The 144,179-nt window shown below is 36.5% G+C and overlaps 2 protein-coding genes across 7 annotated transcripts; both read left to right on the top strand.

The window, feature by feature from the left end:
* The first annotated feature begins 11,912 nt into the window (after nt 1–11,912).
* Nucleotides 11,913–46,172, top strand: LOC128555186 (UNC93-like protein MFSD11). Its single transcript, XM_053536786.1, has 12 exons — nt 11,913–12,026; nt 12,686–12,765; nt 14,077–14,173; nt 19,301–19,483; nt 20,660–20,697; nt 22,220–22,285; nt 32,356–32,481; nt 34,863–35,031; nt 37,408–37,543; nt 38,864–39,031; nt 40,305–40,319; nt 41,027–46,172. The coding sequence occupies exons 1-10, from the start codon at nt 12,001–12,003 to the stop codon at nt 39,020–39,022; spliced, it is 1,080 nt and encodes a 359-aa protein (XP_053392761.1). The 5' UTR covers nt 11,913–12,000; the 3' UTR covers nt 39,023–39,031; nt 40,305–40,319; nt 41,027–46,172.
* Nucleotides 46,173–80,399: 34,227 nt separating this feature from the next.
* On the top strand, nt 80,400–139,987 carry LOC128555184 (trans-Golgi network integral membrane protein 2-like). 6 transcript variants are annotated; one of them, XM_053536785.1, is made up of 9 exons: nt 80,401–80,880; nt 92,213–92,611; nt 93,631–94,203; nt 94,372–94,839; nt 106,608–106,664; nt 121,962–122,015; nt 124,622–124,675; nt 128,009–128,130; nt 134,443–139,987. In XM_053536785.1, the coding sequence occupies exons 1-9, from the start codon at nt 80,442–80,444 to the stop codon at nt 134,578–134,580; spliced, it is 2,304 nt and encodes a 767-aa protein (XP_053392760.1). In that variant the 5' UTR covers nt 80,401–80,441; the 3' UTR covers nt 134,581–139,987. The 6 variants fall into 6 exon arrangements, with proteins under 6 accessions (XP_053392755.1, XP_053392757.1, XP_053392756.1 ...); XM_053536784.1 differs by having other exon boundaries at nt 94,330–94,839; XM_053536780.1 differs by having other exon boundaries at nt 80,400–80,880; nt 93,631–94,839.
* Nucleotides 139,988–144,179: the final 4,192 nt, after the last annotated feature.

Below are 144,179 nucleotides of genomic sequence, written 5' to 3'. Positions count from 1 at the left end.
AACCCAATTTAGAGAGGGGATCTGAGACTATGGAAACTGCATATCACAGAAACTGCTAAAAGACAATATTAATCAAAGTACTGATAGTACAGTACGTACTGATGGAAGGTGATTTATGTTAGTACGTGTATGAAAAGAATCCATTCCAAAAATGGCACAAGCGCTAACATGGCTTTGATAGTTAGAAACACAATACATATAGTATTTGATTTGGCTAACCATACCATCAATATGATCAGGCAGATCTAATACAGAAAATATGTATCGAAAACAATCTTTTTATGAACCGCTTAATTGGCCTTCACCAAATTGTTCTATAGCACTCTTTGCTGGAAATCTTCCAAGTTTGCTCAAATTGTTGTGCATTTTGGGGCGTTCACAGCAAAAAGGAAATAGAATTTTTTATAATGTAATTTTCAATACGCTTCTTAATAGATGTTTGTCGAACTTGGTCAGAATCAAAATCAAAAGGTCAAGGTCGACTTAAGGTGGGCGACTTATGCCCATTTTGGGCCTCTTGTATAACCTTTATTCAAAAAGTCTGATAAATTCAATGCAGAAGTAGGCAGATGTTTTATTCTTTGAATACATTTTAGCTTTTTGCTGAAATATCGAAATTTCTTCTTATTTCCCTATTATAGACATAGTCAATTCAATAAACGTTTTCACACTATACTAAAATGACGTTAAATACGTGATAGATTGCGATTTTCATTATCATCTTATTTCACTTATTTGTATTTTATCAGTAAAAATATATACACTGATCATTGCCCAAGATTTTCCGTGTAACTTTTGAACATTGCATGTCTTGTCAATTATAACCAAGCAATTCCCACAGTTGAGCTTTTTCTATAATTGTCAGCATGGCTTAAGCGAAAAAAGACTTTGAAAAAAAAAAAAAAAAAGATCACAACCCGTCATCACCAATGATTCAGAGTCAGATGTTGTCCTTGTCTCCTCTGGTGTGTCCAAGGGTTCTCTACTCAAATATGCTCGTGCGAACGCATTGTTCGAGAGAGCTAATGTGCTTTCCTACGGAGTTCGAATTCTGGGTACATGTACTTGGGCAGTGTTATTATTTTTACGAATGTATCAGTTCACACAACTGTAAATGGATAATAACAAAACTCTAGGGGTAAGATATAATTGCTCTACACAAAGCATCTTTAGTTAAAAAGTACCTTTACCTTTAAACAGAGATACATAAATCAAAACCAACCCGCGGACTATTAAACGACTTTGAAAAGCTAGAGCACCAGGAAAAACACGATGGCGAAGTATAACAGGGGCGATCATCAAACCAGTCCTTCTCTTGTAGCAGTGTGTCTCAGAACAATTCGAGTATAGTATCCTCCGATGTGTCAGAGAATTTAACAAAGTTTGTAAATATCGTCTCCATGAAAATCAGACAGCGATAGAAGTCTTTAAAATTTAATAACAAATTCATAATGACAGTAATGAAAATTGGTAAAAAAATATTTATGCCAATTTCAGAATGCTAAAGAAGGTTTTTTATGATTGTCATATTGCGAACATTATCTCAGACTCTGGCAAATCTAATGACTTTAGAATATAAACCCCATAAGATGTTGCATCCATCAGTGTATGAAAGCTGATAATATGAAAATTAAAATCACCCCTCCTGCCATAATTTTTATGTACGTATATCACCGTTATAAATGGAGAGAAGTAATGGAATCCATATTGTCAGGCTTATTTAACTGACGCTCATTTGGACATACATTTGCTATCTTTGGGGCGAAATACGGATTGTCAATGTTTAATATATCGTCCAGATAGTATGCTACAATAAAGACATTGATGGCGATAAGCTTAATATAAAATCTCTTTGATACCAATATAAAAACAAGGCTAAAACTCCAATAGAAAAGCAACGTTCCAAGAACATATCATTGTATCAATATCCCCACTGACATGTACAGAGTGCGCTTATTGGTGTCTGGGAATACAGCATGATAGTAACAGGTAAAAGGTTATCTTTACCCTTTTAGCCATGATTGTCATCGGTGTACACTGGTTCACTAGATCTGGTCGGCGGATGTCTATTTGTTGCAACAGCATAGCGAATAAGGCTAAACAAAATAAACATTGAATGGGTCAGATGTACAAAATTACAAGATACAAGAAAAGTTACAAGAATATTCATTTATTTTAAATTAGCTTAATTAGCTATTGTCCGACAAACGGAAGTTATAAAGCTCAACATAAATAAAGCAGCTGTAAGAAATCACATGTTAAAGCACATTTAAAACTATTTAAAACATACCAGGCGCCATGAAAATAAGAAGAAATCATTATATATATATATATATATATATATATATATATATATATATATATATATATATATATATATATATATATAATCACATTTAGGCAAGATATAACTCCTGACACTAAGGAAATAAGACGACATAAACTTTAAAAGGATACAACAGGATATTAAGCTAAATAAAAACTTAGTAAAACCACACAAGAAAACCCCAAAGATTATGCTAGAATAAAAATAAAAGCATTTATTGATGCTATGAATTGTAAGCATTATTGAGAATGTACACTATGTAATAACCGCAAACATACGGTTGCAATAAACTATCATTAAACTTAAAAAACATACAGTGTAGAGCGAAAATTAAAAGGTTCATATGAGATCAGTGAGATTCACTGGGTACATGTCGGTATGCGCCGTCGAGCGCAAACCACTTGCGGCACGGACAGAATTAAAGGTGTTCCGAAAGATGATGATCATGTGACTCATTCAAGATGGCGGGCGACAGTATATTTGATATCAGATTGTATAATGTTATTATGCTCGGCTTGTCCTTCATGCTTATCTTCACAGCATTCCAGACGGCATCTATGGCTGAGGTTATTTTTTTTTTAAATTTTGGCAGTCTAGTTAGAAGTACAGTCAGATATCAGTTTTATTTCCACAAAAACTTGATCTTCCAATTGTGACAAAAACAGGTCTAGGAAAGTGGTAAATTTACAGATAATCTATAAATTTACAGATTTTTCTATCTATAAATTTACAGAACTGCTAAATTCATACTTGGACTCAAAATCACAGCTTGAAATTAATTGATTTACTTATGGTACACATTAGGAAAGGTCATGCAATTGTCACTTTCAGACATTTCTGTTGACCAGGAAGGTCTGATACGGGGAGTAGAAACTCCGTATAAATCAATACATTTATCTGTACTATGCCGTCGTCCATACCTGTAAATATCGACCAGTCGTTAGCAATCTATATTTTGTTTTCGCCACTATCGATTAGCGCGTAATTAGCATATTACCTCATGTTAATCATGGAGCTATAACACTTATTGTTCAAAGGGTTTACCAGTCACATGTTAAGTGGCGATAATTAGATGATCAGAGATTGATCTAAAGGGATTCTGAAGCAAAAACAGCATGCGACTGCATGTGGTGATATGCTTAATTATTATGAATTAACTCGAGCTCACTTCCCTGAAGAAATATTTTACCACGTAACTTCAAACCTTTATCAAAGGACCGATTTTTGTTGGATTTGAATAAAAAAAAAGGAAAATAACAGAAAGCTGACACTTTGCTTAATCTTGTAGAGCCATAATTATAATTATTGTTTATAATGTCAGATTTCTACATACAGAAACAAACATTCTTCTTGAACGTAGGGAATGTTTCAAACGAAATTGTTGTTTAAACTCCAAAAATTAGTTTAATAAATTTAATCTTAAAACTGATGTGTGAAAAATACAATGTATTTAAATTAAAATAACAATATTTTTTTTAAAAAAGGCCGACAACGAAGTTACATTTAGTATTCCGAACTTTTAGAGAAAACTGCAGAAAATCATCTAGGTTTAACACGCATTTAAATGGTGAAGAACAGAGCAATATCATAAACAAATATTTTCAGGCAACAGTTTACAGTTTTGACTTGCTATTTTCATTAAAATATGTCCTAATTTTTTTATTCTACATACTCTGAATCAACAAGGCAAATATCATGTAAAAAACGACATCTTTCTCTCTGGGTAAGACAAGTCTAGATTTAGCCATTTTCACAGGGCGAAAAGTAACATTAATGTAGATATTTTCCATTTAAAAACAGATGCAGGCAATAATTTCATGGCAGAACTTTTGTTTTCAACAAAAAATTCAACAAATGCTTTCCCAGATTTTCACTGAAAGGACGAGTTAAACTGTAAGGCGTAAGTGTTTGAGTAATAGCAGAATAACCTACGGCATACGCTTCGATTGGACGACAGCATCAGATAAGATAAATGCCTGTTTCCAGTCCCCGTATCAGTTGTTCCAGTGTTGACTGATTTTTTTGAAAATGCCAAAAAAATCAAAGTCAATAAAAATGGCTGAAACTCATAAATGATGTTAATTTATGCATACTGTAAATAAACCGATTAATTTCAAGGTATGGTTTTGGAAATAAATGTAATTTCATCAGTTTTCATAATGCAAAATTTACAGATAATCTGTAAATATACCACTTTCCTAGACCTGAATAACTTGAATAAGCCTTCTTGGGATGGCTACTGTCTTGTTTCTGATATTTTATAATATTTGCTGTCCAAAAATGATAAAAGCTGTCCTAAACTTCCTTTTAATTGCACTTCAAATTGTTGGACTTTTGCATTTTATCTACCTTATTAAAATAATAAATAGTAGGGGAGTAATGTGGTCCAAGAAATTTGATGCGTTCCTAGCAATATTTAGTTATTAACTGGACTATATGAAGTATGGAGAGCTGTCTTACCCGATCAGGCGTCCTTCCGCGTCCGCTCTTTGGTTAAAGTTTTGATGCACATTCACTTTTTCTCTGTAATTACTTGATGGATTTGTTTCAAACTTAAAATAGTTATTCCTCATCTTCACCCACATCATATGGCTTAAGGGCCATAACTCTCACAAATATTTCATGAATAACTTATCCCCCTTTTTACATAGAATTTCAGGTTATAGTTTTGATGCACTTTCACTCTATCTCAGTTAGTACTGAATGGATTTGATTCAAACTTAAAATAGTTGTTCCACCTTATCACCCACATCATATGACACAAGCTCCATAACCAATATTTCATGAATTATGCCCCCCTTTTACTTAGAATTTCAGGTCAAAGTTTTCATGCACTTTCACTCTTATCTGTTATTACTAAATGGATTTAATTCAAACTTAAAATAGTTATTCAACATCATCACTCCCATCATATGACACAAGGGCCATAACTCTTGCACCAATATTTCATGAATTATCCTCGGAGTCCCTTTTTACTTAGAATTTCAGGTTAAAGTTTTGATGCACTTTCACTCTATCTCAGTTATTACTAAATGGATTTGATTCAAACTTTAAATAGTTCTTCCACCTTATCAACCACATCATATGAATCAAGGTCCATAACTCTGGTACCAATATTTCATGAATTATACCCCGCTTTTACTTAGAATTTCAGGTTAAAATTTTGAGGCACTTTCTCTCTATCTCAGTTATTACTAAATTGATTTGATTCAAACTTAGAATAGTTATTCAACATCATCATGCACATCATATGGCACAAGGGCCATAACTCTTGCACCAATATTTCATGAATTATCCCCCCTTTTTACTTAGAAATTCAGGTTTAAGTTTTGATGCACTTTCACTCTATCTCAGTTATTACTAAATGGATTTGATTCAAACTTTTAATAGTTCTTCCACCTTATCAACCACATCATATGACTCAAGGTCCATAACTCTGGTACCAATATTTCATGAATTATACCCCGCTTTTACTTAGAATTTCAAGTTAAAATTTTGAGGCACTTTCACTCTATCTCTATCACAGTTATTACTTAATTGATTTGATTCAGACTTAAAATAGTTGTTCCACCTTATCACCCACATCATATGACACAAGGCCCATAACTCTGATACCAATATTTCATGAATTATGCCCCCTTTTACTTAATTTTGATGCATTTTCATTATATCTCAGTTATTACTAAATGGATTTGATTCAAACTTGAAGTTGTTATTCCATATCATCACCCACATCACATGACACAAGGTGCAAAAATCACTCTTGCACCAATATTTCATGAATTATCCCCAATTTTGGTTAGAATTATACTTATTTAATGTTCTTTATCTCTCTTATTACTTAATACTCTTGACACATACTCAAGCTATTGTCCAATATCTTCATTTTTATTGGAGCCATTAAACACTCCAGTGACAGCTCCAGCTTCCTCAGATGTGCCCGGTTTCACTATCTAGTATCGTTGAAATAGTCAAGCGCACTGTCTCCTGTGACAGCTCTTGTTTTTATGCTCCCCGAAGGGCGAGCATATAGTTGCCACTTTGTCAGTCCGTCTGTCCATCATACTTTTGTCCAGACTATAACTTGAAAAGTATTAACGGCATTTGATTGAATCTTCTTATAATCATAGAGGCCATTGAGACAAAATGCAGTGTCAAAGAATCATAACTCTACCCTACCTAGTTTTTGAATTATCTCCATTTATTATACAGAATAAGGCTTGTCCTGAGCTTTACTTGAAAAGTATTAATGGCATTTCATTGAAACTTCACAAAATGATAGAGGCCATTGAGGGGAAGTGCAGTGTCAAAGAACCATAACTCTACCTTTCCTAGTTTTTGAATTATCTCCTTTTATTATACAAAATAAGGCTTGTCCTGAGAATTACTTGAAAAGTATTATACAGTTAATTTCAGTATATTGTTAGTAACTTACAGTCTTTTAACATAGAGGGAGACATTGTCTTACTTGTTAGCTTAAGATGAAATTTTGGGAATACCCTGTATGCAACTCTTGTTGTCTGGTTAACTCACCATACATTTTCACAAAGTTTTGTTATGTCTCCCCCTATATAGACATGTTGTTTTTGCCCTTGTCTTCTGTCTGTCCATCAGAAACTTCACAGGAGTGATCAGTACCAAGCCTGGTTGTGCATATCACCAGCATGTTCCGCTTCGCTGCACTAAATGGCCACCAGTCACTTTTTCTGGATTCATAAATGTATACTGTATTTCCTGTATGCATGTAGTGGATATCTTAAAAAATCTTCTTGTCAGAAAACACTTGTCAAGTTTCAAAATAATTTTTCATATTATTTTTTCCTTGTTATGTGTGCCCCTTTTAACAAAATGTTCAAGAAAATCCAAAAAAAAATGAAAGCAATAAAGGGCCCCTGGAGGGATCAAAACTGTAAAATTCATTAATGTTTACATAAACATCTGTAAAATGGGGGCTGTCAGATACGATTGACCGGGTTTTTACACAATAGACCATGGGGTTTTTTTGTGATACCGCTTGGGCACTTGCCCCATGGTATGACATGAGCCTGAGGTAGTTTTTAGTGAAATTCATCGACAAAAACTAGAACTGTCAATTATGCCTATAATGGTCCACTTTCTTGTCATTTCTTTTTTTAGCTCACCTGAGCAATGCTCATGTGAGTTTTTCTGATCGCTCGATGTCTGGCTTCTTCCCCCACGTCTGCTCTGTCTGACGTCCGTCAACATTTAGGCTTGTGATGCGTAGGGCTGTTTTTCAACTGATTTCATAATTTTTGGGCAGAATGATTACCTTGAGAAATCTGGCCGAGTTTTGAAAATGGGTCATTGGGGTCAAAAACTAGGCATAGGTCAAACAAGGGGAAAAACCTTTGTAGGGGAAAGGGGGGGATTTTTAATTGTTCTTCATGAAATTTTGCAAATGATAAACCCCTTGGGAAATCTAGTCAAGTTGAAAAATGGGTCACCGGGGTAAAAAACTTGGACTAGGTAAAATCAAGGAAAAATTGGATGCATAAAAAGCTTTTTTTTTATTTTACTTCAGAAATTTTTTTTCAAAGAGCCTTGAGAAACTGGGCCGATTTTAAAAAGTTTTTTTGGGTTAAAAAAGTATACTAGGTCAAAACAAAGAAAAACCCTTTTGTGGCATAGAGGGGTATTTTTAACGGGTTACATGAAATTTTTTAGAATGAAATCTTGATGAAATTAGGCTTTTGAAAATGGGCATCGGGGATTAAAAACTGGTCACTAGGGCAAAACAAATGAAAAAACCCTTTTGTATGCAATAGGGGCTGCATTTTACCTGGTTTCAGAAATTTAAACAGAATGTTTGTTATATGAAATCTAGAGGAGTTTGAAAATGGGGTCAATGGGAAAAAAACTAGGTACCTGGGGCAAAATTAAAAAAAGCCTTGTGTATGCAATAGGGGCTGCATTTACACTGGGTCTCATAAAATTTAGTTCAGAATGATTGCCTTGACGAAATCTAGGTCAAGTTAGAATATGGGTCATCTGTGGTCAAAAACTAGGTCACTAGGTCAAATCAAAGAAAAACCTTTGTATATGCAATAGAGACTGTATTTTTCAATTGATCTTCATGAAATTTGGTCAGAATGCTAGCCTTGATCAAATAAAGGTCAAGTTTGAGTATGGGTCATCTGGGGTCAAAAACTAGGTCGCTAGGATATATCAAAGAAAAATGTTTTGTATGCGATAGAGGCTGTATTTTTTAATCAAGGTTTATGAAATTTAGTCTGATAGTCAGAATGATTGCCTTGATCAAATCTAGGTCAAATTCAAATGTAGGTCATCTTAGCTCAAAAACTAGGTCACTAGGTCAAATTGAAGAAAATGCTTGTTTACACTTAAGAGACCACATTTTTGATCCAATCTTAATGAAAATTGGTCAGAATATTTGTTTCCATGAAATCACTATGTCAAACATGTTTACACTGTTATGGTGTGTTTATCAGGTGAGCGACCTAGGGCCATCTTGGCCCTCTTGTTTTTGGAATTCACAAAACAATCTATTTGTAGGTGTATAATGTCTTACCATATAATTAAAATTACTGCTAATTGATAACTCAGATGTCTTTCAAGATACATGTAGATCAACTAAAACTCTCATTTTCTACAGTTATTCAGATGTTTTCTTCAGTGTTCCCACAAAGTTCTTGTTCTTTTTAATGTTTTGCAGAGATTTAGATGTTCTTATGATGCCATTGTTATGTGAGACTACATATATTTGCCTTTGCCAAAATATTATTTATTTCAGATATTTATTTCAGACTTGAATGACTAGTTGTGTTAAATATTTAGAGGGAAGTCACTTAAATGTTTTCTTAGTGTGGGGGTGATTTTCTATTGCTTTTATTTAAAGTTGTGAACAATTTTACATTTTAAACTTTTTTAAAGTATTACTTGACCTAAACATTTATTGATACTAAGTCTGTGAGATTTGCCTGTCTGGGGTATGATGAAGATTGAGTATTTGATTAAAGCAGTTTAAAGAGATAAATAATGCGGTTATCAATTTTTTTAGCTTTATCATTTTTAATGTGTGCCCCTTTAAAAAAAGTGGTCTTTATTTAGCACAATACTTTTCAAGGTTTTTGTTTTTATTATCAATAGTTCCTGTTTAAAATAAATTTAAAAATAAACCATTTACATTTTATGAAAAATTTTGTCTGTATATTTTAAAGTTTTTTAGATTTCCCAAAATTTTCCCTGTTTATTTTTAAACTATTTTTGCATCTAATTCTAACTAAAAGATTTTTTTTGACCATCCAGCTTACGTCAAATTTTGCCCGCTGAATTGGATAATTCATCATGCCCTTTGTTGCCCCCTCATCAGGTCCAGACAAAATACTTTTTAAATGTATATGGTTCGTGCCCTGATAAACTGATAAACTGATTTTAATTTGAAAAAAAACCTTGCAAAGCAATGTTAAAATAAAGTGATCCCTTGACATATCTTTTTTTTGTATCTTTTTTACTCCGTGAAATTTTCGATCTTTATGTATTTAAAACTAAATTTTTTAAATGGAAAAGGAAAATTTTGTAGGTTTTTCCCTGTAAATGGATGAATGTTTTTGTTATGGGACTTGTTGTTACTATAGTGGAAAAAGAAGGGCCCGCCGTAATATCTTGTTATTCCCGCTGACAGTGAATGGTACGCTGGCTTTAATTTTTATAAACAAATCCATGAAATATTTTTTTTACAATACCCCAAAAAACAAATTTTTATTAGCAGATTCTTGATGAAACATGTTTATTGTAGCAGATATCTCGATGAAACATGTTTATTGTAGCAGATATCTATGAAACATGTTTATTGTAGCAGATACCCCTATGAAACAGTTATTATAGCGATGAATTCCTTTTGCTATTTTAAAAAGTGTGTTGGACAGTCCAAAATGAGGAGTACATTTAACCCCTGGAAACCCAAAAATTTCTGGTGAGGTTATAAAGGTAACTGAAAAAAAATTTACTTGTCAAAAACAGAGATTGCTACAATATTTTGTAACCCAATAAATTTCTGTTAAATTCTTTCAGTTAAGATAACAAAAGAATGTAGAAGGTTCACATTATAGTTTGTCAGTTGTATGTATATTCTAGCTCTAGCTCAACTACTCAAGAAAATGGAGAGCTACTGCAATCACCCGTTAGCCAGTGTTCACTTCCTGATTTGGTGAAGTGTTTGTATTTAAGCTGGTATCTCAGTAATCAATTGTGGGAATAGTTTGAAACTTCATACTTACATTTACTGTGATAGTCTGACATGCATTGTACAGGTTCCATAACTGTAATTCATGTTTTTGTGCACACTGAAAGTTTTAAGGGGACCTGAAGTTGAGAAATGAAACAACACAGCTACAGTCACTGTACTGATAATCAAAGGGAATTGCGCAAACTAAAAAATAAAAATATGATCCCTGGAATAGTTTCAAGTTTTATGTTTAAATAAAGACGCTAGATCAACAAAAAAAAATATGGATAAAAATCTTTAGATATTTCAAAACTTTATTGTGTGAAATACATTTGTAACATGTATTATTAAAACAACAATAAAAATTGTTATCATTTTTAGCTTGACTATTTGAAGAATAGAGGAGCTATCCTACTCGCCCCGGTGTCGGCGTGAGCGTGATCGTGAGTGTTAGCGTGAGCATCACACAAATGTTAAAGTTTGCGTACCACCCCAAATATTTTCAAAGTCCATTGAGATATTGCTTTCATATTTTGCATACTTGTTTACCATCATGACCCCAGTCTGTAAAAAGGAGGAGGCAACTCTATCAAGCATTTTGACTGAAATATGGCCCCTTTTCGACTTAGAATATGCTTATTGTAATGTTGAAGTTTTACTCATTGCTTATATTATACTATCAAGCACTGAGAATAGTCGAGCGCGCTGTCCACTGACAGCTCTTGTTTTCTTGACCTTAAAGGAGTTTCCTGGTTTTTGCCTGAAATACAGTTTATGGTTTTAACTGTCCACATTAAAAATAAAGAACATACTTATGTCATGGGGCTTGATTTTTAATATTAATTTTGACATTTTTTAAATACTTTTTGAAATCTTATTAGATACTAATACTTAATGCACATGTACAGTGTAACATCTACATAGCCAGATATCTACTTAACCAGGTTATATGTCACAAAGTAATCAATTTTCCTGGGGCACCAAATTTTGAAGTTTTTATTATTGAAATTAAAATCTACTGTAATGAACGGTAAGGCAAAATTAAACATGCATAAAACATGTACAGTAGTTACTTATATATATTATGTCTTCATCTATATTTTTTATCACCTCTTTATGTTAAAAAGTGCATTTATTTGCCATTTTTAAGCTACAGAAAATAGCATTCCCATTTTCTTTTATCAGAAATGCAATTACTGGTACCTGAAAACTTTGAAAGAATATTAAAATAAAGAATTTCCACAAAGAATTAACAAAACAAGTATGTGCAACTAATAAATACAGTTAAAATCTCTGCATTTTATAATTTTTGTATAGAATGTTTGTGTGTACAAGACATTCAAGATAACTGTTGAGTAGAAAATAGCAGAACATTGTTTATTTCAGTTTGAGCATCATCTATATAGTATTCTCCGTGTCAAACTGGCTGGCTCCTTCAATCATCGTGGTGACGGGACCAAAGATTTCTATGTTTATTGGTTCTTTGTTATATTTGTAAGTATATTCATCAATAAGGACCACATTACTTAGATTTATTTTTCCTTCTACCTCCAGAGAAGGCCTTCACAGTGGTTTAACCCTTACCATGCTAAATTTCTATAATGGACTGGTCCATCTTCCAATTTGGGCAGTACCATTTATCATTTGAAGGGGTGTTTACTAAAAATTTACTGACTGAATAGCGAACAGTGCAGACCATGATCAGACTGCACGGATGTGCAGGCTGATCTTGGTCTGCACTGGTCGCAAAGGCAGAATCACTTGCCGCCAGCAAGCTAAGGGTTAATTTAAATACTGTGCCTTCTACCACTACACGAGCCCCTCACTGTGGTGTTACTTACGTAAACTGTTGACTAGTCAGTAGCGCTAACAGTGGGATGGTGATGTATATAAGGAGTAATGTAACAAATCTAATAATATACACTTATTTATTGACTAGCTTGGAAGTTTTGATCAGCAAGCAATTTAGTAAGTGTATCTAAGGAATCATGCAATATTATGCATATCAATCATAAGGCGGAACTGGTAAATTATTTAATCACAATTATTATGACAAAGTCGTTGAGCAGTAGCATTATTTGTGGCTAAGAATTGCAATATATCTATCCCAGTGGTCACTTGTAGCTATATGTGAAGTTTTGATTTCATTTCAGCTTATTTATCCTGTCATTCTTGAAGCCAATGACATGGGCTCTGTATACAGTATCAGGACTTGTTGGGTTTGGTGCTGCAAGTAAGTAACATGTATTTCTTACATCTATATCATACACATTTTCAAAAAAAAAAAATACTGAAGTAACTAGAGTCAGAGTGTTAATACAAAAAACCTGAAACAACTACAGTCAGATATTGAACACAGAAAACCTGTCTTGGTAAATGGTTAATCACATTGTCTAGATATGTAGTATGTTTGTATCCACTCAGAACTGCTTCCTGCAAATGCTGTAAAATTCAACCAAGATATCTCTGTTGATAGCATATAAATTTTAGTTTATATTATTATGTTATATGCTAGTAATTGTTTGTGATATCTGGAAGATAGTTTCTAACAAATTAAGTCTGCACAATGACAATGAAATTATTGTCTTTTAATGAATTAGAAACATCCAATCTATATATCTTAAGCTTGGACTTAAAACTATTGTCCAATATTGTCATACACATTTGAGTCATTAAATACTCCAGTGATAGCTCCAGCTTCCTCACTGTCCAGCACCGAAATAGCTGAATGCGCTGTCTTTTGTGACAACTCTTGTTTAGCGTCCCTTCAATGAAGAGGGGTATATTACTTTGCTCATTGTCTGCATGTCATTTGGTAGACCATTTGGTTTCTGATCATTAGTTAGAGAATACTTGGTCTCACAATGTTCAGACTTCGAAGGATGATTGTCTGTGGTCAGTAGATGACCCATGTTGTCATAGGGGCCAGTAGGTCACAGGTCAAGGTCACAATGACCTCAAGACTGAAAATGATTTCCACTCCGTAAATTAAGAATGCTTTGGCCTACAGTCATCAAACTTGATACGGATGACTGTATATGGTTAGTAGATAAACCCTATTATTTTGGGGAGTTAGAAAGTCAAAATTCAAGGGTACAATGACCTCAATACTGAAAATGATTTCCACACTGTAATTAAAGATTGCATCCTACAGTTGTCAAACTTGATATAGATGTCTGGATGTGGTCAGTAGATAAATCCTGTTGTTTTTGGGGTCAGATGGTCAAAGGTCAAGGTCACAGTGACCTCTAGATTGAAAACAGATTTTGCTAAATAATCAGAAAACACTTTGGCTGTCAGTCTTCTTAGGATTGTTCACAGTTGCCTGTAGTCACGAAATGAACCCTGATGATTATTAGGTCATTTGATCAAAGGTTAAGGTCATAACATACATAAATTATCCACTTGCCTCTGGCAGGCCTTCATGGGGGGCATTTGTGTTGTGCAAACCGCTCTTGTTTATTTACAATCTTTGTTGAAGTTAATTAACAATTATCATTGAAGTTAATAAACAATCTTTATTGAAGTTTTGAATTCTTTTCAGTATTGTGGACAGGTCAGGGTAATTTTCTAACAATTAACTCCGACTCCGAAACAATTTCCAGAAACAGTGGCATATTCTGGGCTCTGCTTCAGTGTAGGTAAGTAATAGAAAATAGCATTTATGCTGTACAATCTTTGTGAAATACGACCAATTAATATTTGTTTAAAGATTATCATTTGATTGTGGCTAGAAATATGCAGAGATAATGGTGATTTTGGTAGTTTCTTTACTTCCTTTTTAGAGTTGAATTTAACAGGGTCTTGATGATATAATAGATCAGTCTTGAAATCCAGGTCGGTTTAGACTGAAGTTCTACCAACAACCCAAATGGGGATTACATACTGCACCTAGCACAGTCACGAAAATGCCAATCATTTGTTAAGGGTGTAACAATATATCGAAATTCACTGTATCATGATACATTAGTCTGGCGATACGCGTATCATATCATAGGCCAGGTTTCAAGATACAGAAACGATACAGTGAAAAGTAGAAACATTGAATGAAAACTTTCATAAAATCATTGTTGAAGAGAGTAACTAAACAAATGTATGATTTATAACAGTTTCTTTAACTTTAAAGCAAAATTTCAAGTACTTTCCAAGTGTAGGAACATTGATTTTTTTTAGCTCACCTGTCACAAAGTGACAAGGTGAGCTTTTGTGATCGCGCAGTGTCCGTCATCCGTGCGTCCGTGCGTGCGTGCGTAATCTTTCCCTTGTGACATCTCTAGAGGTCACATTTTTCATGGGATCTTTATGAAAATGGGTCAGAATGTTCATCTTGGTAAATTCTAGGTCAAGTTCGAACTGGGTCACGTGCCGTCAAAAGCTAGGTCAGTATGTCTAAAAATAGAAAAACCTTGTGACCTCTCTAGAGGCCATAATTTTCAATGGATCTTCATGAAAATTGGTCAGAATGTTCACCTTGATGATATCTAGGTCAAGTTCGAAACTGGGTCACGTGGCCTCAAAAACTAGGTCAGTAGGTCTAAAAATAGAAAAACCTTGTGACCTCTCTAGAGACCATATATTTCACAAAATATTCATGAAAATTGGTCAGAATGTTCATCTTGATAATATCTAGGTCAGGTTCGAAACTGGGTCATGTGCTGTCAAAAACTAGGTCAGGAGGTCTAAAAATAGAAAAACCTTGTGACCTCTCTAGAGGCCATATATTTTACAAGATCTTCATGAAAATTAGTCAGAATGTTCACCTTGATGATATCTAGGTCAAGTTCGAAACTGGGTCATGTGCGGTCAAAAACTAGGTCAGTAGGTCTAAAAATAGAAAAACCTTGTGACCTTTCTAGAGGCCATATATTTCACAAGATCTTCATGAAAATTGGTCAGAACGTTCATCTTGATGATATCTAGGTCAAGTTGGAAACTGGGTCACGTGCGGTGAAAAACTAGGTCAGTAGGTCTAAAAATAGAAAAACTTTGTGACCTCTCTAGAGGCCATATATTTCATGAAATCTTCATGAAAATTGGTCAGAATCTTCATCTTGATGATATCTAAGTCAAGTTCAAAAGTGGGTCACGTGCCTTCAAAAACTAGGTCAGTAGGTCAAATAATAGAAAAACATTGTGACCTCTCTAGAGGCCATATTTTCCATGGGATCTGTATGAAACTTGGTCTGAATGTTCATCTTGATGATATCTAGGTCAAGTTCGAAAGTGGGTCACGTGCCGTCAAAAACTAGGTCAGTAGGTCAAATAATAGAAAAACCTTGTGACCTCTCTTAAGACCTTATTTTTCAATGCATCTTCATGAAAGTTGGTCTGAATGTTCATCTTGATGATATATAGGTCAAGATCGAAACAGGGTCATGTGCGGTCAAAAAGTAGGTCAGTAGATCTAAAAATAGAAAAACCTTGTGACCTCTCTAGAGGCCATACTTGTGAATGGATCTCCATAAAAATTGGTCAGAATGTTTATCTTAATGATATCTTGGTCAAGTTCGTAAGTGGGTCACGTGCCGTCAAAAAGTAGGTTAGTAGGTCAAATAATGAAAAAACGTTGTGACCTCTCTAAAGGCCATATTTTTCATGGGATCTGTATGAAAGTTGGTCTGAATATTTATCTTGATGATATCTAGGTCAGGTTTGAAACTGGGTCAACTGCGATCAAAAACTAGGTCAGTAGGTCTTGAAATAGAAAAACCTTGTGACCTCTCTAGAGGCCATACCCTTGAATGGATCTTCATGAAAATTGGTCAGAGTGTTCACCTTGATGATATCTAGGTCAAGTTTGAAACTGGGTCACATGACTTAAAAATCTAGGTCAATAGGTCAAATAATAGAAAAACCTTGTGACCTCTCTAGAGACCATATTTTTCAATGGATCTTTATGAAAATTAGTCAGAATTTTTATCTTGATAATATCTAGGTCAAGTTCAAAACTGGGTCACATGAGCTCAAAAACTAGGTCACTATGTCAAATAATAGAAAAAACAACGTCATACTCAAAACTGGATCATGTGGGAAGAGGTGAGCAATTCAGGACCATCATGGTCCTCTTGTTTCATTTTGTCATATGAATGCTTATTATGGTACTCGATGTGTATCGCAATACGTATCATATCGTTGCATCTGTATCCCTATATGTGTTGTATCGTGAGACTAGCGTATTGTTACACCCCTATCATATGTACAGGTTTAAACATTAAAATGATATGCAATAAAAGTATGAATGCTTATCAATTTTTTAGGGCACCTGAGCACTTAGTGCTTGGGTTTGCTTGGATTATTGTGATCACTCAACGTCCGTTGTCTGTCCATTAACATATTTTTTCAGATAACATCTCCTCTGAGACTGTCAGAATTGCACCAAACTTGGTCAGAAGCATCCTGTTATGGTCCACTGTCAAGTTTATTCAAATGTTTCAGCTTTGCCCCTTTAAGATCACCAAAAAAAAAAAACTTTATTAAGTGACTTCATCTCATGAATGCTTAATTGATCATCATAAAATTGTAACTTTTTATTCAGTGTTTTATTTAAAAATTTGAAAAAGGGCTCTTTGTTGTGAAGCATGCATATTTTTATGCCCCCCTTCGAAGAAGGAGGGGTATATTGTTTTGCAGATGTTGGTCGGTCGGTCGGTCTGTATGTAGACCAATCCGTTTCCGGATGATAACTCAAGAACGCTTGGGCCTAGGATCATGAAAGTTAATAGGAAGGTTGGTCATCACCAGCAGATGACCCCTATTGGTTTTGAGATCTGTGTGTCAAAGGTCAAGGTCACAGTGACCCTGATCAGTTTCCGGATGATAACTCAAGAACGCTTGGGCCTCGGATCAGGAAAACTGATAAGGAGATTGTTCATGACCAGCAGATGACCCCTATTGATTTTGAGATCATTAAGTCAAAGTTCAAGGTCACATTGGTTAGGAACAGTTAAACGGTTTCTGGACGATAACTTTAGAACACTTAGGCCAAGGGCCATGAAAGATGATAGAAAGATGATAGAGAGGTTCATCATGACCTGCAGATGACCCCTATTGATTTTGAGATCAGTAAGTCAAAGGTCAAGGTTACAGTGACCGGGAACATTTAAAACGTTTCCAGACAATTACTTGAGAACGTTTTGGCCTAGGATTATGAAACTTGATAGGGAGACTGGTCATGACCAGTAGATGACCTTTAGATTTTGTGGTCAGTAGGCCAATGGTGAAGGTCACATTGACCCGGAACATTTAAAACCTTTCCGGAAGATACCTTGAGAACGCTTGGGCTTGGGATAATAAAACCTAATAGGGAGGTTGATCATGACCAGCAGATGATCCCTGTTGATTTTTAGCTCGACTATTCGAAGAATAAATAGAGCTATCCTACTCACCACGGTGTTAGCGTCGGCATCACACCTTGGTTAAGTTTTTCGTACCAGTCCACATTTTGACAAAGTCTTTTGAGATAAAGCTTTGACACTTGTTTACCATCATCATGGCCAGTTATAGGCAAGAGCACATAACTCCATCAAGGATTTTGGCTGAATTATGGCCCCTTTCAACTTAGAAATCTTGGTTAAGTTTTTCATACCAGTTCATATTTTGACAAAGTCTTTAAGATAAAGCTTTGAAACTTTCAACACTTGTTTACCATCACCATAGCCAGTTATAGGCAAGAGTATATAACTCCATCAGGGATTTTGGCTGAATTATGGCCCCTTTCGACTTAGAAATCTTGGTTAAGTTTTTCGTACCAGTTCATATTTAGACAAAGTCTTTTAAGATAAAGCTTTGAAACTTTCAACACTTGTTTACCATCACCATTGCCAGTTATAGGCAAGAGTACGTAACTCCATCAGGGATTTTGGCTGAATTATGGCCCCTTTCGACTTAGAAATCTTGGTTAAGTTTTTCGTACCAGTTCATATTTAGACAGTCTTTTGAGATAAAGCTTTAAAACTTTCAACACTTGTTTACCATCACCATGTCCAGTTATAGGCAAGAGCACATAACTCCATCAAGGATTTTGACTGAAATATGGCCTTTTTTGACTTAGAAATCTGGGTTAATATTTCATACCAGTTCATATTTTGACAAAGTCTTTTGAGATAAAGCTTTGAAACTTTCAACACCTATTTACCATCACCATGTCCAGTTATAGGAGTACATAACTCCATCAAAGATTTTGGCTGAATTATGGCCCCTTTTGACTTAGAAATCTTGGTTAAGTTTTTCGTACCAGTTCATATTTTTTGTAAAGTGTTTGACATATGGCTTTTAAACTTTTATCACTTGTTTAGTATAATAGTCTCTATCTGTAGGAAAGAGAACATAACTCTGTCATCTATTTTGGCTGAATTATGGCCCTTTTTGGACTTTGAAATTGGTTCTGTTTTCAATGAAACTTTTCATACAAGTCCATGTTTTGTCAAAACTATTTGACATAAGGCTTTTAAACTTTGAACACTTGTTTATCATTATGATTTCCATTAGTAGGCAAGAGTACATAACTATTTTGGCTGAATTATGGCCTTTTTTGGACTTTGAAATTGGCTCATATATTGCCATTTAGTGCAAGACTTATCGAAATCAAAGTAATACAGGAACATTTTTGAGCAAAACAGATCAGACTATGTTTAACCATCACCTCTACCTTCTTTTGATGAGCTCATCAAATGTTTGCTCTCAAGTATCTTTCCAACACACACCAAACTAATATCTACTTTAACCTTTCTTGTTTGCAAGAACAATGCATGTATATGTACATATTTCAGCTTGTTATTCGGCAATGCATACAGCCACTTTGTGCTCCAAGGTTCTGAGGATATATCGGAGGAAGAACGTAACAAATTATTTATTGGATTGAGTGGGGCTGCTCTTCTTGGATCCATCTTCTTACTCTTTCTGAGGAAGAAACGAATGACAGACTCAGATAATCTAGTTAATCTTAACTCAAGGTATACATTCTCATATCTAGTTAATCTTAACTCGAGGTATACATTCTCATATCTAGTTAATCTTAACTCAAGGTACACATTCTCATATCAAGTTAATCTTAACTCAAGGTATACATTCTCATATCTAGTTAATCCATTCTCATGTCTAGTTAATCTTAACACGAGGTATACATTCTCATATCTAGTTAATCTTAACTCGAGGTATACATTCTCATATCTAGTTAATCTTAACTCAAGGTACAAATTCTCATATCAAGTTAATCTTAACTCAAGGTATACATTCTCATATCTAGTTAATCCATTCTCATGTCTAGTTAATCTTAACTCGAGGTATACATTCTCATATCTAGTTAATCTTAACTCGAGGTATCCATTCTCATATCTAGTTAATCTTAACTCAATATATACATTCTCATATCTAGTTAATTTTAACTCAAGGTTTACATTCTCATATCTAGTTAATCTTAACTCAAGGTATACATTCTCATATCCTTTGTTTATCCATTTCATTTATTCACTGATGCAAGTCTATGTTTTAAATATAATTAAACACAATTGTCTCAGTATTAATTTTGTAGTGTTAGTTAAGATAATCATTATACCAGACATTGCCAGTGGGAAAGTTTTGATGCAACATTTAAATATGTGAATGTGAGTGAATACAATTGAAAAAAGCAAATGTCCTTGAGAGAGGAAACAAATTTGAATGATAGAAAAACAGGAAACAACATGAATGGGAGAGAGAAAAAGGTGTGAATGAGAGAGAAAATCAATGTAAATGAGATAGAAAACAATGTGAATGACAGAGAAAAGCAATGTAAGACAGGACAATGATATGAATGAAATGGAAAAAGTAATATGATAACAACAGAAAACAAATGTGAATGAAAGAAAAAAACAATATGAATTAGAGAAAAAGTTTGAATTTGAGAGAGAACAATATGATTTAAACAGAAAACGTATGTGAATGAGAAAGAAAACAATATGAATGGGAGAGTAATCAAATGCATTGCTGTTTGAGTAATGTCCATTTTGGTTTGAGATATTTAGCTATAGGTAAAGTTGTATGTGTGTTCTACCATTTATTTCATTCCAAGATAAAAACTTCTTTAAGTAAACCTGTGTTTAATTTATTAAATGATGCAGGCTTTTTTAACAAATTTATTTATATTTTAGTGGCCAGGCACAGGTGGATACTCCATTAACAGCATTAAGTAAGTTAATTTTTAGCTCACCTGAGCAATGCTCAAATGAGTTATTGTGATTGCTCAATGTCCAGCATCCGTGGTCGAAAATGGATCATCTGGGGTCAAAAACTAGGTCACTAGGTCAAATCAAAGAAAAACTTTGTGTATGCAGTAAGGACTGCATTTTACACTGGATATTCATGAAATTTGATCAGAATGTTTGTCTGGATAAAATCTATGTCAAGTTTAAATATGGGTTGTCTGGGGTCAAAAACTAGGTCACCCGGTCAAATCAAAGAAAAACCTTGTGTGTGCAATAGGGGCTGCATTTTACACTGGATATTCATGAAATTTGATCAGAATGTTTGTCATGATAAAATCTAGGTTGAGTTCAAATAGGGGTCATCCGGGGTCAAAAACTAGGTTACCCAGTAAAATCAAAGAAAGACTTTGTGAATGCAATAGGGGCTACATTTTAGGCAGGATATTCATGAAATTTGATGAAAATGTTTGCTTTGATGAAATCTAGGTAAAGTTCAAATATGGGTCATGTTGGGTCAAAAACTATGTCACCTGGTCAAATCAAAGAATAATCATGTGTATGCAACAGGGGCTGCATTTTTCTCTAGATCTTCACGAAATTTGATCAGAATGTTTGTTTTGATGAAATCTAGGTCGAGTTCAAATAGGGGTCATCTGTGGTCAAGGACTTAGTCACCCAGTAAAATCAAAGAAAAACTTTGTGAATGCAATAGGGGCTACATTTTAGGCAGGATGTTCATGAAATTTGATGAAAATGTTTGCTTTGATGAAATTTAGGTCAAGATTAAATATGGGTCATGTTAGGTCACCTGGTCAAATCAAAGAATTTTCATGAAATTTGATCAGAATGTTTGTCTTGATGAAAGCTAGGTCGAGTTCAGATATGGGTCCTGTTGGGTCAAAAACTAGGTCACCTGCTTAAATCAAAGAAACACCTTGCCTATGCGAAAGGGGTCGCATTTTAAGTAGGATATTCATTACCATAAATTTGTTCAAACTGTTCTAAGGTGAGTGACCTAAGATCATTTGGACCACTTGTTGATGTTAGAAATTTATTGATTTCTGAAATAGAACAATCATTATTATTATGATAAAACATAAATCACTCCATGTGGCAAGGGGATGAGCTACATCATAGACCTAATTGCCAGCCCACTTAGCTTAAAAGGGGATCTACAGACCACAGGGTCATTATTTGACCTGCAGGCAAGGTGTATGTTCTTACTGATGATATGATAAAAAGATTGTGTTTGAAATTAATCATCCTCCACCTCTTATTCATGTAGGGAAGTTGGCATTTATACTTAGGCAGAACAAATTTGTACTGGTACAGAATCCAGGAACACTGCTTAGGTTAATTACCTGCTGTTACATAATTGAAATACTATTGAATAACAGAGATAAGCTCAAAAATGAACTAGCAAACATTTCCCTCGTTTATGTTTTTACCTGAGATGAATAGCTATATACATGTAGATAATTTTTTATTATGTATTTTGTGTTGTAGAGAGGTCTTTTCATCTAATGAAGACAAAGGAGATGTTGTTGTTGAGCATAGCTATAGCCTACACAGGTTAGTTGATCCATACTTAGTTTGCAGTCATCCAAAAATATGTAACATGATCCAGCTTCTGAACACAGATAATGATAAAACGTTCATTGTATCCATCAAAACTCAAGTTTTTTTAGCTCACCTGTCACAAAGTGACAAGGTGAGCTTTTGTGATCACGCAGCGTCCGTCGTCAGTCAGTCCGTGCGTGCGTGCCTGCGTGCGTAAACTTTTGCTTGTGACCACTCTAGAGGTCACATTTTTCATGGGATCTTTATGAATATTGGTCAGAATGTTCATCTTGATGATATCTAGGTCAAGTTCGAAACTGGGTCATGTGCGATTGAAAACTAGGTCAGTAGGTCTAAAAATAGAAAATCCTTGTGACCTCCATAGAGGCCATATTTTTCAATGGATCTTCATAAAAATAGGTCAGAATGTTCATCTTGATGATATCTAGGTCAAGTTCGAAACTGGGTCACATGCCATCAAAAACTAGGTCAGTAAATTAAATAATAGAAAATCCTTGTGACCTCTTTGGTGGTCATATTTTTCATGGGATCTGCATGAAAATTGGTCAGAATGTTCATCTTGATGATATCTAGGTCAAGTTCGAAACTGGGTCACATCCGGTCCAAAACTAGGTCAGTAGGTCAAATAATAGAAAAACCTTGTGACCTCTCTAGAGGCCATATTTTTCATGGGATCTGCATGAAAATTGGTCAGAATGTTCATCTTGATGATATCTAGGTCAAGTTCGAAACTGGGTCAACTGCGTTCGAAAACTAGGTCAGTAGGTCTAAAAATAGAAAATTCTTGTGACCTCCCTAGAGGCAATATTTTTCATGGGATCTTCATAAAAATTGGTCAGAATGTTCATCTTGATGATATCTAGGTCAAATTGGAAACTGGGTTACGTGCTGTCAAAAACTAGGTCAGTAGGTCAAATGATAGAAAATCCTTGTGACGTCTCTGGAGGTCATATTTTTCATGGGATCTGCATGAAAATTGGTCAGAATGTTCATCTTGATAATATTTAGGTCAAGTTTGAAACTTGGTCACGTCCGGTCCAAAACTAGGTCAGTAGGTCAAATAATAGAAAAACCTTGTGACCTCTCTGGAGGTCATATTTTTCATGGGATCTGCATGAAAATTGGTCAGAATGATCATCTTGATGATATCTAGGTCAAGTTTGAAAGTTGGTCACGTCCAGTCCAAAACTAGGTCAGTAGGTCAAATAATAGAAAAACCTTGTGACCTTTGTAGAGGCCGTATTTTTCATTGGATCTGCATGAAAATTAATCAAAATGTTCATCTTGATGATATCTAGGTCAAGTTTGAAACCGGGTCAACTGCGGTCAAAAACTAGGTCAGTGGGTCAAATGATAGAAAATCCTTGTGACCTCTCTAGAGGTAATATTTTTCATGGGATCTGCATGAAAATTGGTGAGAATGTTCATCTTGATGATATTTAGGTCGAGTTCGAAACTGGGTCACGTCCGATCCAAAACTAGGTCAGTAGGTCAGATAATAGAAAAACCTTGTGACTGCTGTAGAGGCCATATTTTTCATGGGATCTGTATGAAAATTGGTCAGAATGTTCGTCTTGGTGATTTCTAGGTTATGTTCAAAATTGGGTCAACTGCGGTCCAAAACTAGGTCAGTAGGTCTTAAAATAGAAAATTCTTGTGACCTCCCTAGAGGCCATATTTGTCATGGGATCTTCATGAAAATTGGTCAGAATGTTCACCTTGATGATATCTAAGTCAAGTTTGAAACTGGGTCACGTGCGGTCCAAAACTAGGTCATTAGGTCAAATAATAGAAAAACCTTGTGACCTCTGGAGGTCACATTTTTTCATGGGATCTGTATGAAAATTGGTCAGAATGTTCATCTTTATGATATGTAGGTCAGGTTTGAAACTGGGTCACGTGCGGTCAAAAACTAGGTCAGTAGATCAAATAATAGAAAAAACCTTGTGACCACTCTAGAGGCCATAGTTTTCATGGGATCTGTATGAAAGTTGGTCTGAATGTTCATCTTGATGTTATCTAGGTCACGTTTGAAAATGGGTCAACTGCGGTCAAAAACTAGGTCACTAGGTCTCAACATAGAAAGACCTTTTGACCTCTCTAGAGGCCATATTTTTCAATGGATCTTCATGAAAATTGGTGAGAATGTTCACCTTTATGATATCTAGGTCAAGTTCAAAACTGGGTCACATGCAGTCAAAACTAGGTCAGTATGTCTAAAAATAGGAAAACCTCGTGACCTCTCTGGAGGCCATATTTTTCATGAGATCTTTATGAAAATTGGTGAGAATGTTCACCTTGATGATATCTAGGTCAAATACAAAACTGGGTCACGTGCCATCAAAAACTAGGTTATTATGTCAAGTAATAAAAAAAACCTTGTGACCTCTCTAGAGGCCATATTTTTCAATGGATCTTCATGAAAATTGGTCAGAATTTTTATCATGATGATATCTAGGTCAAGTTCAGAAGTAGGTCACATGAGCTCAAAAACTAGGTCACTGTGTCAAAGAATAGAAAAAACGACGTCATACTCAGTTCATGTGGGGGCAGGTGAGCGATTCAGGACCATCATGGTCCTCTTGTTTATTATCAAATCTATATTTATAGTCCTTTCCATTGGTCTGATGTAGTCTCATGATCAATGATAAAAAGTGATATTGACTCAAAAGCGGATTCAAAAACATGTATTGACCTCCAGCTGTGACGTCATTACGGTTTGATGTCAAAACAATGCGATGTTGTATACAATATACGAAACATGACCAAAGGCTGCAGATACTTGTATGTAATTGTTTTACCTATAAGTAGGCTGGATTTAATAATAAAACAATTGTTGCCTTTTAGGTTTGGTCGATATTTGGTCGATAAATCTACATATTGACCTCACCAAAAGGCAAAAAATTGTATACTGGTACTGATGATAAACCCGGACAGATGATAAAGTCGAACACCTTGGAAATATTTGATTGCAATCGGTTATTTATAAAATTGAACACAACATCTAACATTTTCCACTTACAACACCAACTGGTGTAAACAAAAACAAAATTGGTAAATATTCTGTATAAATAAATGACTTAAATAAATTTGTATAAGAAATATTTATCCAAAATTACTGGGGAAGAGAGCATTTTTTTGCGCATGCTCACTGTCGAAACATGAAGGCCTGACATTTGTTAACTTTTCATTACTTGATCAGGAATGACTGTTGCAGCTTTTTGGGGAAAGTTTCAATATAATAATACCAAGAAAATTTTGTAAATGACAAAGGATTCGAATTTATCATCAGTCAACGTTCATAAAGTCCCCTTTTTAGATACCCCTTTCAGGCCCTCACTTCGTGTGAGTTTGCTTACTAAATATAAATTTGAATTATGTAAAGTTTTCAGCAAAGGTTAAGCTTTATTTTGATACCGACCATTGATTTCAATTTGCAGAAATAAAAAAGTTACAGGTAAAAAACCTCATTTTCTGTTCGGGTTTATCATCAGTACAAGTAATGTTGCACAGGGTGGCCAACCTACTAGACATTTCAGTATTGTACACACAGAGAAATCACTTGATCCAAGTAATGTTTTTGATTATATTTTCCTTTTAACTTGACTGATTTTGATAAGAAAGCATCTAAGACAGACAATGATTTGACGCTTTTTATCTTACTAAAATCTGTCAAGTAATAAAAAAGATATAAGTAAAATTGTTATCTAAATCAAGTTATTTTCCCATGATAACGAAAAGTCATATGGGTTTGTCAGCCTATTATATCCAGCACAGGTATTATGATCTAGCTTTATTTTGTACCTATCAAAATACAGGTTATATAATCAGTTTTATATTGTACACATTCAAACAGATAATTAACATTCTGATATGCCTGTCTCTGTTAAAACACACTTACGCTAGAATGACGTCAAAGTTTTTCTTGCGACCAAGAAAGAGCACTACTATATTATATCTACTGTTTTAGATTAAGGGCATATTAGAATTGAAATAATTTATAGCAAAAGAGTGTTTTAACACTATTTATACACTTGGGCAGTAATATGTCGTACAAATAATTTCACTCGGGCTGCGCTCTCATGATATTATTATGCCCAACGTATAACCGCCCATTGTGCATAAATTATGAAACAGTGTTAAAACACTCTTTTGCTATAGATTATTTCTTATTTAACATAATCATGCACATAAACATGGCACCTATTGCAGTAAGTCTCTAAGAGTGCATATTACTTCGTTTCTTGTTGTTTTTTAGCTCACCTGTCACAAAGTGACAAAGTGAGCTTTTGTGATCACGCGGCGTCCGGCGTCCGTCGTCCGTGCGTCCGTCCGTGCGTGCGTCCGTGCGTGCGTCCGTAAACTTTTGATTGTGACCACTCTAGAGGTCACATTTTTTGTGGGATCTTTATGAAAGTTGGTCAGAATGTTCATCTTGATGATATCTAGGTCAAGTTCGAAACTGGGTCAAGTGCCATCAAAAACTAGGTCAGTAGGTCTAAAAATAGAAAAACCTTGTGACCTCTCTAGAGGCCATATATTTCACAAGATCTTCATGGAAATTAGTCAGAATGTTCAACTTGATAATATCTAGGTCAAGTTTGAAACTGGGTCACCTGCCACAAAAACTAGGTCAGTAGGTCTAAAAATAGAAAAACCTTGTGACCTCTCTAGAGGCCATATATTTCACAAGATCTTCATGAAAATTATTCAGAACGTTCAACTTGATGATATCTAGGTCAAGTTTGAAACTGGGTCACGTGCCCTCAAAAACTAGGTCAGTAGGTCAAATAACAGAAAAACCTTGTGACCTCTCTAAAGGCCATATTTTTCACGGGATCTGTATAAAAGTTGGTCTGAATGTTCATCTTGATGATATCTAGGTCAAGTTCGAAACTGGGTCAAGTGGGGTCAAAAACTAGGTCAGTAGGTCCAAAAATAGAAAAACCTTGTGACCTCTCTAGAGGCCATATACTTCATGAGATCTTCATGAAAATTGGTCTGAATGTTCACCTTGATGATATCTAGGTCAGGTTCGAAAGTGGGTCACGTGCCATCAAAAACTAGGTCAGTAGGTCAAATAATAGTAAAACCTTGTGACCTCTCTAGAGGCCATATTTTTCATGGGATCTGTATGAAAGTTGGTCTGAATGTTCATCTTGATGATATCTAGATCAAGTTCGAAAGTGGGTCATGTGCATCAAAAACTAGGTCCAGTACGTCAAATAATAGAAAACCTTGTGACCCTCTAAAGGCCATATTTTTCATGGGATCTGTATGAAAGTTGGTCTGAATGTTCATCTTGATGATATCTAGGTCAAGTTCGAAACAGGGTCATGTGCGGTCAAAAACTAGGTCAGTAGGTCTAAAAATAGAAAAACCTTGTGACCTGTCTAGAGGCCATACTTGTGAATGGATCTCCATAAAATTGGTCAGAATGTTCATCTTGATGATATCTAGGTCAAGTTCGAAACTGGTCACGTGCCTCAAAAAGTAGGTCAGTAGGTCAAATAATGAAAAACCGTGTGACCTCTCTAGAGGCCATATTTTTCATGGGATCTGTATGAAAATTGGTCGAATGTTTCAACTTGTGATATATAGGTCAAGTTTGAAAACTGGGTCAACTGCGGATTCAAAAACTAGGTCAGTAGGTCTTGAAATAGAAAAACCTTGTGACCTCTCTAGAGGCCATACCCTTGAATGGATCTTCATGAAAATTGGTCAGAATGTTCACCTTGATGATATCTAGGTCAGTTTGAAACAGGGTCATGTGCCTAAAAAACTAGGTCAGTAGGTCAAAAATAGAAAAACCTTGTGACCTTCTAGAGGCCATACTTTCATGGATCTGTAAAAGTTGGTCTGAATGTTCATCTTGATGATGTCTAGGTCAAGTTTGAAACTGGGTCAACTGTGGTCAAAAACTAGGTCAGTAGGTCTAAAATTATTAAAATCGTTTGACCTCTCTAGAGGCCATATTTTTAAATGGATCTTCATGAAAATTGATCTGAATGTTCACCTTGATGATATCTAGGTCAGTTTCAAAACTGGGTCACGTGCGGTCAAAAACTAGGCCAGTAGGTATAAAAATAGAAAAACCTTGTGACCTCTCTAGAGGCTATATTTTTCATGAGATCTTCATGAAAATTAGTGAGAATGTTCACCCTGATGATATCTAGGTCACGTCCAAAACTGGGTCATATGAGCTCAAAAACTAGGTCACTATGTCAAATAATAGAAAAAACGACGTCATACTCAAAACTGGGTCATGTGGGAAGAGGTGAGCGATTCAGGACCATCATGGTCCTCTTGTTTAGCTCACCTGTCACAAAGTGACAAGGTGAGCTTTTGTGATCGCGCGGTGTCCGTCGTCCGTCCGTGCGTGCGTCCGTAAACTTTTGCTTGTGACCACTCTAGAGGTCACATTTTTATTGGGATCTTTATGAAAGTTGGTCAGAATGTTCATCTTGATGATATCTAGGTCAAGTTCAAAACTGGGTTACGTGCCGTCAAAAACTAGGTCAGTAGGTCTAAAAATAGAAAAACCTTGTGACCTCTCTAGAGGCCATATATTTCACAAGATCTTCATGAAAATTGGTCAGAATGTTCACCTTGATGATATCTAGGTCAAGTTTGAAACTAGGTCACGTGCGGTCAAAAACTAGGTCAGTAGATCTAAAAATAGATAACCTTGTGACCTCTCTAGAGGCCATATATTTCACAAGATCTTCATGAAAATTGGTCAGAACGTTCACCTTGATGTTATCTAGGTCAAGTTCAAAACTGGGTCGCGTGCCTTCAAAAACTAGGTCAGTAGGTCATATAATAGAAAAACCTTGTGACCTTTCTAAAGGCCATATTTTTCATGGGATATGTATGAAAGTTGGTCTAAATGTTCATCTTGATGATATCTAGGTCAAGTTCGAAACAGGGTCATGTGCGGTCAAAAACTAGGTCAGTAGGTCTAAAAATAGAAAAACCTTGTGACCTGTCTAGAGGCCATACTTGTGAATGGATCTCCATAAAAATTGGTCAGAATGTTCATCTTGATGATATCTAGGTCAAGTTCGAAAGTGGGTCACGTGCCCTCAAAAAGTAGGTCAGTAGGTCAAATAATGAAAAAACGCTGTGACCTCTCTAGAGGCCATATTTTTCATGGGATCTGTATGAAAATTGGTCTGAATGTTTAACTTGCTGATATATAGGTCAAGTTTGAAACTGGGTCAACTGCGATCAAAAACTAGGTCAGTAGGTCTTGAAATAGAAAAACCTTGTGACCTCTCTAGAGGCCATACCCTTGAATGGATCTTCATGAAAATTGGTCAGAATGTTCACCTTGATGATATCTAGGTCCAGTTTGAAACTGGGTCATGTGCCATAAAAAACTAGGTCTGTAGGTCAAATAATAAAAAAACCTTGTGACCTCTCTAGAGGCCATACTTTTCATGGGATCTGTATGAAAGTTGGTCTGAATGTTCATCTTGATGATGTCTAGGTCAAGTTTGAAACTGGGTCAACTGTGGTCAAAAACTAGGTCAGTAGGTCTAAAATTATTAAAATCTTTTGACCTCTCTAGAGGCCATATTTTTAAATGGATCTTCATGAAAATTGATCTGAATGTTCACCTTGATGATATCTAGGTCAGTTTCAAAACTGGGTCACGTGCGGTCAAAAACTAGGCCAGTAGGTATAAAAATAGAAAAACCTTGTGACCTCTCTAGAGGCCATATTTTTCATGAGATCTTCATGAAAATTAGCGAGAATGTTCACCTTGATGATATCTAGGTCAAGTTCAAAACTGGGTCACATGAGCTCAAAAACTAGGTCACTATGTCAAATAATAGAAAAAACGACGTCATACTCAAAACTGGGTCATGTGGGAAGAGGTGAGCGATTCAGGACCATCATGGTCCTCTTGTTTAGCTCACCTGTTACAAAGTGACAAGGTGAGCTTTTGTGATCGCGCGGTGTCCGTCGTCCGTGCGTGCGTGTGTCCGTAAACTTTTGCTTGTGACCACTCTAGAGGTCACATTTTTATTGGGATCTTTATGAAAGTTGGTCAGAATGTTCATCTTGATGATATCTAGGTCAAGTTCAAAACTGGGTTACGTGCCGTCAAAAACTAGGTCAGTAGGTCTAAAAATAGAAAAACCTTGTGACCTCTCTAGAGGCCATATATTTCACAAGATCTTCATGAAAATTGGTCAGAATGTTCACCTTGATGATATCTAGGTCAAGTTTGAAACTAGGTCACGTGCGGTCAAAAACTAGGTCAGTAGATCTAAAAATAGAAAAACCTTGTGACCTCTCTAGAGGCCATATATTTCACAAGATCTTCATGAAAATTGGTCAGAACGTTCACCTTGATGTTATCTAGGTCAAGTTCAAAACTGGGTCGCGTGCCTTCAAAAACTAGGTCAGTAGGTCATATAAAAGAATAACCTTGTGACCTTTCTAAAGGCCATATTTTTCATGGGATCTGTATGAAAGTTGGTCTGAATGTTCATTTTGATGATGTCTAGGTCAAGTTCGAAACTGGGTCAAGTGCGGTCAAAAACTAGGTCAGTAGGTCTAAAAATAGAAAAACCTTGTGACCTCTCTAGAGGCCATATATTTCACAAGATCTTCATGAAAATTGGTCAGAACGTTCACCTTGATGATATCTAGGTCAAGTTCGAAAGTGGGTCGCGTGCTTTCAAAAACTAAGTCAGTAGGTCATATAATAGAAAAACCTTGTGACCTCTCTAAAGGCCATATTTTTCATGGGATCTGTATAAAAGTTGGTCTGAATGTTCATCTTGATGATATCTAGGTCAAGTTCGAAAGTGGGTCATGTGCCATCAAAAACTAGGTAGGTAGGTCAAATAATAGAAAAACCTTGTGACGTCTCTAGAGGCCATATTTTTCATGAGATCTGTATGAAGATTGGTCTGAATGTTCATCTTGATGATATCTAGGTCAAGTTCGAAACAGGGTCATGTGCGGTTAAAAACTAGGTCAGTAGGTCTAAAAATAGAAAAACCTTGTGACCTCTCTAGAGGCCATACTTTTGAATGGATCTCCATACAAATTGGTCAGAATGTTCACCTTGATGATATCTAGGTCAAGTTTGAAACTGGGTCACGTGCCTTAAAAAACTAGGTCAGTAGGTCAAATAATAAAAAACCTTGTGACCTCTCTAGAGGCCATACATTTCATGGGATCTGTATGAAAGTTGGTCTGAATGTTCATCTTGATGATATCTAGGTCAAGTTTGAAACTGGGTCAACTGCGATCAAAAACTAGGTCAGTAGGTCTAAAATTAATAAAATCTTTTGACCTCTCTAGAGGCCATTATTTTCAGTGGATCTTCATTAAAACTGATCTGAATGTTCACCTTGATGATATCTAGGCAGTTTCGAAACTGGGTCAAGTGCGGTCAAAAAGTAGGCCAGTAGGTATAAAAATAGAAAAACGTTGTGACCTCTCTAGAGGCCATATTTTTCATGAGATCTTCATGAAAATTAGTGAGAATGTTCACCTTGATGATATCTAGGTAAAGTTCAAAACAGGGTCACATACCTTTGAAAACTAGGTCAATAGGTCAAATAATAGAAAAACCTTGTGACCTCTCTAGAGACCATATTTTTCAATGGATCTTCATGAAAATTGGTCAGAATTTTTATCTTGATAATATCTAGGTCAAGTTCAAAACAGGGTCACATGAGCTCAAAAACTAGGTCACTATGTCAAATAATAGAAAAAACGACGTCATACTCAAAACTGGGTCATGTGGGAAGAGGTGAGCGATTCAGGACCATCATGGTCCTCTTGTTTAAAAAGACAAAAATGAAAATATGTTCCGGAGCCCTGGAAAAAATGTATTTTGATGACATGAAGTCTTGGATTGTCATTTTACTGGTGAAGTTGACAAAGTGACTAGCAGCCATTAATACAGCAATGTCAGAATTGAAAATTGCCACATTGAAATTGAGGAGCAGGATATTGTTTCCACTTTAAATTACTCTTTGGTTGTAGTAAAACCGTATTCAGTTTTTTTATCTATAAATATTTTACACTTGCAGGTTTAGAGTTGACGTTTTTCAGTGGTGTGTACAGTACATGTCTATCCAACACAAAATACTTTGGTGATGAATCCAAAGGCCTCATTGGAATATCTGGAATGTTTATTGGAGCAGGAGAAATCATAGGTCTGTTTGTTTGTTTTATTCCCCCAGCATTAAATAGAAGAGGGGCATGTAGTTTTTCAAACTTTTAGCATTTAGAAGGAAAATATTTTGCAGTAAAATTTTAATTGCTTGAAGTCACATGGAGATGGACAGACTACTCGAGTTTTCCAGAGTTTCAAGTTATTCAAACATAGACATTACAAGAAAAACAGCGGAGGAACATGTTAACTACTCAAGTCATTATTAGAAACTAAAGATTAAGTTAATTTTATTTATGCTGTTGAAGAGTATTTATTTATGTCTCGGTGTTAGTAATGGGAACATGACTCTGGTTCTGTTAATGTCTCCAGCAAAAGCTGCTGTTAGAATGTCAAGTAAACTCACTTTGATTGTTCAGTCTTGAGTGAAATTATTATTCATTTTATTTATAAGTATATTGTGGTTAGATGATTTTTAGGCTATGAAATGATTTGATGGGGTTAAGCAAAAAGTTATGATTTACATGTATCCACAATATTTTTACTGTTCTTTTTTTAGCTCACTTGAGCATGAAGTTCTCATGGAATGCTTTTTAGATAGCTGGATATCAGTCATCTATCCGGCTATCATTCATAATTTCTTTAAAACACTTGCCCTGCTATATTTCTAAAATGGACTCTGAAAAAGTGGGGCGTATTATGTGAACACCCCTGGCAGGCGGCAGTCAGCATCCAAAGCATGTCCCCTCTCTAAGGCGAACAGTTTTCATCCGATCTTCGTCAAACTTGCTGACAATGTTTGTGGGCATAATATCTTGGCCAAGTTTGATAACCAGCCAAATCGCCCCAGGCGCTCTTGGATTATGGTGCTTGAATTACTTGAAAAACTGCGAATTTAGTGTTGTCCGCTCTCCAAGTCCAACAGTTTTCTACTTGAAAAACTGGGAATTTAGCCTTGTCCGCTTTCTAAGTCGAACAGTTTTCATTTGATCTTCATCCAACTTGCTGACAATGTTTGCGGGCATAATATCTTGGCCAGATTCAATAACCAGCCAAATCGCCTAAGGCACTCTAGAATTATGGCCCTTGAATTACTTGAAAAACTGAGAATTTAGCCTTTTCCGCTCTCTTAAGTCGAACAGTTTTCATCCGATCTTCACGAAACTCGCTGACAATGTTTATGGGCATAATATCTAGGCCAAGTACGATAACCAGACAAATCGCCCTAGGCACTCTTGGATTATGGCCCTTGTATTACTCGAAAACTGCGAATTTAGCTATTTAGACATGCGTATTTTGTGACAATCTGGTACTCTTGTTGTACCTTTAGTTTATAGTGTTTCTTGATACTGTCTCATAGTATCAAGTCATTTCCCCAACGTTACTCCCCAACCCCAAGTTTGACCTTTTCATCCTCAAAAACGTAAAAATAGTTTATTTCGTATCTTGTTTTACATAGACTTATATAGGAAAACTTTGAAAATGTTCTTGTCCAAAACCTCAAGCCCCTGAGCTTAGATATTTGGCATGTAGCTTTATAAAGTGTAGTTTTTCTTTAACAAGTTTGTCAAAATTAGCCTTACCCAGGGGTCACTTGTTTATATAAGAAGAACCTTTAAATCTTCTTGAATGCCTTAAACCTCAAGCTCTAGCACTTGGATATTTGGCATGTAGCATTGTGTAGTGGTTTTCTACCAAGTTTATTCAAATCATGAACTGCTTGTTTTGTAATATTGTTTCAGTTCAGTTATGTTTGTATACAGTCAACATTGTACTTGCGACCACCTCTATTAAGCAATTTTTGTATTAAACAACTGGTCAGAATCCCTCCTGAACGTTTTCAGTACATAAATTCATTCCATTAAACAGCTTTATTATTAAATGACTAGCTACCACATTAATGTAGTCCCGACATGTAAAATATTCGACAAAAGTATCTGTTAAGCAACCAAGTACCAAATTCCCGCTGGGCATTTCTTCACCTGTGTAGTTAGTGAGTAGCTTTTGCACCTGACTGAATGCAATTAACCTTTATAACAGTCGAAATGGTGAACAATTATGGTTGTTGATCAAAATTTTAGTAACATTTCTACTCAGAAACAAAAACTAAACTAAAATTGAAGATTATCTTAAGAAAAAAATGATGATGATAATAATGATGATGATGCTGATGATGATTGATAATTATGATGATGATAATGGTGTTTATTTGATTGTATAGAACAGAGATAATACACAATGTACATGTATACATTTTGAAATATATATACATGTATGTTCATAATAAATACAGTTACATTAACAGTTAGAAATAACTTTTCTCTTCACCTGAAAGAAATTCATTAAGAGACCATTCCATTAAGTGACCACTTTTTAGCAGTCCCTTGAGCGGTCTCTTAATACAATGTCAACTGTATATTATAGGTGGTACATTGTTTGGACTGATGGCAAAGAGAACAAATCGTCATGGCCGAGACATTATTGTGATGTTTGGTTATGTAATACATATGGCATGTTTCTACCTCATCTTCATCAATCTGCCAAGTAAATCACCCATAGATCCTACTGATGAGTCAACATACATGACAACAAAGTAAGTAAATCACCCATAGATCCTACTGATGAGTCAACATACATAACAACAAGGTAAGTAAATCACCCATAGATCCTACTGATGAGTCAATGTACATGACAACAAAATAAGTAAATCACCCATAGATCCTACTGATGAGTCAATGTACATGACAAAGTAAGTAAATCACCCATAGATCCTACTGATGAGTCAACATACATGACAACAAAGTAAGTAAATCACCCATAGATCCTACTGATGAGTCAACATACATGACAACAAAATAAGTAAATAACCCATAGATCCTGCTGATGAGTCAATGTACATGACAACAAAATAAGTAAATGACCCATAGATCCTACTGATGAGTCAATGTACATGACAAAGTAAGTAAATCACCCATAGATCCTACTGATGAGTCATCCGCTTCGGGTGCGGGAGGTCGTGGGTTCGATTCCCGGCCGCGTCATACCAAAGACGTAAAAAAATGGTACTAGCAGCTTCCTGGCTTGGCGCTCGGCATTAAGGGGATAGTGCTAGGCCTGGTCAGCCCGGTGTCAGTATAATGTGACTGGGTGGGGTATCATGTCACATGTCTACGGCTTGATATTCCAGTGAGGCAGCACTATAAAGTTGGGCATTGTGCTCACTGCTACAAGTAGACACCGTCGTTTATATGACTGAAAAATTGTTGAAAAAGACGTTAAACCCGAACACACACAAACACACATACTGATGAGTCAATGTACATGACAACAAAGTAAGTAAATCACCCTTAGATCCTACTGATGAGTCAACATACATGACAACAAATAAGTAAATCACCCATAGATCGTACTGATGAGTCAATGTATATGACAACAAAGTAAGTAAATCACCCATAGATCCTACTGATGAGTCAGTGTACATGACAAAGTAAGTAAATCACCCATAGATCCTACCGATGAGTCAATGTACATGACAACAAAGTAAACAAAGTAAGTAAATCACCCATAGATCGTACTGATGAGTCAATGTATATGACAACAAAGTAAGTAAATCACCCATAGATCCTACTGATGAGTCAGTGTACATGACAACAAAATAAGTAAATCACCCATAGATCCTACTGATGAGTCAATGCACATGACAACAAAATAAGTAAATCACCCATAGATCCTACTGATGAGTCAATGTACATGACAACAAAATAAGTAAATCACCCATAGATCCTACTGATGAGTCAACATACATGACAACAAAGTAAGTAAATCACCCATAGATCCTACCGATGAGTCAATGTACATGACAAAGTAAGTAAATCACCCATAGATCCTACTGATGAGGCAATATACATGACAAGAAAGTAAGTAAATCACCCATAGATCCTACTGATGAGTCAATGTACATGACAAAGTAAGTAAATCACCAATAGATCCTACTGATGAGTCAATGTACATGACAAAGTAAGTAAATCACCCATAGAACCTACTGATGAGTCAACATACATGACAACAAAGTAAGTAAATCACCCATAGATCCTACTGATGAGGCAATATACATGACAAGAAAGTAAGTAAATTACCCATAGATCCTACTGATGAGTCAATGTACATGACAAAGTAAGTAAATCACCAATAGATTCTACTGATGAGTCAATGTACATGACAAAGTAAGTAAATCACCCATAGATCCTACCGATGAGTCAACATACATGACAACAAAGTAAGTAAATCACCCATAGAACCTACTGATGAGTCAACATACATGACAACAAAGTAAGTAAATCACCCATAGAACCTACTGATGAGTCAACATACATGACAACAAAGTAAGTAAATCACCCATAGATCCTACTGATGAGTCAATGTACATGACAACACAGTAAGTAAATCACCCATAGATCCTACTGATGAATCAACGTACATGACAACAAAGTAAGTAAATCACCCATAGATCCTACCGATGAGTCAATGTACATGTAAAAGTAAGTAAATCACCCATAGATCCTACTGATGAGGCAACATACATGACAACAAAATAAGTAAATCACCCATAGATCCTACCGATGAGTCAATGTACATGACAACAAAGTAAGTAAATCACCCATAGATCCTTCCGATGAGTCAATGTACATGACAACAAAATAAGTAAATCACCCGTAGATCCTACTGATGAGTCAATGTACATGACAACAAAGTGAGTACATTGCCAATAGAGGCAGCATACATGACAACAAAGTAAATTGTCCATGGAGGCATCAAACAAAGTAAGTATATTTTCAGCAGATATATAGCTATACTGTGTACATTTTCAGCAGATATGTTCCTGTACTTAATGTATATGTTCAACAGATATGTAGCTGTACAGTGTGTATATTTTAAGCAATGTATAGCTTCTCTATGTTTATTTTTTCAGCAAGTATGTAGCTATCTTGTGCAGCTTTCTACTGGGTCTAGGTGACAGCAGCTTCAACACACAGATCTATTCACTACTAGGATTCATGTTCCCTGAGGATAGCTCACCTGCATTTGCTATATTCAAGTTTATTCAGGTAATAAATCTGTAAGAAGTGGAAAAAAGTAATTATAAACTCTTTGAAATCTAGAACAGTATAACCTGTGATAAAGTCCTCCTGTGAACAAATGCCACCTGACTGTAAAAAGCACTAGTTTCATTTGAAAATAAAGCATTTTTAGTTTATTTTAACATGGAAATAAAGACCCCCTGCGCAAAAATAACACCTGCAGTTCAATACCACAATAAGTATCACACAGTATTATGATATTTTTTGAGTGCGTAAGGGTTGAGTTATTGTGGTCATTGATTGTCTGGCATCCATCGTACTTCATCCAACAACATTTTCCTTTAAACAACATCTTCTCCTAAACCACCAGGTTTCAAGTATGATGAAACTTCACAGGGATGTTCCTTGGATGGTCTTCTTTAAAATTTATTCAAAGAATTGAATTCCGTAGAGAACTCATTTCCATGGCAACTGAAAGGAAAAACTTTAAAAACCTTCTTGTCCAAAACCACAGGTCCTAGTGCTTCGATATTTTGGTATGTAGCATCATCTTATGGTCTTCTACCAATCCGCATAGGGTCAGATATACCCCGCCCTGGGGGTCGCATGTTTATATAGACAGGGAAAACCTTTGAAAATCTTCTTGTCCAAAAGCAGAGGGCCTAGGGCTTCCATTTTTGGTGTGTAGCATCATCTAGTGGTCCTCTACCAAGATTATTCAAATTAGCCCCCTGGGGTTAAAAATGGCCCGCCTGGATGGTGTGGGGAGAGTGGGCACATGAGCTTTGATATTTAGTATGTGGCATGCTCTAGTATTTCTCTACCAAGATTGTTCACATCATGACTCTGGGGTCAATATATGCCACACCCATATTGAAGTATTGAAATCTGTATCAAAAGTTATACATGTGGTCAAAATTTCTATGCTGTACTTTCAGCAGGTCATGATTAAGACTATTCAAGAAGACTGTTGAAATCTCTATAAAAATTATACATGAGATCCAAATTTCTATGCTGTAACTTCAAAACAAGAAGGTAGGTCAGTAGGTCACAATTAAGACTATTCGATATGAGTATTTAAATCTGTATCAGACTTGGTCAGCTGCATCCTGGCATGGATCTTTATCAAGTTTTAGGGACCTCCAGAGCTGAAAATAAAAGACCTTTAACAACTTCTTTTCATGAACTGCTTGATGGATCTTCATCAAACTTGGTCTGTAGCATCATTATAAGGTCTTCTTTCAAATTTGTTCAAATTGGTAAATTGTTTTAAATTAAGTGAGCGACTTAGGGCCACTATAGCCCTCTAGCCCTCTTGTAATCCTAATTTTTACTTTTTCTTTACAGTCAATAGCTGCTGCAGTAGCGTTTTTCTACAGTGATTATTTGATTCTCAAATGGCAGCTTCTTATAATGGTTATTGTTGGTTCCATTGGTTCCCTGTCATTCTCCGTTATAGAATGGGAAAGTACAAACCTCAAACGTGAGGGGTACCAGAGCATTTGACAATTAGACGTAAGTATAAATAGGGTTTACCTTCAGAGTTTTTTTTGTTGTTGCGGAGCATATTTTCTTCCAAAGTAAGATGTTTCTGGCATAGAATTATGCAGATTTCACTTTGGTACTCTCTTCATGTTGTTCACAAACAATTAATAATTAACCTTTAGCATGCTAGATAAATTGTCGTCTGCTGGAAATGTCGTCTGCTAAAATTGTAAAGTTCATTCAATTTGCTCCAAAATTGGAAGAAATATTGTCAGAGTAGCAAACAGCTTGGAACCTGATCAGATGCCGATTTAATCAGCGTCTGATCTGGTTCCAAGCTGTTTGCAAAGGCTGTTAAATTCGCCTGCAGCAGGCTAAGGGTTAAAAAATGTTGTGTTTTTTTTTTTTCTTTAGAATGTTTACGGAAGTTGGCCTATCCTGATAGTAGCCAGACAAAGTGCTTTCATTAATTTTGCAACATACCGTATAGCGGGTTATTTCTGCGGTCAAAATATTCTGCGTTTTGGTCCCAAAAATTGTGAAAGAAATTTCTGCGTGTTTAATTTCTGCGTTTTCACATAAAAAGGAGTGAAATTTCTGCGTTTTCGATACCAAGGAGGAGATAGTTCCCGCATGATCGGACGTCGTGAGAATGATAGCGTATGAAAACAATAAACTAAATTACTGGTAACTGCTGTTAAGTAGCTTTGCTTTTAATGAATACATTGTAGGATATAATAACATGTGAATTGAACAAATGTAAGTCCAACAGCAAGTGTACACACTACAACTGCAAACTACGGTATATCGGTATAACGGTTGCACAAGTATAAAGGTTACTAAGGTATAGTTCGGAAGATATTCATAAGGGATTATTAAGAACAACTGAAGTAAAATTCACTCAGTTTAATACATTCACAAAAAAAATCAATCAAACAAACAAACAAACGTTTTCTAAGGGATTAACAGTTAGGATTCGATTGACCATCACAACTAATTATACCATTATCGGTAATTGTTAGATGACGACGGTAATTTCAAATAATTAGACCATGCCATTGTGAACTTCGGATTAACTCGGGTAACATATCGTGAAACAACGTTGATGAAAAATGCAGATTTTTTTTGCGTTTTAAATTTTTGTTGGATAAATATTCTGCTGGAAATATTTTTGCGATTCTACAGAGAGACCGCAGAAACGCAGAAATATTCCCCCCGTAGAAATAACCCGCTATACGGTAGTGGTCTCATTAGCAGTAATTGATATTGATTAGATTTCACATTAAATAATTCTTCATTTCAGCCACCTGATAATTTAGTAAATATGTTTATTTATTACATGCATTCATGTTTATTTATTCCATGCATTCATTCTACAGTTATTCTCCCTACATGCCATGCACAGTTACCTTGATGTCATGTTTTTCACATAAAAGAGATCTTTTCACCCCTACCTTCTTAAGATCCCTTCTATGTACCAAACTTATTTATCTTCAGATTTGTAAACCAAAAGGTACTGCTGTTAAACCATTTATCTGCTAAGTAAAAAGTATTAGATCAATAAGTTTTATAGGAATTTAATGGTACTACTTTATGCTAAAAAAACCTCATTCCAAAAAAAATAATATTTTTTTTATTTGTTCAGGTTCTTTTTATCTTGTGAAATAATGTTTTTATTTATATTAAGAGGAATTTTATTTACATAGGCAATTAAAAGAAACAACATACACTAGTATAACCAGTACACAATTTTGACCTTATTTGTCAAATATTTAGTAAGTTTTGACCTTTGGTCTCCATTGTTTCAAAAATGATAAATGAAAAATAAGTTTCTACTGGCCCCAATTTTTTCCAAAATCCAAATGAGAATCTAATAATTTGTTGTCTCTGTCCTAAAATGTAACTACATTGTTTTTTGTTTTTTTTAAAGTTTACAGTTCATAATGATTTTGTTCAATAAATACCTTAACAGTCAGTTTGATTGTGTTTTGCATGATAATGATATTTTTAAATTTTCTTTTTCAGAGGACTGTTGCAGAAAATAACTCTGTGGACGGTTCTGATGATGAACATACAGAGTTGTTATCTGCGGCAGATCCGCGACCAGGTGAAGAATAAATATTCCAGTCATTTACTGGATTGTCAGGTGCCTGTGATAATGCTGTTGTAACAATATTTACCAGACTGTTATACATTCCTCTGGACTACAATTCCCGTGCAATATTCTATGCAGCCTTGCCGACGGGTAGATGTGAAAATAGTTGACAGTGTTTGTTCTGTTATGTTGAAGTGTTAAATGTTCTAAATAATTATTAATATTGTAATACAGTAAATATCATGTATGTATCATACAATATACTGACTTGACTAAAAAGAGAAATAGATTGACTTAACTGTATGCATGGTTAATGTCACAAGATTGTAAGAATTCTTTCACTGGGAGAAGCTGCAGATAGAAATATCCATCTCAATGGTAACTCTATAGGCAGTAACGAGGTTCTGTCTAGTTACTGAAAAAAAAACAAACAGTTACCCTGAGAGGTGCCCAGGTATTTCCTTTCACATCTACAGCCAGTGATAGATTTGTTTTCTTGCATACCATATTCTTCAAAGAATTGAAATAATTTAAGAAAAAATAAAATATTTTAGTAGCATTTGAAGCTAATGTAAGTTTTTCTAGCACTGTTTAAAACACAGGAAAATCCTGCCTTGCAGCAAGAAAATAACTTACTAAATTTCGTAATTCAAGTACAGCTTTCTGATGAAATCACAGTACAATTAACAAATTTCTTAAACTCCCTCAATCTTTAGGCAATATCATTTCATATTACTAACAATGCATTCATAAAATTTCTCACGCATACAAAAAAAACAGTTGTGAATAACATTAAAATTTCAAATGAATTAAGCAGTGCTATGATATCATTATATTCATGTTATGATAATTTTGCAATATTGAGGGGATATTTGAAGTTTTGTTGATTGTAACATACATACTAAATGCATTGAACTATGTTTATAGGAATGATCAATCCTGCCTTTTGAAGAACAGAAATACTGAACAAATTCATATATCTGCAAATAAAGTAGAGTGAGTGAAGAAGTTTGAATTGAACTGAACTGAACTTGATCATAAATATTTTTCATGTCACTTTTAGTTCATGGTATTCTTTTGCCATATTCACACTGTTGAAAGTTTGTCCCGTGTAGCTGAAATGAAATTATTTTTATAGGTACTGCTTGTCCATATCCATGACTGTGCTAAATGTTTGAGTCAAACAGTTTGCTAAAGTAAAACCATTGTATATAATATTCAGTCTACTGGTCCTGTACTCATCAATGCTCTCTTTCTTTTTAAAGACAACAGCTTGTAACCCCAAACTTTGATTGAAAAAATATTTTTTATGAGCACAAAATGAGATGCAGTCTGATCTTGGTCTGCACTAATTGCTATTCAGTCAGGAAATTTTCAGTGAACACCCATTCGAAAAGTAAATGGTATTGTCCAAATTGAATGATGAACAAGTCCATTATAGAAATTTAGCAGGGTAAAGGTTAAAATTTCGACAGTATAAATGAAATACAAAAGAAGGTATGGTAACTTGAAATTTTAGAGATGAAGTCTAAACCTGAGATATAAATATTGATGAATACAGTCCCAGTAGTCTGACTTATCATAAACTTTCCTTCCAGTGATTGAAAAATGGTTGTATTAGAAGTGTGAATGGAATAATTTACTGGTAACTGGGAGTGGGAATGGAATGTATTGATGGTGAATGGTTTTGTTGATGATTGGAACATATTACAATTTCATAGAGAAGACACTGAAAGCACAGTGCTATTATCATCTCATCTGAACCAGAGGGTCAGGGTGAGCTATTGTGACTGACCAGTGTCCGTCATCTGGTGTTAGGTTTCACACTTTTAAATGCCTTCTTCTCATGAACTGCCTTATAGATCATCACCAAACTTGGTTTGTATGATCCTAGTAAGGTCCTTCCTAGTTTTATTCAAATGCTTCTGCTTGACTGATATAAAGCTGCTGCAGCTAAAAAAAAAAAAAAAACTCCTCGTGAACCACTGAATTTATCATCACCAAAGTTGCGACTGTAGTATCCCTGTAAGGTCCTCTATCAGACTTGTTCAGATGGTTCCACTTGATTTATTTCAAGGGCAATCAGAGCTAAAAATAGAAAAATCTCATCTTTAAATGACTATTAACGAACTGCTTGCTGGATCATCACCTAACTTGGTCCACTCTCAGATTTATTCAAATGGCTATGCTTGACAGATTTTAGAGTTACCATAGCTAAAAATGGAAACACCTTTAAACAACTTCTTTTCATGAACTGCTTGATGGAGTGTCACAAAACTTGGTCTACAGCATCCTCATATTAAGATCTTCTCCTTTATTTGTTCAAATTGTTACATTGTCAGTTTGGTTTAAGGGGTTCAGCTCAATTTATTCATAGAGCCATCAGAAGGAAAAGTAGAAAAACAATGAAATAAGATTTTCTTGAACTGCTCAATGTATCATCAGCAAACTTGGTCTGTAGCATCTTTATAAAGTTCTCACTCAAATACGTTCAAATGGTTTCACTTGACTAATTTTAGGGACTGCAAAATCTTAAAATAGAAAAAACATTTTATATTAAACAAAGTTGTTACCATTCATGATTCAGTTGACATACATACATTCAAGATCAAATTGTCAGTTTCAGGTGAGCAACTTAGGGACATTTTGGTCCTCTTGTAATTCATATTGTTTATTATCTTATTTTCATGATACATTTATATACTTGTATGTAAGACTTGGCAGGGTTTTAGTACAAGAAAGTTATGTTTTAAGTAATACTGCAAGTGTTGTGTGTGTTTTTTCAAATGATGCATATTATGTAAATAAGGCCTATTTTTAGACATATTTTTCACTTCTGCATATGCTAGTTCAATAATATTTCATTGCATTTGTTATTAAGGTATGTTAAAACTAGCATACACAAATAGACCAAGCCTAGAATTTATAGCAACGTCAGTAAATTCCCTGGTTAACAGTTAACAAAAAAATATTTTATTCATCAATACAAGGGGTGTTCAGAAAGTTTTGGGACAAGTGCCGTAACATTCTTACTTTTGTCCCCACCTCCACTCTCCATAAGTAGTGGCATATAGATTTGGTCTTGTTCGTTCATGTGTGCATCCGTCCGATGTTCATGACATGCCTAGCTCAAAAAGTATTTGATATAAATTAATAAAACCTTGCATGAATCTTTATCATTATATGAACTTGCACACCTCCTATTTTCCATCTGGCTTCACCCACTCTTTTCAGAGTTATTGCCCCTGAAATAGTAAAAAATGCACATTTTCATATTGTGACATGCCTAGCTTAAAAAGTTTTTGCTACAGATTCATGAAACCTTGCATGAGTCTTAATCACGATATGAACTTGCGCACCTTCTAATTTTCATCTGGCTCTGCTCCCTATTTTAAGAGTTATGGCCCCTGAAATACTCAAAAATGCACATTTTCACCTTGTGACACTCCTAGCTCAAAAAGTATTTAATATAAATTGATAAAACCTTGCACGAGTCTTTATCATGATATGAACATGCGCACCTCCTATTTTTCATCTGAGTCCGCCCACTATTTCCACAGGTATGGCCCCTGAAATAGTCAAAATTGCACATTTTCATCTTGTGACGTGCCTAACTCAAAAAGTGTTTCATATAAATTGATTAAACCTTGCAATGAGTCTTTATCATGATATGAACTTGTGCACCACTTATTTTTTGATTCCCTTGCCCCCTATTTTCAGAGTTATTGCCCCTGAAATAGTCAAAAATGCACATTTTCACCTTGTGACACACCTAGCTCAAAAAGTATATGATATAAATGAATGAATACTTGCATGAGTCTTGATCATGATATAAACTTGTGCACCTCTTATTTTTTTTGGCTGGCTTCATCCCCTTTTTTAAAGTTATGGCCCCTGAAATAGTAAAAATGCACATTTTCACCTAATTGTGTGCGTAGCTCATAAAGTATTTGATGTAAATTCATGAAACCTTGATTGAATCTTTATCAGGATGTGACCCTGCACACTTGGCATTCTTCTTGGGAATCTTGGTGCTTATTACAGAGTTATGGCCCTTGAAATAGCCAAAATAATGGATTTTTTGTTTGTGATGCTCATAGCTCAAAAAGTATATGGCCTAGAATAATGAATCCTTTTCATAAAATGTTTTTTGGGGCTATACCCCTTTAAGACTGCAAACATTTGAATTGTTTCCCGTTATTTGTGACAAATGTACCAGCGGGGGCACACCCTGTGTCCTCCAGACACATTCTAGTTAGTCTTATTTCCTTGTCATCATTTTTATATGAAATAGGAAAGTTCTTCTGAGATAGCGGATAAATTGCTGTTGAGTCCTGGCAAGATGGCAGTACACCTGTAGATATTGTCATTTGTTTTGCAATGGATTATGGAAAATACTCAGTAACACAACTGTTTAACCAAGAAAGTAGATATTTTATCAAAATGAAGTGACATGTACTTCTTTTTACATTTAATTATCAATTTCATATAAATTGTGTCCAGCTGTTAACTTAATTGCATGCTTATTAAAGGGGGAACAGGCAATATTTCAAAATATTTGTATTGCAACACAACTTGGTAAAACAATAAAACTGGCAATATAACGAAATATGGCTTGAAGGATGTACATTGGCATAACATTGCTAGAAATCATTTTATCAAAAGTGCATTTATTCTTATTTAATTTGGAGTTTTTATCAAATATTGAAATGATCATTATTAACAGCCAGTTTCTCAGCTGTAAAGGTTAAAGAGATCTAACAAATAGATTGGACATTAGAAAAACTTTGCCATTCTCTTAAAAGTGTTCTCATAAGTTTAACACTGTTGATACAAAATACCTTGAGAATTCTAAAGTTGTTGTCATGGTGATGGATCATGTTGTGTCTTTTTTATGCCATTATGTTTGTTATGTAAACTTTTTAGAATGTACATTTATTTGAGAAACAAATTTATTATATATTGTATCAAAGTTATTTGAATGAAGACAGAGAATGCATTGTATGACATTAGGTTGTTTTATTTTTATATACTTGTATATATATATATATATATAAAATAAAATAATTGACACATCACAGACTTATTTATGGCATAGTTCTCAGATTTGCTGCTACTTTTTATAAACTACTGCCTTTGTATTATTTAACCTTAAATGGGCACTGATCTGAGTGAGAGGGAAGACAGTTGTCCGTTAGAAACCACAGAGAGAATGTCATTTGGGAGAACTTCCCAATCCATCCACCCAAAATATTTGTTGTTAGGGTTGTCATTCTTTCCCTTATCACTTTTCTTATGTTACTATATAACGTTCAGTGAGCCAGATAGCTGCAGCATAAGACATTTTAATTACTGTCTCTGTTTCTTTTATACATAAAGATGCCAGCATGTGTGGTGCTTCCATAAGAGATGTAATTGTGATGACAGGTTATATTTGAAACGAAATACTTAGGAAGTGTTGGAAGAGTAGAAAATATAAAAATGATTTATGACATTATAGCACAGTATCATCAAAGATAACACAGACTGTGTTTAACAATCCTGGTATTTCCAGAGGTACGCAAGTTTTTGAAAATGACATGTCAAGATGCAAATCTTGCTCCAGGTAAGGATCTTTCATGTACATATTGTATTGTATAGTTTCATAAGGCCTTTATGACAAAAGAAAATAAAACCACCCATTTTGTTGTATGTAAACATTTGGTGATAATTTGGAACAAACATTTACCCCAAAGGCTTTCTCTTTGTGTTGAGAGTTTGTTTTATGGGTTCTATTTTTGCTGTCTCTGTGGTAGTTTTCCTCACTTCCTAATGTTACCTATTACAAATATATCCCAATAAATATCACATCTCATAAAAACATAAAAAAATTGAATCACTGGAATAGCAGAACAGCACACTGTGCATAAGAAGAAAGATCTACATGCATAACAAGCAAATTAAAGTGTCTTAACAAAGCAAACCTCCAATGGCGTACGAACATTGGATTGTGGTTACAGTTGGGTCGTATGTCAGCAGCCTTAATCCAACATCTAAGCAACACCATTTATTATGCAATTTTAACCACTACTACTAGCCAAAGTCACTGCCATAAATCCCATACTGTATCAGGCTGGAAGGTCTACATGGTAATTTTTCTTGTTTACGTAAAACAGAAAAATATTTATACCAGTAACTTGGCTATGTTTAATATCGTACTTTTCCAAAAAATTACAAAAATTTTGCGCTCTACATTAAGTATCATACATATTATACAACAACGCCCCAGACCGGATAGTATCATCCCACCCATTGTATAACAATTCCACAGACTGGGAAATGTAAGCTACATAGTATCATACACCTACTGCAGACAATGTCCAACAGTTGGATATATACATTAAATATCATTATTATACACCCATAGCATGACAATGGCCCAGACTGTGCTATTATCTTCATACTAGTATTATCACCCATTCTAGGCCATTGACCCAGAGCAGGATATGTAAGCTACAGATTGTAATGAACCCATAAGAATGGTAAGCTACTTAAAATCATATGACAATGACATGTAGTTGAATATGTATGGTACATAGTATCGTATACATATTCTTCAACAGTAGAGGATATGTATGCTACACAGTGTTGTACACCTATTGTATTACAATGTTCTGGAGTGGAATATGTGCGATAAAGCCCGAAACGCGTGAAAATGTTTCAAATGTAAATCAGCTAAATTAGACACTATGTACAGAGTTTGATTATGCATATTGAAATCAGGAAGGCAGAAATACAATATTCAGTGAATAATCTTTAATTTAAACTAAAATAAAATAGATATAGAATAAAAAGGTTATTTAACATCTATTTTATTTTAGTTTAAATTAAAGATTATTCACTGAATATTGTATTTCTGCCTTCTTGATTTCAAGACACATAATCAAAATCTGTACATAGAGCGCCTACTTCACCTGATTTACATTCGGAACATTTTCGTGCGTTTTGGGCTTTATCGTATGTTTAACATGGGACATTTTAACCGGTCACATTCACCTGTCAGGAAGTGACAAGGTGAGCTTTTGTGATCACGCAGCGTCCATCGTCCGTGCGTCCGTCCGTGCGTAAACTTTTCCTTGTGACATCTCTAGAGGTCACAGTTTTCATGGGATCTTTATGAAAATGGGTCAGAATGTTCATCTTGGTAAATTCTAGGTCAAGTTCGAAACTGGGTCATGTGTGGCCAAAAAGTAGGTCAGTAGGTCTAAAAATAGAAAAACCTTGTGACCTCTCTAGAGGCCATATCTTTCACAAGATCTTCATGAAAATTGGTCAGAATGTTCAACTTGATGATATCTAGGTCAAGTTCGAAACTGGGTCACGTGCCTTCAAAAACTAGGTCAGTAGGTCAAAAAATAGAAAAACCTTGTGACCTCTCTAGAGGCAATATATTTCAAAAGATCTTCATGAAAATTGGTCAGAACGTTCACCTTGATGATATCTAGGTCAAGTTCGAAACTGGGTCACGTGCCATCAAAAACTAGGTCAGTAGGTCAAATAATAGAAAAACCTTGTGACCTCTCTAGAGGCCATATTTTTCATGGGATCTGTATGAAAGTTGGTCTGAATGTTCATCTTGATGATATCTAGGTCAAGTTCAAAATTGGGTCATGTGCCATCAAAAACTAGGTCAGTAGGTCTAAAAATAGAAAAACCTTGTGACCTCTCTAGAGGCCATATATTTCATGAGATCTTCATGAAAATTGGTCAAAATGTTCACCTTGATGATATCTAGATCAAGTTCGAAAGTGGGTCACGTGCCGTCAAAAACTAGGTCAGTAGGTCAAATAATAGAAAAACCTTGTGACCTCTCTAGAGGCCATATTTTTCATGGGATCTGTATGAAAGTTGGTCTGAATGTTCATCTTGATGATATCTAGGTCAAGTTCGAAAGTGGGTCACGTCCCTTCAAAAACTAGGTCAGTAGGTCAAATAACAGAAAAACCTTGTGACCTCTATAAAGGCCATATTTTTCATGGGATCTGTATGAAAATTGGTCTGAATGTTCATCTTGATGATATCTAGCTAAAGTTTGAAACAGGGTCATGTGCGGTTAAAACTAGGTAAGTAGGTCTAAAAATAGAAAAACCTTGTGACGTCTCTAGAGGCCATACCTGTGAATGGATCTCCATAAAAATTGGCCAGAATGTTCATCTTGATGATATCTAGGTCAAATTCGAAAGTGGGTCACGTACCGTGAAAAAGTAGGTCAGTAGGTCAAATAATGAAAAAACGTTGTGACCTCTCTAGAGGCCATATTTTTCATGGGATCTGTATGAAAGTTGGTCTGAATGTTTATCTTGATGATATATAGGTCAAGTTTGAAACTGGGTCAACTGCGATCAAAAACTAGGTCAGTAGGTCTTGAAATAGAAAAACCTTGTGACCTCTCTAGAGGCCATACCCTTGAATTGATCTTCATGAAAATTGGTCAGAATGTTCATCTTGATGATATCTAGGTCAAGTTTGAAACTGGGTCACGTGCCTTAAAAACTAGGTCAGTAGGTCAAATAATAAAAAAAACCTTGTCTGAATGTTCATCTTGATGATATCTAGATCAAGTTTGAAACTGGGTCAACTGCGGTCAAAAACTAGGTCAGTAGGTCTAAAATTATTAAAATCTTTTGACCTCTCTAGAGGCCATATTTTTCAATGGATCTTCATGAAAATTGATCTGAATGTTCACCTTGATGATATCTAGGTCAGTTTCGAAACTGGGTCATGTGCGGTCAAAAACTAGGCCAGTAGGTATAAAAATAGAAAAACCTTGTGACCTCTCTAGAGGCCATATTTTTCAAGAGATCTTCATCAAAATTAGTGAGAATGTTCACCTTGATGATATCTAAGCAAAGTTCAAAACAGGGTCACGTACCTTCAAAAACTAGGTCAATAGGTCAAATAATAGAAAAACCTTGCGACCTCTCTAGAGACTATATTTTTCAATGGATCTTCATGAAAATTGGTCAGAATTTTTATCTTGATAATATCTAGGTCAAGTTCAAAACTGAGTCACATGAGCTCAAAAACTAGGTCACTATGTCAAATAATAGAAAAAACGACGTCATACTCAAAACTGGGTCATGTGGGAAGAGGTGAGCGATTCAGGACCATCATGGTCCTCTTGTTTATTATTGGGCGTAGGGAAAAACCGAGACCACTTTTCTGTGGTACGACATGGATGGTACCTCCAATTTTTAGGTGCATTTTGACATATCTGTACCTTGTAAGAATTGTTTTTTCTTTTTGGTTAAATTTCTTCCCTTTGTTGTTCCTGTCCTTTGGACTTAAATATATTTTTTGAGGACCTTCGTGTCCTCAAGTGCAATGATAACAGGTGAGCGATATAGGGCCATCATGGCCCTCTTGTTTTTTGTAGGCACGTGCATCCAATAAGGTTATATATTGTACAGTCACGTGTTGCAAATGAACGTTTGTGATTGGATAGATCAAATAGATATAGAATATATCTCCGTATTGCACAGAACAATGTTAAATAATCTAATATTGCAGCAGAGGATATGTATGCTACACAGTGTTATACACTCATTGTATTACAATGCCCTGGAGTGGGATATGTGCGCTACATAATATCATACACCTATTGCATGACACTGTCCCAGAGCAGGATATGTACGCTACATAGCATCATGCACACATTGGATGTCACTGTCCCAGAGCAGGATATGTAAGCTACATAGCATCATGCACCCATTGTATGACGCTGTCCCAGAGCAGGATATGTAAGCTACATAGCATCATGCACCCATTGTATGTCGCTGTCCCAGAGCAGGATATGTAAGCTACATAGCATCATGCACACATTGTATGACACTGTCCCAGAGCAGGATATGTAAGCTACATAGCATCATGCACACATTGTATGTCGCTGTCCCAGAGCAGGATATGTAAGCTACATAGCATCATGCACACATTGTATGTCGCTGTCCCAGAGCAGGATATGTAAGCTACATAGCATCATGCACCCATTGTATGACGCTGTCCCAGAGCAGGATATGTAAGCTACATAGCATCATGCACCCATTGTATGACACTGTCCCAGAGCAGGATATGTAAGCTACATAACATCATGCACACATTGTATGACACTGTCCCAGAGCAGGATATGTAAGCTACATAGCATCATGCACCCATGGTATGACACTGTCCCAGAGCAGGATATGTAAGCTACATAGCATCATGCACCCATGGTATGACACTGTCCCAGAGCAGGATATGTAAGCTACATAGCATCATGCACCCATGGTATGACACTGTCCCAGAGCAGGATATGTAAGCTACATAACATCATGCACCCATTGTATGACACTGTCCCAGAGAAGGATATGTAAGCTACATAGTATCATGCACCCACTGCATGACACTGTCCCAGAGTGGGATATGTACGCTACATAGCATCATGCACACATTGTATGTCACTGTCCCAGAGCGGGATATGTAAGCTACATAACATCATGCACCCATTGTATGACACTGTCCCAGAGCGGGATATGTAAGCTACATAGCATCATGCACCCATTGCATGACAAAGTCCCAGAGCGGGATATGTAAGCTACATAGCATCATGCACCCATTGCATGACAAAGTCCCAGAGCGGGATATGTAAGCTACATAGCATCATACACCCATGGTATGACACTGTCCCAGTGCGGGATATGTAAGCTACATAGCATCATACACCCATTGCATGACAAAGTCCCAGAGCGGGATATGTATGCTACATAGCATCATGCACCCATAGTATGACACTGTCCCAGAGCGGGATATGTAAGCTACATAGCATCATGCACCCATTGCATGACAAAGTCCCAGAGCGGGATATGTATGCTACATAGCATCATGCACCCATAGTATGACACTGTCCCAGAGCGGGATATGTAAGCTACATAGCATCATGCACTCATTGTATGACACTGTGCAAGAGCGGGATATGTATGCTACATAGTATCATACACCCATTGCATGACAAAGTCCCAGAGCGGGATATGTAAGCTACATAGCATCATGCACTCATTGTATGACACTGTGCAAGAGCGGGATATGTATGCTACATAGTATCATACACCCATTGCATGACAAAGTCCCAGAGCGGGATATGTAAGCTACATAGCATCATGCACCCATGGTATGACACTGTCCCAGTGCGGGATATGTAAGCTACATAGCATCATACACCCATTGCATGACAAAGTCCCAGAGCGGGATATGTATGCTACATAGCATCATGCACCCATAGTATGACACTGTCCCAGAGCGGGATATGTAAGCTGCATAGCATCATGCACTCATTGTATGACACTGTGCAAGAGCGGGATATGTATGCTACTTTGGATCATACACCCATTGTATGACTCTGTCCAAGAGCGGGTTATGTATGCTACATAGTATCATACACCCATTGCATGACACTGTCCAAGAGCAGGGTATGTATGCTACATAGTATCACACACCCATTGTATGACTCTGTGCAAGAGCGGGATATGTACGCTACATAGTATCATGCACCCATTGTATGACACTGTCCAAGAGCGGGATATGTACGCTACATAGTATCATGCACCCATTGTATGACACTGTCCAAGAGCCGGATATGTACGCTACATAGTATCATGCACCCATTGCATGACAAAGTCCCAGAGCAGGATATGTATGCTACATAGGATCATACACCCATTGTATCACACTGTCCAAGAGCAGGATATGTATGCTACATAGTATCACACACCCATTGTATGACTTTGTCCAAGAGCAGGATATGTACGCTACATAGTATCACACACCCATTTTATGACACTGGCCAAAAGCGGGATATGTACGCTACATAGTATCATGCACCCATTGCATGACAAAGTCCCAGAGCAGGATATGTATGCTACATAGGATCATACACCCATTATATGACACTGTCCAAGAGCAGGATATGTATGCTACATAGTATCACACACCCATTGTATGACTTTGTGCAAGAGTGGGATATGTACGCTACATAGTATTACACACCCATTTCATGACACTGTCCAAAAGCGGGATATGTACGCTACATAGTATCATGCACCCATTGCATGACAAAGTCCCAGAGCGGAATATGTATGCTACATAGGATCAGACACCCATTGTATGACACTGTCCAAGAGCGGGATATGTAAGCTACATAGCATCCTGCATCAATTGTAAGACACTGGCCCAGAGGGGATATGTAAGCTACATAGTATTATGAAACCATTCCATGGCACTGTCCAAGAGCGGGATATGTATGCTACATAGGATCATACACCCATTGTATGACACTGTCCAAGAGCGGGATATGTAAGCTACATAGTATTATGAAACCATTCCATGGCACTGTCCAAGAGCGGGATATGTATGCTACATAGGATCATACACCCATTGTATGACACTGTCCAAGAGCGGGATATGTATGCTACATAGCATCATAAACCCATTGTATGACTCTGTCTAAGAGCGGGATATGTATGCTACATAGTATCATACTCCCATTGTATGACACTGTCCAAGAGCGGGATATTTACGCTACATAGTATCATACACCCATTGCATGACACTGTCCAAGAGCAGGATATGTATGCTACATAATATCACGCACCCATTGTATGACTCTGTGCAAGAGCCGGATATGTACGCTACATAGTATCATGCACCCATTGTATGACACTGTCCAAGAGCGGGATATGTACGCTACATAGTATCATGCACCCATTGTATGTCACTGTCCAAGAGCCAGATATGTACGCTACATAGTATCATGCACCCATTGCATGACAAAGTCCCAGAGCAGGATATGTATGCTACATAGGATCATACACCCATTGTATCACACTGTCCAAGAGCAGGATATGTATGCTACATAGTATCACACACCCATTTTATGACTTTGTCCAAGAGCAGGATATGTACGCTACATAGTATCACACACCCATTTTATGACACTGTCCAAAAGCGGGATATGTACGCTACATAGTATCATGCACCCATTGCATGACAAAGTCCCAGAGCAGGATATGTATGCTACATAGGATCATACACCCATTGTATGGCACTGTCCAAGAGCAGGATATGTATGCTACATAATATCACGCACCCATTGTATGACTCTGTGCAAGAGCCGGATATGTACGCTACATAGTATCATGCACCCATTGTATGACACTGTCCAAAAGCGGGATATGTACGCTACATAGTATCATGCACCCATTGCATGACAAAGTCCCAGAGCGGGATATGTATGCTACATAGGATCAGACATGCATTGTATGACACTGTCCAAGAGCGGGATATGTAAGCTACATAGCATCCTGCACCCATTGTAAGACACTGGCCCAGAGGGTATATGTACGCTATAAAGTATTATGAAACCATTCCATGACACGGTCCAAGAGCGGGATATGTATGCTACATAGGATCATACACCCATTGTATGACACTGTCCAAGAGCTGGATATGTATGCTACATAGTATATACACCATTGCATGACACTGACACAGAACGGGATATGTACTGCTACATAGTATCACCCATTGCATGACACTTTCCCACAGCGGGATATGTATAGCTACATAGTACATGCACCCATTGCATGACACTGTCCAAGCGCGGGATATGTAATCTACATAGCATCATGCACCCATTGCATGACACTGTCCAAGAGCAGGATATGTAAGCTACATATTATCATACATCCATTGCATGACAAGTCCCAGAGCGGGATATGTATGCTAATAGTATGATACACCCATGCATGACACTATCCCAGAGTGGGATATGTACGCTACATAGTATCATGCACCCTTGTATGTCACTGTCCCAGAGCAGGATATGTAAGCTACATAGCATCATGCACCCATTGTATGACACTGTCCAAGAGCAGATATGTGCGCTACGTAGTATCATACACCCATTGCATGACAAAGTCCAAGAGCGGGATATGTACGCTACATAGTATCATACACCCATTGTATGACACTGTCCAAGAGCATGATATGTACGCTACATATTATCATGCACCCATTGCATGAAACTGTCCAAGAGCTTGATATGTACGCTACATAGTATCACGCTTTGTATGACACTGTCCAAAAGCAGGATATGTAAGCTACATAACATCATGCACCCATTGTATGACACAGTGCAAGAGCGGGATATGTATGCTACATAGTATCATACACCCATTGCATGACACCGTCCAAGAGCGGATATGTAAGCTACAAACATCATGCACCAATTGTATGACACAGTGCAAGAGCGGGATATGTATGCTACATAGTATCATACACCCATTGCATGACACCGTCCAAGAGCGGCATATGTAAGCTACATAACATCATGCACCCATTGCATGACACCGTCCAAGAGCGGGATATGTAAGCTACATAGCATCATGCACCCATTGTAAGACACTGGCCCAGAGGGTATATGTACGCTATAAAGTATTATGAAACCATTTCATGACACGGTCCAAGAGCGGGATATGTATGCTACATAGGATCATACACCCATTGTATGACACTGTCCAAGAGCTGGATATGTATGCTACATAGTATCATACACCCATTGCATGACACTGACACAGAACGGGATATGTACGCTACATAGTATCCACCCATTGCATGACACTTTCCCACAGCGGGATATGTAAGCTACATAGTACCATGCACCCATTGCATGACACTGTCCAAGCGCGGGATATGTAATCTACATAGCATCATGCACCCATTGCATGACACTGTCCAAGAGCAGGATATGTAAGCTACATATTATCATACATCCATTGCATGACAAAGTCCCAGAGCGGGATATGTATGCTAAATAGTATGATACACCCATTGCATGACACTATCCCAGAGTGGGATATGTACGCTACATAGTATCATGCACCCTTTGTATGTCACTGTCCCAGAGCAGGATATGTAAGCTACATAGCATCATGCACCCATTGTATGACACTGTCCAAGAGCAGGATATGTGCGCTACGTAGTATCATACACCCATTGCATGACAAAGTCCAAGAGCGGGATATGTACGCTACATAGTATCATACACCCATTGTATGACACTGTCCAAGAGCATGATATGTACGCTACATATTATCATGCACCCATTGCATGAAACTGTCCAAGAGCTTGATATGTACGCTACATAGTATCACGCTTTGTATGACACTGTCCAAAAGCAGGATATGTAAGCTACATAACATCATGCACCCATTGTATGACACAGTGCAAGAGCGGGATATGTATGCTACATAGTATCATACACCCATTGCATGACACCGTCCAAGAGCGGCATATGTAAGCTACATAACATCATGCACCCATTGTATGACACAGTGCAAGAGCGGGATATGTATGCTACATAGTATCATACACCCATTGCATGACACCGTCCAAGAGCGGCATATGTAAGCTACATAACATCATGCACCCATTGCATGACACCGTCCAAGAGCGGGATATGTAAGCTACATAGCATCATGCACCCATTGCATGACAAAGTTCCAGAGCGGGATATGTAAGCTACATAGCATCATGCACCTATTGTATGACACTGTCCCAGAGCGGGATATGTAAGCTACATAGTATCATACACCCATTGCATGACAAAGTTCCAGAGCGGGATATGTAAGCTATATAGCATCATGCACCCATTGTATGACACTGTCCCAGAGCGGGATATGTAAGCTACATAGGATCATGCACTCATTGTATGACACTGTGCAAGAGCGGGATATGTATGCTACATTGGATCATACACCCATTGTATGACTCTTTCCAAGAGCGAAACATGTATTCTACAAAGTATCATACACCCATTTTATGACACTGTCCAAGAGCAGGATATGTATGCTACATAGTATCACACACCCATTGTATGACTCTGTCCAAGAGCGGGATATGTACGCTACATAGTATCATGCACCCATTGTATGACACTGTCCAAGAGCGGGATATGTACGCTACATAGTATCATGCACCCATTGCATGACAAAGTCCCAGAGGAGGATATGTATGCTACATAGGATCATACACCCATTGTATGACACTGTCCAAGAGCGGGATATGTAAGCTATATAGCATCCTGCACCCATTGTAAGACACTGTCCCAGAGGGGATATGTAAGCTACATAGCATTATGCAACCATTGCATGACACTGTCCAAGAGCAGGATATGTATGCTACATAGGATCATACACCCATTGTATGACACTGTCCAAGAGCGGGATATGTATGCTACATAGCATCATAAACCCATTGTATGACTCTGTCTAAGAGCGGGATATGTATGCTAGATAGTATCATACACCCATTGTATGACACTGTCATAGAGCGGGATATGTACGCTACATAGTATCCACCCATTGCATGACACTGTCCCAGAGCTGGATATGTACGCTGCATAGTATCATGCACCCATTGCATGACACTGTCCAAGAGCGGGATATGTAAGCTATATAGCATCATGCACCAATTGTATGACACTGTCGAAGAGCAGGATATGTGCGCTACATAGTATCATATACCCATTGCATGATAAAGTCCCAGAGCGGGATATGTACGCTACATAGTATCATACACCCATTGCATGACACTGTCCCAGAGGGTGATATGTACGCTACATAGTATCATACACCCATTGTATGTCACTATCCCAGAGCAGGATATTTACGCTACATAGCATCATTCACCCATTGTATGACACTGTCCAAGAGCAGGATATGTGCGCTACATAGTATCATACACCCATTGGATGACAAAGTCCAAGAGCGGGATATGTACGCTACATAGCATCATACACCCATTGTATGACACTGTCCAAGAGCAGGATATGTACGCTACATATTATCATACACCCACTGCATGACAAAGTCCAAGAGTGGGATATGTACGCTACATAGTATCATACACCCATTGGATGACAAAGTCCAAGAGCGGGATATGTACGCTACATAGCATCATACACCCATTGTAAGACACTGTCCAACAGCAGGATATGTACGCTACATATTATCATACACCCACTGCATGACAAAGTCCAAGAGGGATATGTCGCTACTAGTATCATACACCATTGTATGACACTGTCCAAGAGCAGGATATGTACGCTACATATTATCATACACCCACTGCATGACAAAGTCCAAGAGCGGGATATGTACGCTACATAGTATCATCATACACCCATTGCATGACACTGTCCAAGAGCTGGATATGTACGCTACATAGTATCACGCTTCTCTTGATGTTATTCGGCACTTTTCTATGGATTATAGGTGAAAATACCTTAGGTTGTTATAGGTTGGTCACCCATTGCATGACACTGTCCATGAGCAGGATATGTACGCTGCATAGTATCATAACCCCATTGCATGACACTGTTCATGTTAGCTACATAGCACCATGCCCCGTAGTGTAACATTACCCGAGAGTTGGATATACACTCTAGACATTTATAATCAGTCGCCTGTAATATTCATTATATTTCTTTAAGAATACACTGAAAATAAAACAACAATGCATATTATCAATTTATTCAATATCTTAATAACAATATGGCCAGTTTCATTTCATTAGAACATTTGAGATTTGGTAACAACAACAGTTTGAATAACAACCTAGGCACATTTCAAAGTCACACTTTCAATCAATATCTCTTATGTCCACTGTTCGCATTGATAACTGCCTGAAAACGGCTACGCATCGAAATGATATATCTCTGAATGACGCCTTGTGTGATATTCTGCCACTAGTTAATGGCGTCGTTTTCAAGATCATGTAGATTCAAATGTTGTGGCAAACGTCGAATTCTTCTTTTGAGCAACTCCTAAATGGTATTATTTTGACAACCAAGATTTAGCTTTGGTAGCATGTTACTCATTCTAATATTAGCAAAGCTGCCTAAATGTTGGATTTGATTCATGAGATGTTCCATTATCTTTATTCCTTTGTTTCGCTGAACAGTTAAACTTGGACAGCGTGTGAGAAAGTGTTCTATTGTTTCCTCTTCTGTATTACAGATTTGACAGGTACCATTTACCTCATTTTGGTTGAATTTTGCCAAGTTTGTTTGAAGCATATATGTTCCTGTTATAAGCCTTGCTTTTATCTCCCCTTGTCTAATTTCATGGTCATTGGTTCGAGCTGCTTTTCATACATTGCTTGGTTCTCTAGTTGGTTGGTCCTGTATATGCATGTATCACACCCCTTACTGAAGAAAAAGGCCTGCTGCGTACTCTTGCTGTGTAAATACAGCGTATATGATGCGTACATGATGTGTACTGAAATCAAGGGCTTTAGATAGTACGCAGGATATACACCGCACATACACCGATAGTACGTTTGTAGTACATTTTTGACATGCAAATGAGCTCTGCTGCGTACTACTTGCTGCGTACATGCTGTGGACTACACAGTACACAGGATGTACGCTGGAGGAATTTAGTATGCGGGTAATAGTACGCAGCATGTACGCGGCACATACATTTTTCACACGCAAATGAGCCTGCGGTGTACTACCCCTGCGGCGTACATGCTGTGTACTCCTGTGGCGTACATGCTGTGTACTCCTGCGGCGTACATGCTGTGTACTCCTGGCCCAAGTCCTGCGGCGTACATGCTGTGTACTCCTGCTGCATACATGCTGTGTACTCTTGTGGCAAAACTGCTGTGATAATGTAAATTCCTTACCCCACCAACTTTTGTATGCAAATGCTGATCATTTGGACAGAAAAAAACAGAAAAAAGATAAGTGACATGCATCAATAAGTATTTACCCTTACCAAAATAATGTAGATTGATGTTATCAAATAAATTAGTATGCTTTTCTTCATCCACTTTTCAATGAAATAAATCAATTTTTGCAATCTGACTGAAGTACATCTCCTATTACGCTACGCATAGGATCTGACAACGAGCTATTGATGGCCTCGTTCTGACAACCCTTCCGCTAGCCAATCGAAAGTTAACTTACAATATTCTGCAAGCTTTAAAAAGCCTTGGTATTTGATATTAAAAATTTTTATGTAGAAATATGTAAGATAGCCGGTTAGCTCAGTCGGTAGCGCATTTGCTCTGTAAGCGAGAGGTCTCGGGTTCGAGCCCTGGATTAACTACAAATTTTTCTTACTCTTTGACATTCGAACAAGTTGTCTGATTGGTTCAAACAAAAATAGATTTGCGAAAATAAAAATAGCAATCTTGGAAATCCAAAATATACAGAAGACGAATGTGAATAGGTCGTTCTCAGATCTTCGTTTAGAAGATCAAGTACTTTAGTCAGATTGTCAATTTTTGTAGCATGTAATTTGGTAAACATTTGAAAATGGCGTAACTGCATCAAGGGGAAACAACTTTAATGCAACTAAATATAAGTGTTATGATTTATTATAGACGATGTGTGCGTAGTATGTATTTATTTTGATTAAAATCCATCTGAGAACAATCTAGGACTGGAATTATATAAGCATTTATACACTTTTATGTCCGTAAAAAGTAGCGCGCCAAAAAATTTTGGATTGATTTTTTCCAATGGGGCGAGCGCAATTAGCCAAAAACGTTCGGAAAAATATGAGCGGCAAATCCGATGAACAACTTTTTAATCTGGTGAGGCCTTAATGAGTTAACATAATGAGCATTAAAGCCTTTATAAAACATGATAGAATGGTGTTTTGCTTAAGAGTATTCAAATAACAGTGAGAGCTATTAATTCTTCTCATTCGGGTGCTGTTGAGGCATTATCTTGGTAATTATTTCATGTATTACAAAATGTAATGCAACGAAGTTCAAATAAGGCTTTTCAATTATCCAAGTTAGAAAGCTCCAGGATTAATTCAAAATGAAAAAGAATATATTTTTACACTGCATGCAAGGTGCAGCTCAGAAATCACTAAGATGTAAGCTTCACAAGTAAATGGCAAATTTTCATTGTTCAGAATACCGGTAATCTGAACTATTCTATGCTATTAAGATAAAAGTTACTCGGAAATCAAGTTCTTGCTTCCAAAAAAAAAAAAAAAATGTACAAATCCTTCCTGCATGAAGTGTACTTCAGACTTTTACCTAAAAAAATTCAAAGTATAAACACCAAAAGAAAATGAACAAGTCCCTCCCGCGTATATAAAGTTTACTTCAGACTTTAAGTTATAAAAAAAAACTGAGTATAAATGCCAAAAGAAATTGTACAAGTCTTTCCCCGCGTATATGAAGTGTACTGCACAAATTTCAAAGTATCTGCGGTGTACATGCAGTGTACTATTTTCTTGTACAAGTCCCTCCTGCGTACATGCAGTGTACTCCTTAAATTTTCAGAGTCTGTGCTGCGTACTTGAATTGTACTAGTGACCTCCTGCGTACATGCTGTGTACTCTTCGAAATAGTACGCGGCGTGTACGCGGCATGCGGTGTATGTAAAATGTACTCCTCTGGCGTACTACTGTGTTCGCGGCATATACACAGCAAATACGCAGCATGTACGCCACAGAGGCTTGCTTCTGTAAGGGACTCTATAACGTGATAGCGCGACACCACCAGATAACGTGACACCAGATCGGACAACGCGACACTCTAAGGAGATTGTTGTTGTTTTGAAGTAAGTATTTTCAATTTTTCTCTATAAACAATGTGAATCAATGAAAACCAGATTCCTACCATATTTCGGGGATAGAAAGAGGCATCTAAAGGAATGCATTCTGAAATAAAAAGAACACTAAATAAGCATACAGATGGCTAATCCACGGCCAGATTTTCATTGTTTTGGATATTGAACCGAGGATTTTTTCTCGTTTCTGAAGCAACAAGCTTGGCATTACCCTCAATAAAAAGTCCAACATTCTCTCTCTTTGTCTTCCAAATATCTCGTCGAAATCTCGATTACTTTCGAAAATACGAGGTGTTAAAGCCGGTTGGGTAGACCAAAAATGTTCTGTCTGACATAACGATTCCCAGGGAAGGTTCTTACTGTCACCAATTTTTGAAGGTAAGATGTTCTGTCTGACACCAATATTTGATCATACTTTTTAGCTCCACTATTCGGAGAATAGGGGGCGCTATACTACTCACCCCGGCGTCGGCATGACCCTTCTTGGTTAAAGTTTTTCGGCAACCTTTGTTTTTCTGTCATATCTTTGTTACTATTGCTTATATCTTACTGTAACTGCACATAACCATTGTCCAGTATACAAACAATATATGTGTAGGGGCTGAGTCCATTATACCCAAGGTCAAGGTCACCAAGCTGTTATACTTGGGTTATTTTTAAGGTTAAAGTTTTTCGGCAACCTTTGTTTTTCTGTCATAACTTTGTAACTTTTGCTTATATCTTACTGTAAGTTCTCATAAACATTGTCCAGTATACAAACATAGTATATGCAGGGGCAGGGCCCATTATACAAAATGTCAAGGTCACAAAGGAGTTATACTTGGAATTATTTGCTAAATGTTTTCGAAAGCTTTATTAATAGACATATCTTTGGTACTTTAAAAGATAATGACTTGAAATTAAAAATATTTGTTTGTAATCATCATCTGCATGTGTGGTTACATACCCTATAACTCTAATTGTATTTTTGACAGAATTATGCCCCTTTTGTACTTAAACTTTTTTTGCAATCTACGCTTTCTGGATATTACTTAATGCAATATAAGATAAAGACGTGAAACTTAAAATGTATCTTTATCACCATCATCTGCATGTGTGGTAACAATCCCCATAACTCTGATTTGTATTTTTGGCCAAATTATGCCCCTTTTATACTTTTTTTTTAACAAACTTTGTTTTCTGGACATAACTTTGGTACTATATAATATAATGACTTGAAACTCAAAATATATCTTTACGATCATCATCTGCATTTGTTGTAACAATCCTAATAACTCTAGTTTGTGTATCTGATGGAATTATGCCCCTTGGTGTGTTTTCCTTTTAAAGTAGAGGCCCAGTAAACACCTGACGTCGTACCGACGTTGGTTAGACGTTGGATTTTGATCGCGACGTCGGCGACCTGAATCCAACGTCTAACCAACGTCATATCCACGACGTCTAATAGACGTCAGACTTAGACGTCTAGAAGACGTTGGAATTAGGTTGGATAGAAAGTCTGATAAATGTTTTTAGTTATAAAACTAACTGGTATAATTTTGCTAGTATAGTTTAAAGATATTTACTTGTTTTCATAAAGGCCTGGACATGCGCTTATTAATAATAGTTCATTCTTACAACAAACATTATATTAATTATGTTACAATATCGCATGAGATTGTCTATTTTCGGAGACGGATTTTTTCACGAACTTTAAACTGTTCAAGATAAAAATGCATTCTATACACATGTATAAATTATTCTAAATTCACATACATCTTCTCTTTTACACATGTTGTCTATTAGTCACACATTCGCGAGATAAGCCTGCATCAGTTTACACAGTCTTCCTGTAATTTGATATTTATTGAGATAAGATAGAGCAAGTTTATAAATACTTTACACAAAGGGAAGGATCCGCAACGTGAGTAGCAGATTTTTAAAAATTATACTTATTTTAAAAGTTATACTGATTTATATTCCGTATTTTTTTTTTAAAAAATTGACTTATTTTTGTTTGTTACTTTAAAAAGCAATTTCATTTAATTACATTTTACGAAGTTATAGAATATTTTTTTCATAGAATTTAAAATATTACATATTTGTTTGGCACGTATTAATTATGCTCTTAGTAATAGCACTAGTATTATTTGTATATGTTAAATAATGAAACTGTCAAATTTTATACATTTCAGGTGGAAATGTTGGCGGAGTTGAAGAATCATACAAAAATGACGAAACTTGAAAGTTTCAATTACTGCATTACTTTTTGGACTTATTGTATTAGACTTACGTCGCCATAATATGAAATAAAGATAATAAAATACATGTGTTGATTACTTGTTTGATTACGTTGAAAATTTGGTCAGATTTTGATTGAAAAGCGGTTAGATTTAGGTTGGAAAATAGTCGGATTGCGACGTCTAGCCAACGTCAGGATCCGACGTCTAAACGGTTTGCAAATCCAACCAAAATCCAACGTTAATCCGACGTCGGGGTCCGACGTCTATACGACGTCTAACCGACGTCAAATGCCTACTGGGGGTCTCTTATTCAGACATATATTCATTTTACTGTCAAATCCCGGAATAGTGGAGCGCGCTGTCTTACGGACAGCTCTTGTTTGCCTTTATTTCGCTCGGTTTGCAGTATTTTATTGAATTTACGCGTGTTTTCGGGTATAACGGGTCGTAAAATTTATTTTTCTACATAAGGTTTAGGTTATAATGTAGTAATTCACCGTAATTTGGTCGAAAATGTGCATTCGTGGTGTAGTTGGAAGTAATATCCATAAAAAATCCTTACTTTTTAAAATTTGTTTGCATGTTTGCGTGTAAAATGGGGGTTATTTCATTCGCAGAATGTACTTTCAGTAAGATAAGACAAGTTTCATGTTAAATATCACGTGTATATGGCAAATGATAAGAGAAAACGAAAGAAGGGTCGTTTATTGCACGACGCCGTCAAAATCGCGATCCGAGAAAGGGTCAGTAGCTTAAATCTGGCGGCGTTTCACCACATACCTGTCTACATCCACTTTTCGTTTCATAGTTTGACAGCTTATTATTTGTAGTTTACTCTTTCTCGCTCTATATATAATTATGTATATGGGTTTCTATGGGTTGAAGTTCTAGAAAGTATAGTACATGGATCTAAACTGTGGCGAATTTACACTAGAACCCTGGTATAAAACCATTACAGTTCAAGAGGACATCCAGCACGATTTTAGGTGTCATGACAATAAATGTGTAGAGAAAGTAAAACCCCTAATGATTTAAGGGCTGTGCACCTCGGAGCGGGTCGCAGCAGGAGTCATATTTTGATAGGATTGACAGGCCGGTCAACATCCAACACCTGAGCTCTGAAAGACCTATTCATATATTGTTGACCAATTCATATTCTGTCAATGTTTTAGTATCTAAATGAAAGGCTTTCTTAAATTCTGACAAGAAATGAATGAAGGTTTGGTCGACTGATCTGCACTATTTTATTATATGTACGAAACCTACTATTATATAACTGTGATAGAGTATTCTAGAAATGTATGTTCTTCTTCTGTATATCATATACATATGGTTACTAAACCATTGACAAAATATGAATAGGTCAACATTATATGAATCGGTCTTTCAGAGCTCAGGTGGGGCGGGTGCTGAATACATGTATTGACCCGGACATCTTTATCAAAATATGACTCCTGCGACCTCCTCCGAGGTGCATAACCCTTACATTTTATGTGTTTTTCTTTCTTTAAACATTTAGTGTCGTTACACCTAAATTCGTACTGAATTTCCGCTTGAAATTTAAAGGTTTTACACCAGTATAAATTGACCACTGACTCTTCTCGGATCGCATTGTTGACAGCGTCGCGCAGTAAACGACCCATCTTTCGTTTTCTCTCATCATTTGCCATATACACGCGACATTTAACATGAAACCTGTCTAATTTTACTGAAAATATATTCTGCGAATGAAATAAATCCCCATTTTACACGCAAAAGTGCCAAAAATTAAAAAGTTAAGGATTTTTCATGGATACTACTTTCAACTACACCACGAATACACATGTTCGACCGAATTACGGTGAAGTACTACATTATAACCTAAACCCTTAGTAGAAAAATGAATTTAACGACCCATTATATCCGAAATCACGCGTAAATTCGATAAAATGCTGCAAACCGAGCGAAATAAAGGCAAAAAAGTATGATCAAATGTTGGTGTCAGACAGAATATCTTATCATCAAAAATTGGTGTCAGCAAGAACCTTTCCTGGGAATCATGTGGTGTCAGACAGAACATTTTTGGTCTACCCATCTCTATTACACCTCGTATTTTCGAAAGTAATCGAGATTTCGCCGGGATATTTGGCAGACAAAGAGAATGTTGGGCTTTTTATTCAGAGGGTAATGCCAAGCTTGTTGCTTCAGAAATGAGAAAAAATCCTCGGTTCAATATCCAAAATAATGAAAATCTGGCCATGGATTAGCCATCTGTATGATTATTTGGTGGTCTTTTTAATTCAGAAAGCATTCCTTTAGATGCCTCTTTCTACCCCTGAAACATGGTAGGAATCTGGTTTTCATTGATTCACATTGTGTATAGAAAAAATTGAAAATACTTACTTCAAACGTCAACAATCCTCTTAGAGTGTCACGTTGTCCGTTCTGGTGTTATGTTATCTGGTGGTGTCGCGCTATCACGTTATAGAGTGTGAAGTATTTTAGTGATGATTTTTCTGATATGTTCCTGGACCATTTTGTGTACCAAAACTTATTGACATCAGCATTTACAGTAGATTTCCATTCATTCTTTCCAACAGGATTGTCAAAGAGGATTGTGGCTTCTGGTAATTGATATTTGTGAAGCGCTGTGCTTGTGGAGTGCCCTTCATTCGAATTCATTGTTAACTGTCTGGAAATTATTTTGTGTTCAGCTGAATCTTTATTTTGGGCAACGTTTAGGAATAGGGAAAGCCTCTTTTTATCAATGACAGATTCTGTAGGTTCAACTCCAAGTAGTATGTGTACTCCTGTGTTAACAATTCTTTTTAGTAGGCTCTGGAAATGTTTTAGCATGGTTTTTAGCTCACCTGAGCAATGCTCAGGTGAGTTTTTCTGATAACTCGATGTCCGGCGTCTGTCTGTCATCAGTCGTCTGTCTGTCCGTCAACATTTAGCTTGTGTATGCGATAGAGGCAGTATTTTTCAACTGATCTTCATGAATTTTGGTCAGAATGATTACCCTGATGAAATCTAGGCCGAGTTTGAAAATGGATCATCTGGGGTCAAAAACTAGGTCACTAGGTCAAATCAAAGAAAAACCTTGTGTATGCGATAGAGGCTGTATTTTTCAATTAATCTTCATGAATTTTGGTAAGAATGATTACCCTGATGAAATCTAAGCAGAGTTCGAAAATGGGTCATCTGGGGTCAAAAACTAGGTCACTAGGTCAAATCAAAGAAAAACCTTGTGTATGCGATAGAGGCTGTATTTTTCAAGTAATCTTCATGAAGTTTGGTCAGAATGATAGCCTTGATGAAATCTAGGCCGAGTTCGAAAATGGGTCATCTTTGATCAAAAATTAGGTCACTAGGTCAAATCAAAGAAAAACCTTGTGTATGCAGTAGAGGCTGTATTTTTCAATTGATCTTTATGAAATTTGGTCAGAATTATTGCCTTGATAAAATCTAGTTAGAGTTTGGTTATTGGTCATCTGTGGTCAAAAACTAGGTCACTAGGTCAAATCAAAGAAAAACCTTGTGTATGCAGAAGAGGCTGTATTTTTCAGTTGATCTTTATGAAATTTGGTCAGAATGATTTCCTTGATGAAATCTAGGTCAAGGTTGAATATGGGTCATCTGGGGTCAAAAACTAGGTCACTAGGTCAAATAAAAGAAATACTTGTGTTTGCTCCAATTTTTATGATACTTGGTCAGAATATTTTTTCCATGCAATCACTATGTCTGTGTTTACACTGTTACGGTGTATTATGGTGTGTTTCTCAGGTGAGCGACCTAGGGCCATCTTGGCCCTCTTGTTTGTTGTATTTCTAATTTTCTATGTCTGATTTGCTGACACAGAGAACCTCTATGTCATAATGTGCTCTTGGTAGTGAGTATGTATTCCATCAGGGCTGTTATATTTCGATCTTCTCAGATCGTTCAGCACGACTTTTATGTCGTGTTATTGGTACTGTTTATTTTCTCAACATGACCATTTCGGCCTGGGTGGTTCCAATACTCCCGCTTCATACCCTTGGGTATTGTATAATAACCCCTTGGATATGGTGCCTGCTTTTTAATTTTGTCTTTTGACAGTTCCTGTGATACGCAGGCTCCATAATCTGAGATCCCCTTCCTAAATTCCAGTTTGTTTAGTTCTGCCCGTTGTTTTCTCGTTTGGGGCAAACCCTTTACTTTATCTGGGGACCAAACGCCGCTCTTCATGGAATTACACGCCTCAACACGTGTATCATTGAATGTTCCATGTTCACCGCAGTTTGAATACATCTGCGGATGTCTCTAAATTGCTTTTGTACTTTAAGCATGTGTAAATGTTGAGTTCTGCTCAACCCGGGGCTAGAGTAGCATGCATTTCCACTACCGTCCATGAACAGGCTCAATCAAACCAAACCTGCAACATTTTCGTTTTTGTCGTGTTGAGTGACCTGTGAAGTTTCCACTTTTCTCTATTCCATAGTGTTTTTTACACTAATGGCGATAGTCCACGGCGGGCATGAAGACCTGGTTCTAGCATTGCATATGAAGTCTGCCTGGCTACCTTTAACCGGTCTTCTGTGTTTAGATTATTCTTCCGTGTTCTATGTTTGCCAAGGTGTTTAACTGAGTCTGTTTGGGGAATTTCCTTCCATTTAGGGTAGCTGGTCCAAATGATTTGCCTTTTATGTTCAGGACCTCAGATTTCTGTTGGTTGATAGTGACCTTGTCATTGTTACAGCAGAAACCAACTATGTGGAGAATCGCCTGTAGATTGCATTCGGTAGTAGCAAGAAGAGCAGGTTAGAGCTGCCACGTTAACTTCTCAATACAGGTCCCAAGTCTAATTTTTGTGCGGCAATCCAGGGTACTGTTGTTGTAAGCTTTGTATAGTGTAGTAGATAGCTTAGCTCCTTGCTTAATTTGTACCATGTTGAAGGATGATTTTTTCCTGATAGGTCACCATTCCATTTGACCTTTACACTAGCATTACGGTATAGATTTCTCAAAAGAACCCAGAGGTGGTCTTGTATTCCCAGATGGTAGGGCTTGTTGAATAACACATTGTGATCCACGGTTCCGAAAGCCTTTTGGGCATCCAGGCTGGCCATGGCAAGCTGTTCTGATGAATTTATATAAAATTGCTCTAGAGATAACCAAAGCAGCATTTATTGATGAGCTATGGTTTGTGAAACCTCTTTGCAAGAGATTCTGTTGTTTGTCGAAGATATGGTCAATTCTTTCCTTTGGGATGTTCTCGAGTATTCTCATGAAGGTGTTTGTAACAACAATTCATCTGTTATTACCAGGTATGTGTTTCTCTTTACTTTTCTTGTGTACAGGGGTTAGGGTTCCTTCTTTGAGTTCATCAGGGACCTCCAGATCTGTTCATATGTTATTCAGGATGTCAGTAACTATCGGTGTCAGTTACTCTATTGCATATTTGAAATGTTCAGCAAAGAGTCCATCTTGCTCTGAAGCTTTGCCACTGTTGAGGTTTTTGGTTGCCCTTTTGACTTCTGGTTCTGTAACTTTACCATTTGTTGTTCCCCTTGTTGTTTCCTTTTCGTATATAAGTATGTTTTGCATTTCAATTATGTTCTTTTCTATGGTTGAATCTGTTGGTGTTGCAAGCATTTCAAAGTGATTCTTTTACGCATAAAGAAGCTCACTTGGTTCAGATTTTTCTTCACCATTAATTATAAGAGTAAAATTGTTTTGTTCAGTTTCATCTGATCTTTGTCTTTTGATAATGTTATAAAACATTTTCTGGTCATTTTCCGAAGCATTCATGAGTTTATTAATGTATTTACGTTATGAATCAGCATGTGCTTGGTTCTGTAACTTTCTCAATTTCTTTTTTTTCATATGTCATTTCAGCCTTTGTTTGTTCACATTGTTTCCTACTTAATTTCCATTTCTTAAAGAGACTTTTTGCACTTCTTGACTGTTTCGCTAGTCTTTGTTCCAAATGCTTTTCCCAACAGTTTTTAAAGTTTTGAGTTTTCTGTATCTTGGTATAGCTTTAGATCCAGAAGAATGAAGCACTGATTTAAGTTTCTCTACTTTTCAAACTACTGTTTCTTCCTTTATAGTCTGTTGGCTTTCACAAATTTCCAATTTATATTTACCTCTATCACATTTACTCCAAGTTGGTTTTATCATGATCCTTTTCTGTACCTAGTTTGTCTTCATTTTAATATTGGCTGTAGCAATCAAGGTAATTAGAGTATGATCAAATATATTATTTTCTTTCTTTCATTTCTTCTGTTTTCATATCTATGACAAGGTCTTTGCAATGGGTTTTTGGTTTAGGAGGAAGTAATCAATTTGTGAGGAGCATTTCCCATTGTAGTGATGGAAAGTGTCCCGTTTTTCATTACAAGCATGTAGTTCATTCTCTCTGGTGAAATTTTTGAAAACAGTATCTTTCTATTTATGTCTGCAAATAGATGCATTCATGTCTCCTGCAATAATTATGCGTTTGGCCTTGTATTGGTTACACAGTTCAGATAGTTGATCATGTGTATCCCTGTAATCAGAATCACCATTTGCATTGCTAGACGGCATGTAGGCATTTGCTAATAGAACAGGTTCCTTGTCAGTGCGGATTTTCAGAACATTTAGTCTTGTGTTCCCAGTATTTAAAATTTCAACATATGGTTCAGTTTATTTCTTGAAGAAGACAAATGTACCACCAAATCCTCCTCGGAGATTAACGTCACACCTTGGTATTTCGTCGTCAATTGCAGCTGCAACAACAGTATACTTATCATGTAATTGTTCAAGATAATTTTTCTCAAGTGAAAATAACCAATGTTCTTGCATGCACAAAAAGTCAAATTTTGTTATGATCGTTGTGATGTTACTTTTAATGTTCTGGATGTTGACGCTCCCTGTTTTTATTGTAGTTGATTTGCGCACACACACAAAAAGATTTTGTAGTTGGATTAACATTTTGCCCAGTAGTTTCTGTTCCAATTGTTTGCTGAATATTTGCGAACACTTCGTTCTGCTCCTCCAGTCTTATGCATGTGTTTGTGAAACTCGAAGTTACTGCTGATTGTTGTTGTACGGTAGCCTCTACTGTTGATGTCTGTCCCGTTGTCTCTGGGGACAGTTGTCCAGTGGTCACTACCGGTGACTGTCCAATGCTAGTTGCCAACGGTTGCACTGTAATTGTCGATTATGTTTGTTCAGGAGCCATTGGTGGGACATGTCCCATACCTGTTGCAGGTGATTGTTCTGATTTTGTTTTTGTTTTTGTTGTCTTTTAGCTGCTGGTGGTATTTGGCTTATAGGAAATATTTGTGTTGATTGAAATGTCCTATAGGCATAACTGATGATGGTTGTGTGTGTGTGTGTGTGTGTGTGCGTGTGTGTGTGTGTGTGTGTGTGTGTTCGGGTTTAACGTCTTTTTCAACATTTTTTTCAGTCATATAAACGACGGTGTCTGCTTGTAGCAGTGAGCACAATGCCCAACTTTACAGTGCTGCCTCACTGGAATATCACGCCGTAGACACGTGACCCCACCCAGTCACATTATACTGACACGGGCTGACCAGTCCTAGCAACTACCCTCTTAATGCTGAGCGCCAAGCGAGGAAGCTACTAGTACCATTTTTTTACGTCTTTGGTATGACATGGCCAGGTATCGAACCAATGAGCCCCAGCACTCGAAGCGGACGCTCTACCACTAGGCTACCGAGATGGTGGTTGAACTGGAACAACTGGTGGTACTAGATGTCTCATACCTATCGCTGCTATGTGTAGTCCCATAACCATTGAAGGTGGTGGTTGCCTAATAAACATTGGTGGTGGTGGTCCCATAACTATCGGTGTGGATGTTGTCCTATAATCGTTAATGCTACAGGTGACTGTATGGTAGAGTTCATTACTTGCGGCTGACCCCTAATCATTGTTTGATATTTTGAAATCATGCCCAGTTGTGAGTGCAGCGTACTCTTAGCCGTTTATGGTGCCATAGGGTCTGTTGTAGCAGGCAGATATATGGCCCGTAGGTCCAGTTGGTGGTGGATGTACATCAGGTATAAGATGTGGTGTGGCAACTATGGTCGTATGTGGATGCCTGTTGTTTACGGCAAGAGGGAAATGTATTTATGTATGTCCAGCAGTCATTAGTGGTGGTGTTAGATGGATATTTGGATTCCACGAGCATGTAGAGTTGAAAAAGTCTTGAACCATATCTTTACTAGACATCATTTGGTATACATGTAGTTGAATTTGCGTTTGCATATTTGAAGTTTCAATCTGATGTCTTGTTTTCAACTCTAATATATCCGTGTGATGCTTAGATCAGATTGTAGGAAATGTAGTTGTACTTGGATATTGACAATACATGTATCTTGTTTTTGTACATTTACATTCATAGGGGTTTCATGATTGTTTATCATGTTCCCTTGAGAGTTGAGGTGATCTATTTTCTCTTTAAGCAGATTGATAATATTCAGGTAAGCACGGTTCGATGACTCAAGCATAATGATTCGCGCTTTGTGTTGTGCTATTTCTTGCACAATTGCGTCTTGCTTTTTAGCAGGTTTCTTAGTTTTTTTGTGTTTTGCTTTGGATCAGGTAGGACTTTCTTTTGCTTTTCAGAGTCAACACTTTCTTGTTCGTTTGATTTTTTGAATCAGCTGAACCAGGTGAAGTCTGATCTTCTAAAGCATTCATGGATATTGGTGATACATTTCTATGCTCTGCTTTCTTGTTTAGTTTGTTAGATTGGTTAGTACGGCTTTTTTGTACTCTATCTGTTATGTCATCTTTAGTAGACTCATTTCTCTTGGTGTTATTCGGCACTTTTCTATGGATTATAGGTGAAAATACCTTAGGTTTTTATAGGTCTTCATCTTCCTCGATAAGCACCACTGATTTTTATAGCTGGTCCCCATACAAATGTTATACCGTTGTTCTGGTGAGATAGAAGTGTGCACAATTTACATATATATTCTAGGCTGTTGCTTTTAGTATATTCTTTTTCCATGTCCGGTGAAAGTTTTTCACATTTACAGTGAAACCATACCTTACTGGCATCACATTCAATTGACGTATCTATGTTAAGATCAATAAAACATGTTTGACAATTTTGTATGTCAGTATCTTCTTCTTCTTCTGGGAGGTCCATTGCACAGAGTCTGTCTGTGTCATCTGTTGCCGAGGTGATTGTTTTCTTTTGGAGCACTAGTTGTGTGTCGATAGACTTCTTCTTAGTAGTTGCTTTTCTTGATTTTTGTTTCAATGAACTGGACTTGCCGGTTTATTTTTGATTAGCGTAAGTGCAGCTTCACAAACTTCAGATATTTGTTGGTTATAAGATTCAATGTCACATTTATCTGGAAACACTTGGCAGATTATTTGCAATTCCTTCATCAGAAACTGGCCATAGCCTATACCGTTGACGGTGACTCTGCTGGTAGATGAATACAAATTTAAGCGATATTGTTGGTTACCAGTTTCTTTGTCTTTGATGGAGAGTGATATGTCCATAATTACATCTTTATCGCCATTAATGCTTTCACACTTTCTTTCCGAAGCTACCTATACTAGATATGGGTGATTGTCAAAATAATTTAGAGTACATCTTTAGATAGTTCATATGCAGCAGCAGAGAACGTGATAACTGACGTACCATGTTTGTCCACGATGTCTATGTCATTCTATCTCTCTGTTAGCAGCATTTATCTTTTGACGGAGAAGTTTTCTGGATCAGCACAATAGGGAGCTCGTATTTCCCTTGGTCTGGTTGGTGTATATGTTGCAGGTAGGTTTCTAGTCCTTGGAGCTCTGCGTGGCTGTATCTGGTTTGCCATTCTCTATCTGTACGAGTGCTGGTGTACTTAAAAGCCAAAGTTAAAACCCTGTAAAATATCAATTAAAGGAGTTCATCACAATATTTTGTGCGCAGCACTACTTCTTGTAGGAAGTGCTCGAATCGAGTACATTGTGGACAGCCAATTTGAAAGTAAACTATTTCGTCCAGTAATGATGCAGCCGACTCCAAGTCAAATAAAATTCCAGAAAATCTTAACGTAGATATATCTCCTTCAAGTTCACATGTGACTTCCTAAAAATATTGTTATACTTTTTGAGCCTCATCCCGCATTTCACGTAGTAGGACCAGAGTTATGGCCCTTGATAGTCAAATTGTACATAAAGGGTCTAAACATTTGTGTCGCATGTACCTCAAAATTATATGCGCCAAGAGTCCTTAAACCACACAAGAATTAAATTCAGCATGCGAAGTTGTGCACCAGTGCTTTTATTTGAGGTTTCACTCAATAAAAACAGATTTATGTCCCTTGACATGGTTTAATATGTGTGTAAATGGTATGTGAAAGCTTGTGTAGCACGTATCTGAAAAAAGTATTTGACCTAGAGGCATGCAACCTTAAAGGAGCATTATTCCGCATGTGAGTAAGAATATTGGTTAAGGAACTGATAATAACATTGTGCAATTTGTTTTGTAAGAAAAAAAATGTTCATAATTTTTAGGTGGGTGGGGTAATGAAAAAATACTTTTGTGGGTGGAGTGAATATTTTTTTAATTTTTCTTGAAAACAAGCACGGGTTGATATTATTTTTTTGGTTTTGATTTTTTTGTCTTAGTTCTAGCTTACATAATATAAAATTTGGAAAAATTCTGTCTGCTAGATTTTTCATATCATTAAGAAATATTTCGTGTTTTTCTCAGTTTCAGATACTTTCGATATCTGTCAAAAGTAATTTTTCTGAGTTAATATATCTATATGTTGACATTTTATGCATAGTTATAGTGGCGTTATTAATTCGGATGCATAAACAGTAACATCAGAGTGAAACTTCGAATAAATAATTGTTTGCAGTAGTTTTATTATGACATGTCTGTACTGTTTCTTCAGACAAAAATACCGATTAGGTGTTCTTAATAAACTTTGAATATTGAAAAAAGAAGCACGGGTACCTATCATTTTTATTTTTTATTTTAACTCGTCATACATCAATCTATAAATAAGCAAAGTTACAAAAAATTCTGTCCGCTAGAAATAATTGTGAAAAACATCTTTAATCAAAATATATTAAGACGTTAGCCTAGCAATGAATGAGTAAAACGCGAAATGTGCAGCTAAAACGTTCAAAGATTATAAAATATTTTTTTCACTGGTGCAGCGATGTTTAAACTATAGAATTATCAAAATTCCATATATGTAAAAGAGTTCGGCATACGGAAAGTTCCAAGGTTATTTGAAGGCAATACTTCAATATGAGCAGATGACTGCATTTACTACTATGAAGTTTGGAATAGATTACAGATTTTGTGTACAGTACAATACAGTACCGCTGCACAACTTTGCCAGGAAATGGTGATCACGACATCGTGTAGTGGACTCCAGTGCCTCGGCCAAGAGAGCCAAACCTGTTCGTAGGAAAAATTATCTCTGGAAGAAAGCAGGCACTGACAAACTGAATCTGAATGCCTCTCCTACCAAGAAGAATTCCTTAAAAAGTACACACCCGGCAGCCCTGTCAACATCATGTGGCAATAATTCAAATCTACTCTTCACAATCTTAGCCAGTTTGTTCCATCTAAAATGTCTTCTTCAGGATACAGTCAGCCATGGATTACACGGGAGGTAAAGAGACTTAGCAGAAGGAAAAAGAGTCAGTATGTAAAGGCGAAACAAACAAAAAAGCCACAAGATCACAAACGATATGAAGAATTGCAACAAAAGACAAGAAAAGCATGTAAGACCTTATAATGCTTACATTACAAACATCATTAGTCCTGATGCTCAACCGAACCTAAAGATACTGCGGATTCATCAAAAGTAAGTGGACAGAAAATATTGGAGTCGCTTCATTAAAATCTCGATCAGAAACAACACATGCAGACAGCCAAACCAAATCATACATCCTGAATGAGCAGTTCTCTTCAGTTTTCAACATGAACGAAGATGCCTAGTCCATACCAGACATGAGCCAAAGTCCCCAACCATCAGAGTCACCCAGGAGGGAGTAAGAAGTGTCCTTGCTGCCCTACAACCTTACAAGGCTGCAGGACCAGACGAGATTCCAGGAAGGTTACCAAAAGAACTGTCCAGTGAGCTAGCTCTAGTGCTTCCTTGGACCAGGGTATCGTCCCAGACGACTGGACATCTGCTAGCGTGGTTCTGATATACAAGAAGGGGGACACCAGAGAACTACCGCCCTGTATCACTCACAGCAATCATATGTAAGACTCACGAACACATTGTGAGTAACTCCATCATGGGCCATATGGATCATCACTCTATCCTGACCGATGCTCAACAATGGCTTCGGAAAAGAAGGTCTTGTGAGACACAGCTGATTCTGACTATCCAAGACTTACCCAGGTACAGTTATTCCATGGGACAGACAGACGTCATTCTGCTCGATTTTTCGAAGGCGTTTGACAAGGTGCCTCACATCAGACTGCTTCATAAGTTATATTTCCATGGTGTTCGAGGAAACCTAAACAACTGGATTAGCAGCTTTCTTGGAGACCGCACCCAACACGTGAATCTGGACGACATCACTTCTGATACAGTGCCAGTCCAGTCAGGCGTACCACAGGGGAGTGTCTTGGTGCCTCTGCTATTTCTGTTGTTCATAAATGACCTGCCAAACTACATCTCTGCAGAAACTATTGCCCGACTATTTGCCAGTGACTGTGCTATCCCGGAGGGTTAGATCTGAGGAAGATGCTAAAGCGTTACAGCGAGACCTCGACGCCTTACAGAGATAGGAATCGACTTGGCTTATGGATTCCATCCCCCAATGCCAGGTTATACATGTTACCAACAAAAGAACTGCCATCAGAAGCCCATACACCATCCATGACCGTACGCTATAAGAAGTAGAATCTGCAAAGTATTTAGGCATCAACATTCACAAAACACTGAAATGGAAGCATCATATTGACACAATTACGAAGATAGCCAACAACACAAGATCCTTTCTTCAGAGAAATCTCCATCACTGTCCAAAGAAAACCAAAGAACTATGTTACACGACCCTTGTACGACCTATTATGGAATATGCCGCAGTCATCTGGGATCCTTTCACTCAAGATAACATCCGGGAACTGGAGATGGTGCAGCGAAGGTCAACACGTATGGTCTTCTCTGACTTCAGACGCAACCTAGTGTGACGCCTGTGCTGCAGGATCTACAGTGGCCTTCACTTATGGAACGGAGAGCGTAGGCAAAAGCCACCAAGATGTTTCGGATCGTCCATGGTCTGGTGGATATGCCAACCACCTACCTTATACCTACCATGTCAGTTAGGGGACACGATCAGAGATTCCAGGTGCCGTTTGCCCAAACCCTCACCTATCAGAAGTCCTACTTCCCAGATACCACCAGGTTGTGGAACAGCCTTCCCCAGACTGTTGTAAACTGTGCAACCTTAGACATCTTCAAAAGGAAAGCTCAGCATGTACAAATCCGCTAACTTCGTACTGGACGGTTTTTAAAAGCACTGTAAATAGCGATTTTAACAATCACCAGACAACACTGTAACTATGCACTGTGCCAGTACGAGTATATTCCAGAGGATTGGAATCAGTACTACAACATGTAGAAGTAGAAGTACTGATTAATACCGACTAGGCTATTTATCGTTTTCTAGCATTTTCTTGGGCACTACGTATTTCCCGCCATCATGGTTGGCCTGAGCGCGACGTACAGACCACATGAAAAACAGAATTTGCTTGTTTTACCACAAGTATTTACACTATTTTGGTTTACACTTCAAACACAACGTCTAGAACTATCTCTTTGTATATCATCTTTGGTAACAATCAACTTTCGAACTGGTAAAATTCAATACAGCTAAAATTCATGCAACCTTGTAAAACGGAAATGGAAACCATTTTAGTTCATTCAACATTTTGGAAACACTACTAGTGTAACTGTAGTCATTATAAACATATCTTGCTGCTGATCTTTGGGCTTCGTCAGTTTCGAGGGTTAGATATTTTTGCAACGGATGCCATATGGTGGAACAGTACACTTTCTTGGATCTAACATAAGTTTTAAATGGAATCTCTTTGACTCTTTTATTTGGGTTTTGACATTTCGTTTAAGGAATCTTATAGTATAGGGAATGTTTGCTTTGGATGTTATTTTTGTCCATGATAGGTCTTTGCTGATAGTTATACCTAGATATTTGGTAGAATCAGCCGATTTCAATTCGATGTTTTGATGTTCAATATATACATATGGCTGTAAATATGAAATAATGTTCGTTTATGCCGTGTTGGGCCACTTATTCGAACTATTTTAATGCTCTCTTCATGCTCTTTAAGAGAGGTATTTCAATCAATATTGAAGGAATATCCTGTAAATAAGAAAGAAAAATTGAAGCCATGTTCGTTACTATTTAGTAAAAGCTGGATAATTTGCATTGTGTCTGCAAATGACATGCTCGAAGCTTTTTGAAGGGAATTACATGACTATGTCTTTACCTCTAAATCTCAACTCTCATTCTCTGGCTGAAATGAAGGTACATGATCTTGAGGATACAGATAAAGAGATTCCGCAGCCACCGTTTAGTCCCCATAATCCAATGCCTGGTATTGATTTCTCTACAAATAGTGTAGAGAAACTCCTTAAAGTCCTTAACTCCCACAAGGTTGCAGGTCCAGATCAAATAAGGTCAATAGTACTAAAAAATACCTCCAAAGAAATTGCACCCATCGTCTCTCAGTTATTCAGAAAGTCACTGTAGACCTATACAATTCCAGATATTTGGAAAATGGCAAATGTAGCTCCCGTTTTTAAAAAAGACTCCAGGTCAGATCCAGCCAATTACCGCCCCAATCTCTCTTACCTGTATCTTGTGCAAAACTCTGGAACACATTTTCTCATTCAATATAGCAAAACATTTAACTCATTCAAAATGTAATATGTTCTATGATTTGCAGCATGGTTTCCGAAAAAATAGGTCATGTCAAACCCAGCTTCTTATGTTAGAAGATGATAACCTGCAGTCTGTGAACCAGAGGAGCCAATAAAATCTGAAAAATAGATCCCTCGGAAGCACCGAGAACAATGCAAACAGTGAAAATTGCAGACTCGGTTTGATTGAGTCTGTTCATGAGCAGTAATGGAAAATGCAACACTGCCCACGCCCCCTAGCACCGGCTTAAGCAGTATTCAATCTTCAAATCTAAATGAGTTGAAATCAATGCTCCCGAAGGACCAGAAAATATAACAACACTGAGATGAAGTCGGAGCGACTTTTTACGGCCGCCACACAGCACTTAACACCCGTTGTCGACCTCATATTACTTGACTTCTCCAAGGCGTTTGATATGGTCAGCCATGAAAAACTATTCTATAAGCTACATTTCTATGGTATAAGGGGCCAAACTCTGAAATGGAGAAAAAGTTACCTAGACAACAGGTCACAGTCCGTAGTTGTTAATGGGTCAAAGTCCAGTAAAATCCCAGTTTCCATTGGAGTTCCACAGGGTTCGGTCCTAGGACCTCTCCTAATTCCTATATATCTATATAAACGATCTTCCTGACTGTTTGTTCTTCTGAAGTCCGGCTCTTTGCTGACGACACAGCTCTCTCTCTCTCTCTCTCTCTCTCTCTCTCTCTCTCTCTGACAGTAGCCTCTCACTCTAGTCTGCAACACGACCTACACCAACTTGAACAATGGAAATCTAAATGGGACATCAAATTCAATCCATTCAAATACCAAGTAATCCAAACCACAAAAGGAAACACAGCAATCCCCACAAAATACGTCATGCACAACACAACCCTCGAAACAGTATCATCAGCTAAGTATCTTGGCATCACTCTTTCAAATGATTTAACATGGAAAAATCACATAGAAAATATCACCAAAAAAGCAAACCAAACTCTAGGTTTCTTAAGACGAAACATCAAAGTGCACTCAGAAGGGCTAAAGTCAACAGCATACAGGACACTTGTAAGACCTTAGCTTGAGTACTGCTCCACAGTCTGGGCCCCATACACTGTAACTCTCATAGACCAACTGGGGCCGTACAGCGCAGACTACCTAATCCCTGTCTCTAGATATTCACGTTCATTTCATTCCTTAGTATTCCAGTGTATCCAGACCAAAACAGATTATCATAAATTATCATTTTTCCCTAGAATCGTTGTTCACTGGAATGCATTGCCGCCGCGGACATTGTCACCCTGTCCGGCCCCAAGTTCAGTCTGGCAATAAGCCAGATTAAACATATCTCTCCATAATATACCTGCTCTGTTTTTAACCTGTTTTAACCCACCTTCCTTCAATCTTTTATCATCTTTTATTTCTTATCTTACTAATTTCTTGTCGGCAGGGGTTTGACTAATTGGAAGATAGATAGAAATGAATTTAGTAGCCTTACACCCAAAATATCTTTCTGAAATGTAACGTTCAAAATTTATTTTAAGCGCACCGTTTATTAGTCAACAGTTGCTGAGCGAACACGTCAACATGGAAAACTGTTTTCTTCTGTTTATTGTAGCGAATATACTTGTTTTCGTTAATTCTTTTCCAGTTGATCTTAAAGAAGTTATCAATAATAATAAATGTAACTTTCCACCAGTATACTTAGCCAGTGACGATAGATTTGTCACACAGTTTCAACCTTGTTCCCGTCCGGAGGGGGTTCTCGCAGATATTTGTGCAAACATTACATTAGAGTCAAGTTTATGCGATATCGATGCAATTTCAAGGTTGCCAGCTTCAAATGTAACATGGGAACTTTTCAAAGAAACTGAAAGAAAAGAAGAACATTTGACAAAGATATGTGGGTACATGACAACATTTCCATGGACTGCGGAGGAGTGTCAAAGAACATGCAATGAATCATTTTTTATTTGTGATTTGTATGTGGCAATGGATAAAGTATTGCGCAGATTTTTTGAAATGGGTAATGTTATTGTTTGATTTATTAGAACTGAGGGCTATGTCACTCATTAATTAGTCAAAATAATTCGACACTCGGATTGTTTTATTTGTGATGGGCAATCTAAACGTCAAAACTTTGAAGGACCAAAATAATGGAGGATAAATCACAGTACATAGTCATGTAAAGAGTTAAAAACTTGTGAGGCAGCTAAATACCTAGGCATAACCATTTCCAAAGATCTAAACTGGTCCAAACACATTGACAATATCACTTCCAAAGCAGGGTTGGCGACTACCCGCCCAGGGAGGGTAAACCCAACCGGGAAAACCCGGGTTTTCCCGGGTTGGGCAATACTCCTAAAAATGACTGAAGTGGGCAATACTGGGCAATAAGAATGGTTTCTATTTTTTTTACCTAAACAATTCAGGCCTTTTTTTATGCTAATTTTAGGGCCGAAATTCGGCCCCATTCCCCAATCTAAAAAGTATACTTTTTTCCCCACCTTGGCCAAAAATTCCCCATGCAAAAAAAAATGAAATTAGTTTTGACATTCAGTCCTGATTTTAACAACTTTTCAGCAGATATATTCCTCCAAACAATGATTTCGCGACGTAAATTTCCCCTCCAAAAGGGACCTGGTACCCTTCCCCAAATTTACAAAAAAAGGACTGCAATTAAGTTTCTATGTTATAGAATGTAAGCTTATTCTTACATTAAGTTTTACTTACTTTAATACAATTGGTGAAGTGATATAGTTAGCAGACAGAACAGTTTTATTAACAAAATTACAATGGTTTATTGACGCAACAAAATAGTTTTTATGTGATAATATTTATAGTTACAAATACATCTCTCTAGGTCACAACTAGATTTAGCTTAACATAATTTTGATAGTCTGCCAGTCTAGTTCTTCTTTGCCACATAGCATTCTGTAACAGAATACAAGTTTTGCAGTTTTTTCAATCCCAAGTCTATCTATGAGTTTTGTTTGAATACTGCCAAAATTTGAAAACACCCTTTAAATTGATGCAGAAGATGCCGGCATATCTAAAAGTTTTTTGGCTACCCCACAGAGTGGTTCACCAACTGCCTTTGTCCGCTCTACACAGCACCACCACACAACAGGTTTTGTATTCTCAATTATAACAGCATTTAACAAAGACATGGGCAAATTAATTTTTTCACTTAAAAATGATAACAAGTCCGGCATAGCATCTGAAGTCTCCTCAAAAAGTAGGTTCTGTGCTTTAGTAATTTGCTCTGGTAACAGTTTCTTCCCACGATACTTGGGGTGGAGTATATTTGCCAAATAATGGCATGGTTCCATGGCTTGGTAAAAATGTTTTTCGAGTTTGTCTTTATGAGGCTCTAACGCTCATAGCGCTCGAGAGTTAAAGATCACAGACAAGTACCCTAACTGTATAAAATAAATCTTGGCTGACATGCATATTGTTTCACTTAGGCATATCAGATATATAGTGTTATATCTAGGGTTCAGATTTTGCAATCTTTTTTAATCATCCTCTGTGACATTAAAACAACTCCACACAGGGTCCTTAGGTTTCATGGTTATAACTTATATGATAGAAATGACAGTGTGATCTTAACTGACTTTCATGAGTAAAATGACCAGATTTAAGTTCTTAACACTTCTAACTTTAATCCCCTAATCTTGCTCAATAATTGCTCAATCATTATCATAATAATCTCTATTCAATAGTTTTTTTTATAGATTTTATAGCTTCAGGCATAACTATATGGGTTCTAAGTCAACTAAAGTGTTGAAATATGTATTGATGTATGAACTGAAATTTTATATTGCCCACTATTGCCCATTATTACCCTGTAAAACCTGGGTTTTCCCAATAAAACCCACTGGGCTGGGCAATATGCTTAAAACCCGTGTTTTTGCCAACCCTGTTCCAAAGCAACTTCCACTCTTTGCTTCATACAACGAAATGTCAAAACTGACAATAAAAAGGTCAAAATTGCTGCCTTTAACATCTATGTCCACCCTCAACTGGTGTACTGTTCAAGCGTCTGGCATCCTTGGCAAAAAACACGCACTAGCAAAGTCGAAAATGTCCAAAGGTCAGCTGCTAGGTACGTCATGTACGACTACATTTACACCAGTAGTGTTACACAAATGTTGAAAACATTAGAATGGAATACATTCCAATATAGAAGGTTACACAATTCATTAGTAACGTTTTATGAAATAAGGACCCAGACAGTTGCAGTCGACCAATCTCATCTTATTCCAACTAGGAACCTAAATTACTTAATCACCATGTCTCACACTCAGTACTTTTCTAACTCCTACTTCCCAGGGACTATCCGACTCTGGAACTCCCTACCAACTTGTGTTAAATCTAGCCCCAGTCTCAGTATCTTTAGAGAGAGGCTGGCAGTGGTCAGTATGTAATTCTATTGCCTCTGTCCTATTTTAACTGTAGCATACTGTCTTTTTTAGCTTTTATTCTTTTAACATTGTAACATATCATTTCTTTAACAACTGTTTCTCTGACAGCGCCGCCCAGTGATAGTCGGAAATCGACGGTTGGGTGAAAGATGTAGATGTAAAGTTATTGGTTTTATTGCTTGCGCATATCAGTATGTATACATGGTACGCATTAATCATGTACAGTACATACATCAGGGCTCCAAATAATTTTTTTGGCCAATGAGTATTTACTCATATTTTTTGTGAAAGAGTAAAATCTGAAATTGACTAGGAGTAATGTTACTCCTGAAAACTTATAATGAATGTAAAAAAAAACAACAACCAGAAATGAGTTTTAAAACATATTTATTGGGTACATAACACCTATAAATTTGTTGTAGTTCAGTTTCAATTCAGTATTCAAGTTTTTGCTTCTTTTTTTCTCCCTTGGCTTGCTTTGGCTTCATTCACCAAAAAAATATGAAAGTTCAGTATTCAATATAGATCTACCTGTAGCTATATTTTTGGGATCATTTTTGTTGGTTTAAAGAATTGTTAGTGTTTGTTCACTTTTCTATTCTTAGAAAAGACATTTTTGTCGTTTACTCCATAGTGGAAGTTGATATTTTAAATCGACGCTGCTTTAAAATACACTACCGTACCGTCAATATTAATTCCCAACTATTTGATTTATTTGAGTGTATAATAAAGTTTAACCTAGGTCTATCGAGTACCATTCAATGCATGTGTACGTTCAATGTGGGAGAATGCTTACCGTGCTCTGTTACATAAAGCATCCAGAGGAATCAGATTTTGTTTACGCTAGTAAAAAGTAATTGCGTGCGTTTTTGTAATTTCATATGCTTTTTTATACGCTTAAAATTTATCATACATGCGTATATGCATTATTTCAAAGCGTAATTTACGCTAATACGCATCTTATCTGGAGCCCTGATACATAGGTTTAAATCCCCAGAAAATTCTTAATTTTGGCTATATTATTTGATAATTTCTACATAAATCAGTGAGGAATTGAATCCCCTTTCGATACATGTAAGTTTTATTCGAATTTATGGCCAATTAGTGAAATAATGATTAACTCGGCATTTAAACCTATAGCATGTAAAGCATCGGCAGCGGTGAAAATTTTATCGGAAATTGCTTTCACTATTTTGGTCTTTCGAGTGGGGATATTGCCCATATGAAAAAATTATCTCAATATTTCTTAAGATCGCATCAAATTAGTTGGATTAACTCATTAATATTATCAAAATAATACAACTTTATCGTCAATAGCAGATTAGAAGTGTCAGTTGGTATGGATCTATACCTGTACAGGTTCATACCTCTACACTGTAGTACACAAGCCAGTTAGTAGTTACATACCTCCTTTTCCAAGATATTTATAGTAGGACGTTTTGGGACAGTGTGATAATTTTTTGACTGGCTTGGTATCAAGACATTAAAGGTTAAGGTAAAGTTACTTGTTTAACGTGGGTAGTCGACGAAAGTCCCCACCTGGAATGGATGGAACAACTTATTTCCAGCCGAGCTCATATTTACTTCCCCAGCATCCATTCTAGGCAGATACTGCTAGAAACAGTACCAATTTAAGTAAATCACCCAGCACTGACTACTAGTCGGAGTATCAGCCGCGACTGGGAATCGAACCCGGACCGCTGGCATTGTAGTCCAACCTGCTAACCACTGCACAACTGACATCTCCGGGATAATACATCCTGGGACTTACTCCTACAGGTCTTTACCAATGTTGAGCAGTTAAAACCACCCAGGTTTTAACTAGTGGTTTTAACCGGTTAAAACCGTCCTGGTCAATACTCCCTGAAGTGGTCAATACCGGTCAATACTGGTCGATTGGTCAATACTGGTCAATTAGTCAATACTGGCTGTTATGATATTTTGCAAAATTTATAGATAATTAAATAATGACTGTTTAATAGCTTTTGGGGCTTGATTATGGTGAATGCAGGCATTAATATTATTTAGTTAAAACAACCTAACCAATACTCCCAAACTGGTCATGAGTGGCTGGTTGGTCAATACTTGATGAATATTTACTGGTCATTGAACATTTTCTGTTAGCTTAGATTACAAAGATAAAATTATATTATTTTTCTTCAAAAATGTCACAATAATTTGAAAAAACTGCTAATTTAACTGAACTTAATTTGTAGAAAGTATTTCATAAACTGTAGGAGTAAGTGTTTGATTCACAAGTAATAAATCTATTTATTTTTACTGGTATAAATAATTTAATGAAAAATTGCTGTGAACATCTGGACCCTTTCGTGAAAGTGGTTTGTGTTTTGATAGCAACTGTCACTTTGCCCAATTGACAACATGTCTTACAATATACAAAAGGTATGTTGCTGGCCTGTTTATCTAATCACTAATAAGCTGTCATGATCAATATCCCCCTGTACTATTCTCAATGCTTGAACATGGTAACTTTATCTTAAAAATAAGTAATGCAGTCAAAGTATTCAATTGACCAGTATTGACCACTACATGTTCTGATAAGGAATATTTCTTAGAAATTTGAATTGAACAGTACAGTCCATTTCAATGAGTGTAATATATAGTAATAACATCTTTAATTAATTCAGAATAAAGGCTACTGTAAGAAGACAAAAGCATTGAATAAACTAGTATTGACCAGTCTTAAGTATATTGTCCAAAATTGAGCCTGACCAGGACACATTGCCGAGAACCAAAATTGAATCGACCAGTATTGACCACTTTACTTTTTAATGAACAAAACTTTATATTATTATGTCGCCCCCCCCACCTCTGGGGGGGGGGAGACATATTGTTTTTGCCCTGTCCGTCCGTACTACGTCACACTTCATTTCCGATCAATTACTGGAGAACCATTTGATCTAGAACCTTCAAACTTAATAGGGTTGTAGGGCTGCTAGAGTAGACGACCCCAATTGTTTTTGGGGTCACTCCATCAAAGGTCAAGGTCACAGGGGCCTGAACATTGAAAACCATTTCCGATCAATAACTAGAGAACCACTTGACCCAGAATGTTGAAACTTCATAGGATGATTGGTCATGTAGAGTAGATGACCCCTATTGTTTTTGGGGTCACTCCATAAAGGTCAAGGTCACAGGGGCCTGAACATTGAAAACCATTTCCGATCAATAACTTGAGTACCACTTGACCCAGAATGTTGAAACTTCATAGGATGATTGGTCATGCAGAGTAAATGACCCCTATTGTTTTTGGGGTCACTCCATTAAAGGTCAAGGTCACAGGGGCCTGAACATTGATAACCATTTCCGATCAATAACTTGAGAACCTCATGATCCAGAATGTTGAAACTTCATAGGATGATTGAACATGCAGAGTAGATGACCCCTATCGATTTTGGGGTCACTCTGTTAAAGGTCAAGGTCACAGGAGCCTGAACATGGAAAACAATTTCCGATCAATAACTTGAGAACCACTTGACCTAGAATGTTGAAACTTAATAGGATGATTGGACATGCAGAGTAGATGACCCCTATTTATTTTGGGGTCACTTGATCAAAGGTCAAGGTCACAGGAGCCTGAACAGTGACTTGAGAACCACTAGGCCAAGAGTGTTGAAACTTAGCGGGATGACTGGACATGCCAAGTAGATGATCCCTATTGCAGCCAACCATCAGTGTCTCTTTGACTTTTGCTCCTGACCCCTATTGACTTGTTGCCTATACGACTTTGCATTGGGGGAGACATGCGCTTTTTTACAAAAGCATCTTCTAGTTCAAATTGCTTTATTATTTTTATATTACTATTACAGCATGTGCTAATCTGTGAATGTACATTATGTAAAAATGTTTAATAAACCAGTACTGACCAACCAAGAGTGGCTATAGTATTGAATCGACCAGTATTGTCCGGTATTGACCACTATTGACCGGTTTTATTTATATAACTTTTAACCAGTATTGACTGCCAGCCCGGTCAATACTCATATTGACCGGCTTTTTGCCAACATTGGTCTTTAAACCTCCCTTGTTTATATACTATAAATATCTAAATTGTGTAGGCCATAATAATTATGGATTATTCAAGTTATGCTTGATTTGATTAAATAGAAAGTGTCTGGCTCACTTATAATTGATAATTAACAGGAGTTTAGCAAAACATTACCACACTGTAACTCACTGCTTATGTCCAAACTTAATTTACTGTTGATGGTAAATTGCAGGGCTTCAGATAAGCATCGTTTTATCGTTAAAACGAAATGATATTCATGAAAAACGAATTAAATTCCAAAACCTGTCGTTCAAAAACAAATTGATTTTTCAAAAACTCTTAAATTCGCCGAAAACCACAAGAAACCATCTTCCGATCATTACGTTTACAATGATATATTTTGTCAGGGTGTTAAATTACAGTTACACCGCTAATGCAAGTCAGCAATAAAATCTGAACCGCGCCATTTATTAGCGTGCTACAGTGATCTCCCCTTCTAAGAAATTGCAAATTTGGTTCAAACAGATATGGGAACACCCTCGGGCTAACACCTCCACCCCCCCACACACCCACCCTCCCACATATGCTGTGCAAAAAGTGGCTCAATCTTTTTTAAACTCAGTGACAGGGCCCTGCTAAGGAAAATCAGCTTTAGAGTTTGATCTCTGATTTTGACCTGAAACAAACTATGTGTTGAAACCTAACCAGGAATATATTACTTCATTATGGTCATTATAACTGAAAGATGAAATCATTCAAGAAAGCAGGACATAATATTACAGCCGGACATTTACTCTGTCATGCTTTAAATTCATACAGCACTTAACAATGTAAAGTTGAAAGTCCATTTCCCATAGCAAACTATATTTTTGAAAGTGCTAGGTACTTGAACAGTATGTTTCTCACACATGTGTTTTTATGTAAATATTAGTTATCCTTCAGTACTTGATGTTTTGTCACACTGAACAGTATTTATGTCTCCCACAGTGGTGTAGGAGACATATTGAGTTACTCCAGTCTGTGTGTGTGTGTCTGTCAAAAAGCTTGTCCGCACTCTAAGTCGAACATTTCTCATCCAATCTTCACCAAACTTCAACAAAATGTGTCTGCCAATAAGTGCTCGAACAAGTTCGATAACTAGCCAAATCGCCTAGGTACTTCGGAATTATGGCCCTTGATTTACCAAAAACACTCGGATTTCTTGCGCAGTTTTACTCATGCACCTGTGGATTTAGTAAACAGTATATAAAGACTGACCCCTAAACGGGCATACAGACACTAAAAAGAAAAATGGCGCGAAAAAAAAAAGGTAGTCGCATAATGGCGGATACAAATAGTCCTCAGTTTTTGTGCCCCACCCCACCCATGAGTGGTGGGGGCATATAGATTTTGTTTTGACCGTGCGTCCGAAGTTCGCGCCTAGCTCGAAAAGTATTTGATATAAATTGATGAAACCTTCCTTACATGAGTCTTTATCATGATATGAACTTGCGCACCTATCTTTCGTCTGGCTCTGCCCCCTATTTTCAGAGTTATGGCCCCTGAAATAGTCAAAAATGCACATTTTTACCTTGTGACATGCCTAGCTCAAAAGTATTTGATATACATTCATGAAACCTTGCATGAGTCTTAATCATGATATGAACTTGTGCACCTCCTATTTTTCGTCTGGCTCCGCCTCCTATTTTCAGAGTTATGGCCCCTGAAATAGTCAAAAATGCACATTTTCACCTTGTGACATGCCTAGCTAAAAAAGTATTTGATATAGATTCATGAAACCTTGCAACAGTCTTAATCATGATATGAACTTGCGCACCTCCTATTTTTCATCTGGCTCCGCCGCCTATTTTCAGAGTTATGGCCCCTGAAATAGTCAAAATTGCACATTTTCACCTTGTGACACGCCTAGCTCAAAAAGTATATTGATATAGATTCATAAAACCTTGCATGAGTCTTAATCATGATATGAACTTGCACACCTCCTTTTTTAGCTCGACTATTCGAAGAATAAGTAGAGCTATCCTACTCACCACGGCATCGGCGTCTGCGTCACACCTTGGTTAAGTTTTTCGTGCCAGTCCACATTTTGACAAAGTCTTTTGAGATAAAGCTTTGAAACTTTCAACACTTGTTTACCATCATCATGGCCAGTTATAGGCAAAAGCACATAACTCAATCAAGGATTTTGGCTGAATTATGGCCCCTTTTGACTTAGAAATCATGGTTAAGTTTTTCGTAGCAGTTCATATTTTGACAAAGTCTTTTAAGATAAAGCTTTGAAACTTTCAACACTCGTTTACCATCACCATGGCCAGTTATAGGCAAGAGTACATAACTCCATCGGGGATTTTGGCTGAATTATGGCCCCTTTTGACTTAGAAATCTTGGTTAAGTTTTTCGTACCAGTTCATATTTAGACAAAGTCTTTTGAGATAAAGCTTTGAAACTTTCAACACTCGTTTACCATCACCATGGCCAGTTATAGGCAAGAGTACATAACTCCATCGGGGATTTTGGCTGAATTATGGCCCCTTTTGACTTAGAAATCTTGGTTAAGTTTTTCGTACCAGTTCATATTTAGACAAAGTCTTTTGAGATAAAGCTTTGAAACTTTCAACACTTGTTTACCATCACCATGTCCAGTTATAGGCAAAAGCACATAACTCCATCAAGGGGTTTGGCTAAATTATAGCCTTTTTGACTTAGAAATCTGGGTTAATATTTCGTACCAGTTCATATTTAGACAAAGTCTTTTGAGATAAAGCTTTGAAACTTTCAACACCTGTTTACCATCACCATGTCCAGTTATAGGCAAGAGTACATAACTCCATCAAGGATTTTGGCTGAATTTTGGCCCCTTTTGACTTAGAAATCTTGGTTAAGTTTTTCGTACCAGTTCATATTTTTTGTAAAGTGTTTGACATATGGCTTTGAAACTTTTATCACTTGTTTAGTATAATAGTCTCTCTCTGTAGGAAAGAGAACATATTAACTCTGTCATCTATTTTGGCTGAATTATGGCCCCTTTTGGACTTTGAAATTGGTTCTGTTTTCATACAAGTCCATGTTTTGTCAAAACAATTTGACATATGGCTTTTAAACTTTGAACACTTGCTTATCATTATGATTTACATCTGTAGGCAAGAGTTCATAACTATTTTGACTGAATTATGGCCCTTTTTGGACTTTGAAATTGGCTCATATATTGCCATTTAGTGCAAGACTTATCGAAATCAAAGTAATACAGGAAAATTGTTTGTCTAATCTATTTATATCTTTTGTCTGAATATCCGTGGAAATATTTTGACCCCATTCTTCAATCAATTCTTCGAATAGTCGAGCGCGCTGTCATCAGACAGCTCTTGTTTGTCTGGTTCCGCCCCCTATTTTCAGAGTTATGGCCCCTGAAATAGTCAAAAATGCACATTTTCACCTTGTGACATGCCTAGCTCAAAAAGTGTTTGATATAGATTCATGAAACCTTGCATGAGTCTTAATCATGATATGAACTTGTGCACCTCCTATTTTTCATTTGGGTCCGCCCCCTGTTTTTAGAGTTACGGCCCCTGAAATAGTAAAAAATGTACATTTTCACCTTGTGACACACCTAGCTCAAAAAGTATTTAATATAAATGGTTGAAAACTTGCATATGTCTTGATCATGATATTAACTTGCACTCTCTAATTATTTGGCTGGCTCCACCCCCTATTTTTAAAGTTATGGCCCCTGAAATAGTAAAAAATGCACTTTTTCACCTAATTATGTGCCTAGCTCAAAAAGTATTAGATGTATATTCAGGAAACCTTGCTGGAGTCTTTAACTTGATGTGACCTTGCACACTTGGCATTCTTCTTGAGAATCTTAGCTCTTATTACAGAGTTATGGCCCTTAAAATAGCCAGAATAGTGGATTTACTGTTTGTGATGCTCATAGCTCAAAAAGTATAGGGCCTAGAATAATGAATCCTTTTCATAAAATGTTTGTTGAGGCTATACCCTATTAAGACTGCAAACATTTGAATTATTGCCCCTTATTTGTGACAAATGTACCAGTGGGGGGCACACCCTGTGTCCTACAGACACATTCTAGTTTTGCTCTGTAGAGCTATTTTTCTTATTTTCTTTGCATTTTTTTTTTTACTAAAATCACATTACAGATCTATGCTTGACATGTAGGTAGCATTTTCATAATGAAATAACAACATTACAAAATTTTTCACGGAAACGTAGATCATACTCCACCAGTATAATTAGGGGTCTTATTTTTTAGCTGATTTTGCAGTTGTGTGTTTGACTGAAATTATTTTTCTTTCATCAAACATGACCCCCACTTTTCTTTTGATTTTTAGTTAGTGCTGACAATATTCTTCAAGAAAATATAGCTTACAGAAATTTAAAATGGGTCCTGATGTGTGCTGCGGTCATTGGAATTAGGTCAATTTTATATAGAATAAAGAACAACAACTATTTAGTGTGTTATAACCTATAGGCGTCCTTTTGGTGTCAGGAAAGCGCATGCACATGTGGATTAAGTAAACAGTATATAAAGACTGACTTACTATTTGGATGATTAGGCAGTTGTGGGAGACATGCACTTTTCTCAAAAGCATCTCTAGTTTCTTTTGAATTTGGAGTAATTTTGTGACATTTAGTTTTTGCCCATTTTGTGCAATTTTAGGAGTATATTTCCCAGGATAATTCGTAACATCATCATCTTTTGAAACTGCTGGTAAGATTTTGAAATAATTTCACAGATAGTTTCATTGCATGATTCTCTACCTTCAACCTAGCTGTGAAATTCATGCGAGTGATTTAGGGCCATCATGGCCTTCTTGTCCAATTTGTAGCAATAATATGAATTTGCAGAATGCTGAAGTATATTATGGCTGGTAGAATTTCTCTTTTGATATTTTATATTGCAGAGGTAAAGGATTACACATGTCTTCATGACTTTATACATTCCGGTAAGCTGAGTTTCCTCTTTCCTTATCCACCGCGTGGAGCCCTCGACAATTTTGATCTGTTACAAAAATGTGGGACACCAACAGAAGATGAAACTGTTAAACAGCTGTGTAATGTTATGACAGAAGTTGCTGTGTCTTTCCTGAAGAACAGAGTTAGTGCAAAGTTTCATGAAGATTTAACAGTAAGAAATGTAACATCTCAATGGGATCCTTGTAGAGGAATGTCTGCCTTTAATACATTCAGTGCTTCAAACAACTTCAGGTCACTTACAGAGAACTGTGGTGGACTTTGCGCAAATCATACAGGAATATGTAAATCGATTTATCTTGGATTAGAGAAATACCAACAAGCCACAGGTAAGATTGACTAAAACACTTAAAGTGTTTATCTATGTTTTAAAATTAAAAAGATTGTTATACTGACTCTGGCCTGCAAAGGATTTATACAAGATTTGCATTACGTTATTTTTAGCTCACCTGTCACAAAGTGACAAGGTGAGCTTTTGTGATTGCGTGGCGTCCGTGCGTCCGTCCGTAAACTTTTGCTTGTGACCACTCTAGAGGTCACATTTTTCATGGGATCTTTATGAAAGTTGGTCAGAATGTTTATCTTGATGATATCTAGGTCAAGTTCGAAACTGGGTCAAGTGTGGTCCAAAACTAGGTCAGTAGGTCTAAAAATAGAAAAACCTTGTGACCTCCCTAGAGGCCATATTTTTCAATGGATCTTCATGAAAATTGGTCAGAATGTTCATCTTTATGATATCTAGATCAAGTTCGAAACTGGATCACGTGCGGTCAAAAACTAGGTCTTTATGTCTAAAAATAGAAAAACCTTGTGACCTCTCTAGAGGCCATATTTTTCAATGGATCTTCATGAAAGTTGGTCTGAATGTTCACCTTGATGATATCTAAGTCAAGTTTGAAAGTGGGTCACATGCGGTCAAAAACTAGGTCATTTGGTCTAAAAACAGAAAAACCTAGTGACCTCTCTAAGAGACCATATTTTTCAATGGATCTTCATGAAAATTGGTCAGAATGTTCACCTTGTTGATATCTAGGTCAAGTTTGAAAGTGGGTCAAGTGCGGTCAAAAACTAGGTCATTTGGTCTAAAAGTAGAAAAACCTTGTGACTTCCCTAGAGGCCATATTTTTCAATGGATCTTCATGAAAATTGGTCTGAATGTTCATCTTGATGATATCTAGATCAAGTTCGAAACTGGGTCACGTGCGTTCCAAAACTAGGTCAGTAGGTCTAAAAATAGAAAATCCTTGTGACCTCCCAAGAGGCCATATTTTTCAATGCATCTTCATGATAATTGGTCAGAATGTTCACCTTGTTGTTATCCAGGTCCGGTTTGTTTGTATGCTTTCAGCTGGTAGATCAAGTTTAACTGGGTCACAACAGCCAGCACAGCAGCCTTCCGTAGCTATTTCTGGGTCTGGACAGCCAGCGCAACAACCGGCTGGAACTTTGCCTGAGTCAGGACAGCCAGCACAACAGCCTGCTGGAACTTTGCCCGAGTCAGGACAGCCAGCACAACAGCCGGCTGGAACTTTGCCCGAGTCAGGACAGCCAGCACAACAGCCGGCTGGAACTTTGCCCGAGTCAGGACAGCCAGCGCAACAGCCGGCTGGAACTTTGCCCGAGTCAGGACAGCCAGCGCAACAGCCGGCTGGAACTTTGCCCGAGTCAGGACAGCCAGGGCAACAGCCGGCTGGAACTTTGCCCGAGTCAGGACAGCCAGCACAACAGCCTGCTGGAACTTTGCCCGAGTCGGGACAGCCAGCACAACAGCCGGCTGGAACTATGCCCGAGTCGGGACAGCCAGCACAACAGCCGGCTGGAACTATGCCCGAGTCGGGTCAGCCAGCACAACAGCCTGCTGGAACTTTGCCCGAGTCGGGACAGCCAGCACAACAGCCGGCTGGAACTATGCCCGAGTCGGGTCAGCCAGCACAACAGCCTGCTGGAACTTTGCCCGAGTCGGGACAGCCAGCACAGCAGCCGGCTGGAACTATGCCCGAGTCAGGACAGCCAGCACAGCAGCCGGCTGGAACTATGCCCGAGTCAGGACAGCCAGCACAGCAACCGGCTGGAACTTTGCCGGAGTCAGGACAGCCAGCACAGCAACCGGCTGGAACTTTGCCGGAGTCAGGACAGCCAGCACAGCAACCGGCTGGAACTTTGCCCGAGTCAGGACAGCCAGCACAGCAACCGGCTGGAACTTTGCCCGAGTCAGGACAGCCAGCACAGCAACCGGCTGGAACTTTGCCCGAGTCAGGACAGCCAGCACAGCAACCGGCTGGAACTTTGCCCGAGTCAGGACAGCCAGCACAGCAACCGGCTGGAACTTTGCCCGAGTCAGGACAGCCAGCACAGCAACCGGCTGGAACTTTGCCCGAGTCAGGACAGCCAGCACAGCAACCGGCTGGAACTTTGCCCGAGTCAGGACAGCCAGCACAGCAACCTGCTGGAACTATGCCCGAGTCAGGACAGCCAGCACAACAACCAGCTGGAACTATGCCCGTGTCAGTACAGCCAGCACAGGAGCAGACCCAAGATGATAGAGTAACAGCTACAGGTAAGATAACTTTCATGTAGTAGAAAGCTTAGTAGATTGGTGTAAAACTGTTCTTTCTTAAGAGACCTTGACAGCAGGGGTGTGGAAATCCCAAATTTTTTCACTTGTCCAGGGACAAATGAGAATGAAAAATCTACTTGTCCGCAGTCAAAACTTACTTGCCCGGATTTTCAACATTTAAGCATGCAAATAATTCTTTATTTTGGAAAATAATTTACAAGTATTAACAAACGCAAACACAATAAAATGTAATACTGTAGCTGTTTACAAAAATTAAGCTTTCGGCACTTTAGCTTGTGTTCGTCCGCGAGGCGCCCCATGTGGTTCTGGGACGATCTATGTATGAAAAGAATTGGAACCACTGCCTTACCCTTGCATGATCGTAAGAGGCAACTAATAGGGTCTTAACACTTGGTTTTGCTGTAACTCTGTGATTCCAGCAGGTATACAAATTTTGATTCCATACCTCATGTTTTTATTTCAATGTAAATGAGATGTGAAACCAAAATTTGTAGTCATGTTTGGCGCCATATAACCTGTACTGTGTTGGTGCGCCGTAAAACCCAAATAAATAAATAAATTGTCCGCGAGGCAGTCAGACATTTAACAGAAATACCTGGAAGACTGCCCATCATGCCATGCGAAATCATGTGAGAAAGCATGAAACCTTCTGACTGTTACAGTTAGAAAACATGAAACTTCCTGACTCGTACTAGCGAGCTCTTTGTGCTTTAACTGCTGACTTCCATTTTTGTTGGCAGACGAGGTTGTAACAACGAATTTGTCCAAAACTTTGTGATAATTGTTTACGTTTCCGGTTTCTATTCGCCGAGTTATCGTGTGCAAAAATCACGCGAGATCGTGACAGTAACCAATCAAAACACAGAGAAAGAAATGCTAAATTTAGACGCAGTATGGTTTTTCCAAAACTGGAGAAATCAAGAGGCCCTCGGCGGATGAAACATTCGTTTTTGTACGTCAAATTCTTTTATTAACTCCATAAATTGGAAGCACTGTTCAGCGTTTCTAAATTATTTTTTCCTTTTTTCCGCGGACAAATGGAATGCGAAAATTCACTTGTCCGCCGTCAAAAAGTCCTGAGTCGGACAAGTCGGACATAGGAATTCCACACCCCTGGACAGTCTTGAACGTTTATACTACTCATATTAATCACAGGCTTTTAAGGCTAGTTCAGTAGAGCCCAGTAAAAGTTAGTCTGTTTTGCTATTTTTGTAGTAAAATATATGGATTGCAAAGTAACAACCCATTCAGGAAGTTTTGCAGATATAATATTACATTATTGGGATGTTTTGTTCACAAAATCTTTCTTTATAGCTTCAATATCAGTGTCAGTCAGGTTGATACAAATATTGATGAAATGTGCAATGTTTAATATATGTCATCTTTAGTTACTTTGATGTTGATTTACAGTTAGTGCAGTACATTGTGTCCTAACACTATTTTCCCTTTGTAATTATTTGACGAAATAAACTACTCTTAACTAGCTCTTAAGTTAAACCTTATCCGTATCCTGCATATTGTTGATATTATATTTTCATTGCAGGTAAGTAGACCCGTATTGTTTCTGGGGTCAGTAGATCAAAGGTCAAGATCACAGTGCATTTGAGAAATGCAGTTTCCCATTTCTAAAGGACTTGAAGCTTAATAGAATGATTCTGTATGGTCAATAAATGACCCCTATTGCTTTTTAGCTCCACTATTCGGAGAATAGGGGGGGCTATACTACTCGCCCCGGTGTCAGCGTTGGCGTCGGCATGACCCTTCTTGGTTAAAGTTTTTCGGCAACCTTTGTTTTTCTGTCATATCTTTGTTACTATTGCTTATATAACTGTAACTTCACATAAACATTGTCCAGTATACAAACAATACATTATACCCAAGGTCAAGGTCACCAAGGTCTTATACTTAGGTTATTTTTAAGGTTAAAGTTTTTCGGCAACCTTTGTTTTTCTGTCATATCTTTGTTACTTTTGCTTATATCATACTTTAAGTTCACATAAACATTGTCCAGCATGCATACAAAGTATGTGTAGTATGTGGGCCAAGGTCAAGGCCACCAAGGAGTTATACTTTGAATTATTTTCATGTTAAATTTTTTCGAAAGCTTCATTTTTAGACAAATCTTTGGTACTTTAAAAGATAATGACTTGAAATTAAATGTATTTGTTTATAATCATCTGCATGTGTGGCTACATACCCCATAACTTTAATTGTGTTTTTGACAGAATTATGCCCCTTTTGTACTTAAACTTTTTTGCAGTCTTTCTTTATGGATACTACTTTAATGCAATATAAGATGAAGACTTGAAACTTAAAATGTATCTTTATCATCATCATCTGTGTTCGGGAACTTGGATACCACAGTAAAAAACGAGTATGCGCTGATTCACTTTACAATTTTATTCTCTAGCGTAGCGTAGCGATTCTCTGAAATTACAAACAATTATACATGTAATAAAAAGTATATTTAAATCACAGGTAAAAACATATATTCAACAATATATTCAAAGCGACAGTTACATTTCTTACGCAAATATCTCTAATTAGATTTCTTAAATACGCTAAATAGTATTCAAGTGCAAATATTTAATAAGCAACCTTTTAAAAACAAAACACTCAATTTCAATTCGATAAATCTTACCGATTTTTGATCTTTACCAAGTTTTACATCAAGTTCCTGAATTGAAATATATGTTTGCACTAACGGAAGCGACGTTCAAAACAATAACAACAGAAAATGATGACGTCAACGTCAATGTTTGGACTTCGCGTAAAAGCACGTTACAAAAGGCGATAAAGACGTAAATTCAAATTAGAAATGTAATACGTTTCTAACAGTCCACGCCATGAAATTTCCAGATTTCATAACAGAATTCAAATTTATCATAAACATGTATGTTACAAATTAATGTAGTATCATTAACAGTCTTGATAATTATGCTTTTCGAATAAATACCCTAGCACAGTCTTTTGACTTGAAAGCGCACTACTTTCATTTAAATGCTGTAATTTATCCTCTTTGGAATATTTACAAGTATATTTCTTTCATGATATCAGCGTCACTTCTGAAAAAGTGTCTATGTAACTTCATGTAAAAACGGCAGCTGATAAATTCGACTTACAAATTGCCCGGATTGTTCATACACAGATCATTCGTACTCTTAAACTTAAGCTGAACTTTCAAGTAGGCACAACTTAGTAATTGGTTTCACTGTTTGTGTATTTTTATACTTTACAATGCAGCTTCGTACATGTCCATCACGGCTTTTGTTTGTTTTTACAATTCTTCCCAATGGCCATTTTCCTCTTGTGGTACTTTCGTCAAACACTAGCACAATATCACCTACACGTAAATCTGTGGTTTTTCTTTGCCATTTTTGTCTCTGTTGTATAGCTGGTAAGTATTCTCGTATCCATCTTCTCCAGAAAACGTTAGAGAGATATTGCACCTGCTTCCACCATCGTTTTACATATGTGTCATTCTTATTATATATTCCCCTTGGAATACTACTGTTAGTCTTCATTAGTAGTAGCATATTTGGTGTGAGGGCAGACATGTCTTCAGGATCATCGCTAACCTTGGTTATTGGTCTATCGTTCAGGATTCTTTCAGTTTCTGTCATCAGCGTAACTAATTGTTCATCTGTGAGCAATTGTTGCCTGACCAACGCTTTTAAAATTGTTTGTGTGGAACGAATCATCCTTTCCCAGGCTCCTCCTCTATGACTCGCCTGAGGCGGGTTAAAGTGCCATTCTATTTCCTTTTGTGTCATATATTTCCCTATTGCTGAAGAATTCCATTCTTGTATCGACTGTCGCAGCTGACGATCGCCACCTACAAGATTCGTGCCATTGTCACTATACACCTTCTTTGGATATCCTCTGCAACAGGTAAAGCGTTGAAATGCTGCGACGAAGGAGTTAGTTGTCGAACTATGACAGACCTCCAGGTGTACCGCTCTAGTTGAAAGACAGGTAAAAAGACAGCCATATCTTTTCACATGTGTGCGACCTTCTTTAACAATCAGTGGACCAAAGTAATCTATTCCAACGTAAGTGAAAGGGGGTTCATCTGGTGTCGTCTGCTCTTCAAGAAGAGGCGCCATCTGTTGTTGTAGCAGGGGGGAGTGTTGTCGTCTGCACACCATGCAACTTCTCACTACACCTTTTACAGCACTCAGTCCTTGAACTATCCAGTACTTCTCACGCGAGATTGCAAGTACCTGTTGTTTTCCGGCATGACCGTTATTCTCATGAATATGTCGAATTATTAATTTTGTTATAGTGTGCTTGCTTGGTAGTATAATGGGACATTTACTCAGGTTTCTAGATTGTATACGTCCTCGTACTCGGATTAGTTTGTCACACATTTTGGGGTTTAGAGATGCAATGCTGCTATCAGTTCTGACTGGCTTGAATTGTTTCAAGTTGTTCATCTCATTTGCGAATGTGTCCTGTTGTACATGTATCAATAATTCATGTTCTGCTTTCTGGATTTCCGCTAATGTTAAGTTTCCTTTTTCCATGTCAAGTTCGTGATTTAAGTATTTCTGTCTGCAAAATACCTTGTATCTAAGTAACCACGCGACTGCTCTTCTAAGTTTAGTCCAACTTGAGTAGCGATCAATGATATCATCTAGACTTCTATTAGTCATTGTGATGTTTATCTTGACTTCTCTCTTCACTTCTGTATCATCGTCGGTTACTTCAGGTGCAAGCTGATTCTGTGTCCACTGAGTATGATCTTTTCTTAGAAAATCTGGTCCATTTAGCCAAATATGTAGATTCTTAGTGTCATTCGCATGTATGCCTCTTGAAGCTATATCTGCGGGATTCAACTTTGTGTCAGTATGGCGCCACAGGTCTGGTGAGGTAGTATTATGTATAATGCTGAGTCTATTGCCAACGAATGTCTTGAACCGTTTTGATACGTTCTTTATGTATCCTAATACAATCATGGAATCAGTCCAGAAGGTAACTTGATCAATCTTTATATCTAGTTCATCGGACAACATCGCATAAATACGGCAAGCGACAACAGCTCCGGATAACTTAAGACGTGGTATAGACATCTGTTTGATCGGGGCTAAACGAGATTTTCCTATGACTAGAGAACATGTTACATTGTCATAGGTATCAACAAATCGAAGGTAAGCACAGGCTCCATAGGCGGTTTCGGATCCATCACTAAATATATGCAGTTTCGTAGATTTAACACAGTCACTTGGTCGGAAACAGCGGTTTACAGACACATTCTCCAGACAAGGTAAGGTTGATAACCAGGTATGCCATTCATTGTTGATGCTCTGTGGTATCTGGTCATCCCAGCCGATCTTCAGTCTGCACAGGCTCTGTATTATAGCTTTAGCTTGAAGTGTTACGGGCGAGACGAGTCCCAGTGGGTCGTATATTGAACTTACAACTGACAGAATGCCGCGTCTCGTGAGTGGCTTATCAGACAGCTTGACTTTAATCTGGATTCTGTCGTCGTTAACATTCCATTGCACACCAAGTGCCCGATTACACGGTAAAGTTTCGTCTAGGCTCAGATTGACGACAGATGGTGCGAATTCAGATTCTGGAATAGCGTTCAGTACAGCCCTACTGTTACTTAACCACTTCGTAAGTCGGAATCCGCCTAACTTCATTAATGTTTGCAGATCTGTAGCCAGCTTGATAGCTTTATCATCCGTTTCTACAGATTTCAGACAATCATCGACATAAAAATCTCGTTCTACTGTAGAAACCACTTCCTTTCCAAATAAACGGGCATTGTCGGTTGCAGTACGCTTTAAGGCATATGCTGCACAACTGGGTGATGATGTAGCTCCAAACAAATGTACCTTCATACGATAGCACTTTGGCTGCTGTGTGATGTCACCACCAGGCCACCATAGAAATCTTAAAGCATCACAGTCTTCTTCCGTAACACGCACCTGGTGAAACATTGCTTCGATATCTGCAGCTAGAGCTACCTTCTCTTTCCTAAATCGTATGAGAACTCCTACTAAACTGTTCATTAAGTCCGGTCCTTGCAGTAATTGGCTGTTCAGTGAAATGCCGTGGTACTTAGCAGCACTCGAAAACTACACGTACTTTGCCTGGCTTGTTCACATTTGTTACGGGATGGTGTGGTAAGTACCATGTACGTCTAGAAATATTTTCAAGGCCATCTTTCACCTCTTCTGCGTATCCTTTCTCAACATAATCATTCAGGGATGTTGTATACATTTTATGTAATTCCGGGTCACGTGACAGTTTACGTTTCAGTTGCTGTAGGCGTACTTGGGCAAGAGCTATGTTGTTCGGCAAGGATGCATTCTCCTTCCTCCATGGTAATCCAATTTTGTAGTGACCATCTTCATGGGTAAGAGATGATTCCATAATCTGCAGAGCATGTTTGTCTTCAACAGACATAGAGTACTTTTCATTCAATGATCTATCATTAAATTCTGTATTCCACATTCTTTCCAGTTGCTGTTGCAGTAACACGTCTCTGGATTGTTCAAAGTGGACATTAACGGTATTAGGTGCCCAAGTGTCTTGAACTGGACCACGTACTGCCCATCCTAACCGTGATCGCACGGCGTACGGTTGATCAATGTTTCCTGAACGCACTTCGAGTGGAATATGTGCAGCTGGAGAATCTGTACCGATCAGTAGAATAACATTGTTTGTGTCAATTTGGGGTATGTCTATATCTGATAAGTAGGGTAATTTCTTTAAGTCAACATTTACTGCTGCGGATCTTGTTGAGATTGGAAGCTCCTTCACTGACCACACCTTGGAAAGTGGCACTTCTTCATTTCTGTTTTCGTCCACCGCCATTACAGTAAGATCTATTTCCTGTCCGTGAATGGTACTACTTGTTGAGTTTACCGTTGAAATATTGAATGTAACAGGTTTACTTGTGACGTTCAAGGACTGTAACAACCTCTCATCACATAAGGTTTTATCTGCACCGTCATCTAACAGAGCGTATGTTTGACAGGAATTTCCATTTTTGGCATTCACAATAACTGGTATAATTCCTAAACAGTTCTTCACATTTGAGTTCTTCACAGATGCACAAGTCACAGCTTGTGACGCCGAAGATTCATGATTGGGTCTGCTCCAACTATGTAACAACATATTATGTTTCAGTTCGCAACCGGGTACCGTACATGACTTTGGTTTTCTGCAGTTGCTAGATGAATGGTTGCCTTTCAAACAATTGTAACACAACTTGAATTTTTGCACCAGTTCTTTTCTCTCATTTAGACTCATCGATTTAAATTTGCTACATACAGATACATCCAGGCAGTTACCATGGCAACAACGGCACTTTCTTTCATTTCTTCTTTGATCAGTATTACTGTGTGTGGTCAATGTAGTTACATCTTTTACAGGCTTTGTACCGTGCGGTTTACCGGAAGTTGACTTCGCTGTTCGATTTTCTTTAATGAGATCGATTCCATACATTGAACTGGCAACACGTGATTTCTCATCAACGAATTTCACTAAGTCGGTAAAATGTACTTCCCTGCCAGATTCGTTAATTACATGTGCTATATCAACCCATTTCACTCTCAGATGCATAGGCAACCGTTTCACAATTCGCCTCAAGTTTTCAGAATTATGTACATCCGAATTATATCCTAGTTGCGATAAAGTTATTTCACACCTTTGCATTTCTAATGCCAATTTTGATAGTTCGTCTGTATCAGATGCTGCTATCTGTGGACCGTATACCAACTTTTCAATATATGTTCTAGCGATCACGTGCGGCCTTCCATAACGTGAGAACAAGATGTCACGTGCGCGCCTGTATCCTTCACTGGGTTCCAACAAAACACAATCTTCAATACAACACTTTGCTTCACCGTAACAGTACTGTATTAAATAGCTCAACCTAAGTCTATCATCGGTAATTTTACTTTCGATATTAGTTTCGAAGTTTTTGACGAACTTACAATATTCAGTTGGCTTGCCGCTAAATGTCGGTAATTCCGGTTTCGGAAGATTGAACCCTTCCTGAAGTGTAGATGCAAGTTTCTGGAACGCTATGTCTATTGTAGAAACACTAACCTCGGAGTTCGTATTGTTTATAGAATGCGCACTCTTAGCCTCATCTTGATTATGCCCGTGATCACGTGCACTGCTACACATATCATTATAATTTATATTCCTTCCGGTAGAAAACGTACTTGCTGTCGTATGGGTTTTAGGCAGAAGAATATAATCACTGTCTGTACCTGTCACATTTCCAGTGACAGAAGTTGTTTCACCGGAAGTAGAATGTTGTACTGTTGTCTGAGACTGGACTTCTAAGTTCACTCCATTCTCTTCCTGTACAGCTTGTTGCCATACTGATTCTTCTAATTGCACTTCTTCAAGTTCAGACTGTTGATCTAGTAATTGTTGTTTCATTTGTAGTTCTACGCGTACGCGCTCTAATTCTTGCTTTTTATTTAACATTTTAATTTTATGTTCCGCAATTAAACGTTTAGCTTTCGCGCTTCTTAATCTGGAGCGCGAGGACACTGTTGAAGATGAACTAACATGGCTGACTGAAGAACAGGCATCATTATTATCATCAGGCGTTTTCTCAGAAGAAATCCACTGTGAAAATCTTTCCCGGAATTCAACAAATTTCTTATAACAGCTTTCATAGTTCATTTCTAATTTAGATACTTCAGAGTCTGAGCACACATCCAAAACATCGTAAATGAGCAGCTTTAAATTGTTCAAATCGCTCACATATTTTACTGTATAAAGTTTTGACAGTTTCTTCATTGTCGTGCGAGATCATGTGTCGTTCTATTTCATTGTATAATTTCGTCATCTGTGACAACTGGGCTGTGCGCGCACGTTTTGCGCTGTCAAATCCCTCGTGCGTCGGAATGGATTCATTCCGGTAGCCATCTTCTTCGTTTACACAACATACAGTATGCGCTGATTCACTTTACAATTTTATTCTCTAGCGTAGCGTAGCGATTCTCTGAAATTACAAACAGTTATACATATAATAAAAAGTATATTTAAATCACAGGTAAAAACATATATTCAACAATATATTCAAAGCGACAGTTACATTTCTTACGCAAATATCTCTAATTAAATTTCTTAAATACGCTAAATAGTATTCAAGTGCAAATATTTAATAAGCAACCTTTTAAAAACAAAACACTCAATTTCAGTTCGATAAATCTTACCGATTTTTTATCTTTACCAAGTTTTACATCAAGTTCCTGAATTGAAATATATGTTTGCGCTAACGGAAGCGACGTTCAAAACAATAACAACAGAAAATGATGACGTCGACGTCAATGTTTGGACGTCGCGTAAAAGCACGTTACAAAAGGCGATAAAGACGTAAATTCAAATTAGAAATGTAATACGTTTCTAACAATCTGCATGTATGGTAACAATCCCCATAACTCTGGTTTGTATTTTTGACTGAATTATGCCCCTTTTATACTTAAATATTTTTACAAACTTCGTTTTCTGGACATAATTTTGGTACTATATAAGATAATGACTTGAAACTCAAAATATATGGCCAACTAAGTGAAAAATACACATACGGTTCTTAAAATTTTGTGTTGTTAAAAATTGTTTAACCTGAGTCATTAAACCATATTACAGTTGACACACATCTAGTTGAACAAATACTTGAATACTTAACTGTTTAGTGAGGTATTTTTATGTTAAGCCTGTTTTAGATAACTTAAACTTTGAAAATAATATTTTTCATCACTTTGGTTTAGAATCTGGCCCAGAATTGAAATATTAGTGTTTATCAAAATCAGAACTTTGTTCAGGATGAGCTATTTGTAGAGGTAGATGGTCTGTTGCCCATTGTGCAACATTACATTGCCTTGTACTTATTCTCTGCTCTAACAAGCCAATTTTTGTATATTTTGTTTTAAACTAGAAAGCACACAAACATTATTGTTTATTTACATAGTTTAAAATAACAAGCTGTCTCTTTGACGATTTGATAAAAGACATTGTGTCTGAAATCATTCGTCCTCCACCACTGATAATTCATGTGGAGAAGTTGGCAGTTACTTGCGGAGAACAGGTTTGTACTGGTACAGAATCAAGGAACACTGGTTAGGTTAACTGCCTGCCTTTACATGACTGAAATACTGTTGAAAAACAGCGTTAAACCCAAAACAAACAAACTGTTGGAGGACAGCAATGCTCGACTATTCAACAGCTTTGTCAGTTGAATGAAATAAAAGTTGAAAAGGGGGAATAATAAAAATGCATATCACAGTTCATAACAATGGACAATTGTATGAAGTTTCAATCCATTCCCATTAGCGGGTACTGAGATACATACAAAAACTTAACCAAAAGCTGCTAAGTCAAAAAAGGTACATAATTTTGTAAAAATGCAAGGTAGAGTTATGTAACCTGTGCATTACATGTCAGAACATGACAGTGAACAAGTGTGTGAAGTTGCAATCCATTCCCATTAGTGGTTGCTGAGATTCCAGCTTACATACAAAAACTTAACCAAATTGGGACACCTATGCCGACGCATGAGTGAGTGTAATGAAACACATTGAAAATGCTACATAGCAGAAAGTTTTGTTTAGAATGAAACTCTTCGATTTGTTTATTAGCCCATGTTTTATTAGTTGACGTGGTTATTAATGCACATGTTTTATTAGCTCACCTGCACTAGGAGTTCATGGTGAGCTTTTAGTAGAGGCGAGCTGTTTGGCATCCATTGTCAACATTTTTACTTATGCTGTATACCGTATAACTCCGTATTAATGCCCCCCCACGTTTTTTAGGGAAAATAAAAAAGTCTTACCTTCAAAAATTGGTCCTAGATCCAACACAATAATATCCAGATAATAACAATTCCATAACAATACAAATGAATTAAAAAAAACACACACTTTATTAACACAAACTTTCAAACACGTCAACAGGCATGGCACAAATAAATCTACTTTGTGTAAGTACTGAATATGCCATGCTATAAACGCTACAGTATTGATCGAATTTAACTCGGATGACGTCACTCAGCGCGCGACTTTACACAGATTCCCAGTATGATTACGTATCGGGTTATGTCAGTGCATGAATTGGGATGAATAGCGGGGGCGTTTATACGAGTTACTGACATTGTTTGGATTAAATTTTTCGTAAAATGCATCGCCCCGGGGGCGTTTAAACGGGGTTATACGGTACATCTTCTCTGAAACTGCAGCTCAGAATTACACCAGACCTGGTTTGCGTCCCTTCTCAACTTTGTCTGGATGGGGGCACTTTGTCCCTTTTAGGGGCCACTAGAGTTGAAAATAGAAAAACCTTTAAACGACTTCTCATGAACACTTGGTCTGTAGCATCATCGTAAGGCACTATCCCAACTTTTTTCAAATGGATGTCACTTGGACCCCATTAGAGGTAAAATAGGAAAACCTTTTAACCAGTTGTTGTCATGACCTGTTTGACGGGTCCCCATCAAACTTGGTATGTAGAATCATTTTATGGCCTTCCAGCAAAGTTGACCTGTCTTACGTTTTTGTATGCTAAACTCAGATATTACCATTTATGATTTAGCTAGTGTCTTTCATATATTCAAGGTCAAATAGTCATGGTCAGGTGAGTGACTTTGAGCCACTATGGCCCTCTTGTTTAAATTAACTAAAACTTTACCTAAATACTAGGTTGTATTAGTTTTAAAGTAAAGAAGGAAATACTTAGATATTTCTGTTGATGTAAATATTTTTTTCCCCATTTAGCATCAGCGCTGTCTTCAACAACGGAGGATTATTATTATAGATATGGTGCTGATGATGGTATGCACACATTTCATTGCTTGTCATCCTACTGAATGCTCATTATTTACAAGGCAGTGGTATTCTCATGTTTCACAGACTTTTTTTTCATGTTTTTATTTGTATAGAAACTGTACTTTCACAAATAGAGTGATTTTTGGACACTTGCACTTTGTTTTGCACAGTTTTCACTAGCTACCTTTCAACAAATATAAGAAATAAATTATTTATGCAGTTTGATCATAATGTTAAGTCACACTGTGATATATTGAAGTAATATTAATTTAAGTAATTTGAGATACCATAATATTGCCTAATTAATGGCCTCTCCTTCTCTTAAAAGAAAAAAAAGTTAAGTCATAAGTAAATAACATAAGTGTATAAGAGCACTATGGAACTGTTGTAGTTGTAAAAATTTATTTATAAGAAGTTGTATTTATAGTCTATATTCGGTTAAGAAAATGTAAAAAAAAAAAAAAAAAAAAATAGGGCATTAACACTCACCTTTACCCTAGGAGTGTTTATTTATAGGGAATATAAAGACCATAACAGTATCTTGTTAAAAGTTATAATTTCATTTTTATTGGTTGAATAAGTTTTTTTGGGATGGCAGACATGTATAGGTTATATGTTGAATACAGCAGTTTTAAGATATTAATTTCTCGCTTCACTTACGCTCACTTAAAACTGCTGTATTCAACATATAACTGTCTTACAGTTCACCATTAAAACTGTATATGAAATAGAATGTCCAGATTTGAACGAAATGGAGCAATTCCATTGGCACAACATCTTGGGCGAACTGTAAACAATACCTGAATGTTTCTGTCCTGTTAAGATACCTTTGTTTTAAATACTTTTATTTTACTTTAAATGCATTTATTTTGCTTTCCAGAAAGTGTTACAAAACTCTTCAAATGTTCCATGAAGAGACTTTAAGAACCTGTGAATCCCACTGTCTTGTAAACTTGAAATAGTGTTCTGGCCCCATGTTCACATAACATTTTTCTGTATCAGTTCAAGACTGAAATTATGACAGCAAATTTTAAATAAATTTTTGATCAAACTCCAGTTGAGATGGTCTTCTGTGCTGAATAGTCAGTAAAATAGTAGTTTTCTTAACATTTATTTTTAAACATGCAGTTTTAAAAAAAATCCTTATCAGACTCAGCTGAGACTAAAAAATGTTCTGTGAACGTGAGGCTGGTTTATGTAGCATGATATACTGAAACTGAGGTATAGCCGTACTGTGGTTAAGATAATGATGGTTGTATTGGGTGTACGTATATATATATATATATATATTACATAAATAGTTCGTATTCCATTTTCTGGCCGTCGAAAGTTATATCTCAGATATTGTTTTAACCTGTAATAATGTAAAACATAATTGGGAAATGAGATCAGTGTAATTGCTTGAGTTTAGCCCTCATTATGCCCCCCTTCAAAGAAGGAGGGGTATATTGTTTTGCAGATGTCGGTCGGTCGGTATGTAGACAATCCGTTTCCAGATGTTAACTTGAGAACGCTTGGGCCTAGGATCATGAAAGTTGATAGGGCGGTTGGTCATGACAGCAGATGACCCCTGTTTATTTTGAGATCAGTAGGTCAAAGGTCAAGGTCACAGTGACCCGGAACAGTTCAACGGTTTCCGAATAACTCAAGACCGCTTGGGCCTAGGATCATGAAAGTTAATATAGGGAAGTTGATCATGATCAGCAGATGACCTCTGTTGATTTTTAGGTCAGTAGGCCGAAGGTCAAGGTCACAGTGACCCCGGACCAGGAACAGTTAAACAATTCTGGATGCTAAATCAAGAATGCTTAGGCCTAGGATCATGAAAGTTGACAGGGAGGTTGATCATGACCAGCTGATGACCCCTATTGATTATGAGGTCAGTAGGCCAAAGGTCAAGATCACAGTGACCCGGAACAGTTAAACAGTTTTACGATGATAACTTGAGAACGCTTGGGCCTAGGATCATGAAAGTTGATAGGGAAGTTGATCATGAACAGCAGATGACCCCTATTGATTTTGAGGTCAGTAGGTCGAAGGTCAAGGTCACGGTGACCTGTAACAGTTAAACAATTCCGGCTGATAACTCAAAAACGTTTGGGCCTAGGATCATGAAAGTTGACAGGGAGGTTGGTCATGACCACCAGATGACCCCTATTGATTTTGAAGTCAGTAGGCCAAAGGTCAAGGTCACAGTGACCCAGAACAGTTAAAGGGTTTCCGGACAAAAACTCAGCAGACGACCCTTATAGATTTTGAGATCAATAGGTCAAAGGTCAAGGTCACACTGACCCAGAAAAGTAGAACTCATGTGTACAGTGACCTAATAATTTCTGTTCTTTATGCAATTACTGAATGCTTCAAGGGGGGCATTTCGTGTTCCACAAGCTCTAGTTACTTTTATAATGCTTAGTATATAGGGCATTTCTTTGCAGATTTCATGCCTTTTTAATGTCCATGTATGCTATGAGATATTCTGGCCAAAATTGTAGAAACTGATGCGCAGTATTTGTTCTGGGATCAAGGTCAAGGTTGCGTTACTGAAAAACAAAAATTTGTTCTGCTCAAAATCTTCAGTAAGGAAAAGAGTGTTGCATTCAAACTTGTAATTTAAGAAACTTGCATAGAGGCCATGTTTTTAGATGTATTTTGGGTTGCTTAAGGTCAAAATCATTGTTGCTAAACATAGAAAAATGGTTTTCCCATGATAACTTCAGTTATAGGTATCGCACAGTAATAAGGTGCTTTGAAATGTAAACAAACAAAACAGTAGCATAAATTAAAGTCAGTACGCAACGTTTAAGCTGCAAATAGTAAATCCTCGGCCGAGCGGTATTGGTATCCATGTTGTACTTTTTCGTTTGGATTTCAATTCCCGGACCTGAAAAAATGTATTTTGAAAACTATTTGATTTCTATTTAGCTCACCAGAGCACAAAGTGCTCAAGGTGAGCTATTGTGACCGGTCATGTCCGACGTGCATCGTCCGTCGTCCGTCAACATTTGCCTTGTGAACACCCTAGAGGCCACATTTTTGACACAATGTTTATGAAACTTGGTCAGAATGTTTGTCTTGATAATCTCTAGGTCAAATTCGAAACCGGGTCATGTGGGGTCAAAAACTAGGTCAGTAGGTCAGATCAAAGGAAAAGCTTATGAACACTCTAGAGACCACATTTTGACCCAATCTTTATGAAACTTGGTCAGAATGTTTGTCTTGATGATCTCTAGGTCAACTTCGAAACTGGGTCATGTGGGGTCAGAAACTAGGTCAGTAGGTCAGATCAATGGAAAAGCTTGTGAATACTCTAGAGAGACCACATTTTTGACCCAATCTTTATGAAACATGATCAGAATGTTAGTCTTGATGATCTCTAGGTCAAGTTCGAAACTGGATCATTTGGGTTCAAAAACAAGGTCACCTGGTCAAATCAAAGGGAAAGCTTGTGAACATTTTAGAAGCCACATTTGTGACTCAGTCTTTATGAAACTGGGTCAGAATGTTTGTCTTCATCATTTCTAGGTCAAGTATGAATCTGGGTAAAAAACTCGGTCACTAGGCCAGATCAAAGGAAATTCTTTTCAACACTCTCTAACCACAATTTAAGTTTGAAACTCATGGGAATTAGTCAGAATGTTTGTTTTGATAATCTATAGGTCAAGTTCAAATCGGGGTCATATGGGGTCAAAAACTAGGTCACCGGTCAGATCAAAGGAAAAGCTTATGAACACTCTAGAAGCCACAGTTGTAACAAAATCTTTACAAAATTTAGTCAGAATGTTTGTCTTGATGATCTTTAGGTCAAGTTCAACTCTTGGTCATGCGGGGTCAAAAAGTAGGTCAGTAGGCCAGATCAACTCTGTTGAGCGATGTATAGGGCCATCATGGCCCTCTTGTTTCTTTAAATACGATTCAACGGAAACAACAAAGTCTGTTAATCTAGTTCTAATTTCTTTACTTACATATATATATCATTGTTAACACATAGTCATGTTTGAATAAGCTTCATCTTTAATATGATTTAATGTTTTTGAGGCTTTTGTGAATAAATTAGAAATCAGAGGGAAAAAAACTTATACAAAGTATATCAATTAAATGCAGAATAAAAAACAATGACAGATGCAAGGTTCAAACCATCAAATCTAGTACTACAAAATGATTACATATCTAGCCACTCAACCTACTGCACTATCAAGCCAACTATTGATCTTACTTTCAGTATCTTCCATTTAAAAAGAGATTGCTAAGGACTGATTGTTTATTTACATGTTACTAAAAATAAATACTCCATAATACTGTGCGGTACTAATAGACATTTACAACGGACACAGAGATTAAATGTAAACGTACTCTGTACTTTGGTAAAAATCCGGGGGATTTCTCAAAACATAAAATTCGAAACTAATCAATTTCAATAAACAACAGCGTCGCAAATAAAGTCACAAATTGGGTCTTTATATAAGCATGTTATATACCATGTTTGGTGGATAATAATTATGTCCCTCCAAGCTTAAGTTGTTGGCTGAATACTGTTTTTCGTCTATTTCTATTTAAAATACCTCGATCGGCCCCAGATACAGTCTAAGCCTTTCTACCCTAGTAAGCTTCGTGGTGATATTTCAGTCTTAAAGCGAGTTATTGCACTGATATTTTTAGCTCACCTGAGCACAAAGTGCTCAAGGTGAGCTTTTCTGAGCGCCCTCACTGTGTCTGTCGTCCGTCGTCGTCCGTCCGTCGTCAACAATTTGACTGTTAACACTCTAGAGGTCACAATTTTGGCCCAATCTTAATGAAACTTGGTCAGAATGTTACCTTTATAAAAATCTTGGACGAGTTCGATATTGGGTCATCTGGGGTTAAAAACTAGGTCACCAGGTCAAATCAAAGGAAAAGCTTGTTAACACTGTAGAGGCCACATTTATGACTGTATCTTCATGAAACTTGGTCAGAATGTTAATCTTGATGATCTATAGGTCATGTTCAAATCTGGGTCAGGTGGGGTCAAAAACTAGATCAATTGTCAAATCAAAGGAAAAGCTTGTTAACACTTTAGAGGCCTCATTTATGACTGTATCTTCATGAAACTTAGTCAGAATGTTAATCTTGATGTTCTTTAGGTCAAGTTCAGATCTGAGTCATATGGGGTCAAAAACTAGGTCACCAGGTCAAATCAAAGGAAAAGTTAGTTAACACTTTAGAGGCCACATTTATGACCATATCTTAATGAAACTATCTTGATGATCTTTAGGTCAATAGGTCAGGTGAGCGATACAGGGCCTTCAGGCCCTCTTGTTTTCTGTTTTAAATATTACTATTTCAGTATTAATATCACACCATGATTATATCATACTGTATTTAAGTGAACTAAATTGAATAACCTTGATAGAATTTTCTTGATTGAATAAACTTCTGTCCTGTTCTATTCTAAATATTGGTGACCTTGACATTGACTTAGGTGGTCCCACTAGCTTCTACAGAAGCTTGCTATCTACAGAGTTTGGCGACAGTTCGTGTACTTCAGCTATAAACTGGAAACCATCTGTTTTGCTCGACGATCCAATTACTGAATTATTTTTCTTCTATTTTTAGTATTATATTTTGACCTTGGCAGTATTTACCCTAATGCCATCAACACTGCTAAAACAAAGTAAAGTTCTGATCGAGATTTTAACCACAAATCTTCAAAATTCCTAATGTGAAATGTACTCTGGACCGCGCTAGCACCTAAGATCGCTGCACACACTGGAGTCTTTCAAGTACAGCACATATAGACTGAACCTTCTGGCTGCAAACACAATTCAAGTCTTGGGTTTTTCTTGAAGCTACCTGTAGGCAAGGTTTCACTCTAATATAAATTCATTGAGAGGTCACATTAAAAAAAAAATGCTTTTAGCAATATTGATCTTGACATTGAATCTAGCGCCCCAAACAATATCCCAAGCTAGGTCTCCAAATACATTTTCTATATACTATTTATCTTGGAAATTTGCCAGTCTGAAAAGTTGTTGACCAGAACGAACTAATCCCAATGTAGTTATAACCAGGAAATTTCTATTTTGGAACTTTTTCTGAATTCTTGTACGACATGCAACTTTACTTGGATAAACGTAGTTTTATTTAAGTGTATTTTAATGTGTAATTATATAAAAAGTGCTTATTGGAATGCAAGAAAGAGGATTAAATCAAATTGAGATATTTGTACCATTTTATAACTAAGACTATCAGTAATGACGTCACAAGATTTTATAAAAAGTGAATTGTCCATAGAACACATATAGTACTGTTTTCCTAAACTAAATGGATTAGAGCCACAAAACACACGCTGAAATTTATGATGAAAACTTTGGACAAGTTTGCTGAAACGTTATGATTTCTAGTAATATTTTGTTAATTATAAGAACGAGGAAGAAACACTTGCCTTATTTATGTAAAGATAAAATGCTTGTCACGAGCCTCGCGTTTTATTATGTTAACTAACTAGTTGAATAAATTCAGTTAAAGAACTCACTAATGTAAGATCATCTATTTATTTCGCCAACATCCGTAAAATTCAGGTATTAAGATTAATAATTCACTCAAATGAATACTTATCAAAATTATGTAAATCTGTACTACGCTGGAATGAACAAAATTTGAAATTTCCACCGTTTCATTGAAATCAGTGATAAATCGAATGAAAAGTTGATTGCTTAGATGCATTCTTAAAAGTTTGAGATTTTAAGCATGCAGTGTAGTTTATAAAACTTCTATAGAGTGTATGTTTCATTAGATTTGGTAATGCATGACACATCGCTGTAGCTTATAATCAAACTACAGAGACCCACGCATATATTTTCTAATTAATGTTAATCTGAAGGCGACACATGATAAGTGCAGTACATTAGTACTTACAACATATTTCATTTATGTTGAATTATATTTTACTCGTCCAAAATACCTCTTACCACCAAACTGTGTAGATCTAATCATGTTATGAATCTTCAGGGACTATATCTACCGGATAGACTCTCGTCTCTTATTAAAATTCAATAAAGAAATTGTCAAGATAGTTTTCATATCTCCAAACTTTAAAGTGTTGTTGTTAAAAAAACACCCTTAAATAGATAGAAAATCATTTTAGTAAGATATTTAGTTTCTTTAAAAAAAGGAATGCTGACAAGATGTCAGACCTTCGAAAAATACTCAGTATTCGTGAGCGGTGAACTTTACAAATTTTGTTATGTGATAGAGATAACTTTTCCTTCCACTTGGCCATCATCATCAAGTAAATAATGGAAAGTTTTTCCATTGCAGATTTTTTCCCCTTTCTTGTTGTTATTGTTATTGTCTTCTTTTTTATCATTATTATTATTATTTTATAGCAAAAAGATGTTTTTTAGTGTTATACAGTATTTCACGTATAAATGACGTCATCAGTGACGTCACAATTAGAAACTCTAATAACGTTATTTCCACCATGACGTTAAAATACTTGTTTCTAGATGTATCAGCATTATAAGATTTTATCCTTCTTATTATTTAATTACAGAAAACCATAGTCCATTGAGAGAAATTTACAGCATTCCTAACTTTAATCTGCGCATTTTGATAGGGAGAGAAAAAAAATGAAGATACGAAATACTAGTAATTTCTTTTTGCACAAAGCCCTCAATATATCCTTGATATACAAGCACGTTCAACAACTTGAACAAGTAAGTTACAGTGTTGAGATGACCCCTCAAATTTGACTGAATTAGAGTACATGTACGTTTACATTTCTTTGTCCATTTCCGTGATTAAGGTCTTATAGGAATGAGGTTTGCAAACCAAACCTGGTAAACAGGTAGCTTTCATAGAGAGCAATTATTTTATTTCATTAGAAATGGTCAAGGTCATTGTTACTAAACATAGAATAGCAGTTTTCAGTCAATAATTTAAAATGTGTAGCTTTCAAAAACACTGAAATTGAAATGCATTTGAGTGCTTTTTGTATTGAGAGAATGTTCCTTCAAGGGTGGAAGCTTTATCCTGTTTGAGGGAAGATTATACAGTTCAATGAATTAGCTTGTTTTCATTGGGTCAATTCGTTTCACTTTTGCGGCGTACGCCGTTTCGCAGCGTACAACCGGCTAGGCGTTCGTTTGGCTTGCCAGCTATGCCCGGGTCTATCCGGCGTACGCCGAGTGCGCCGGTCTTGCGAGATAGGCTAACCGGCAAATCATATATTTTCGCGATACAAAATTGAGTAAACATTTGAATATTTGGGTTAGTACCAGTAAATGTAGAACCATGCTGCAAGAACTATTTGCTAACTTATTTGGAAAAGGCCGCAAGAGAAAATCATAATAAATTGGAAATTTATTTATTTTACTTTTTGTTTGTTTTTGCAGCTCTCGTGGCTGGCGTACGCCTAAATGTTCGTTTTATTAATAAACCGGCGAGATTTTTTTCTTGCCGCCCACGTGACTGGCGTGGCCCGGGTTGAGTGAAACGAATTGGCCCATGGATTGTCTGCATGAACAAGCAACTTAGTTTCAATTCTTTTATCTTGATAAATGGAAATCCTGACAGTCTTATCCCAACAAAATTGCAAAATAACAAAATATTGTACTCTTGGAATTTAATGATTTCACATTGTTTTTTTTTAGCTCACCTTAGCATGAAGTGCTCATGATGAGGTATTGTGATCACGCTGTGTCCGTCGTCCGTCCATGCGTGCGTCAAATTGTCCGTCATCAACATTTGTGTTTAAACGACATCTTCAAAACCACTGAATGAATTTTGACGAAACTTGGCCATTATGTTCCTTGGGTGGTCCTCTACTAAGTTGTTCCGCTTGTTTGCACATAGTGACTGCCAGAGCTAAAAATAGAAAAAACTTCAAACGACATCTCCTGAACCGATCGTCCGATTTTGAAATAATTTCACACAAATGGTCCTTGTGTGACCCTCTACCAAATTTGTTCAAATTATTTTGATTCCTCAAAAAACATGGCCGCCAGAGGGCGTGGTCTCTTTTCCCTATATGTATATCGCGGGCTTAGCGCAAAACGGTTGTAACTGACATTTTTCACAAAAATCACTTTTTTACATATTTCAACCTATTTTGCATGTCTACATAATCCTGTAAAATATTAGGTTTGAATGCTGAAGATTTATGTGTTATTTTATTTTTTTTGCCAAAAGGTTGTATCTGCAAGTGCGGTTTTGTTTTTGTGCAAAAGGGTTGTAACTGCCACTTACAACTGTTTTGCACAAAAATGTATTATAAACAAGTAAAAAGGGAACTAAATTATGTTGATGACATCACCAGTGACATCATTTGTTTTGTTTGTCTGGTGGGTGTTAGAGGTGGTCCAATTAATGCAATATGTAATACATAATAATGGAAATATTACAATGTAACTATTCTAGCTTGGTTTATTGCACCTTATTAGTTATGTTCCTATTTAGTTGTTAACATTTTAGCGAAATATTGATGCAGAACAAAAGTAAATATAATATGACATTGGAAAAACAATTACATATAGCTTTCTACTGTAAAGATATCTCCTACTCCATATATTTATATTCAAGATGTGGTAGCATCATAGTAAATACAAGGGCGTATCAATGGGAATTAGATCACACACACTATTTTTTTTCAGCAAAGCTTGCATTTTTCACTTTGAAAGTCCATTCTTTGAGGTTTTTCGGCATGCTAGGCCCATCTACCTGCATTTCCGTACAATAAAACAGATATTACAAAATACAGGGTGGTGGTCTAGTGGATAAGTTGTCGTCTGCTCAATCCAAGGGTCATGGTCACGACCATGACTTCTCATATGACACCTGTACTGGTTTTTCCAGGAAGCGGACTCGAGAGTGGTTCAAATAAACTTGAAGCTTTCATCACAACTGAACTAAAACAAATTATTATAAACTAAAATACAGAAGTACAAGAGGGGGTACATATAGAGTTAACTCAGTATGGGATATCAATTTAGGAACCATTTGAATAATTTACAAGTACTGACTGAAACAATCACAATTAAGGTTCAGATATTTTTACAAACATTTCAAACTGTACCAAATGGTTATTCGTTTAAAATGTTGTATGGTGCAGTGGCAGTCTTGGAGAAGCTGTGGCTCTCATACATAAATCTGAATATACTTTTCCTGTTATTGCATCTACTTGTGACAAAGATTTTAAGCAATTTGAACTCATGAATTGTAATTTGAGTATCAGTGGATTTTCTGCACAAGTGAAAGTGATATATAGGTCACCACCAATGAAACAAAATGGTTTACAAACTAGTATGTTTCTATAGGAAGAATGCATGGTCTGCTTTTCTGGGCAGATATGCTACAGTTAATAATGATGTCATCATTGTGGGACACATGAATATCTTGATATTCTATCAGATATCGATAGAGATGATGTCAGATTTACCAGTGTACTTCAGTCATGTGGCATGCATCAACATGTGATTGGGCCTACCCATGCCCATGGCCATACATTAAATGTTGTTATAACAAGGGATAGCAGCAGAATAATACTGGGTGTCAAGGTCATCGATCCAGGTCTTTATGACGATACTGGTAATACGGCACAAGACCATTATGGCATTATTATTATTATTATACTAGATTTATTCATTTCAATGCCTGTGCCATAAAACCAGCACTGGTTGGAAGATGGTTTCTTTTTATGAAACTTATAATGCTCTGTTGAAGTATGTTCTTTCAGACAAGGTATCTCAGCGTCCCTTGTACTAAATACATTTCCAGAAGGCACAGACCTAGCTGTTTGTGGTTTACAGACGAGCTTCATGGGGCTATACATTAAAAAGGCAAGCTTGAGCCGAATGGAATAAATGTAACATTAACAATCAACCATCCATGTGCTACTATAAATACATTCCTTATTCAGGCCAGACTTAACTTCTCTGATAAGGTAAAGTCATGTGGCACTGACCACAAAGGTTTGGCCAAGATAACCAAACGCCAGGAGACAGTCAAGATGCTGCCTGTGCCCCCAACACATCGTCAAAGGAACTTGCGCAGAAGTTTAGTGACTTTCATTGATAAATCGAAAACATTTGGAGTGACATTATTTCCCGTAGTCAGACTGATTCCGATTTAGCAGACTTTACATGTTCAGAGCATCAGAAGTAGAAAAATGTCTTATAGATTTAACTGCTGCAACAACAGAAGAGGTAAAACAAATCATGCAAAATCTCCAAACAAATTCCGTGAACTCGACCCTTTACCATCATGGCTTTTGAAAAAAATGTTTTAATGAGCTCTTGCCATCGATAACAAACAATGGAATTATGTTATATACCAAAAGAATTTAAGAGTGCAAGGATAAGACCTCAGCTTAAGAAACCAGGTCTTGAACCAAGTATTCTCAAAAGCCTGTGTCTAAGCTCCCTTTCATTAAAAAAAATCTTAGAAAAGGTAGTAGATGTGCATCTTCAGGGGCACTTGAGTGAAATTAAGCAATATGAGGGACTGCAGTCTGTGTATATAAAGTTTCATTCACCTGTGTCAGAATGGTATCTTCACATCTCTTGACCAAAAATCTAAAAAGTCTTTGTGCTACTTATCTGTCTACAGCTTTCGACATGAATGACCATCACACACTGTTACACAGACTTGAATATCAATTTGGAGTCACAGACAAAGCACATGAATGGATGTCATCATATCTAAAAGACACTATCAAACTGTGTGGTTGATTCTGAGTTGTTGACACCTTTAATGATGAAGTGCAGTGTGCCCCAAGGATCAGTACCTTTTCAAATAAACTCCAAATCGCAGGAAATAACTTCTTGATTTAACAATTTTTCTGGGGGAGGCCCCCTATACCCCCAGACCTACCCCACACATTGTTTCAAACCTCCTACACACACCCACTTCCAGAAATTTCTGGAAATACAGCCAGGATTTATTTAAAGGGTGTAGACTTTCGATTTTGAAATGTTATATTGCAGATGAAGCTTTTCAACAGAAAAAAATCCCTACAGTCTTAAAGACGATCTACTTGCATGTTGTTGTTTCAAATATTGAATAAAAAACAAATCATTGCATTAATTTAAAACAGTTGATTCAATATCAAAGTGCACTGACTTATTAATGCGATTATTGGACCCTTCCATCCTTATATATTTAATAAGTCCATTTGACATATATTAAAGTTATTTTTATCTGTCAAATGCAGCTTTTTCTATAGGAACAGTGTAAATCCTGATTACACACCACATTCTTTGTCATCTGATCAGATTGTACACTCTTTGCAGATGCCCTTTTTGATTGATGCTAGGCAAAAATGGGTTCTGGATAAATATAATTTTAATCAGCTATCATATTAACCGTAATTATGCTAATATAATTAAGTTAAATTAAATATAGCTATAAATGTTTATTTCTGTTGCAAAGGTTGTTTCACAGCATAAAAATACTAAAGTTACAATATGGGTGTGTTTCATATTCATATTGTTTAGTCAACAAAAACAGCACTAACTGGTAGTTAGGTAAGTAAATCTGAAATAAAAAAATATATTGATTACTCAGAATTGAAAAATTCACATAAATTATTGAAAAAAAAACATCATTTTCATTTCAGATACAACCGTTTTGCATTTAAATATTTTCCCAAAATCTCTACATTTTAAGTGCAAAACAGTTGTAACTGACAGATACAACCGTTTTGCACTGAAACATTTTCCCCAAATCTCTGCAATTTAAGTGCAAAATGGCTGTAACTGACATTTTAACAAATATTTCTTTTTTAATGCAAGAACAGAGCTAGTGCTGATAATATGTTAAACAAAATGCAAAAATAGGTTTCCATGCAATAAAACTTGGTTTGAATGATGAAAGTTAAAAAAATTGTTAAGTTTTATTGTCTTCCTGTAAAATTTTCAAAATTGCAGTTACAACCGTTTTGCGCTAAGCCCGCGATATATTTGAAACATTAAAAATCTTCTATTGTGAAACTGCTGGCCCAATTTTAGAATAATTTTGCACAAATGGTTCTTGTGTGACCCTCTACCAAGATTGTTCAAATTTTTCCGATTCATCAAAAAACATGGCTGCCAGGGGATGTGGTCACTTTTCCTCTTTGAATTAATAATAGCTAGAGCCTTGATATTTGGCGTGTGATATCAGATTTATAATGTCTACCATAATTGTACAATTTATTGCCCTAGGTTCAAAAGTGTGTGTGGCATGTATATAATATAGGCTAACATAGAAGAAACCTAATCCTGTACTTTTGAAGCATTGTACACAGGTGAGCGCTTTAGGGTCAGTGACCCTCTTGTTTTTAATGTGGCCAAAAATTTGTCTTAATTAGGTCCTACACTTGTCATAAAGCTAAAATATCCCTGCTTAAAAAACTTGAAAATTCAAGCTTTCATGAAACAGGCCTTTTATTAGTTAGTTATCAGTAGCCTTTGTTCTACATTTACTGCTGAGAATAATCACAGATAATGCTAAACAACTGTACAAGCACCTGGCAGGGGGTGGGGTTGGGGGAGGAAGTAGGGGTTGGGGGCAGGTATTCAGTTAGTGTTTTCTGTCTTATTCTCAGCACTGTACTCCTTATGGTGTAGATACAGTACAAACAAGTGGGATATGCTTGCATTAGATGTTGCTGACTAACATAAAAATCATCCAGGTTGGCACCACATATTTTGTTGTTAAAGTTCTGTGACAGGAAATTTCCAAAATTATATCCTGCATTTGCTAAGTCTTTAAATAACTTTATAAGTAGGAATTTTCATTTGGAAGCTATCATGAATAGAATTATTATATTCTTGTTATTTCAGACTTTGTATGTATATATTTGAAATATTGAAAAACGATGTTTTTAAGATTTTATAATGTTGTTTTTTTTCCCCCTCTTTTATTTGGAGCCTTAATGTTAAATGAAGTCCTTTAAGTATACTGTATATTGCTAGAAATGGTTTCAGAATTTTACTTCTTTTAAAATTTGTTGTCTAAAATTGCTTAAATTGATAAAAAAATCTCCAGATACTTGCTTACTCACTCACGGAATGGATTTTCTGTGACACAAGATGAAATATAAATATAAATACTTTATTCATTTTGCCCAAATATGGAAAGAGGTACTGTGAATCATTTCAGGGTTTTACATTGAATTTAGGATAGTTGTTTTATTAAGATGCTGATTGAGACTTGGTCACCAGGATAATCAGAACATTTAATAGTCTTAAATGCTGTCAGAACATTGTGCCAGCCTGTTGTTGTTTGGAATTGAAATTTTAAATGTGATACATATAGGGTTGAGTGCCCATAAATTTTAACTATTTTTTTTTTTTTACATTTTTTGCTCACCTGAGCATAAAGTGTTCATGATGTCCATTTTGTAAATCTATAAAGGGCCTCCGTGGCCGAGTGGTTAAGGTCGCTGACTTTAAATCACTTGCCCATCATTGATGTATTCGAGCCTTGCTCGGTGGCTTTGAATTCTTTATGTGAGGAAGCCATCCAGCTGGCTTACTGAAGGTCGGTGGTTCTACCCGGGTGCCCGCTCATGATGAAATAGTGCATGGAAGGGCACCTGGGATCTTCCTCCTCCATCAAAGCTGGACAGTCGCCATATGACCTATAATTGTGTCAGTGCGATGTTAAAACCTGACAAAATAAATAAATAAACTAAATCTATATAAAACTTGATACTCTATAAATCTATGGGAAACTTGATACTCTATAAATCTATGGGAAACTTCATACTCTATAAATCTCTATAAATCTATGGGAAACTTCATACCCTATAAATCTATGGGAAACTTCATACTCTATAAATCTATGGGAAACTTCATAAGTCTACAGCAATCTTCATGTTCTTTATATGCTGTATTTTCATCCACAGCAATCATTTGTGTTTATACGAAAATATTTCCTGTCTCTACATTTTTATTGCCAACATTGCCTTTTAGACAATATAATGGTAAAATAATAAGAATTTTAATGACAGTGAAATAATAGATATATGTCTCTTGAAAAAAAAAAGAAGTTCATTTAATACTGAAACATTGTAAAAAGTTTTCATGTCTTTGGATATAAATAGCTTACATTGGTTTTTTAAATGTTGTCAGTAGCAAGTAATGTTGCTTCTTTATAATTAATTTTGATTGTAACTAATTTTTTTTGCATTTCAAGACTTGTTTGTATATTCATTGAACAGAATGAGAATTAATTGGGAAAAAAACAACAACAAAAACAACACTTTTAGTATGTTACATATATATGCCTTGTACCTTATGTGTTTTTTGTTTGACAGTAATAAGTTGTATTGTCTTTTTTTGTCAGATTATATGCCAGATTATGTGTTTAAAGACCCAGTACCATTCGAAAATCAGCTAGGTAATTTAGTACAATATGTAGAGGGATACTTTACCTACTAATCAATGCACATTATGTTCCTGAGGGAAACCATACCTGATACTGTAGTACATTCTATCTATCATCAAACACTGTATATGGACCCAGATTATTTCACATCTTTTTTGGTTTCAGAAACTGCTATCCTGCCTCCTGTGGGCTTGTTATATATTGTGAAAATACCCTGATTTTGTTTCTAAGTTAAAGTATACTAAATGTACAATATCAAGAATTGTATCATGGTTTACCTTCAGTGTCATTATAACTGTTAACTTCTGTCTGTAATATTCTTCAACTAAGGAAGAGGCATGGCTATAAGCCATACTCTAACTAAGTTAGAGGACATGTCTTAGGTCCCACTTACATATAGAATACTGTAGGGAAATGCTGACCTTTCTAAAGATAAAAAATGATGACAAAAATTTTGGCTTGAAATTTCTCTGTAATTATGGCTGAATACCTCAGAAACAAGCAGATGGATCTACATCTTGTTTGTCTAATAATAGACAAAATTTTGTGGGGATGGGGCCCTTAGATTTGCCCTTGTCAGTTAGAATGTCCATATGTTTGTCTGACTAGCATATCTCAAAAAGCATTAAAACCTCACAGGACTATTATTCAGCATATAAAGTTGTGCACCTGGTGGTTTAATAGGGATTTCACTCATCCAGACCACAGAGTTATGGCCCTTGACTTTGTAAAAAAGATTCATCTAAAGGGCCTAAAATTTTGTTTTTTGCATGTTTCTCAAGTAAAATTTGACCTAGTATTACAAAATATTATATGAATATTAATGTAGCATGTAAAGTTGAGCACCCGGGGTTTTGTTTGAAATTTCACACAGCCAGACCAGTGTTTTAGCCCTTTACTTAGTCATGAATTTGCTTTAAATATCATTTGACTTACAGGCATAAAATATTATAGGTATGAAGTTCTTTTACGGATTTCATTCAGCCAGACCACAGTTATGGTCCTTGATTAGGGGAAAATACAGCTTTAAAGTTTGGGTTGCATATATATCAAAAATAATCAGCAACAGTCATTAAACCATGTACAGTGACAGGATGTGGGGGCACCAGTGTCAACTTGCATGAGGTCCGTATTTTTCATATTCGTCTAGCAAAAAATCAAACACAACAATTGTATTTTATATGTCCAATTTTCAAAGTGTAGAAGATTTTAAAAAAATATGGTTTGATCAAAATTCAACACTTTTGAAAAAGTTGACATATATTATATACAGAATTACCTTAAACAACATATTGCCAAAGTCTGGACAGACACTAAATTATAACTGCTTTATTTTTCATATTTTGTTGCTTGAAACCTTGTTACATTTTTTGCACTCTTTATTATCTGTTAATTTTAGTTTGTCTATTTCTTGGTTCTATTTGCTGTGGTAGTTAGGTATTGTTGAATGTCTCTGTGTAAAGTGTTACTGTTTATAGATGGTAACATACTGTGAAATCAGATACTTTGTGAGGATTCATGATGTTAAAATTCTTGGATTGATACAACTGCGAAAAACATGAAAGTAGTCCCTCACATAGACCTTGCCAAGGATAGTTTAGAAATAAAGCAGAAGTAAGTCCCTCACAAAGATTTCTGATTTCACAGTGGCTGCAAATATTTTACAATGTTATTTGAATGTTTTTGCCATATGATTTCAATGTTTTTGCCATATGATATTGAAGAAGAGGAACTAGGTCAAGGAAACATTTAAATGAATGTGTCGGAAGTCTATCTCGTGGTTTAAGAGGTTAACAGGAATATAATAACAACATGATATTAAAGTGAAACTTGCTTTAAGAACATTGACATTTTCTGTCTCTGATCAAATACAATTCAGTGAGCATGTAGGATGTATTTATTTTCTTGCAAGGTGTTTGACCTCCGCAGTACTTTCTGTGTTGAGAAGTTGTCACTTATGTAAGCTATTACAAAAACCGATAAGTACAGATATTCTCTCAGAAAAACTAAGTTTTTTCAGAAACAGTCATCTTTAAGTAATCCTAGGGTTATGTTTAGCATAAACACGTTAAATAAAATCTTTAATGAAATACTGTTGTAGAGAAAATAACATCTGTGACATATGTTTGTCAAAGAAGTATATATGTATGTATGTAATATCAATTTATTTACATTCTTATGAATTTTGCAGGGTATTTGTCACGTACAATTTTTTGTTTCGTTAAATAGTATATTAGAACTAATGTAAAATATGACTGGTTAGCTGTGTAGGAAGTACACAAGTCTAGAGATCTGGAGGTCACAGATTTGAACTTTGGGCACAAAGGTCGGCATGACAATTTGGAGGACGGCACTGTCATTTTTACTTTGCCTTTGATTTATTGCCTGACAAGTTTATGAATGGTATGAAATGCAGGAAATCTTGACACTTATACACAGTTGAAATCTGCACTTTTGGGGAAAGTGTGTGTGTTTGCTGGGGGGGTGGGGTGGTGTCATGCTGAAGTACTTATTTTGAGGAGCATGTTCAGGGTCTGACAACATGCAATTTTTGTCCACAGTACTGTTTTGCATTTCCAGACATGATTATTATTGTTGATCAATTTTCTTTTTTTCAGATAAACCAGCTGAAAGTGTTGATCTCAATAAGAAACCAGAGCAAACAAAATTAGGTGAGTAATAGATTGAAACATTCTTACATTCTTCACCATTTAATGCAGTGCTATAGAATCTGAAACATGCTGCTGTAAAGAATGAAAAGTTTACTAAAGGTTTATTTCAGAATAAAATGAGTCAAAGAATTATATTTTAGTTTGACTGTAAAACATACATGGAGAGCTATCCTACTTGTCTTAGTCTGCAAGTCTGTGTCCAGCGTTGACTTCCATTTTATTTCTGTAATTACATTATAGTGACTTATTTGTGTGATATAAACGTCTGTCCTTATCACCCATATCATGATGTAATGGCTGTAACTCTTGTACCAGTGTTTCATGATTTATGCCCCCTTTTTACTTAGAATTGCAGGTTAATGTTTAGATGCTCTTTCACTCTAGCTCTGTTATTATGTTTGCTCTTACTAGGGGAAACATACTATTTCTTCCCATATCTGCCTGATTTGTCACAAAATAATTGTGTAGGATTTAGATTAACTTATATATGTAGAAATCTGTTGGAGTTGGTGGGTGAAACTTTGGTAGCAGACTGATGAAGGAAACAGTCGATAAAAAACATTGCTGCAGATCCAAGCAGTTGCGAAACTGTTAAAGGCCCGGTCACACCGCCAGAACTTTGTTGGAGCGTTCCTTCAACGGTAGGGAGAGGGGGGCGGAATTTAGACAACGCTCGTCACCGCGCACAAAATGGGAAAAAAATCGAAAACACGGGCGTTGCCTTAGAGGTGCACTGCTGAAGCCGGCGTTGCTTTAGCGTTGGTTTAACGGTAGCGAGCGTTGGTTTAGCGGTGACGCGAGCGTTGATAGAGCGGCGTTCCGTGCATGCATGCGTTGGCTCGGTGGGGTTTTAAAGTTGGTTTAGCGGTATACCGCTTTTGACTACGGAGCTGAACGGATCGCTTTGATAGAAGCAGCGGTGGTCCAGCGTTCAAGATTTCTGCGTTGGCCTAGCGGACCCAAGCGTCCACGAACTTGCGTCTAGCGGTGCCAAACTTGACTGGGCGTTGTTAGAGCGGTGGTGAACTTTGCCGGAGCGGAAAATTGCCTGCTCCTCACCGCTCGCAATATTTTGTGCAGCTCAAAACTTTCGGAGCGGTAGGAGGGACCATCAGCGGTGGCCGAGCGTATACGGCGTTGCCTTAACGGGGGCCAACTTCTGTTAAACGGTGGTGAACGGTAACGAGCGGTGATGAAATTTTTTCACCGCTCCAGGAACGCTCCAACAAAGTTCGGTCGGTGTGACCTTGCCTTAACCTTTAGCCTGCTGGCGGCAACTAATTTTGCCTTTATGACCAGTGCAGACCAAGATCAGCCTGCTTGTCTGTGCATCTGTGAACACCCGAATCGAATAATAAATGATATTGCCCATATTGAATAATAGACCAGTCCATTTTAGAAATTTAGAAATGTAAAGGTTAAAAATAAACAGTAGACTGTTTTAGGTCATTGATTGAGGCAAAGAAGGAAAAGGATTAGAAGACTGCATTCAAAAGTTACAAATTCAGTTGTTTCCAGAAGACACTGTGCATTTGCTCATTCTTCCTAGTTTTCCATAGTTTTGTTTTAGGGAAACTGCCTTTTTTGCAGAAAATAAGTCAGTACTAGGACGATTCCAGGAAACCTATTTTCCAGAAGGTTGTCAGTTTTTTTTCTCCGTTAATAGGCCCTTCTCCTCAGAAAATTTCTTTTAAATCTTGCAGATTTTCCCCAAAAATTGACTTTACATCAGGTTTTATTTTATTCCTCTTTGCCCAAATACTGAGCTATTTTCCCCCAAATCGCAGGCTTGGCCCCTTCCCCTCCTGGTAAAATAAACTTGGTTGTCTTGCTGCTATTATATGCCTGAACTGCTGTTGAAGCATGCTGTTAAATCCAACTCGTGAAAGGAAATGGCTCAAGTTGTACTTATGAAAACCTAAACTGACCAATGTTCTGGATACATAATTTTCTTTTTAGTGTAGAATGAAATAACTACTATAATATTATACTCATAAAGAGATATATTGATGAAACAGTTGATCGAGAAGTGATGGAATCAGTATGTGATGATACAATGAAATATTTCTAGGTGATAGAATGATTAGAAATAGTTACTTTAAAGGTGAGTGAATGAAACAGTGATTCCATTGGTGATACTGTGTTATAGGTACTATTAAGGTGAGAGAATGAAATAGCTACTTTAAAGGTGAGTGAATGAAACAGTGATTCCATAGGTGATACAGTGTTACAGGTACTGTAAGTGTACTTACATTAGCACAGCTAAATTTTAGCGCAAACGCCTTAAATTGAGTAGTTTCGACTTATTAGCGCGTACCTGTATTAGCGCAGTATCATCAGCGCTAAAATAGCCAATTGGTGGCTGAATGGCATTCGTAATGAAATCGACCAGGCAAATAAACATAAACATGCATAGGTCTACAGTATGGCATAAAATCTACATTCGTTTAGATGAGTTAATCTGTATACTGTAAATGTGTACATGTATACAGTTCAGAATGGTGATAATTGTTTGTTTTCAAATTTACACTTGGTTTTCAAAGCAGTAAAATGTTGTAGTGACACTCGTAATTACCGTGACCGGACAAACTGGCGATCTACTCCGAAGGTGTTATATACCATGTTTTCGGACAATGGCGAAGATAAAAAAACTGCATATAATTTACAAAAATAGATGACTTTTGTACTAATATTCAAACAGGTTGAATTATTCTATTCAAAACTTTCTGCAGAATAATAGTTAGGAATGCAGTTATTGTCATATTTACGCAATAAGTATATATTTCTCTGTGTTATGTTGCATTGTAATTACGGTATTTTCAGTACTATAAATATCACTTTTTTTAAGAAAAGCCTTTCAATTCAGTCTAATATTAGCGCTAGACATGAATTATAGCGCATGTCCGATCCCGCAAATTGCGCGAAAATTAGTACTCCGCTAAAATTAATACATTTACAGTACTATAAAGGTGAGAGAATGAAATAGTTGATCTAAAGTTGAGTGAATGAAGGTGATATGATGAAATAGTTGTTCTAAAGATGATGCAATGAAATAACTAATGTAGAGGTGAAAGAGTTACTGTGAGTTAGATGCAGCAAATATAGATAAAGGTTAGAGAAGGAAACAGTTATTCTGAAGGTGATACAATCAGGTTTTGATTAAGAAGATATCATTGCAATTTTTGACACATACTTTCTTAGCTTAGAACATCAATCAGTATGTAAATAAACTTAAATGATAGTAGTTATTTCTAATCTCAATGTTTCGTAACATTATATAAAAAAAGTTTAAGTAAAATAACGTGGTGTTAGTATACAATATTTTAATTTCAGATAAATCTGTTGGTTATGCAGCTGATGATGAGGAGAGTTCTGGCGGTCACTTTATGGCATATTTCCTGGTCTTTATTGTACTTTCGATTGCTGGATATATCATCTTCCATAACAAACAAAAGGTGGGACTCTTTATTCTGTAGTGAATACAAGTTTTATGCAAGGTCAGTTTAAATTCAAGTTGCATTGAGTGGACTGTATTCCACATTTAAAACAGTTGCTTTCATGGCCAGGTGCGAGCCTTACTCGCGGGCATTGAATTCTTCATGTGAGAAAGCCATCCAGCTGGCTTATGGAAGGTTAGTAGTTCTACCAAGGTTCCAGCTCATGATAAAATAATGCACTGAGGGGCACCTGGGGTCTTCCTCTACCATCAAAGCTCAAAAGTCGGCATATGACCTGTAATTGTGTCAGTGCAATGTTCAACCTAACAAAACCAACAAACAGTAGTTTTGGCACTCGCATAGCTACCCTGTAACATATCTAGGCTATTGCCTCACCAGTAGAAATATAATAAAAAGCAAAAATATTTTTTTATCACATATATATTTTAAATATTTTTAGTTATAAAAGAAAGGAATTTATTTGTTTTAAAAGGAGGTCTGGTGTTAAATCTGAAGTGTATGATAAAAAAATGGTAGAAAGTTTACAAGTTGTCAAAAATGTTTTCATGGTACTAAGCTTTTGGATGTTGGATGTCCGTCATCTGTCATTTGTTCATCCCTCATCTGTCGACAAATTCTTTAAAGAACTTGAAATCTAGTTTTAAACAAACGTCACAATGTTGTTCCTTCAGCAATCCACTTTCAGATTTATTCAAATCTGGGTCACCCATGAAGAATTCTGGTTGCCCTGGAAACTACAGGAAAAACTTAGGTTTAACAGTTCTTTTCTCATATTGGCAGCATCAAAATCAGGCCAGTAGTTTCTAAAGAGAAGATGGTTAAAGCTTCTACTAAACCGGATATCTGTCTAAATCAGTTTTTTACTTGTTCCCAATGTTCTTCTCTGTATTTGATCCCGAAGACCATTTACCATCATTGTTTTAAATACTGGACAACTTTCACATAAAAGAATGTAATAAAACCATTTAAAAAATACCTCCGAAAACCAGATATTATATTGTTAGATCCTTAAATATCTGACACAAAAACCTTGCTAGACCCACACTAATAACCGTCTACCAGTGTTGTACAAGTTGTTCTGACATTTTGGAAAAATGGTTGCCAGAGCTAAAATAGTACAATCATTGTCTTTAAAACTGTGGGTTCAGTTTTGAAATTATTTCACCAAAATGTTCTTTGAGGAACCACCAAGTAGATAATGTAAGCTTGAAATAGAAATTTAGAGCTGAAAATAGAAATGTCTTCAAGAGACATGTTCTCTGGTTCAGATTTAAAATAATTCCACAGAAATGTATTATTTAGAGACCATCCTCCAGATTGTTCAAATTTGTAAGGATCATCAGAAAAAGTGGACCCCTGACCAAAACAACAGAAACTCTTAAGATGTCATCGTCTTTCAAAGTGCTTATCGAATCTTAAAATAAGTTCACACAGTTTTCTTTTGGTGACCCAATGCCAAGTTAAATCTTCCAGTGTGTCAAACATATATATGTACACACACAAACAGTGGAGACTTTTAGATTCTTTCTATCAGAAACCACTGGCCAAGTTTGATACTAATTTCAAAGATATTTCTCTTGCTTCACCCATTCAACCCAACTTTGAATCACTGGTGAGCGATTTAGGGTTGTTATATCCTCTTATTGCTTTTTAAAGTGGATACAGTGAAAAAGTCTTAATTTTTGCTGTATGTTTCTATCTTGAAACAGGTAAACAGGACGTTAGTGTATAAGGTTAGATAATATCTATGTTTTAACTGTAGGGAAATGGGCTGGCATGATAAAATCAGTGATGTAACAAATTTATTTTCATATTGCAAAGTAGAAGAGTTAAATTTCTAATCCTATTTTTAAAGATCTGATTTTTTAGCTATGAATTAGATTGATGTTTGTACTGGTACAGGCATTTTCAGTTGGAGTTACCTCTTTAAAGTGTGCCCCTTGTGTTAATTTTAATGAGTTATACAGTATGCAATCTTGTGCGCGCCTAACCTCCTGAACCCTTGCACACAATTTAATGAAACTTCACACAAGTGATCAGTACCAATCCATGTTGTGCATGGTGCATGTTACGCTCTTTCAGATAAATATTCTGAAGAGTTATGTGACTGTTTTTTTTTTTTTACTTTGCTATATACATATAATCCACATACGTATGCAATCTTGTGTGCGTCAAATTGCAAAGTAATGTGTCAACGCCTGTGGTGGATATATTCATCACCTTCAGTGATATCTGTAGTTTAATATAGGCACATAAAGTTATTGAGGCAAACATCATTTGATACAGAGTTGTAGGTATATTAATTTTATTAAGGCAAACATTGTTTGATATAAGCATGCAAAAATCATTTGATATGTAGTAGTTGTAGGGTATACTGTATAAGTGGATAATCCGTGGGTCGAAAAGTTAGCAAATTTCAAATCAAGACATGGAACATGCAGAAATATTAGTGAATTTTCGATTCTCAAATTTAGTAAAAATATAACGCCGAAAAAATCACAAATTTGTCTGGTGTAATAACTGCAGGTCATTATCTGAAATTAAAAAGGCAGATTATATCCCACATATTTTAGTACTGGAATTGCACAGATATGTACAAAAGACAGAATACAGAAATAAATGATTTTGCTCAAATAGTCAATATTTATAATGTTATATATACTAATTCTGCTATTTATGTATATGCATAACATGGAATCAGTTTTTCACACTGGTGTTTCTCCTGTTATTGTACATTTGTTTTGCTGGTTGGCTCATATTTAGGCTGAAAGAAATATTAGCGAATATTGTCACTTTGTGAAATACGCTTGTATTTCCATGTCATGAACTTAACCACTTATACACTATTAATTTATTTGGGCAAACATCATTTGATATAGGTATGTTTGTATTAAAACTTCCTCATAATGAACATATTAGAAGCAAATGTCATGCCATCCCATGGTGTACCAGCATGTTAGTATTAATGGTAGAGTTTGCTTACAAAGAGAGGAAGGAGTCTGCGACTGTTAGGTGGGGAAAATGTAGCTTATGTTTGGGCAAAAATGAATAGAAATTGTGATATAAAGACCGTTTTAGGGAAAACAGCATGTTTTGATAGAAAGGGTAAGACACCCATAATTAATGACTTTTGCTACAGAAGGAAAAATAGCCCTGGATTTACCTGACGAGGGAAAGATTTCATGATACTGAAAAAGTTTCATCAGCTGAAAACTCATTCAAAGTTGTACACTAAATATGACTTCAAAGTGACTTCAGTTACATACATATTCCATTTTTTAGCTGATAGGGAGGTTTGTCATAACCAGCAGATGACCCCTATTGATTTTGAGGTCAGTAGGTAGAAGGTCAAGGTCACAGTCACCCGGAACAGTTGAACGGTTTCCGGACAATAACTCTAAAACACTTGGGCCTAGTATCATGAAATTTGATAGGGAGGTTGGTCATGACCAGCAGATGACCCCTATTTACTTTGAGGTCAGTAGGTCAAAGGTCAAGGTCACAGTGACCTGGAACAGTTAAACCCTTTTCGTTGTGTGCATCGTTCTAGTAATACAATAGATATATAAGACAGAAATTTGATTATTTAAAAAAAAGAAGAAATTATTGTTCATATTATGTAGATTTTGCAGGTGCTATATCTGCAAAACACTTTAAAAGTTCTTTTGCATTTTGGTTTATTGTTATTTTTTCAAGTACATTTAATTTTGTATGATTTTATTATGCCCCCGAAGGGAGGCATATAGTTTTTGAACCGTCTGTCTGTCTGTCTGTCAGTCTGTCGGTCTGTCCGCAGTTTTCGTGTCCGGTCCATATCTTTGTCATCGATAGATGGATTTTCAAATAACTTGGCAGGAATGTGTACCACAGTAAGACGACGTGCAGTGCGCAAGACCCAGGTCCGTAGCTCAAAAGTCAAGGTCACACTTAGACGTTAAAGGATAGTGCATTGATGGGCGTGTCCGGTCCATATCTTTGTCATCGATGGATGGATTTTCAAATAACTTGGCATGAATGTGTACCACAATAAGACAACGTGTCACACGCAAGACCCAGGTCCGTAGCTCAAAGGTCAAGGTCACACTTAGACGTTAAAGATCATTTTTCATGATAGTGCATTGATGGGCATGTCCGGTCCATATCTTTGTCATTCATGCATGGATTTTAAAATAACTATTCATGAATGTGTGACACAGTAAGACGATGTGTCGGGCGCAAGACCCAGCTCCATAGGTCAAAGGTCCTAAACTCTAACATCGGCCATAACTATTCATTCAAAGTGCCATCGGGGGCATATGTCATCCTATGGAGACAGCTCTTGTTCTGCTTGTTTTGCTTCATCTGGTATTTTGAAATCATTGGGTGTGGAAATATTCTTATTATAATAATATGTAAAACTTCACACAAATATTTTAAACTAGTTAGACTGATGGTGGTTAGATATGTTATGGTTGTGATTTTACAACAGGTGTACAGTGAACCCTCAAGATATATAACCAGTTTCAAATTGATTGATTTATCATGTTGTCCGACTATAAAAGTTAATAATTTTGGATATTTCACATAATCTTCTCTAAGACACTGTACTAATTAAATCTCACATATTTTCCCTGAGATCGTTGGTAAAGTTCAAGTATTTTCACAGAGACAGGCTAAATTTCACCTTTTTTTTTGGAGAAAGCTAATGTGCATACTAGTGAAATTATCAGTTATGCAGACTTCTACAGATAAACAATGAGACCAAAATACACAAAAGTAAAGTGTTAAATATCAGTATTTTCTTTCTTCTTTCAATATAAAATACATTTGGAGGGTCATGTACGTCAAATATGGATAAAAAAATTGTACTTGAACGGACAGAGATAAACAAAATTGAGATTGTAGCTGTTAAAACATTAAATTACACGAAATACAAAAATTGCTGAGGTTCATCTAATTTGAATTTACCCTGGTAACAAGGTAACCTACCTCCTTAATTGGAAATACACATAGCCAGACCAGAGTAATAGCCCTTTACTGAGTCAAAAACACTGCATATAAAGGTCATAAAAGTTTGTGTTGCATGTAGCTCAAAAACTGTCTGACCTAGGGTTAAGAAATATCATGGGAGTATGATCTAGCATGTGCAGTAGTTTTGTTTGAGATTTCATCAAGTTATAGCCCAGGACTAAGTCAAACACATACAATAAAGGGAAAAAAGTTTGTGTTGTATACATCTTTTAACAATTTGACCAAAGATCATGAAACGTTATAGGAATATTAGTCAGCATGACTTGTGAAGTTGTGCACCTGGGTTTTAATTTCAGATTTCTGTTGGTCAGACCAGAGTTATGGCCCATGATGTAGTCAAAAAATATGCATTAAGGGTATACAAGTTTGTATTGCGTGCATCTCAAAAAGTATTTGACTTGGAGTCATAACACATTAAAGAATTGTAAAGCATGTAAGGTTGTACTCCTAGTGTTCTTCAGAATTTTACTCAACCAGACCAGATTTATTGCCATTGACTTAGTGAAAAATACACACAAAGTGCTGAAAGGTTTGTTTTGTATGTATCTTAAAAGTATATGACCTAAAGCCCTGCGCTTAAATATTTTGCATGTAGATTTGTGTAGTGGTCCCTTACTGTTTTGTACAAATCATGTCTCTATAATGGTTAAAATTGTCCCCACCTACTTGTTTTGCATACTCATAAAATCTTCTTGTCTGATGTTGCAAGACTCGGAGCTTTAACATTTGAAACATAGCATTGTTAAGTGGTCTTCTACCAAAGTCAATCAGATCTAGCCCAAGAGGATATAAAAAAAAAAAAAAACTGAAGGAGTAAAGCTTAGATGTTTGGCATAAAGCATTTTAGAGGTCCTGCATCAAGAAATCATATACGTATTTGAGTTAGGTGAGCGACATAGGGCAGTCATGGTCCTCTTGCATCTCAAACTCAGTAGTTGAATATCCAACAAAATCATATTGACTGTATTTGTGAAAAGGTGATTACTGTGATTAGTGTTTGGAGTCTCTGAAGGTGAACAAAAATTACATTCACTGTATACTGTGGAATCATTAATATTCGTGGGGGACTAATTTTCGTGGATTTCGTGGTTGAGTCAATCCACGATATTTAATCCCAACGAACAAGTAAAATTCCCGTTCATTTTATGTTCAAAAGTTGAAATCCACGAATTCATATCACCACGAAATTGCCGTTCTGACCAAAACCATGAAATTTCATGCCCACGAAATTAAATGATTTCACAGTATTATATTTACTGCATGAAAATATATTTGAAAATGTTGTTTTTGTGTCCTCAGATAATTGCGTTGGTCATTGAGGGTAAGACTGGTAAAGGAGGTCGGCGACCAAACACTAAGGATTACAAGCAGCTGAAGACTGAGGATGTGATGCCGTCGCTTGAGAAATCCGCATACAGCAAGGACTATGTGTTCTAATGTTCCGGCAGTATGGCTTGCGGAATGAATCAATCCTGACAGAAATCCACCTTGAACAATCTCATGCTATATATGATGCTACAAATATTGTAAAATACTCAATGTACATCAACATGTGTTACATGATGGGCTTTGATCACCTGGTATTGATAATGATATATATATATGTATATTATATTGATGTTAATACTATTGTTTCGCTGCAGTTTCGTAACTAGCTTCAGTGGTGGGTAAATTCTACATAATGGTTTGCTCCAATAGGGATCACTGGTGAAATTGCATATTTGTCAAATAGATGCAGAAATGCTCGTTGTAATTGTGGGAAAATTTAATGTTGAAGCATTCCAATTTACTTGCACAAACATTCTCAGAAATATGACATTCAATTTACTAGTAAGTACAATAATATGTTAAATGTAGTCTAGGAGTGCTATAGTACTTATTTGTTGAATCAGTCAGCTGACGGGGTTAGGGCGGGTAGGAATAGAAAAAAAATCAAAACCAGAATTATCTTTAGGTTTTTAATCAACAGTGTGATATTTCTCAAAATAAACATGTTTGACAGAAGTCTATCACATAGTTACAGCTGTGTTTTAAATGCTTTTTGTTGTTTAATGAAGGATTCATCCTATTGTTTATAAAAGTGTGATCTATTATTGTACATTCCTGGCTACATAGCTTCATTTTTTATTGAGCGTATAGAAATGTTGTTATTGTTTTTGTTGGAAACAAAGATCTTGATGTTTAAGCAACACTTTCACCAAATTCTCAAGTTGAAAAACATGCTTGCCACAAAATTTTCACCATTATTGTTTTTATTTCCCATGAAAGATAAAGAATTTAGATATTTTGAAAGCAATTTGACCAGTTGCAAATAACGTAAGCTTTTTTTTGTCTTGACTAGATAGAGGTCATTCTAACTTACCTTGACATTGTAGGTAAATCAGTTATTTCAACAAGGTTAGAAGTTTGACAATGTTGGTGAGTTATTGTAAATCAGTTATTTTCATCAGGTTAACCTTTAGCATGCTAGATAAATTGTCGTCTGCTGGAAATGTCGTCTGCTAAAATTGTAAAGTTCATTCAATTTGCTCCAAAATTGGAAGAAATATTGTCAGAGTAGCAAACAGCTTGGAACCTGATCAGACGCCGATTTAATCGGCGTCTGATCTGGTTCCAAGCTGTTTGCAAAGGCTGTTAAATTCGCCTGCAGCAGGCTAAGGGTTAAAAAGATCAACAATGTTAGTAAAAGTACTTAAAAATTGGTTATTTTAACGAGGCTAAAAATTGGACAGTATTAGTTGAATTACTATTTTGAAGTTAAAAGTTGGGACAATATTAGTTGAATTATTATTATGAGACTAAAAGTTGGACAGTGTTAGTTGAATAACTATTTAGGAAGCAAGAAGTTGGATAATGTTAGTAAAAAAACTTTAAAATCAGTTATTTTAACAAGGCTAATAGTACCGGTATGTTGATTAAGAACTCAAAATTAGTAGGCAAGGTAGTATAGCCAACTTGTTAAACATGTAGGAATATCAGTTTGCAAATAAAAGGTACGCGACCATTTGCTTTTCCTGCATTTTGGAGATTGTAGAAGAGAATATTTTCATTGACAGATTTTTTTGTAGGATTTGTAGGACCAAATCTACCAGTGTGTGTGATTTAGCTTGCTTATATTAGTAGGACTATGATTATTTGTGCCATTTTTTATCATTTTATACGTAGTCTTGCAGTATTTGGGACCTGCTTTGTGTAGAGTAGATGAGAGCAGATCAGATGCCTTGGTAATTTTATTAATGCATAATAAAGCAATGAATATCACTGTCAGTTGGTTTGTTGACTCCCAGTAAATAATGTTAGAATTTCAATAGGCCTATCTCTCTCATAGTTTTGTTTTTAAATTAATGCTTGCTTATGATTTTTTTTATTTTAATTACTTGTGTTATAATATAGTCTTCTTTAAGATGTTCCTTGACTTTGTGTCAGGTTTTAATCTCAGAAATGTGTTAAACTAGGTATTTGAGCTTTAGATAGGAAAGTGTGATGAGTGTAGTATTGTGGTGATGGTCAGTATGGAAAAAATATAGGCTATGTATAAAGCTTGGATATAGTCCTCACTTTATGTAATATGTCTGCACATGCTGATCCTAATCTGGAGCTTTAACTGGATCTGGATGTCTTAAACTGTTTATGAACAAGTAGAAATATCAAGGTCTGTTATTTTATTCAGGGTACTTGACAGATTTACAAGTTGAAAAACCTGTAGCTTTCAGAATTGGTTCACCAAATTGTAGCTTATCAGACTGGTTCACAGATATGTTGCTTTCAGACTGGTTCACAGGCATGTTGCTTATCAGACTGGTTTACAATGGAAACACAGTAAATAATATGTTTGTTAGCTATTCACTTGTAATAAGATTATAAAAGAAAAAAAAAACTATTGAGGATTTTTGCCACAGTTTTTACAAGAAAGTTTGAATTTTGACTCCATATTCTTTGACATTCATCTTTGGTCATTGAATACTATATCGAAAATAGAAATCTGGTCATTTTGGCAAGATTGTTTATATGATAAATGTGGAATGTACAGTAAGTATTCGATAAGAATACAGAAAAACATTTTTTTTATTTGATAGATACACATTGCATTATATTTTTCATATGCAATCATTATGCTTGTTCATTGCTAAACATTCTGTGATATATTTTGATCTTTTTAATTCCATGAGATATGTTGTCAGGCAAATCATTACTGTTTGCTGAAGCATTCCTACGGTTAGATCTGCATTATCCATAACAATGTTTTTCCTGGATTTCACTTTTATCGTAAGTTACTTCAATTGATACAATAACCATTCTAAACAACTTCGAGGGTGAATGGAGGAACTTTTCACATGTTCAAAAAATCTTGATTAGTTTTTGAAGTAGACTATTGGCTAATTTCACCATGTCAGTTAGTATCTTAAAATTTGACTAGGAGGTAGCTTTTGTAATGTTAAATTATTCAAAGCCAAGTTTGTACCAACATTGTTACATTACTAGGAAATTCTTGAAGTAATCATTTGTCTTTGTGCACATATTTATTCTAAAAGTGCTCAAAGCTGGTAAAAGAAATAGTTTTATTTTTCTATCACATGTGATATTGGTAAACTATAAATTATAAAAGACAGTAGATTATCTGCATTACAGGAAAATTTGATCTGCAGATGTCTTTCTTTGACGGAAAAATCTTCTTTGTTATTTTTTATATTGTAAAAAAGTCCTAGTTCTATGAAAATTTATTTATTTCTTTTGTTACTGTGTTGGAAATACAGTGAGTTACAGCACTAGTACTTGCTACTGTAAATAAGATTTTTTTTGAATTTTGATATATTTGTGGCGAATATTATATACAATAACTAGAAATTTAAGGTGTGTAACCCCACCAGATCCATACACTTTATCCATTGTTTTATCTTTAAAGATACATGTCAGTCTGTAGTAACATGTAAACTGTCATTTAAGTCTGGTAGCTTACCACCGTTTCAGCCATTAACAGTTAGTTCCTTTGGTATACATTATGGAGCGTTGCTTTAATCCGAACCAAGTTTACTGTAAGTAAACAGACCAACATTAAAATGTAAATTGGCAACCAAATAACATGTAAGCATTTCTTGTTAAGGCAAAAAGCCAGATACAAATAACTGAACAGAAGTTATTTCAAACTTTGGTAGCCCAGGAACTATACTTGTATTTTATTTATTTAAATGCATTTCGTATTCACCACATTTTGCTCAATTGATAAAACAATCACTGTTCTTTGTCCCTGTTAACATTTTGTTGTGTGATTAACATATTTCATAACAGAGCTATTGTTTTATGTTTGTTTTCGTTTGTTGAAATTAGTGTGCATAACAGTCTGGTACTTGCCCCTTTTATATTGATAGAGGGATTGCAGACAAATGGTTTAAATGAGCAGTGCCATGGGAAACCAACATAGTAGCTTTGCGACCAGCATGGATCCAGACCAGCCTGCGCATCTGCGCAGTCTGGTCAGGATCCATGCTGTTTGCTACCAGTTTCTCTGATTGCAATAGGCTTCGAAAGCAAACAGCATGGATCCTGACCAGACTGCGCGGATGCCCAGGCTGGTCTGGATCCATGCTGGTCGCAAAGCCACTATGTTGGTTTTCTCATGGCACGGCTCAAAAACATTTGTAGCGGAAGGGTGAGGAGTTTGTGTAATATAGTTCAGTTGTTTCTCCATGGAGATACACCTGTTATATTTCAAAGGTAATTTGAGCCGTGCCATGAGAAAACCAACATAGTGGCATTGCGACCAGCATGGATCCAGACCAGCCTGCACATCCGCGCAGTCTGGTCAGGATCCATGCTGTTTGCTTTTAAAGCCTATTGGAATTGGAGAAACTGTTAGCGAACAGCATGGATCCTGACCAGACTGCGCAGATGCGCAGTCTGGTCGGGATCCATGCTGGTCGCACACCCACTATGTTTGTTTTCTCATGGCACGGCTCATTTATCTACTTACCTGTAATCTGCTACAAGCATTTAGAGGAAAGGTATTCTCATCCAGATTGTAACAGCTTACATTGGCTGGCAATTACTATCACAGTCTAATTTTATCATCATATTATAGGCAAATGTGAATATCAAACATAGTACATTTGAATCCCGTCAAAGATGACCAAAAGGTTATTGCATGGGTTTTCTGTGAGAACACTCAAACTGATAGTTTTCTACGACTGAACCCTCAAACACATTCTCACACCAATAGTTTTCTGGATTATCATTAAGCTGCCTCATTTATTTTCTAGTAAAGGCAGAGGAAACTTTGGAGTAGAGATGTTGGTAGAAATTAATAAATCTGACATAAAGACAAGTTGAATATACTCTGTTTGATATACATGCAGTATCCTAAGATTCTACGGAAACGTTTATAACATCGTGAAGCATTTCTTTGTATATTTCTACACATGCAGTTGAAACTCCCTATCTCAAAGTTCAAGGGATGTGTATGTTATTTTGAGATACGCGAAATTTGATTTGAAATTATTTTTTTTTGCACATATTTTTTGGACTGTACTTGAAAACGTCTTCAAGATTGCCGGAATTTTGAATTAAGCATACTGGAGATACGTAATTTCAGCTGTATGTAAAAACTTGCTTGACAAATGTACACTGGATAATGGTCCTTGCGCTACTGGCATTGTTAGTGTTTTGTTTGTTGTTTTATGTCTCTTTGTATATCTTTGCACAAGTACACATAGAAGGTATGTTATGTTTAATGTTTTTTTTATGTTTACTTGCCCTCTGTTTATTTTAACACTATGGGTTATTTAATAAGTTCGTATTTTTGTAAATATTGGTTTGCATATCATGATGTGAATAAAGAGGTTAAAATACAGTGTTTATTACAAATTTTGTTTTATTTTACCTGTGATGGAAGGTTTTTGACCCTCTTTAGGTCAGTTATACAAATTATATGGAAGGCTATCCAGGTTGCCTCGGTATTGAAACTGGACATCCACATCGGCATCCAAAGCATAGTTCAAGATTTCATGCTCACACATTCGCTTTAGACTTGAAGTATTTGTTCCTCATCTTATAACAATGGGTGCATTACTCTGAAAGTTACAACCCTGTTATACATAACAGTTCTGATTAATATTTGATACTCTTTCACTCTGTCTTTGTTAGAAGTGAATGGACTTTATGTAAACTGCTGACCCACGTTTTCGTGTGCATTTGGGGTACTACTCAATATAGTTATAACTAGTTTCTTGTCATTCCCGTCCCTAGATTTGCCACTCTTTGCCACTTATTTCCATGAAAAAAGGGTGGCAGTTGGTGTAAATAGGTGGCATTAGTTGGCGTTTGGTGTAATTCAGCTCTTTTTTCCACCTAAGTGGTAAATTTGCCACCAAAAGCCACTTTATTTTGGTGGCATTAGGTGTAAATTTGAACATAGTTTTTCTTTATGGTGGCAGAAAGGTGTAAATTGGTGGAAAGTAGAACATAGCTTTTTTTATGGTGGAAATTGAGTGGCGTTTAGTGGAAAATAGGGACTTAGCAAATTTTCTTGGTGGCGAATAGGTGGAAAAAAAACGTAGAAATTTTTGTGATGTTTGATTTAAAAGAGAACTGTAAGACATTGGATTACTCTGTACAAAAATCTTCACATGGACTCAGGTTGGAATCAAGGTATAATGCTAAACTTCAAACTGCATTCAGTAACTGTACAAGAAACACAAATCACTTGGTCACTGTGCACTGGACATTTGATGTACTACCTTTAAACCAATAATTATGGGTCATTTACCAGTCATAAGTGACTTCTGTATCAAATGTGATCTTAGACAAAAGCATTCTCTAGTTATTGGGCAAAAAAAGTTCTAGTGTTCTGGGTCAATGTAACCTAGACCTTTGACCATCGACTGACCTCAAAATCAGTTGGGGTCGTCTGCCGTTCATGATCAACCTCCCTATTTAGTTTCATGATCCTAGGTCAAAGAGTTCTCAAATTAACATCTGGAAACAGCTTAACTGTTCCAGCTCACTGTGACCTTGACCTTTGACCTACTGAACTAAAAATCTTTAGGAGTTATCTGCTAGCTATGTTCAACCTTCCCATTTACTTTCATGATCCTAGGCTCAAGAGTACTAGAGTTATCATCTGGAAACTGTTTAACTGTTCCAGGTCACTGTGATTTTGACCTTTGACCTACTGGCCTCCAAGTCAATATGGTCACTGCTGGTCATGACCAACCTACATATAAATGATCTTAGGCCCAAGCGTTCTTGAGTTATCATCTGGAAACCGATTGGTCTACATACCAAATGACCGACAGACTGACCAACATCTGCAAAACAGTATACCCAGGCTCCTTCTTCAAAGGGTTTCATTAAAATGAGAATAAGTCTATGCTGACTCTAGCTGGACAAAAATAATATTCAGAGTGGTATACAGAAAATTTGAATTTTTGTTATTTTGTGAGACAGAATATTTATTACTTATTATATCTTTGCATTATATTCAATGAAAGACAGAAAAAGGTGGAAAATAGGTGGCAACTAGTGGAAATTGGCTGTACTAGCTGAATCTGAAAAGATCATTTTTAAATGTGTCTGCAGTGTATTATTTCTGCATGAGTGAAAGTTGGTTAAAGATAAGATTAATGATAGATCAAGTTACAAGCTCCCACACAAGTGTATAGAAACAACCCCAGGTGGAATTTGGGTCAGTTAAGATTTATATATGCAGGCAAACATCAGGTCAGATGCAAAGAAATAGTTCTTGCCTTTTCTCTTCATTAATTGAAAAAAAAGAAGTGTTTATAAAAAGGATGTTTTTACAATAGCTTTTCAACTTAAGGACTTGACACCTTTAGCTGACCAAGAAAGTGTATGTGTGGAATCAATTTATTAGGTAGTAATACCAAATTTTGAAATCTGGCATTTGATGAGTCAGCCAGGGAGAAAATGGAAACACATTGTGAGAGGTAACAATATTATACTGTTTATTTTTGTTTTTAATTATTACTGTCTTTAACATTGTCTTAATTACTTACTCTTAACAAATACTTGAATTTGAAACAACATTTACCAAACTGCTTTAAATTAAAATCAACAAATCTCCTTTTATGTCTTAGAATGTTTGGCAGATGGATAAATCCCAGATATATTTTCTGGAATATAGCTCAATCATGTTTATAACACTGCTTGTAAAATTGTATCATTTTGTAATTACATTTGTATTTACATTATTGATTAGCACTTAGGATACAATATGTACTTTAAACTGTTCATACCAGGTTCCTTCTGTGAAAAAGTGCAACTTTGTGACATGATATGCCTTCCTGACTGTATATACCTGAGCAGCATACAGCTTATTACTGCATAAAAGAAACATATCAAGATAATTTTGAATCAGGTAAATATTATATGTTTTTATAAAAGCTAATGTTTAAATAACCCTTAATTTTTAAGAAATACACAAATTAATAGAATTTCCTGGCATATATATGATAAATATTAATTATAAATGTGATGAAAAACCCAAGTGCTACTATTACCTTTTGCCAAAGGCGGAGGGATATTATTTTTGGCGTTGTCCTTTCTTTTTTATCTGTCCGTCAGATTAACTGAAAATGCTTGTAATTGGAAAAATATTTTTATAGCTTTGTCTACAGAATCACTAAATCTCATGTAATTATTATAAGCTCATTAACACTGCTTAACACTGCTCAATTATTTACCTAGTAAAAGAAGTATTTCCCCTTGATTTGGTAAAAAATGGGGATTTTTCCTGTATCTATTGATGGAACTTCATGAAACTTTACAAAAATGTAGATCACTACAGGACAGCATTGCATGTGCAATTTCCATCAGGATCACTTCAGTAACTAGAGTTATTGCTCTTTAATTGTTTTTAAATCCATAAATTCATACATAACAAGTAATCCATTGATAAATATTCATGAAATTTGACACAAGGTGTAAATCACCTTTGAGCAATGGTGCTTCCACATCTTTCATCAATTCTCAAGTTCTTGTTATTGATTCAAGATGCATATATATATTTCCACAAAACAATGTAACTGTTTGAGTGAATTGAATTTTTTCTACAATGTAGGTTTTGATGAAACTTCTCACAGTTATAATAAAGATGTTGAATATTACTGTGAAATCGTTTTTATTCGTGTAGGACGAATTTTCGCGTATTTCGCGCTAGAACGGATGCGTGAATTTAAGACTGCGCTGTTATTATTTTTCAATTTATTTTTTCATTTATAAATTGAAAATGTGCGAATTAAAGCCAGCACGAAAGTCCTTTTTACGTTTGCATGAAATTTCATGTCAGCGAATTTAAATGATTTTACAGTATTTTACATAGATTAAGTTTGACAATGTAGAGTTTTTTGTTATGTCAGTGAGTTAGTTTAGTCTTTCAATTTCATATATTTCCTAGAGGAAATTTACAAATTTTCTGCAAAATTATTCAGAATGTTAGAAAAATATATCTATTAATAGATGTATGGTTTGCTGTTACAGATTATGTGCTGGAAAAATGGCCTTACATCCAAAGGAGTGAAATTTGGAGAGTCATTTGCCATCTACTTAAGCCATCCTGGAATATGAAGAAATAAGACTGCATTGACAACATCCTGATCCTCGTGTTCAGATCTTTTGTGATTTCTTGTGAAGGGTCTTTGATTTTTCATAAAAATAAAAAATATATTAATATAATATGATTTTTGCTTATTACTGAGTTTTTTTCCATTTCAGCAGGTGCAGCCGATTTCCACTAGTTGCCACGTATTTTCCTACTATTGCCAGCTATTTGGTGGCATTTAGTGGAAAATAGGACTGCCACCATAGTGGCGTTTTGGTGAAATTTTGTCCGCTTACTGCCACCTGTTAGGTGGCGATTGGTGGAAGTAAGTGGCGTTTAGTGGAAAATAGATTTTACACCATAATGGTGGCATTTTAGTGGTAATTTGTCTAAATACTCCACTTACTGCCACTATGAAGGTGGCTATTGGTGTAATTAAATGGCAAACAAATTTTCCACCATAATGGTGGCATAATGGTGTAAA

Source organism: Mercenaria mercenaria, chromosome 2, assembly GCF_021730395.1.
Source record: "Mercenaria mercenaria strain notata chromosome 2, MADL_Memer_1, whole genome shotgun sequence".
NCBI lineage: Eukaryota > Metazoa > Mollusca > Bivalvia > Venerida > Veneridae > Mercenaria > Mercenaria mercenaria.
This window is presented reverse-complemented; position numbering and strand designations above follow the sequence as displayed.

What these genes read in the sequence shown, in the direction of transcription:
- LOC128555186 (XM_053536786.1), top strand. Translation starts at nt 12,001, where the DNA reads ATGTTTATTGGTTCTTTGTTATATTT. An exon ending in TACTCCATTAACAGCATTAA is followed by an intron (nt 20,698 to 22,219) that starts GTAAGTTAATTT and finishes TTTGTGTTGTAG; the next exon opens with AGAGGTCTTTTCATCTAATG. An exon ending in TCAACATACATGACAACAAA is followed by an intron (nt 35,032 to 37,407) that starts GTAAGTAAATCA and finishes TTATTTTTTCAG; the next exon opens with CAAGTATGTAGCTATCTTGT.
- LOC128555184 (XM_053536780.1), top strand. Translation starts at nt 80,442, where the DNA reads ATGGAAAACTGTTTTCTTCTGTTTATTGTAGCGAATATACTTGTTTTC. An exon ending in TAGATATGGTGCTGATGATG is followed by an intron (nt 106,665 to 121,961) that starts GTATGCACACAT and finishes TTTTTTTGTCAG; the next exon opens with ATTATATGCCAGATTATGTG. An exon ending in TCTTCCATAACAAACAAAAG is followed by an intron (nt 128,131 to 134,442) that starts GTGGGACTCTTT and finishes TTGTGTCCTCAG; the next exon opens with ATAATTGCGTTGGTCATTGA.